Here is a 124381-nt window from a genome sequence, read left to right as displayed (position 1 = left end):
TCAGGAACTAAAATATCTAGGAGTCATTATGCAGGTTCCCGAACACGAAAGGGGCGAGGGCTTTTATTCCCCATTTTTCTTAATAAAAAAATCCAAACTGCTTTATAAGAACTATTTTTAATCTCGAGGCCCTAAACAAATTCATTTCCTACAGGAAATTTAAAATGGAAACTGTCAGATCCATCGTACCTCTAATTGATCCCGACAGCGTCATGTGCAGCATAGACCTTAAAGACGCGTACTACCAAGTCCCAATAACTGCCACCCATTACAAATACCTAAGATTTGCCCTGCAAATAGGCAATGTAATTTTTCACTACCAATTTATGGCTCTGCCGTTCAGTATCTCTACTGCCCCTAGAGTCTTCACGAAAGTAGTGATAGAAATGATAGCCTACTTTAGGAGAAATCAAATACTTAACTTCCCTTATCTGGACGCTTTCCTGCTGGTGTCAAGATCAGCAGAAACCATATGCACAGACTTGTCCGTAGTGTTGTCCACATTGGACGACTTGGGGTGAATAGTAAGCAGACAAAAGTCAGACCTGATCCCGGGTACGCAGAAGACCTATCTAGGAGTACTCCTAGATTCCCGCACCCAGCAATCACGGGGTCCCGTCCAAGAGTAAGGACCTTATCTAATGGGTTTTGTCCCTATGTCAAGCAATGACAGTATCCATTAGGGATGCAATGAAACTTCTGGGCCTACTAACAGCTTGTATACAAATAGTCCCATGGGCCTAAACCCATACCCGACAGCTGCAACGGTTTATCCTTGCCCGCTGGGACAAACTGCAAGCCTCCCTAGATAAACAAAAATGAGCCTGTTCTTTCAAGTTAAACAGTCCCTGCACTAGTGGAGTTCTGAGTAACCTTAACAAAGGTACCCCTTGGTCACGAGAACCCTCTATATCCATCACGACAGATGCAAGCAAGAGGAGATAGGGGGGAGCACACGTAGCGGACCTAACTTTTCAGGGAACCTGGGACTCTCGAATACCTACATGGTCATCCAACTATAGGAAGCTAAGGGCAATATAGGAGACCCTTTGTGTGGCAGAACCCCACCTCAGAGGAAGGCATGTCAAAATCCTGACAGATAACATGACAGCCCTATTGTTTGTTCATCGCCAGGGGGGAACACGACACCCACACCTTCAACAGCTGGCAGCAAGGATATTACGCTGGGCAGAATCCACGGTGCTATCCTTCTCCGCAATCCATCTGAAGGGATCTACAAATACTCTTGCAGATTTCCTCAGCAGGCAAAGCGTCCTCCCAGGAGAATGGTGTCTGAATCAACAGGCCTTCAATCTCCTAATGCATCAGTAGGGGCAACCACAGATCGACCTATTTGTCACAACAACAAATACAAAATGCCGGGACTTTTATTCCCTCAATCCAAGGGACAATCCATGCAGGGTAGACGCCCTCTCTTAGAACTGGGATGTAGATCTGGCGTATGCGTTTCCCCCCTTCCCAGTGATCCCTCATATCCTCAAAAAGCAGCAGTAATCCTAGTTGCCCCTATGTGGGTCAAGAAACCTTGGTATCCCCTACTGAAGACCCTAGCAATCCAGGGCCCGCTTCAGCTACCAGTCGGGAAAGATCTTCTATTCCAGGGTCCACTAACTTACTCGGTAGTCGAGAAACTGAAGTTAGCAGCCTGGATGCTGAAAGCATAATGCTTCGGGGAAAAGGGCTCTCACAAAAAGTAAGTACTACTTTGGGCAAAAGCCGCAAACCCGTAACCACAGCTATTTACAATAAAGTGTGTAGAAAATTATCAGAATACTGTAATCTAGATCCGAGTGAGGCCCCAATCATAGATATATGCATAATTCTGCAATTTCTGCAAGCAGGCCTAGAAAAGGGCTTAAGCCTAAGGACTCTTAGAGTACAGGTGGCAGCATTAGGATCTGGTTTGGATTTCCCTTAGCAGAGCGTTACTGGTTCCCCAGGTTCCTTTAAGGGGCTGACAGACTCGGCCCTTTATCAGGGAAACCTTTCCTACATGGGACCTAAACTTGGTCCTAAACAGTTTTTGTAAGCCACCCTTTGAACCTCTCTTCCAACTCCCCATAAAGTTGCTCACGCTTAGTCTCTCTCCTGGTCGCCATAACCTTGGCATGAACACTGGGGGAATTACAGGCATAATGTTGTGTGGAGCCACATATGATAGTGCAAGACATTAGTATCATCTTTAACCTAGATCCTGCCTTCCTTCCAAAGGTCGTGTCTAAATTCCACAGAGAACAGGCAATTACCCTACCTTCTTTCTGCTAGAACCCCTGTAATAACAAAGAGAGAGAATTCCATAGCCTAGACGTCAGGAGGGCTGTTCTAACATATCTAAAGGCTACCCATTCCTTTCAGAAGCATAATAACTAGAGATGAGCGAACGCGTTCGTCCGAGCTTGATATTCGTGCGAATATTAGGGTGTTCGGGATGTTCGTTATTCGTAACGAACACCATGCGGTGTTCTGGTTACTTTCACTTCCTTCCCTGAGACGTTAGCGCGCTTTTCTGGCCAATTGAAAGACAGGGAAGGCATTACAACTTCCCCCTGCAACGTTTAAGCCCTATACCACCCCCCTGCTGTGAGTGGCTGGCGAGATCAGGTGTTCGCCTAATATAAAAGTCGGCCCCTCCCGCGGCTCGCCTCAGATGCGGTGTGAGTTAGATGAGGGACAGTGCTGTTTATACCGGAGCTGCTGTAGGGAAAGAATTGGTAGTTAGTGTAGGCTTCAAGACCCCCCAAAGGTCCTTATTAGGGCCACTGATAGCTGTGTGTTGGCTGCTGTTAGCAGTGGGATTTTTTTTTTTCTCAAAATCGCCTCTGCAGACCGTTGCACCTGGCATTAGGGACAGAAGTGCTGCATAGGCAGGGAGAGTGTTAGGAGTGAGTGTAGCCTTCAAGAACCTCAACGGTCCTTTCTAGGGCCATATTTATCCGTGTGCAGTACTGTCCAGGCTGCTGTTAGCTGTGCTGCATTTTTTTGGGCTTCTCAAAATTGCCTCTGCAGAGCATTCCACCCTCCATTGATACTGCAGGGAAAGAATTGTATAGGCAGGGCCACAACACAGTTATTATTCATAGAATATACGCAGTGCTGCCTGTTGGTGGGAAAAAACTGAAAACAAATCTATTTGTCCAGCCTGTGTCCGTCCTAACGCCTGTGGACACGTGTGAGCTGCGTGAAAAACATTGCTAAATCATACGCACCCAGCTACGCTTTACTGCTGGCTTCGCCATTTGCTTTCCTTAATTGGGAAAAAAATACCTGCTCTGCCAGAGTTATAATAACTCTGCTACCCTCACGTTCTGTGACACATAAGCAGGGACACAGCACAGTTATTAAACTTCTCATGTTCATTGAATATACGCAGTGCTGCCTGTTGGTGGGAAAAAACTGAAAACAAATCTATTTGTCCAGCCTCTGTCCGTCCTTACGCCTGTGGAGACGTGTGAGCTGCGTGAAAAACATTGCTAAATCATACGCACCCAGCTACGCTTTACTGCTGGCTTCGCCATTTGCTTTCCTTAATTGGGAAAAAAATACCTGCTCTGCCAGAGTTATAATAACTCTGCTACCCTCACGTTCTGTGACACATAAGCAGGGACACAGCACAGTTATTAAACTTCTCATGTTCATTGAATATACGCAGTGCTGCCTGTTGGTGGGAAAAAACTGAAAACAAATCTATTTGTCCAGCCTCTGTCCGTCCTGACGCCTGTGGAGACGTGTGAGCTGCGTGAAAAACATTGCTAAATCATACGCACCCAGCTACGCTTTACTGCTGGCTTCGCCATTTGCTTTCCTTAATTGGGAAAAAAAATACCTGCTCTGCCAGAGTTATAATAACTCTGCTACCCTCACGTTCTGTGACACATAAGCAGGGACACAGCACAGTTATTAAACTTCTCATGTTCATTGAATATACGCAGTGCTGCCTGTTGGTGGGAAAAAACTGAAAACAAATCTATTTGTCCAGCCTCTGTCCGTCCTTACGCCTGTGGAGACGTGTGAGCTGCGTGAAAAACATTGCTAAATCATACGCACCCAGCTACGCTTTACTGCTGGCTTCGCCATTTGCTTTCCTTAATTGGGAAAAAAATACCTGCTCTGCCAGAGTTATAATAACTCTGCTACCCTCACGTTCTGTGACACATAAGCAGGGACACAGCACAGTTATTAAACTTCTCATGTTCATTGAATATACGCAGTGCTGCCTGTTGGTGGGAAAAAACTGAAAACAAATCTATTTGTCCAGCCTCTGTCCGTCCTTACGGGCGGTGGAGACGTGTGAGCTGCATGAAGAACAGTGCTAAATCATACGCACCCAGCTACGCTTTACTGCTGGCTTCGCCATTTGCTTTCCTTAATTGGGAAAAAAATACCTGCTCTCCAAGAGTTATAATAACTCTGCTACCCTCACGTTCTGTGACACATAAGCAGGGACACAGCACAGTTATTAAACTTCTCATGTTCATTGAATATACGCAGTGCTGCCTGTTGGTGGGAAAAAACTGAAAACAAATCTATTTGTCCAGCCTCTGTCCGTCCTTACGGGCGGTGGAGACGTGTGAGCTGCGTGAAGAACAGTGCTAAATCATACGCACCCAGCTACGCTTTACTGCTGGCTTCGCCATTTGCTTTCCTTAATTGGGAAAAAAATACCTGCTCTCCAAGAGTTATAATAACTCTGCTACCCTCACGTTCTGTGACACATAAGCAGGGACACAGCACAGTTATTAAACTTAGATAATTCATTCACTAGAGGCAGTGGGGCCTTTCGTTTTCCAAAAAGGGCAAAAATTATATTTGGCCTGCAGTCTTGCGCCAATTTATTTCCTGCCTGTGAAATCAAATCACTGGTAATACAGCATGCTGAGGGGTAGGGGTAGGCCTAGAGGACGTGGACGCGGCCGAGGACGCGGAGGGCCAAGTCAGGGTGTGGGCACAGGCCAAGCTCCTGATCCAGGTGTGTCGCAGCCGACTACTGCGCGATTAGGAGAGAGGCACGTTTCTGGCGTCCCCACATTCATCGCCCAATTAATGGGTCCACGCGGGAGACGGTTATTAGAAAATGAGCAGTGTGAGCAGGTCCTGTCCTGGATGGCAGAAAGTGCTTCGAGCAACCTATCGTCTACCCGCAGTTCTGCGCCGTCCACTGCTGCCAATCCGAATCCTCTGTCTGCTGCTCCTCCTTCCTCCCAGCCTCCTCACTTCACTACAATAACACCTGCTCAGGAGCGGGAGCACTCCCAGGAACTGTTCTCGGGCCCCTGCTTAGATTGGGCAGCAGCGGTTCCTCTCCCACCAGAGGAGTTTATCGTCACTGATGCCCAACCATCCGAAAGTTCCCGGGGTCCGGGGGAAGAGGCTGGGGACTTCCGCCAACTGTCTCAACAACTTTCTGTGGGTCAGGAGGACGATGACGATCAGACACAGTTGTCTTGCAGTGAGGTAGTAGTAAGGGCAGTAAGTCCCAGGGAGCAGCGCACAGAGGATTCGGAGGAAGAGCAGCAGGACGATGAGGTGACTGACCCCACCTGGTGTGCAACGCTTACTCAGGAGGACAGGTCTTCAGAGGGGGAGTCAAGGGCATCAGCAGGGCAGGTTGCAAGAGGCAGTGCGGTGTCCAGGGCCAGGGGTAGAGGCAGGGCCAGACCGAATAATCCACCAAGTGTTTCCCAAAGCGCCCCCTCGCGCCATGCCACCCTGCGGAGGCCGAGGTGCTCTAAGGTCTGGCAGTTTTTCACAGAGACGCCTGACGACCGACGAACAGTGGTGTGCAACCTTTGTCGCGCAAAGCTCAGCCGGGGAGCCAACACCAACAGCCTCACCACCACCACCATGCGCAGACATATGATGGCCAAGCACCCCGCAAGGTGGGACAAAGGCCGTTCACCGCCTCCGGTTTGCACCCCTGCCTCTCCCCCTGTGCCCCAACCTGCCACTGAGATGCAACCCCCCTCTCAGGACACAGGCACTACCGCCTCATGGCCTGCACCCACACCCTCATCTCCGCTGTCCTCGGCCCCATCCAGCAGTGTAGTTCAGCGCACCGTTCAGCCGTCGCTTGCGCAAGTGTTCGAGCGCAAGCGCAAGTACGCCGCCACGCACCCGCACGCTCAAACGTTAACCGTCCGCATCGCAAAATTCATCAGCCTTGAGATGCTGCCGTATAGGGTTGTGGAAACGGAGTCCTTCAAAAGTATCATGGAGGCGGCGGCCCCGCGCTACTCAGTTCCCAGTCGCCACTACTTTTCCCGATGTGCCGTCCCAGCCCTGCACGACCACGTCTCCCGCAACATTGTGCGCGCCCTCACCAACGCGGTTACTGCCACGGTCCACTTAACTACGGACACGTGGACAAGCACAGGCGGGCAGGGCCACTACATCTCCCTGACGGCACATTGGGTGAATTTAGTGGAGGCTGGGACAGAGTCAGAGCCTGGGACCGCTCACGTCCTACCCACCCCCAGAATTGCGGGCCCCAGCTCGGTGCTGGTATCTGCGGAGGTGTATGCTTCCTCCACTAAAGCACCCTCCTCCTCCTCCTCCTCCTCTGTCTCACAATCAAGATGTGTTAGCAGCAGCATGTCGCCAGCAGTCGGTGTCGCGCGGTGTGGCAGCACAGCGGTGGGCAAGCGTCAGCAGGCCGTGCTGAAACTACTCAGCTTAGGCGATAAGAGGCACACGGCCCACGAACTGCTGCAGGGTCTGACACAGCAGACCGACCGCTGGCTTGCGCCGCTGAGCCTCCAACCGGGCATGGTCGTGTGTGACAACGGGCGTAACCTGGTGGCGGCTCTGCAGCTCGGCAGCCTCACGCACGTGCCATGCCTGGCCCACGTCTTTAATTTGGTGGTTCAGCGCTTTCTGAAAAGCTACCCACGCTTGTCAGACCTGCTCGTAAAGGCGCGCCGGCTCTGCGCACATTTCCGCAAGTCCCACACGGACGCTGCCACCCTGCGCACCCTGCAACATCACTTTAAGCTGCCAGTGCACCGACTGCTGTGCGACGTGCCCACACGGTGGAACTCTACGCTCCACATGTTGGCCAGGCTCTATGAACAGCGTAGAGCTATAGTCGAATACCAACTCCAACATGGGCGGCGCAGTGGGAGTCAGCCTCCTCAATTCCTTTCAGAAGAGTGGGCCTGGTTGGCAGACATCTGCCATGTCCTTGGTAATTTTGAGGAGTCTACCCAGGTGGTGAGCGGCGATGCTACAATCATTAGCGTCACCATTCCTCTGCTATGCATCTTGAGAAATTCCCTGCAAACCATAAAGGCAGCTGCTTTGCGCTCGGAAACGGGGGCGGGGGAAGACAGTATGCCGCTGGATAGTCAGGGCACCCTCCTGTCTATTTCTCAGCGCGTACAGGAGGAGGAGGAGGAGCATGAGGAGGATGAGGAGGAGGGGGAAGAGACAGCTTGGGCCGCTGCTGACGGTACACCGGCTGATTGCCTGTCATCCTTTCAGCGTGTATGGCCTGAGGAGGAGGAGGAGGAGGAGGATCCTGAAAGTGATCTTCCTAGTGAAGACAGCCATGTGTTGCGTACAGGTACCCTGGCACACATGGCTGACTTCATGTTAGGATGCCTTTCTCGTGACCCTCGCGTTGCACGCATTCTGGCCACTACGGATTACTGGGTGTACACACTGCTCGATCCACGGTATAAGGAGAACCTGCCCACTCTGATTCCCGAAGAGGAAAGGGGTTCGAGAGTGTTGCTATACCACAGGACCCTTGCGGACAAGCTGATGGTAAAATTCCCAGCCGACAGCGCTAGTGGCAGAAGGCGCAGTTCCGAGGGCCATGTTGCAGGGGATGTGCGTAGATCGAGCAGCATGTACATCCCAGGCAGTGCAACAGTCTTTAAGGGCCTGGCCAGCTTTATGGCTCCCCACCAAGACTGTGTCACCGCTCCCCAGTCACGGCTGAGTCGGCGGGAGCACTGCAAAAGGATGGTGAGGGAGTACGTAGCGGATCGCACGACCATCCTTGGTGACGCCTCTGCCCCCTACAACTACTGGGTGTCGAAGCTGGACACGTGGCCTGAACTAGCCCTGTATGCCCTTGAGGTGCTTGCTTGTCCTGCGGCTAGCGTCTTGTCGGAAAGGGTGTTTAGTGCGGCTGGGGGAATCATCACAGATAAGCGTAGCCGCTTGTCAACCGACAGTGCCGACAGGCTAACACTCATCAAGATGAACAAAGGCTGGATTTCCCCAGACTTCTGTTCTCCACCAGCGGACAGCAGCGATACCTAAGCAATACGTAGGCTGCACCCGCGGATGGAAGCTACGTTCTCTCTCACCATCCAAAACGGGGACATTTCTGCTTCATCAATCTGTGTCTAATATTCCTCCTCCTCCTCCTCCTGCTCCTCCTCCTGAAACCTCACGTAATCACGCTGAACGGGCAATTTTTCTTAGGGCCACAAGGCTCACTCAAATAATTTTTCAGAACAATTTTTATAAGTTTCAATTAGCTTAAAAGCGTTGGAACTTTAACTTGAACCAATTTTTCGTTACACTGGGCTGCCTCCAGGCCTAGTTACCACTTAAGCCACATTAACCAAAGCGATTCACCTGCCATCTTGGTTGGGCATGGCCAATTTTTACTGAGGTACATTAGTACTGTTGGTACACCAATTTTTTGGGGCCCTCACCTACAGTGTAATCATAGTAATTTCTATGTTCTTCGCCTGCACTCATGGTACAGAAAGGTGTGTGGGGTTGGCCTACACTTTAGCTACATAAATGTCACTTGTGCCTTGGCTATACTAAGGCTACTGAAATGGAACTAAGACTGCGCTCCCGCTATACTGCTGCTTCAGAATTGTTACTGGGGCCTGTCTTGAGTGCTACTATTGCTTACATGGAACGAAGACTGCGCTCCCGCTATACTGCTGCTTCAGAATTGTTACTGGGGCCTGTCTTGAGTGCTACTATTGCTTACATGGAACGAAGACTGCGCTCCCGCTATACTGCTGCTTCAGAATTGTTACTGGGGCCTGTCTTGAGTGCTACTATTGCTTACATGGAACGAAGACTGCGCTCCCGCTATACTGCTGCTTCAGAATTGTTACTGGGGCCTGTCTTGAGTGCTACTATTGCTTACATGGAACGAAGACTGCGCTCCCGCTATACTGCTGCTTCAGAATTGTTACTGGGGCCTGTCTTGAGTGCTACTATTGCTTACATGGAACGAAGACTGCGCTCCCGCTATACTGCTGCTTCAGAATTGTTACTGGGGCCTGTCTTGAGTGCTACTATTGCTTACATGGAACGAAGACTGGGCTCCCGCTATACTGCTGCTTCAGAATTGTTACTGGGGCCTGTCTTGAGTGCTACTATTGCTTACATGGAACGAAGACTGCGCTCCCGCTATACTGCTGCTTCAGAATTGTTACTGGGGCCTGTCTTGAGTGCTACTATTGCTTACATGGAACGAAGACTGCGCTCCCGCTATACTGCTGCTTCAGAATTGTTACTGGGGCCTGTCTTGAGTGCTACTATTGCTTACATGGAACGGACACGTGGAGAGGACACGTAGTGCCTCAAAAACATCCCCCTCCTCCTCCAACAGGGAAAACATTGTTGGCAAATGCCTTTGCATTGGTTCGTCTGGTGGCAGTCCAAGAATTTCACCTTTACCGACACTACAAGAGAGCCCCCCCACCATCCCCCCGCCACGGCCCACTTAATCCTGGCCACATTCCGAAAACCAACAAAATACAACCGTGGTACTAGGTCCGCAGTCACCACCACATTACCACCAACGCGGTTACTGTTAAGGTGCATATAACCACGGACACGTGGAGAGGACACGTAGTGCCTCAAAAACATCCCCCTCCTCCTCCAACAGGGAAAACATTGTTGGCAAATGCCTTTGCATTGGTTCGTCTGGTGGCAGTCCAAGAATTTCACCTTTACCGACACTACAAGAGAGCCCCCCCACCATCCCCCCGCCACGGCCCACTTAATCCTGGCCACATTCCGAAAACCAACAAAATACAACCGTGGTACTAGGTCCGCAGTCACCACCACATTACCACCAACGCGGTTACTGTTAAGGTGCATATAACCACGGACACGTGGAGAGGACACGTAGTGCCTCAAAAACATCCCCCTCCTCCTCCAACAGGGAAAACATTGTTGGCAAATGCCTTTGCATTGGTTCGTCTGGTGGCAGTCCAAGAATTTCACCTTTACCGACACTACAAGAGAGCCCCCCCACCATCCCCCCGCCACGGCCCACTTAATCCTGGCCACATTCCGAAAACCAACAAAATACAACCGTGGTACTAGGTCCGCAGTCACCACCACATTACCACCAACGCGGTTACTGTTAAGGTGCATATAACCACGGACACGTGGAGAGGACACGTAGTGCCTCAAAAACATCCCCCTCCTCCTCCAACAGGGAAAACATTGTTGGCAAATGCCTTTGCATTGGTTCGTCTGGTGGCAGTCCAAGAATTTCACCTTTACCGACACTACAAGAGAGCCCCCCCACCATCCCCCCGCCACGGCCCACTTAATCCTGGCCACATTCCGAAAACCAACAAAATACAACCGTGGTACTAGGTCCGCAGTCACCACCACATTACCACCAACGCGGTTACTGTTAAGGTGCATATAACCAGTCTGACTGGGGCATGCAGACACCTTGACAGAATGAATAGTGTGTGGCACATAGGTTCCCCATTGCTATGCCCACGTGTGCAGCTCCTGATGGCGGTGGCACAGGATTGTATTTCTCATTGCTTCTGTACAGCATTGTGGGCTATCGCCCCGCCCCTATTAAAGAGGGTCGCTACCTAGCCGTGCCAACCCTGTGCAGTGTGTGCCTGCGGTCCCTCGTCGTGGCAGACGCACTTCTAAATAGACATGAGTGTGGTGTGGCATGAGGGCAGCTGAAGGCTGCGCAGGGACAGTTTGGTGTGCGCTGTGGGGGGGAGGGGGTGCGGTTGGGCAGCATGTAACTCAGGAGAAGTGGCAGTGGAGTGTCATCCAGGCAGTGATTGTGCTTTGTTGGAGGTAGTGTGGTGCTTAGCAAAGGTATGCCATGCTAATGAGCGCTTTTCAGAAGTAAAAGTTGTTGGGAGGGGGGGGGGCCCACTCTTGCCGCTATTGTGGCTTAATAGTGGGACCTGTGAACTTAGGATGCAGCCCAACATGTAGCCCCTCGCCTGCCCTATCCGTCACTGTGTCATTCCCATCACTTTCCTGAATTGCCCAGATTTTCACACATGAAAACCTTAGCGAGCATCGGCGAAATACAAAAATGTTCTGGTCGCCCATTGACTTCAATGGGGTTCGTTGTTCGAAACGAACCCTCGAGCATCACGGGAAGTTCGTTACGAATAACGAACACCCGAACATTTTGGTGTTCGCTCATCTCTAATAATAACCTCTTTGTCCGTTTCAGGCTCCGGGCAGAGGAAAGACAGCGTCTAAATGTACCATTGTAAGATTGATCAGGATGGCTATCCGGGAGGCATACAAAACCCGGGGTCTCGATCCTCTGGAAAATATCAAAGCCCACTCAACAAGATCCCTCTCCTCCTCATGGGCAGAGAGAGCACAGGCCACCGCTGAACAAATTTGTAAAGCGGCTACCTGGTCCTGTCTGCATACATTTATTAAGGCCCAGCAGATGATCGCTCAAAGGACAGTTTGAGTGACAGCTTTGAGCGATTATTTTGCATATCTGCTACTTAAGTACCAATTAAGTGTGCAAATGAAGCCTTTGCTGAATGCAGTTAATAGCCTGAGGGGCAGTCGGGATAACAACCGGGAAATGAACGGATTATTTACCGGTAGTCTTTTTTCCGGGAGTCATCATGATGACCCATAGTTCCCTCCCCTATAGAATATTTATGTTCCTTTACCAATGTAAAATGTGACCGAATAAAAGAAAATTTTTGGTTCAGTATACATTTTCCACCGTAATAATTTGAAAGTCACTGAGGAGATGGTGGAAGGGGAGGTGCTTTAAGGGCTCTTCCTGTTCCCACTGAGGTCAGAGGGCAACCTCCATATGTAAATGGGGCCGTTGTGATGACTCATGGAAAAAGGACTACTGATACGTAATCCGTTTATTTTTTAACATCTATGTCCCCCATGACATCATGTAAAACTTCTGGGGGTCACTCTTTGTCTTTTTTTACTTTCATACTTTTCCACTGTAGTTGAGGCATCCATAGGAGCCCCAGTTACAGGGAAAACATCCCCCTGTAGTGACAGTCATCACTAACTAAGCCAATCTGGGTGTGCTAGGACCCTGCAGCTCTCCTGTGACAGGTTGCACCCGGCGATCACATGATTGCTGGGTAAAACAGTATAAGTTACACTTCTGCTTTCTATCCTCACTACATAGCGTTCATTGGGTTCTATGTAGCCTGTAAAGGAGAAGTCAGAAGCAGGTAAACACTGCTTCTGCCTTCTCCTCTGGGTACTCGGCTGTGACTAATAGTCAAGGACCTGACCTGCTCCTGATATATTGGTTTAATCCCGCACCATATTTTTACTATTGTACAGGATTAAAGCCCAGGACCAAGCGCTGTGAATTTACTGTTCTTGGTGCTTTTAAGGAGTTAATTCCTGACACACATTTTTGAACTTGGGTGGTTTCACTTGATGAAATGTTATAAACATTCATGTGAGGGAGTGTGGAATGTTCTTTGAATAAATAGTCACTGTATTGCACTAATACATACCCTACAGTGATTTATTAACTAAACTTTAAGTAACCTTTCCCACAGAACGGAATATATGCCATTCCTGAATTCCGCACCAAAGTTTGCACTGCTAACTGAGGATTTTGATGCAGAATTGCCAGCAGGATTCTGCTATTTCCCGTTCCGTACACTAGCAGTGCGGATTTTGGTGCTGAATATTTTGCAGGAGGCCATATTCCACAACACTGTTGCTGAACATTCGGTACCGTGTGAAAGGTCCCTTTCCCCAGGATGCAGTGCAGATGCGGATTTTGTCAATGAGTGCAGATTTCGTTGCATTTTTAACTGTGGGTTGCCTTCTGCAGAACGTCTTACGCAATTTCTTGCGTTACATACCGCAGACTTTAATTGTGGAATTAGATCTTCAGTAAATTTATAATCTGCAACAACAATTCCACAAGCAGTTCTTAATTCTGCAACAGAAAACTTTTCCTATGTGCAATTTAATCTTGTAGCTTTGAAGTAGAGACGAGCAAATTTTAACAGGTGCGGAATTCAAGCCCCATACAAAAAACCTTGTGTGGCAGAAATGTTTGCTTGTCCTTCTTACATGGGGCTGGTAAATGTTCATGCTGCATGTGAGGGCCCATCCCTTTCTAGCTACACCCTTGGCAAGTACATTTGTGCATACATAATTTTTGTAGGGTTTGAATTGCTGTCTGTCTGTGTCTAATACTTCACAAGGCATCAGAATCTTTCCATATTTGTAGATTTTCATAACTCTCCAACAAAGCTTTTGATTAGAAAGCCTATAGAACTGAATGGTGCCTTATTGTAAAAGCAGAGGAATACCCCTTTTAAATGGATTTTCTGGTCTTAAGTAGAGATGAGCGAGTATACTCGCTAAAGGCTTTAGCGAGTATCTCCCCGCTCGAGACGGAAGGTTCGGGTGCCGGCAGCACAGTAAAATATGCTCAAAAATGCAACGCCTATCACGCAAATACGAGCGCAAATGCCCTTACGCCCATATGAAGGCAGCACAGGTTTCTTTCACACGGGCGCTACCATTTTTGATAGCCCGCACCGCAGCAGAAAATCACATGAAAGAGGGGCAGCCGTGACCAAGTAGCGGCTGCATCTTCCGTTTTCTCGCCTATTCAGACGGCCGGGCTGCAGTGTATATATTCACTCCACCTCTCCGCCACTCTCCGGCTGCCGGCAAAGGGAGGGGGTGGTAGCTTAGCAGGGCTAGTGCGCTAAACTCCCTACCCCTCTCTGCACCAGCCTATGGGAGCTGCCGACAAGGGGAAGGGGAGGGACTTTAGCGACGTGAGCCGCTGCCAAACTCCCTCCCCCTTCCCTCTCATAGGCGCCAATAGGAGTCTATGGGAACGGGCAGCATATTCACGCAAAATATAGCATGTTTTATCTTTTCCAGGAATGCATAATAGCGGCTGTCCAGAATGCGCACCATATGCGCTATCTTTTCTGGACAGTCGATTTTACGCACCGGAAAATCGCCCATCTGAACAAATGCATTGGAATCCTTTAGATGGTCGAGATTTTACACACTAGCATTTTTTTTAACGTTGCGATATTGGTGCAATTCTTTTTAATGGGAAAAAGCAAGTTTGTGCTTTGTGATTTTTGATTGATGCGATTTTGACATTAGAAAGTCCCACTGAAATAATTGCGGCGATATCGCAGCGTTAAAAAAAAATAAAAAAATATTACTGGCTAAAAGCTCTTATGCTGGTGATTTTGTTGCAGATTTGCTGTGGATTTCACCCTTTGCATTGGAAAGGATGAAATCCATGCTGAAGTCCACAGCAAACAATTGGAATGCTGTGGATCTAAAATCCACAGAATGCATAAATGCAGCTGCAGAAAATTTGCTGTAGCATGTAGATACCACTTTTATTCAGTTTTTGGGGGGAAGACTAGGTAACCAAAACAGGACATGACCCAAGTCGTTCCTGCTGTGACCACATCCCTACCCCATCTTTCCCTCCCGAATTATGACATACGCAGACTGCTTTTTGGATAACTTGGCCACAGCAGCCATTTTATTATACACAGATATTTGCATATATATTGAAACCCCCATGACACACTGTAACCATTAAGAGGAGCGGTCCCCCAAAGCTCCCCATAATTCTGTTGCCTTACCATTTTAGGGAACATATCCCCTAGTGTCTCCCGCCACAACAACTGCCTTGAGGGACCCAATTAATCTTCAAAAATGCCTCAAGCCACGAGCCGCCGGAGTCAGAAGACCCAATTACTCTTCTAAAATGCCTCTCACCGCGAGTCACCTGACTCGGGAGACCCAATATTACCAGTTGCCTCCAGCTGCCTACCTGCTGACTTGGAGACCCGCTAGCTTTTTCAGGAGTAGCACAATCTACCATCTCTGCAAGGCGACCACCCTGTCAGAGCCAAGAGGCAACAGATCCCCTAATAACGATTAGTTGAGCATGCTGACTCCAAGGGACCCTACCTCTACTTTACACCACAGCAAGCACGGCTTGACACCTCAGGCCTGCGCCGGAACCAACAACACCAGGGCCCTCTCAATTCCTTCCCGGATTGCTAGTGCCCACAGGTCAGTGCCTACATCAGTTAGGTGGACCTTGTCCCCCCTCCAAAAGTTTCCTTGCCTCGTTTCCAGGTCCACGTGCTGCACAGCTATCTCCCCGTGGAGCCTAACAAACCTAGAGACTTCCCGATTGAGCTTTGCACGTGACATGTTCAAACTCCTTACTGATTTTGCCCCACGCCAGGTTTTTTGGAGGACAATGTCCGACCACACTGCGATCATACCTAGATGTAACCTCAACAAGCGCAGGATGTCGTAACAAATGTCCCTCGACAAATCTCAGAACAGTCTATTACCCAAATCGTTACCGCCAAAATGCAGTACTGATATGGCTGGAGCCTTTTGCTACCATACCAACTTTTCAAATTCCGTTAACAGGCTACACCACAATAGTTCCCGTACACCTATCCACTTTATCACCACCATGCTCCTGCTATGCCAAGCTGCCGTCCATTTGGAAGGATGTCTCCCCTCTGCGTGCCCCAATATACATATGAGTGACCCATGATCCATACCGCCACTGGTTGATGCTCTGAAAAAGAAGACAATATACCACCGGAACACTACGTCTTAGACACAACCACTGGCTACAGGACCACCTACGGTGCCAGCCCGCTTAATTCCATTTATCATACTGTACACCCCAGTTACCGGTTTCCTCCTAACATACTCTGAACTACCGATTAACTGATTCTTTCCTTGCTTGTTTTCTGACCGAACTCCACAGATGTGGGGGGCAAGTCCTCCCTTCTTTCTCCACTCCTGGCATCAGCATCCAGAAAGACTCCCAATGAAATTGAGTAAGAGAGTCTGCAATAGAGTTATCAACCCCCTGGGACATGAACTGCCACCATCCACATGTTAAGTGACAAAGATTCCAAAATCAATTGTTACAACAAGCTGACCACGGGAGGACAGGATGCCGTTAAATTACTTATTGTCTGAACTACCCCCAATTGTCGCAGTGACTTTTTTGTTGTGAGAGCTGTCTCCCCATAACAGGGATGTGACAGTAATTGGAAAAAGTTCCAAAGTCACCAAATTCCTTGTTAGCACCTCCTCATGCCATTCTGGCCACCTACGAACGCACCATTGTCCTTGAAAATAGACCCCAAAATGTGAACTGCCCACTGCATTCGTATACAAATCCCAGGCGTAATTCTGTACCCCCGGCCCAATCATCACCGATTTACCGTTATAGCGCTCAAGGAACGACAACCACACTTGCAAATCGGTTTTATGCTAATTTCCCAAGCGAATGAAATGATGGTGCGATGTAATCCCTGCGGTGGCAGCCGCCAACCTTCTACAGAACGCCCTTCTCATGGGCATAATGTGGCACGCAAAATTGAGTCTGCCTAGCAATGATTGCAGCTGATGCAGGGTAATTTTATTCCCATTGCAAGCCCTCTGTGCCTCGCTTTGCAATTCCTGTAATTTGTCCTGTGGCAGCCTGCATTCCATTGCCTCCCTCTCAATGGCAATGCCTAAAAAGTTAAGACAGGTTGCGGGTCTCTTAGTTTTGTCAGGCACAAATGGGACACCAAAGCGCTGCGCCACACACTGAACTGTCCTGAGCAGTGTTGCACAAAGAGGCTCCTTAGCCAAACCCACATATAGCAAGTCGTCCAAGTAGTGGATTACCGATGAAATGCCGGACGTCTCTTTTACTACCAAATGAATGAGCTAAACGCCTCAAAGTATGTGGATATGATGGCACAGCCCATGGGCAGGCATCTTTCCGCATAGTATCCCCCCTCCCAGTAACACCCCATTAACCGAATGCTTTCAGGATGTACAGGGAGTAGTTGGAAAGCCAATTTAATATCTGTTTTGGCCCTTCAATACTTCCTTACTCATATAACCGCTGCGCCGAATTATGTATATTACATCGAGCAAAGATTAGGGTCAATGCCGTAATTGACCGAAGAAAGTTTTGGGTAAGATAAATGGTGAATGAGCCAAAATTTATTCAGCTCCTTTTTAGGGACTACCCCTAGCGTTTAGACAATGAAGTTTGGAATGGAGGGGTGCCGCGAAAGGAATGTGACCTAACTGGACTTGCGACCTAACTGGACTTCCTTTTCAATCTTCTCATTTACTACCATTGGATTACAGAGGGTGGAGTGCAGGTTTTTTGTGGAAAAGGGGACTGGATAATCAAGTGTCGGGATTTTGAAGCCGTCATGAAAACCTGCCAACAGTAGCCTTGCTTTTTCGGCATGAGGATATCCATTTGGAAATGGCACCATATTCACTAGACTCACTGGCGTCCTCCCTTTTTCCACATGATGCTGCACCCTTTCCGCTGCTTTTTTTTAATAACCAAATATTTTATTGGTTTTAAATAATGCTATCAATAGAAATCACATACATGAAGTGCTCATCAACAACATATGGAAATAAGAAAGGGGGAAAAAAACAAAAAAACACATGATTGATGATCCAATTATAATCTGGCATGCGCTATCTGTAGTAAAACACTAACATGCCATAAGGGTAACATGTCTTATAAGTTGTATCGTTCCATTAGTGCAATCAACATCAGGAGTTGGTATTGAGGATCACCTGGAAAGAAAGAAGGTTTAACAAAGGGGACAGGGAAGAGTAACAGGTGTAAATTAATAAAAGTGAACTTGAAATTGGATTCAATGATGTAAAGGTTAAGAGCTGAGGGTGGCCTTGCCAGGATTCGAAACACTTGCCAGTAGTAGGTTGCACACATAGGAAGCCACAATGTCTATAGCTATAATGTACTTTAGAATCTACACAGACTGAAAATAGAAACCCCAATGATTGTTTTATCTTAAAGAAAGTTAACAAGTATATCCCAAAAAATCAAGCCATTTTGCCCACTGAGGTTTAAACCCAGCTAGAGAATAAAGTCTGGCCGCAAGCAAGTGTTCCATTATACAGCTATGCTGAACCATCAAGAAAATGTCTGACAAGGAAGGAACCTTGGCACTCCTCCATCGTTTTGGTATAGATGTTCTGGCAGCCATTAAGATATGGGATATAATGAGAAGATCAGCAGATGTGCCGTCCTCTATGCCCAACGACAAAAGCAACACTAGGGCACCAATGTACCTCAATGTGCAGAATTGAACATATTGCATGATGTGTTTGTTCCCAGAATGTTTTGAGATGTTCACATGACCATCAAATATGCATTAAAGATCCAATTTGTTTATGGCATCTCCAACACAAGTTAGAGTGTTGTGGTAAAATTTTAGATAGGCAGTATGGTGTCAGATACCATCGGTATAGTAACTTCCTATTGGTTTCCAGATGGTTCACACAGTAAGAATATTTATAACTAAGTGAGAATGCCTGCGACCATTGATCTGCAGAAAAAGATACGTTCAGATCCTCTTCCCATCTGGTTTGAAATAGAGGAATAAATGCAGGATAGCATAATACAAGTGAGGAAGATGCCTTAGAAATACCTTTCAGAGTGTTTCTCCTTGTTAAATAAAAAGATGTCATACTCCGAGCGAGGCAAAATAATAGGAGAGATATAAGATTGAAGGAAGGGTCTAAGTTGTAAATACTTGTAAAATTCCTTAAACGGGATATGAAATATGTTGTGTATACGAGTGAATGACATAAGCGTTGAGTTTTCAAATATATCTCCTACTCGATGAATCCCCTTAGCTTGTCATGTAGCCAAGCAAATATCTGCAATTAGTGATTAAATCACTTCCAGAGGTACTTTAAGGATCCGCAGAGGGAGAAGACTATGGTTTGTGGACACTTTTTTCCAGACATATAGAGGAGCAGACATTGTAGGTAATGATTAGAGATGAGCGAGCACCAAAATGCTCGGGTGCTCGTTACTCGAGTCGAACTTCCCGCGATGCTCGAGGGTTCGTTTCGAGTAACGAACCCCATTGAAGTCAATGGGCGACCCGAGCATTTTTGTATATCGCCGATGCTCCGCTAAGGTTTTCATTTGTGAAAATCTGGGAAATTAAAGAAAGTGATGGGAACGACACAGAAACGGATAGGGCAGGTGAGGGGCTACATGTTGGGCTGCATCTCAAGTTCCCAGGTCCCACTATTAAGCCACAATAGCGGCAAGAGTGCCCCCCCCAACAATTTTTACTTCTGAAAAACCCTCATTAGCAAGGCATACCTTAGCTAAGCACCCCACTACCACTGCCTGCATGACACTCCGCTGCCACTTCTCCTGGGTTACATGCTGCCCAACCCCCCTGCACGACCCAGTGTCCACAGCGCACACCAAAGTGTCCCTGCGCAGCCTTCAGCTGCCCTCATGCCACACGCTGGCCTCATAGCCACACCACCCTCATGTCTATTTATAAGTGCGTCTGCCATGAGGAGGAACCGGAGGCACACACTGCAGAGGGTTGGCAGGGCCAGGCAGCGACCCTCTTTAAAAGGGGCGGGGCGATAGCTCACAATGCTGTACAGAAGCAATGAGAACTCCAATCCTGTGCCACCTCCGTCAGGAGCTGCAAACGTGGGCATAGCAATGGGGAATCCATGTGCCACACAGTATTCATTCTGTCAAGGTTTCGCATAGCTCAATCCACACTGCAAGGGGAAAGCCATCAGCGCTCTGCCCCCTACCCAAGTCAGTCAGTGCCTTTGTGCCAGACAGGTCAAACACCGCAATGGGAACTAAGTTTGCACCAACAGCATAGGTGGGTCCTAGGAAACCCAAGACATGCACAAAAAAGTGATCTGAGCGGCCAAACATGGCAGACTTGCACCGCGCCCACGGCATAGGCCTCGGCCCACAGATTCAGCAATCCTAGGCTGGAAGCGGACTTTCACTGCACCCAGGACATAGGCCTCTGCACAAACCCTCAGCAATTGCGTGCCTACAGCGGACTCCAATGCTAGCGTGGCTGTGCACGTCTCATTAGCGCTGTATTGCTCCTGTAGTTTGTCCCAATGCAGTGCCCCGGATAGTAGAGCTAACGTCAGATTAAATACAGGTGGGCTTCGGCCCACACTGCATGCCCCAGTCAGACTGGGGTTCTTTATAAGTAGACAGGCAGGCACAACTCCGTGTGGACCCAAAGCATGGGTGGCTCCCTGGAACCCACCGGCGGTACATAAACAAATCCCATTGCAGTGCCCAGCACAACTGAGGTAACGTCAGATTAAATGCAGGTGGGCTTCGACCCACACTGCATGCCCCAGTCTGACCGGGGTTTTTAATACATAGACACTGGCAGGTACAAATCCATAATGTGAAGTCCCTGTTGATCCACAGCATGGGTGGCTCCCTGGAACCCATCGGCGGTACATAAATGTATCCCATTGCAGTGCCCTGCTCAGCAGAGCTAACGTCAGATACAATACAGGTGGGCTTCGGCCCACAGTGCATGCCCCAGTCAGACTGGTAATATGTACCTTAACAGTAACCGCGTTGGTGGTAATGTGGTGGTGACTGCGGACCTAGTAGCGCGGTTTTATTTAGTTGGTTTTCGGAATGTGGCCAGGATTAAGTGGGCCGTGGCGGGGGGATGGTGGGGGGGGCTCTCTTGTTGTGTCGTTAAAGGTGAAATTCTTGGACTGCCACCAGACGGACCAATGCAAAGGTATTTGCCAAGAATGTTTTCATTGTTGGAGGAGGAGGGGGATATTTTTGAGGCACTACATGTCCTCTCCACGTGTCCGTGGTTATATGCACCTTAACAGTAACCGCGTTGGTGGGAAATGGCCTCGCCGCCATCATGTCTTTGGGAAGCCTCCGTTTCCACACTCCAGTGACATTGCATTAGCAGCGGTATAGGCAGAGCCCAGAATTAGTAACATTTCAGCGGTAGCATTAGGGACAGGCCCCAGTAACATATCACTAGCAGCAGTATAGGGGGAGCACAGTATTAGTTCCATTTCAGTAATAGTAGCAGTCAAGACAGGCCCCAGTAACATATCCCTAGCAGCAGTATAGGGGGAGCACAGTATTAGTTCCATTTCAGTAATAGTAGCAGTCACGACAGGCCCCAGTAACATATCACTAGCAGCAGTATAGGGGGAGCACAGTATTAGTTCCATTTCAGTAGTAGTAGCAGTCAAGACAGGCCCCAGTAACATATCACTAGCAGCAGTATAGGGGGAACACAGTATTAGTTCCATTTCAGTAATAGTAGCAGTCAAGACAGGCCTCAGTAACATATCACTAGCAGCAGTATAGGGGGAGCACAATATTAGTTCCATTTCAGTAATAGTAGCAGTCAAGACAGGCCCCAGTAACATATCACTAGCAGCAGTATTGGGGGAGCACAGTATTGGTTCCATTTCAGTAATAGTAGCAGTCAAGACAGGCCCCAGTAACATATCACTAGCAGCAGTATAGGGGGAGCACAGTATTAGTTCCATTTTAGTAGTAGTAGCAGTCTGGACAGGCCCCAGTAACATATCACTAGCAGCAGTATAGGGGGAGCACAGTATTAGTTCCATTTCAGTAGTAGTAGCAGTCAAGACAGGCCCCAGTAACAATTCCGAAGCAGCAGTATAGGGGGAGCACAGTCTTAGTTCCATTTCAGTAGTAGTAGCAGTCAAGACAGGCCACAGTAACATTCCCGTTGCAGCAGTTTAGGGAGATAACTGTCTCTTTCACATTTCAGTAGTTGCAGTATAGACAAGGCCCCAGTTACATTTATGTAGCAAACGTGTAGGCCAACCCCACACATCTTGCTGTACCATGAGTGCAGGCGAAGCCCATAAAAAGTACTAGGATTACACTGTAGGCGAGGGCCCAAAAAAATTGGTGTACCAACAGTACTAAAGTACCTCAGAAAAATTGCCCATGCTCAACCAAGAGGGCAGGTGAAACCCATTAATCACTTTGGTTACTGTCGCTTAATTTGTAACTAGGCCGGGAGGCAGCCCAGTTAAAATAAAAATTGGTTCAGGTGCAAGTTTCAACGCTTTAATGAGAATTGAAACGTAAAAACATTGTTTACAAAAGTAATATGACTGAGCCTTGTGGGCCTAAGAAAAATTGCCCGTTCGGCGTGATTATGTGAGGTTTCAGGAGGAGGAGCAGGAGGAGGAGGATAAATATAATACACAGATTGATGAAGCTAAAAGGTCCCCGTTTTTTATGGTGATAGAGAACGATGCTTCCATCCGCGGGTGCAGCCTACGTATTGTTTAGGTACTGATTGCTGTCCGCTGGTGGAGAAGAGAAGTCTGGGGAAATCCAGGCTTTGTTCATCTTTATGAGTGTAAGCCTGTCGGCACTGTCAGTTGACAGGCGGGTACGCTTATCTGTGATGATTCCCCCAGCCGCACTAAACACCCTCTCTGACAAGACGCTAGCCGCAGGGCAAGCAAGCACCTCCAGGGCATACAGCGCGAGTTCAGGCCACGTGTCCAGCTTCGACACCCAGTAGTTGTAGGGAGCAGAGGCGTCACGGAGAATGGTCATGCGATCGGCTACGTACTCCCTCACCATCCTTTTACAATGCTCCCGCCGACTCAGTCTTGACTGGGGAGCGGTGACACAGTCTTGCTGGGGAGACATAAAGCTGGCAAAGGCCTTGGAGAGTGTTCCCCTGCCTGCGCTGTACAGGCTGCCTGATCTCCGCACCTCCCCTGCTACCTGGCCCTCGGAACTGTGCCTTCTGCCACTAGCGCTATCGGATAGGAATTTTACCATCAGTTTGTACACCAGGGTCCTGTGGTATAGCATCACTCTCGAACCCCTTTCCTCTTCGGGTATGAGAGTGGAAAGGTTCTCCTTATACCGTGGGTCGAGCAGTGTGTACACACAGTAATCCGTAGTGGCCAGAATGCATGTAACGCGAGGGTCACGAGAAAGGCATCCTAACATGAAGTCCGCCATGTGTGCCAGGGTACCTGTACGCAACACATGGCTGACCTCACTAGGAAGATCACTTTCAGGATCCTCCTCCTCCTCCTCCTCAGGCCATACACGCTGAAAGGATGACAGGCAAGCAGCATGGGTACCCTCAGCAGTGGGCCAAGCTGTCTCTTCCCCCCCTCCTCCTCATGCTCCTCCCCTCCTCCTCCTCCTCCTCCAAAACGCGCTGAGATATAGACATGAGGGTGCTCTGACTATCCAGCGACATACTGTCTTCCCCCGCCTCCGTTTTCGAGCGCAAAGCGTCTGCCTTTATGCTTTGCAGGGAACTTCTCAAGAGGCATAGCAGAGGAATGGTGACGCTAATGATTGCAGCATCGCCTGGCCCACCAAATTAAAGACGTGGGCCAGGCATGGCACGTGCGTGAGGCTGCCGAGCTGCAGAGCCGCCACCAGGTTACGACCGTTGTCACACACGACCATGCCCAGTTGGAGGCTCAGCGGCGAAAGCCAGCAGTTGGTCTGCTCTGTCAGACCCTGCAGCAGTTCATGGGCCGTGTGCCTCTTCTCTCCTAAGCTGAGTAGTTTCAGCACGGCCTGCTGACGCTTGCCCACTGCTGTGCTGCCACGCCGCGCGACACCGACTGCTGGCGACGTGCTGCTGCTGACACATCTTGATTGCGAGACAGAGGTTGCGTAGGAGGAGGAGGAGGGTGGTTTAGTGGAGGGAGCATACACCGCCGCAGATACCACCACCGAGCTGGGGCCCGCAATTCCGGGGGGGGGGGTAGGATGTGAGCGGTCTCAGGCTCTGACTCGGTCCCAGCCTCCACTAAATTCACCCAATGTGCCGTCAGGTAGATATAGTGGCCCTGCCCGCCTGTGCTTGTCCACGTGTCTGTTGTTAATTGGACCTTGGCAGTAACCGCGTTGGTGAGGGCGCGTACAGTGTTGCGGGAGACGTGTTCGTGCAGGGCTGGGTCGGCACATTGGTAAAAGTAGTGGCTACTGGGAACCGAGTAGCGCGGGGCCGCTGCCGCCATCATGTTTTTGAAAGCCTCCGTTTCCACAAGCCTATACGGCAGCATCTCCAGGCTGATAAATTTGGCTATGTGCATGTTTAACGCTTGAGCGTGCGGGTGCGTGGTGGCGTACTTGCGCTTGCGCTCAAACAGTTGCTCTAGCAACGGCTGGACGCTGCGCTGACAGACATTGCTGGATGGGGCCGAGGACAGCGGAGGTGAGCGTGTGGGTGCAGGCCGGAAGACGGTCGTGCCTGTGTCCTGAGAGGGGGGTTGGATCTCAGTGGCAGGTTGGGGCACAGGGGGAGAGGCAGTGGTGCAAACCGGAGGTGGTGAACGGCCTTCGTCCCACCTTGTGGGGTGCTTGGCCATCATATGCCTGCGCATGCTGGTGGTGGTGAGGCTGGTGGTGGTGGCTCCCTGGCTAATCTTGGCGCGACAAACCTTGCACACCACAGTTCGCCGGTCGTCTGCACTCTCAGTGAAAAACTGCCACACCTTAGAGCACCTCGGCCTCTGCAGAGTGGCATGGCGCGAGTGGGCGCTTTGGGAAACAGTTGGTGGATTATTCGGTCTGGCCCTGCCTCTACCCCTGGCCACCGCACTGCCTCTTCCAACCTGCCCTGCTGCTGCACTTGCCTCCCCCTCTGAAGACCTGTCCTCAGTAGGCGTAGCAAACCAGGTGGGGTCAGTCACCTCATCGTCCAGCTGCTCTTCCTCCGAATCCTCTGTGCGCTCCTCCCTCGGACTTACTACTACCTCACTGATAGACAACTGTGTCTCATCGTCATCGTCCTCCTCACCCACTGAAAGCTCTTGAGACAGTTGCCGGAGGTCCCCAGTCTCATCCCCCGGACCCCGGGAACTTTCCAAAGGTTGGGCATCGGTCACGACAAACTCCTCCGGTGGGAGAGGAACCATTGCTGCCCAATCTTGGCAGGGGCCCGAGAACAGTTCCTGGGAGTCTGCCTGCTCCTCAGAATGTGTCATTTTCATGGAGTGAGGAGGCTGGGAGGAAGGAGGAGCAGCAGCCAGAGGATTCAGAGTTGCAGCTGTGGACGGCATAGAAGACTGGGTGGTCAATAGATTGCTGGATGCACTTTCTGCCATCCACGACAGGACCTGCTCACACTGCTCAGTTTCTAATAAAGGTCTACCGCGTGGACCCATTAATTGTGAGATGAATCTGGGGACCCCAGAAACTTGCCTCTCTCCTAATCCCGCAGCAGTCGGCTGCGATACACCTGGACCAGGAGCTCGGCCTGTGCCCACACCCTGACTTGGGCCTCCGCGTCCTCGCCCCCGTCCACGTCCTCTAGGCCTACTCTTACCCCTCAGCATGGTGTATTACGAGTAGAGCAGAAACAGAACGCTGTAATTAAATGTGCCGCTTATTGGCCTGTGGTTGGAGGCTCACTTCGCTTACGGAACGCACAGCAGAGCCAGGAAACAATTATGCGCAAGCCTGTAGTGAGACCTAGGTGCGTATGACTGAGCTACTGGAATTCACAGGGCAGAACCAGTCAAGTGGCCAAAGGCCAGTGGTAGGCCTTAAGTATTTTGCTTCAATTTTTTTAAATGGTGAGGTGAAAAACCAGACAGACACCGTTTGCAGCGTATATATGTATACTCTTTCCCTCTGGCGGGATGACGGCGATCATGTAACGGACACAGCAGAGCCAGGAAACAATTATGCGCAAGGCTGGGTATTAATGAGCGACTACTACCCCCAGCACACACGCAGTAAACTGAAGACGGTCACAGGCAGGCCAAATATAGTATTTTTTTCCACTTTTTGGGAAAAAGCCCACTGCCTGTGATATAGCCTGTACATGGATTTCCTGTTGGAGGATGACTGTGGTTATTGAAAGCACAGTGCAGCCAGAAAAAATTATGCGCAAGGCTGGGTATTAATCAGCGACTACTACCCCCAGCACACACGCCGTAAACTGAAGACGGTCACGGGCAGGCCAAATATAGTATTTTTTTCCACTTTTTGGGAAAAAGCCCACTGTCTGTGATATAGCCTGTATATGGATTTCCCTGTTGGAGGATGACTGTGGTTATTGAAAGCACAGTGCAGCCAGAAAAAATTATGCGCAAGGCTGAGTATTAATCAGCGACTACTACCCCCAGCACACACGCAGTAAACTGAAGACGGTCACAGGCAGGCCAAATATAGTATTTTTTTCCACTTTTTGGGAAAAAGCCCACTGCCTGTGATATAGCCTGTATATGGATTTCCCTGTTGGAGGATGACTGTGGTTATTGAAAGCACAGTGCAGCCAGAAAAAATTATGCGCAAGGCTGGGTATTAATCAGCGACTACTACCCCCAGCACAAACGCCGTAAACTGAAGACGGTGACAGGCAGGCCAAATATAGTACTTTTTTCCACTTTTTGGGAAAAAGCCCACTGCCTGTGATATAGCATGTATATGGATTTCCCTGTTGGAGGATAACTGTGGTTATTGAAAGTACAGTGCAGCCAGAAAAAATTATGCGCAAGGCTGGCTATTAATTAGCGACTACTACCCCCAGCAGACACGCAGTAAACTGAAGATGGTCACAGGCAGCCCAAATATAGTATTTTTTTCCAATTATTTTTAAAAAGCCCACTGCCTATATAGCCAGTATATCTCTTTCCCTGTACCACTGTCCCTGCCTCAGCAGTACTGCCCCTATACTCTGTAAAATGACTGCAGACTGAGGACGCTATGGTCTGCGCGCCCGATATACCAAAAAAAAAAAATTGTGCAAAACTGCTAAAAGCAGCCTCAACAGTACTGCACACGGTCAGATGTGGCCCTAAGATGGACCGTTGAGGTTCTTGAAGACTAAAATAACACCTAACACTTGTGTCTGTGGTGAGCCGTGGGCGGGGCAGATTTAAATACTCGGGTGTCATCTGATCTCCCCAGCCACTCACTGCAGGGGGCACGGATAGGGCTGGAATGTCACAGGAGGAAGTTGTAATGCCTTCCCTGTGTTTCTATTGGCCAGAAAAGCGCGCAAATTTCTCAGGGAAGGAAATGTAATGGAGTCGAGCACCGCGTGGTGCTCGTCTCGAGTAACGAGCATCTCGAACACCCTAATACTCGAACGAGCATCAAGGTTGGACGAGTACGCTCGCTCATCTCTAGTAATGATGCTTTTGGGAATGTCTTAGTTAATTTAAAAATCCATAATAGGTGTGATAAGCTAGGGCAATCTAAAGTACTAGCTTCTATGTCCACCCAGTGCTTAGATGAGTCATCTAGCAACCAGCTTTTTGATTGGTTCTGCTGCTTTTTTAAAGCATCTTGCTGCCCTGTACGTCCCTGTATTAGAGTGAGAGCAGCCCTGAGGGGCTGTGTAGCTGGCAGTGGTGTGATGGCAGGGCATCGGGCTGTGAAGCGCTGGAGCATGATCTCTCCTCACGAGTCTTCATTTCCCAGTCTACGTTCCTGGACTTTTCATGTATCTCCTGATGGCCTCCTGCAGCGTCTTCTCCATCCAGGCCCTCCCTTTGTCCGCCAATGATGTCTGGATCTTGGTGATGACGGCTCCCATATTTTGCTGGATCTTCTTCCTTCCCAATTCTTCCTCTGGCCTAGACTCCTGAGTGACTTCCAGGTTCTATTCCGCTCCTCCTCTTCCTTTTTCTTCCTCCTCTGTTGGTCCCTCCTCTCTTCTTCCTCAGTTAACTCCTCCTCACCACTCTCGTTGACCCTGTCATGGACGGCCTCTGCCTATGGCCCTGTGGGCCTCAGCTATAGCCCTTCTATTCATCTTGCAGTATAAATAATGTTATATTTTAATAAACTGGACTTTTAAAGAAGTGGCAATACCAATTATGCTAGTTATTTATTGTAAATTTTTTATGTGTTTACTGCAAAAGGTGGGTTTGAACTTTTAATCTTTTTTTTTTTTTTATAACTTTAAAATCAACTTTTTTAAACTTACTTGACCTGTTTTTTAGTCCCCACAGAGGACTTGAATTTCCAATGCAGCCAATATTAAATATTTGTTGACATCATATTAAGAGTATTTATTTATACCTCTAGATGATTACATTCGGGATCTAATGTTTCAAGAATGATTATTTTGAAAGTGTTAAGTTTTTGTTTTTTTTAAGTGTAAAGTAGAGATGAGCGAACACCAAAATGTTCGGGTGTTCGTTATTCGTAACGAACTTCCCGTGATGCTCGAGGGTTCGTTTCGAACAACGAACCCCATTGAAGTCAATGGGCGACCAGAACATTTTTGTATTTCGCCGATGCTCGCTAAGGTTTTCATGTGTGAAAATCTGGGCAATTCAGGAAAGTGATGGGAATGACACAGTGACGGATAGGGCAGGCGAGGGGCTACATGTTGGGCTGCATCTCAAGTTCCCAGGTCCCACTATTAAGCCACAATACCGGCAAGAGTGGGCCCCCCCCCTCCCAACAACTTTTACTTCTGAAAAGCCCTCATTAGCATGGCATACCTTTGCTAAGCACCACACTACCTCCAACAAAGCACAATCACTGCCTGCATGACACTCCACTGACACTTCTCCTGGGTTACATGCTGCCCAACCGCCCCCCCTCCCCCCCACAGCGCACACCAAAGTGTCCCTGCGCAGCCTTCAGCTGCCCTCATGCCACACCACGCTCATGTCTATTTAGAATTGCGTCTGCCATGACGAGGGACCGCAGGCACACACTGCAGAGGTTGGCACGGCTAGGCAGCGACCCTCTTTAAAAGTGGCGGAGCGATAGCCCACAATGCTGTACAGAAGCAATGAGAAATAGAATCCTGTGCCACCGCCATCAGGAGCTGCACACGTGGGCATAGCAATGGGGAACCTATGTGCCACACACTATTCATTCTGTCAAGGTGTCTGCATGCCCCAGTCAGACCGGGCTTTTTAATTCATAGACACAGGCAGGTACAACTCCCTATTGTGAAGTCCCTGTCGACCCACAGCATGGGTGGCTCCCTGGAACCCACCGGCGGTACACAGAAATATCCCATTGCATTGCCCAACACAGCTGAGGTAGTAATGTCGTGCTTAATGCAGGTGGGCTTCGGCCCACACTGCATGCCCCAGTCTGACTGGGGTTCTTTATAAGTGTACAGATGTAGTAAAAACTCCGTGTGCACCTACAGCATGGGTGGGTGCCAGGAAGCCACCGGCGGTACATAGAAATATCCCATTGCATTGCCCAACACAGCTGAGGTAGTAATGTTGTGCTTAACCCTTTCCAATCCAATTTGTATATGGTTTTCCTAGGGGGCTTACTCTTTTTCTGCTGTTATACAACGGCGCTATATGCTGGCTAAAGCCAGTACTGCATGAGCTGACACGTAGGATAGGCTCCGACAGCAGAGAGGCTGGCAATATACAGTAAGAGAACCCCGACGGACGTCTACCAACAACGGAGCTGTACAGCCTTAAACCCTAATGTCTTCACAGGTCACACAGTGGACTGGAAAGGGTTAATGCAGGTGGGTTTCGGCCCACACTGCATGCCCCAGTCAGACTGGGGTTCTTTACAAGTGGACACATGTAGGTTAAACTCCCTGTGGACCCACTGCCTGGGTGGGTGCCAGGAAGCCACCGGCGGTACATAGAAATATCCCATTGCATTGCCCAACACAGCTGAGGTAGTAATGTCGTGCGTAATACAGGTGGGCTTCGGCCCACACTGCATGCCCCAGTCAGACGGGTTCTTTAGAAGTGTACAGATGTATTAAAAACTCAGTGTGCACCTACAGCATGGGTGGCTCCCTGGAACCCACCGGCGGTACACAAAAATATCCCATTGCATTGCCCAACACAGCTGAGGTAGTAATGTCGTGCGTAATACAGGTGGGCTTCGGCCCACACTGCATGCCCCAGTCAGACTGGGGTTCTTTACAAGTGGACACATGTAGGTTTAACTCCCTGTGGACCCACTGCCTGGGTGGGTGCCAGGAAGCCACCGGCGGTACATAGAAATATCCCATTGCATTGCCCAACACAGCTGAGGTAACGTCAGCTGTAATGCAGGTGGGCTAAAAATTAATTTGATTACACTGTAGGCGAGGGCCCACAAAAATTGCTGTATCAACAGTACTAATGTACATCCCAAAAATTGGCCATGGCCAGCCAAGAGGGCAGGTGAAACCCATTAATCGCTTTGGTTAATGTGGCTTAAGTGGTAACTAGGCCTGGAGGCAGCCCAGTGTAACGAAAAATTGGTTCAAGTTAAAGTTCCAATGCTTTTAAGCGCATTGAAACTTATAAAAATTGTTCTGAAAAATTATTTGAGTGAGCCTTGTGGCCCTAAGAAAAATTGCCCGTTCAGCGTGATTACGTGAGGTTTCAGGAGGAGGAGCAGGAGGAGGAGGAGGAGGAATATTAGACACAGATTGATGAAGCAGAAATGTCCCCGTTTTGGATGGTGAGAGAGAACGTAGCTTCCATCCGCGGGTGCAGCCTACGTATTGCTTACGTATCGCTGCTGTCCGCTGGTGGAGAACAGAAGTCTGGGGAAATCCAGCCTTTGTTCATCTTGATGAGTGTTAGCCTGTCGGCACTGTCGGTTGACAAGCGGCTACGCTTATCTGTGATGATTCCCCCAGCCGCACTAAACACCCTCTCCGACAACACGCTAGCCGCAGGACAAGCAAGCACCTCAAGGGCATACAGGGCTAGTTCAGGCCACGTGTCCAGCTTCGACACCCAGTAGTTGTAGGGGGCAGAGGCGTCACCAAGGATGGTCGTGCGATCCGCTACGTACTCCCTCACCATCCTTTTGCAGTGCTCCCGCCGACTCAGCCGTGACTGGGGAGCGGTGACACAGTCTTGGTGGGGAGCCATAAAGCTGGCCAGGCCCTTAAAGACTGTTGCACTGCCTGGGATGTACATGCTGCTCGATCTACGCACATCCCCTGCAACATGGCCCTCGGAACTGCGCCTTCTGCCACTAGCGCTGTCGGCTGGGAATTTTACCATCAGCTTGTCCGCAAGGGTCCTGTGGTATAGCAACACTCTCGAACCCCTTTCCTCTTCGGGAATCAGAGTGGGCAGGTTCTCCTTATACCGTGGATCGAGCAGTGTGTACACCCAGTAATCCGTAGTGGCCAGAATGCGTGCAACGCGAGGGTCACGAGAAAGGCATCCTAACATGAAGTCAGCCATGTGTGCCAGGGTACCTGTACGCAACACATGGCTGTCTTCACTAGGAAGATCACTTTCAGGATCCTCCTCCTCCTCCTCCTCCTCCTCCTCCTCAGGCCATACACGCTGAAAGGATGACAGGCAATCAGCCGGTGTACCGTCAGCAGCGGCCCAAGCTGTCTCTTCCCCCTCCTCCTCATCCTCCTCATGCTCCTCCTCCTCCTCCTGTACGCGCTGAGAAATAGACAGGAGGGTGCCCTGACTATCCAGCGGCATACTGTCTTCCCCCGCCCCCGTTTCCGAGCGCAAAGCAGCTGCCTTTATGGTTTGCAGGGAATTTCTCAAGATGCATAGCAGAGGAATGGTGACGCTAATGATTGTAGCATCGCCGCTCACCACCTGGGTAGACTCCTCAAAATTACCAAGGACATGGCAGATGTCTGCCAACCAGGCCCACTCTTCTGAAAGGAATTGAGGAGGCTGACTCCCACTGCGCCGCCCATGTTGGAGTTGGTATTCGACTATAGCTCTACGCTGTTCATAGAGCCTGGCCAACATGTGGAGCGTAGAGTTCCACCGTGTGGGCACGTCGCACAGCAGTCGGTGCACTGGCAGCTTAAAGTGATGTTGCAGGGTGCGCAGGGTGGCAGCGTCCGTGTGGGACTTGCGGAAATGTGCGCAGAGCCGGCGCGCCTTTACGAGCAGGTCTGACAAGCGTGGGTAGCTTTTCAGAAAGCGCTGAACCACCAAATTAAAGACGTGGGCCAGGCATGGCACGTGCGTGAGGCTGCCGAGCTGCAGAGCCGCCACCAGGTTACGGCCGTTGTCACACACGACCATGCCCGGTTGGAGGCTCAGCGGCGCAAGCCAGCGGTCGGTCTGCTGTGTCAGACCCTGCAGCAGTTCGTGGGCCGTGTGCCTCTTATCGCCTAAGCTGAGTAGTTTCAGCACGGCCTGCTGACGCTTGCCCACCGCTGTGCTGCCACACCGCGCGACACCGACTGCTGGCGACATGCTGCTGCTAACACATCTTGATTGTGAGACAGAGGAGGAGGAGGAGGATGCTTTAGTGGAGGAAGCATACACCTCCGCAGATACCAGCACCGAGCTGGGGCCCGCAATTCTGGGGGTGGGTAGGACGTGAGCGGTCCCAGGCTCTGACTCTGTCCCAGCCTCCACTAAATTCACCCAATGTGCCGTCAGGGAGATGTAGTGGCCCTGCCCGCCTGTGCTTGTCCACGTGTCCGTAGTTAAGTGGACCGTGGCAGTAACCGCGTTGGTGAGGGCGCGCACAATGTTGCGGGAGACGTGGTCGTGCAGGGCTGGGACGGCACATCGGGAAAAGTAGTGGCGACTGGGAACTGAGTAGCGCGGGGCCGCCGCCTCCATGATACTTTTGAAGGACTCCGTTTCCACAACCCTATACGGCAGCATCTCAAGGCTGATGAATTTTGCGATGCGGACGGTTAACGTTTGAGCGTGCGGGTGCGTGGCGGCGTACTTGCGCTTGCGCTCGAACACTTGCGCAAGCGACGGCTGAACGGTGCGCTGAACTACACTGCTGGATGGGGCCGAGGACAGCGGAGATGAGGGTGTGGGTGCAGGCCATGAGGCGGTAGTGCCTGTGTCCTGAGAGGGGGGTTGCATCTCAGTGGCAGGTTGGGGCACAGGGGGAGAGGCAGGGGTGCAAACCGGAGGCGGTGAACGGCCTTTGTCCCACCTTGTGGGGTGCTTGGCCATCATATGTCTGCGCATGGTGGTGGTGGTGAGGCTGTTGGTGTTGGCTCCCCGGCTGAGCTTTGCGCGACAAAGGTTGCACACCACTGTTCGTCGGTCGTCAGGCGTCTCTGTGAAAAACTGCCAGACCTTAGAGCACCTCGGCCTCCGCAGGGTGGCATGGCGCGAGGGGGCGCTTTGGGAAACACTTGGTGGATTATTCGGTCTGGCCCTGCCTCTACCCCTGGCCCTGGACACCGCACTGCCTCTTGCAACCTGCCCTGCTGATGCCCTTGACTCCCCCTCTGAAGACCTGTCCTCCTGAGTAAGCGTTGCACACCAGGTGGGGTCAGTCACCTCATCGTCCTGCTGCTCTTCCTCCGAATCCTCTGTGCGCTGCTCCCTGGGACTTACTGCCCTTACTACTACCTCACTGCAAGACAACTGTGTCTGATCGTCATCGTCCTCCTGACCCACAGAAAGTTGTTGAGACAGTTGGCGGAAGTCCCCAGCCTCTTCCCCCGGACCCCGGGAACTTTCGAATGGTTGGGCATCAGTGACGATAAACTCCTCTGGTGGGAGAGGAACCGCTGCTGCCCAATCTAAGCAGGGGCCCGAGAACAGTTCCTGGGAGTGCTCCCGCTCCTGAGCAGGTGTTATTGTAGTGGAGTGAGGAGGCTGGGAGGAAGGAGGAGCAGCAGACAGAGGATTCGGATTGGCAGCAGTGGACTGCGCAGAACTGCGGGTAGACGATAGGTTGCTCGAAGCACTTTCTGCCATCCAGGACAGGACCTGCTCACACTGCTCATTTTCTAATAACCGTCTCCCGCGTGGACCCATTAATTGGGCGATGAATGTGGGGACGCCAGAAACGTGCCTCTCTCCTAATCGCGCAGTAGTCGGCTGCGACACACCTGGATCAGGAGCTTGGCCTGTGCCCACACCCTGACTTGGCCCTCCGCGTCCTCGGCCGCGTCCACGTCCTCTAGGCCTACCCCTACCCCTCAGCATGCTGTATTACCAGTGATTTGATTTCACAGGCAGGAAATAAATTGGCGCAAGACTGCAGGCCAAATATAATTTTTGCCCTTTTTGGAAAACGAAAGGCCCCACTGCCTCTAGTGAATGAATTATCTAAGTTTAATAACTGTGCTGTGTCCCTGCTTATGTGTCACAGAACGTGAGGGTAGCAGAGTTATTATAACTCTGGCAGAGCAGGTATTTTTTTCCCAATTAAGGAAAGCAAATGGCGAAGCCAGCAGTAAAGCGTAGCTGGGTGCGTATGATTTAGCACTGTTCTTCACGCAGCTCACACGTCTCCACCGCCCGTAAGGACGGACAGAGGCTGGACAAATAGATTTGTTTTCAGTTTTTTCCCACCAACAGGCAGCACTGCGTATATTCAATGAACATGAGAAGTTTAATAACTGTGCTGTGTCCCTGCTTATGTGTCACAGAACGTGAGGGTAGCAGAGTTATTATAACTCTGGCAGAGCAGGTATTTTTTTCCCAATTAAGGAAAGCAAATGGCGAAGCCAGCAGTAAAGCGTAGCTGGGTGCGTATGATTTAGCACTGTTCTTCACGCAGCTCACACGTCTCCACCGCCCGTAAGGACGGACAGAGGCTGGACAAATAGATTTGTTTTCAGTTTTTTCCCACCAACAGGCAGCACTGCGTATATTCAATGAACATGAGAAGTTTAATAACTGTGCTGTGTCCCTGCTTATGTGTCACAGAACGTGAGGGTAGCAGAGTTATTATAACTCTGGCAGAGCAGGTATTTTTTTTCCCAATTAAGGAAAGCAAATGGCGAAGCCAGCAGTAAAGCGTAGCTGGGTGCGTATGATTTAGCACTGTTCTTCACGCAGCTCACACGTCTCCACCGCCCGTAAGGACGGACAGAGGCTGGACAAATAGATTTGTTTTCAGTTTTTTCCCACCAACAGGCAGCACTGCGTATATTCAATGAACATGAGAAGTTTAATAACTGTGCTGTGTCCCTGCTTATGTGTCACAGAACGTGAGGGTAGCAGAGTTATTATAACTCTGGCAGAGCAGGTATTTTTTTTCCCAATTAAGGAAAGCAAATGGCGAAGCCAGCAGTAAAGCGTAGCTGGGTGCGTATGATTTAGCAATGTTTTTCACGCAGCTCACACGTCTCCACAGGCGTAAGGACGGACAGAGGCTGGACAAATAGATTTGTTTTCAGTTTTTTCCCACCAACAGGCAGCACTGCGTATATTCAATGAACATGAGAAGTTTAATAACTGTGCTGTGTCCCTGCTTATGTGTCACAGAACGTGAGGGTAGCAGAGTTATTATAACTCTGGCAGAGCAGGTATTTTTTTCCCAATTAAGGAAAGCAAATGGCGAAGCCAGCAGTAAAGCGTAGCTGGGTGCGTATGATTTAGCAATGTTTTTCACGCAGCTCACACGTCTCCACAGGCGTAAGGACGGACAGAGGCTGGACAAATAGATTTGTTTTCAGTTTTTTCCCACCAACAGGCAGCACTGCGTATATTCAATGAACATGAGAAGTTTAATAACTGTGCTGTGTCCCTGCTTATGTGTCACAGAACGTGAGGGTAGCAGAGTTATTATAACTCTGGCAGAGCAGGTATTTTTTTCCCAATTAAGGAAAGCAAATGGCGAAGCCAGCAGTAAAGCGTAGCTGGGTGCGTATGATTTAGCAATGTTTTTCACGCAGCTCACACGTGTCCACAGGCGTTAGGACGGACAGAGGCTGGACAAATAGATTTGTTTTCAGTTTTTTCCCACCAACAGGCAGCACTGCTTATATTCTATGAATAATAACTGTGTTGTGGCCCTGCCTATACAATTCTTTCCCTGCAGTATCAATGGAGGGTGGAATGCTCTGCAGAGGCGATTTTGAGAAGCCCAAAAAAAATGCAGCACAGCTAACAGCAGCCTGGACAGTACTGCACACGGATAAATATGGCCCTAGAAAGGACCGTTGAGGTTCTTGAAGGCTACACTCACTCCTAACACTCTCCCTGCCTATGCAGCACTTCTGTCCCTAATGCCAGGTGCAACGGTCTGCAGAGGCGATTTTGAGAAAAAAAAAAATTCCACTGCTAACAGCAGCCAACACACAGCTATCAGTGGCCCTAATAAGGACCTTTGGGGGGTCTTGAAGCCTACACTAACTACCAATTCTTTCCCTACAGCAGCTCCGGTATAAACAGCACTGTCCCTCATCTAACTCACACCACATCTGAGGCGAGCCGCGGGAGGGGCCGACTTTTATATTAGGCGAACACCTGATCTCGCCAGCCACTCACAGCAGGGGGGTGGTATAGGGCTTAAACGTTGCAGGGGGAAGTTGTAATGCCTTCCCTGTCTTTCAATTGGCCAGAAAAGCGCGCTAACGTCTCAGGGAAGGAAGTGAAAGTAACCAGAACACCGCATGGTGTTCGTTACGAATAACGAACATCCCGAACACCCTAATATTCGCACGAATATCAAGCTCGGACGAACGCGTTCGCTCATCTCTAGTGTAAAGTTGAACTTTACAAAAAGTGATTTATGAGACATGTCTCTTCTAGTGTAGGTCTTTGGACATCTCTATGTGATAAACAAGTTATGTTAATTGGAGGGGGTCAGATTACAGATAGTGCCAGCAGAGGTAAAGTTCACTTACTTACAGCACAACTTTCCCCTACATATTTACCTTTGTTCATTCTGTTGGAGCACAAAGTACATTTTAAACGTTGCTTCACATCCAACCACATTCCACGGCTTTTTCTGCCTATGGTGTAAAATATTAGGGCATTTCCAAATGGATGCTGTTTATTTTAACCATATGTGCATAAAATTTATTGTTCTGGTGCAAAAACAATGCAAAATGTGGTGGTATCACATTTATTAGTATCTTGTAGACCATGTGAGAAGGTACTGCCCAGTTGTCATCATTTGTAGGTGTGTTTTAAGGCGTTTTGTTACCTTCGTCAATCTGATAATATTATTTAATGATAATGAGACGTGAGACAATTGAAGTACTTCTGGGTGCCAGTGTAGAGCTACTGCTTGCTCTACATCAGGTAGATAAAAAGCTAAAGTCCCCTGGTGCAAGCACCGAGTCGTGACTGACTCCTAGGGTGACGTCACATCATGACGTTTTCCTGGCAGATTATTTTTGTGGGTTGATTTTGCAGGCCCACGGAACGATGAGTCAACCTTGAGCCAGCTACCTAACCCAAGTGGGGATTGAACCTGCAACTTTCAGTGAGAGCTGAGGACTGCATACTGATGCTGTAACACTCTGCACCACCAAGGCTCCCAAATGTGGAGTGTCCTTGGGTGGTATATCAGGTAGGAACGTATATGTTCCATCTAACCAGTGTTATTTGTTACTATGCACATATATTGTGGACCGATTTCTACGAACATGGTAAACGTGGGGAGCAATATAGTCCATTTACATATACTTACAGAGTGTTGCAAAAGACATGGCTCATATGCAACCGTGCCCTGTCAGCATACTAAACCATCAAATGTTTCCCCACAGTTTGTATCATTATGTGTATAATTTCTACTATCAATCATGGAACCTTAAAATTTGGGTAGTCAATACGGATATGGGTATATAGGTAGACCAAAAATGAAAGTGAGAACTACATACATGCATATAAGGTAAGAAATCCTTATTGTAAAGTATACAAGTTGCCCCATGCAGTAGGTGTCCTGGCATTTCACAGTTTGTGGCCTGGCAGCTACATCATTGGGTTTACCATGCTTAAAAAATATTTCTCCACAGATGCTCATTATTGGTCATTAAGTTAAACTGATATAAAGATATGTTGAAAATATTTAATTTTAGCTTTGCTGCGCAATTTACATTGTTTGGTAGTGTTAGGAGATTTATTAATATATATATTAATAAATCTCCTAACACCACCAAAGACAGTTATTTTAGTCCCCGCCCTCTCTGGTTGGGGTAACTCATCTTTTGGTTCTGCAATTTCTGTCAGGATCTGGTCTAAATCACATGGCTTAAGCTTGTTTCTGTGGACTAGTTTTGTTCCTCCATTTTCTTGGGCTATGCAGTATATGTCCTTGTCAGGGAATGGTAAGTCCAGAATAGTATACGGTTGATCTTCCCAACCGGTGTCGAGTTGGCCAGTTTTTTGCTCTTTTTTTAACCAAACTTTGGATCCTTTGTGTAGTGGCTCTGCTTTGGCATGATGGTTAAAGTCTGTTTCTTGTTTTTGTTGCACATCCTTTTTGTGATGGTCAACTATTTCTTGGGCTTCCAGCAAACATCTTTGGTGGTCATGATCCTAGTCTGTGGTTGGTAACAGGTAGATATCATCTTTTAGTTCTATTCCCAAAGATAAGTCTGCAGGTAATTTGCCTTGTCTCCTTAAAGGGGTTGTCCCGCGCCGAAACGGGTTTGTTTTTTTTAACCCCCCCCCCCCCCGTTCGGCGCGAGACAACCCCGATGCAGGGGTTAAAAAAACAACCCGCACAGCGCTTACCTGAATCCCGGCGGTCCGGCGTCTTCATACTTACCTGCTGAAGATGGCCGCCGGGATCCTCTGTCTCCGTGGACCGCAGGGCTTCTGTGTGGTCCATTGCCGATTCCAGCCTCCTGATTGGCTGGAATCGGCACGTGACGGGGCGGAGCTACACGGAGCCGGCATTCTACACGAGCGGCCCCATAGAAGACTGCAGAAGACCCGGACTGCGCAAGCGCGGCTAATTTGGCCATCGGAGGGCGAAAATTAGTCGGCTCCATGGGAACGAGGACGCCAGCAATGGAGCAGGTAAGTATAAAACTTTTTATAACTTCTGTATGGCTCATAATTAATGCACAATGTACATTACAAAGTGCATTATTATGGCCATACAGAAGTGTATAGACCCACTTGCTGCCGCGGGACAACCCCTTTAACATGAGGTAATAAGGAGTATATCCAGTTCAGCAATGTACTGTATTGTTATAGGTGTATATTAGCTCGGGCAGGATAATAGGCCAATCTGATTTCTTGTGTGCTGTTATGGTTCTGAGAAGCTTTAATATGGTTTGATTCATCTTTTCACACAATTCATTTCCTTGCGGGTGGTAAGCAGTTGTTTTTAATTTTGTACACTGATATAGATTGCATTGTTCATAAAAGAGTTGAGATTCAAAGGTTGGTCCTTAATCTGTTAAAATCTTCTCTGGGAATCTATATGGGAGTAAGACATTTTTCCATAATATATTAGCAGTGGTTTTAGCTGTCAGATCTCTTACTGGGACTGCCACAGTGAGTTTTGTATAATGATCAATTATGGTCAACACGTAGGTACAACCGGTCCTACTTAGCTCAATCCTAAGGTTCACCTAGAGCTATAAGTTCTAGAGGTTGCTTAGTCGCTATTGGATGTAGTAGAGCTTTTTGGTCAGGCTTGTTCAATCTTCCTTTTGTGTACATTTCACATTCTAGGCCCCATATTTCTATATCCTGGCTCCTTCCTATCCAGTAGAACCTTCTGTGAATAGTACATTCTGTTTTATGCACTCTAAAATGTATGGACTGATCATGATACGTTGTTATAATAAAGTGTGCATCTTTTCTAGGGATTAGGACCTGGTGCACTTTGTTTCCTGTCATAGGGTCTATTGGTCCTCAGTATTTAGGGCCTCTCTTTACAAATAACCTCTTCCGTTGTCTCCACAATCTATGGAATTCAGGATCAGTCTTTCCCTTTCTGGTCCTTGAGGAAAGGGTACCATGTACCAGGAATTCATGGGTTTCTCCCATTGTTCTGCTATCCGTTTGAACGTCGATCCATTGTTTCTCTTAAACTGGCCGATTGTTGGTGGTGTTGGTGGCTCAGATGGTATTTTGTTGGACATCAGTGGGGCAGAAATTGGGCATTTCAATCTCTTCCCATTTATCTTCTCCTGGAAAAGAATCTGGATAAGGCATCAGCATTTCCATTTTCCTTTTTTCTTGCCTGATCTATATTTAATGGTGAAATTGAAATTGGACAGCCTTGAGGCCCACCTCTGCTCAAGTGGTCCCAACTTAGCAGAATTCAAGTGAGCCAAGGGGCTGTTATCTGTGAAAACCACAAAAGAAGAAGCAGCTAGATAGTCTTTACATTTTTCAGTGATAGCCCATATGAGGGTTAGGAATTCTAGCTGGAAGGAGCTGTATTTTTGTTAATTTCTCTCTGCTCCTTTGAGTGGGTGACTTGTGAAGGTAATGGCACTATTTTTGTCATCTTGTACTTGGCTTAAGACTGCTCCTAATCCCTTTAGGCTTGCATCCTTGTACAGCCGAAAAGGTTTACTATAATTTAGATATCTCAGTTTTGGAGGGCAAATGAGTTTACTCTTGAGTAGCTGAAATGCTTCCTGCTCTTGTTCCCAATTAACATAAATGGCTCTTTTCAAATTCTTTATTTATTTATTTTCACAGTAAAAATACAATTACATATTGTCCAAAGACAGTGCGAAGAACATGCTTCTGGGTTTCCATATACAAGTCTCTGTCAATCGACACGAGCTAATGCAGGTTATCTGATTAAAAGTTGTGCAATTTGAAAAAAAATGTTGAACACATAAGCTAAATTAATATTTATCCCAAGTATCCCATTAATCTTGGGAGTTGTCCTCTGGCTTCCAGAAGTCGTGAGAGAAGGGAATAGGTTATGACAGGAGGGAAGGGTGTAAAATCAAGGATAGATATGAGGGAGGGGGGTGGGAAACACAAAGGGAGAAGACAAAAAAAATCCCAAACCTACCCGCAAAATGTCATTATTTGGCACTAGGTGAAGGTTCTAATGGGCTCATTGAGTACACAGGTTCTTATATTCCTCTGAGTTTTTAAAATCAATCCAGTAGTACCATGTATTAGAGAACTTATCCTGTGTGCCTTTAATGGATGCTGTAAGGTCCTTCATCTCCATAATCTCCCAGATCTTATGTAACCACATTGAATAGAGGGTGGTGATGATTGACGCCAAAGTTTGGAAATGCATGCCCTTGCTGAGTCCACCAGATGTCTTACCACAGAGCACTTATAGGAATACAAGGGAATCTCACTGAGATGTAGGAGAAAGAATGCAGGTGAATTTAGGAGTGCATACTCCATGAATTTGGAGGAGATACACCATACCTCTGACCAGAAACCTGCTAGCATCGGGTATTCCCAAAATACATGTAATAGGGTCCCTTGGCATGTGCTGAACCTCCAACTGAGAGGGGAAACAGCAGTTATCATTTTATGAAGTCGGGAGGGTGCCCTGTACCAACGTGAGAGGATTTTGAAGCCTGTTTCCTGAGTCTTGCTTGAAATTGAGGATTTATGTGTAAAGGTGTATATTTTATTTTGCTGTTCAGGTGAAAATGATATTGACATGTCCCTTTCCCAGGCAAGAACATACAATGGTGGTGGGGTCTCAGTTTGCATGGTTAATATCTTATATACTTGCGATAGAGTATGTTGAGAATGGCCCAACTCACTACAGAGTTGCTCAAATTGAGTTTTTGCTCTTGCGAACCCTGAGGCAGGGGGTAAAGAGAGAAGGAAATGTCTAATTCATAGGATTTGCCAGTATGTTAGTGTTCTGTAATGTTTGCTAGCACATCAACTGACAACCAATGGCCCTCTGACAGAAAGATCTGGCAGAAATTTCAGGAGAAGGTATAATGGATTATACCGTACTTTATTGCAACGCATTTCGGTGTATACCAACCTTTTTCAAGCAATACAACATGATGACACATAAAACAGAACCAACATATATAGTAAATGTAATGCACTCACACTTTGTGCTCCACGTAACTTCACATTGGAAAGCACGTTGCGGTCCATGGTATCATGTGACGTACGTTTATCCGTCAGTTGACTATCTCCTCCTCTGATGATGCCATGTGCTAATCAGCTTGGCATTCAGCGTGTTCATCAAGAGTGAGTGCATTAAATATATATGTTGGTTCTGTTTTATGCATCATGTTGTATTGATTGAAAAAGGCGGTTGTTGTTATACGCCAAAACGCGTTGCAATAAAGTACGGTATAATCCATTACACCTTCTCCTGAAATTATTGCCCAACCTTCCTGGACCCGGTGAGCTCGGAGTTTATTTTTTCCAGCTTATATCTCTAATTGTGTTCTGAAGAGATAGCATCTTTAGCTCTCTTCTCAAATCCTCTGTCGCTGCCCTTTCAATAAATTGCTCGTGAAGCTCTTGGTCTACTCCAGCCGCTTCTCTGGGATCTGCTTGGATCACTGCCTTTATGCTTTCCTGTAATGACAGGGCATACTCTCTCAAGGATTCGCCTGCCTTCTGCTTCTTGTTAAGGAATTGTTTCTTCACTCCATTCTGATCTCAAAAATGTTCTGCAATCTCTCAAAGATCTGATCCACTGTTTTTTTCTGGTCAATGGGTCACGATTTCGGACATTTTGTTAGGCACTCACAGATTGACAAGTTTAATTTGCAGAGAAAATGGCAGTTGCAGATTTTTTTTAAGTTGAAGTGGCAGTTACAAGATCACACAAACTTTATATCCTGTTCGTGATGCCACTTGTAAGAGGTGGCTGCTTGGGTGCTCTGAAGCAACTCATTGTCACGTGCGACAGAGCCACAGCAGCCTCTTTGTGACATTATTGCTATTTTATTTTTTTTAATAATTCGTGACGCCAGTGCTACATTAGCACAAGAATGTTAAATGTGATGTAATTAGGAAATCACAAGAACCAGGGTTTAAGAAAAAAACGTAATAACTTTCTTTTCCATTTCTTTGTTAATGTCAGTAGAGATGATTTATCAGTATACACTGCCTTTCATTAAAAGTGCTTTACCTCTTGTGTCTCGGCCACCTCGCAGGGACTCTCTTGTGACAGGCTGCAACTTGACTCTGGATCCAACAACTCTTCCAGTGGCGTGAACCGTGAGCAGTATACACCTTCATTTTGTCCCCGGTTATGAGGGTATTCCATAGCTCTAGTGTTCGCAATTATAACTCTGCTCTGTATTTGGTGCCCTCTCCTCACAGTAAAATGTATACTTCTGTGTTTTGCCTCTCATGTCTCAGCCACCTTACAGTGACTCTCCTATGACAAGTCGCAACTCGTCCCTGCATCTAACAACTCTTCCGGTAGCTTCCAGCAGCTCCCTGACTGCAATGCTGACAGGGATCTTTCTTCTCCTGGTAATCTTAACTCACTCTCTATACACACTAACACTGCCCATCTCTCTCTGATGGACACCCAAAGATTTTCACTCTCATTTGTCTGACTAACTCCTCTCAACTACACACATGATCACATTGACTAATTATACGGTTCACTTCTTTAATAGCCAACTTACTAACAAACTCTCTGTGCACTTTACTGCTCTGATCTGACTGAAATCTCACTGACCGAGCATCTCCCCACTATTACTACGACACAACATGACTCCTCTTTCTCTCTTCACTCTCCAGACCTGCACGATCAACTGCCTCCAAACTGTCACTCCACGGGCTTTCAGTCAATCAGAGTTCAATCTGCCGGCAACCAATGAGAATCAACTGTCCACCTGGCAGATTATTATTAACTCTGTCATACGGCAAATTAAGTAGTGGTTAACCCCTGCTGGTTATACATGAACTGAGTGTAACGCCCCAAAGAACTTACTATAGCACATATGGCCAGAGGCCTAGTTTTGTCACGGTGATGCTAACACTCCATCTGGACTCCCAGGGTGGCATGCCGAAGAAATAACAGAGTTCAGTCCAGTAATAATTTAGAAATCTGGGAGTGTACAGATTTACTAACTTTGGTATTTGAAATACAACTTGAATTACAATACTGTGGATAAGCACTTGCAACAATTACATGCAGATACAGTACTAGGCAAGAAATTGCACACAATGAGAAGATACAGAGATACTGATTTGATAAACACCTGAGTTCAACACTCTCTACTTTCCTTTCTTCCTGAACTGGTTTGGTTAGACAATTTCCCCACTAAGTGTTCTAAATGAAGGATTGATTTGAATTCTAGTGAAGTGTAGATGAAGCAGAGGGACAAGTGGCTGAATGGCTAATCCTGGCTTTGAATTCACCAGGTAGCTATGACTCACTGTTTGATGAAGATGGACCTCAGAAAGGTGGTTCTTTCCTCCGCTGTGAGGTGCCAGGGGAACGGGTTTACACCTTGCTCGACCTTGGAAGAGAACGTGCTGAACTGCTGGCTTGCTCTAGTACTGGTAACTCATCCTTTCCGACACGACTGAACTACAACCTCTACTCTCTTACACCTAAATGAGTCTGACTAACTGCTCACTGACAAATCTTATTAGTATCCAGTCACCTCTGTTTGCCCTAGATTTAGGAACTATCCATGGGAAAGTGATACTGTACAATATACAGCTCGTGTTACCTTCACACATCCAATTTTGGGTTTGCCGTGTACATACTGTGAGGGTACCTTCTCTCCCAGTTGTTTTAACTAACACTCCTCCTGGTCTCAATGCATCTCCTTTCTTTGTTGCCTTTAATATCAGGGTAACCATTACGCTTATTTTACAAAGGATATAACTCCTTCAATGTTTTAGACCACCAGGAGCATAACCATTAACTCCTTCGCTAGTTAAGCATCGTATGGTGGTTAATTTGGGTAACTGAATGGCATAATTGTATAGTCAAGTATTATTTAGTTATCAGTATTACTGTATAGCAGTATTATTCGGGCACAGATTGGTAGTATTGTGTTGGCACTTCAGCACTTTGGGTTTTAATAAGTGTAAAAAGCACATAGATATGTGAAAAACTTAAAAGTCATCCACTGCATGTCAAGTGTAAGCAAGGCTGTCACACAAAGGGGCAATTGCAAGAGGTCCGACATTTGAGGTTCTTTCTGAATTTCAAGAGTCAATTGAAAAGCTACGTAGTTTCCAAAGCATCAATATTTTTGATTACTCCTTCCCAATTTTACATTTCAAAAGGATGTTTCCAACTTCTGGAAGGTACTATATATACAGTGAGACCTCCCAAGGACCACCTCTTTGAAAAGACCACACCCTTATCCAACCCAGGTATCCTATAACAGATTTGCAGTTGTACTATATATTATACATACTGGGCATCTTCTTTAGAAGACTACACCTCCAGAAGACCACTTTTCTTTCAACACAATTTTAGGTGGTTGTTTCAAAAAGGTGTTACTGCACTCATGTATATCTGCCTATTTAGTCATGGGAAAAACCAAGTACAATCTATTTATATTCTATGGTTTTATGTATAAAGACATAGTAAAAAAAACATGGGTTCCTTAGAAGAATTTAAAATTAGGTAAATACAACCTCTGATTAACAACACATTGCATATTACACTATCTCATTATTTGTTTATCAAAAACTAGACTAAAAATGTAGAAGCAACATGTGAAAAACAAAGTAAAGCCTTAGGGTGGCTTAGCATTGGCAAGGGAATCACATGATTTCCCAGTACTGTGAGAGATCGCAAAAATATGAAGCCAATGGCTTCCAGTGGCTCCATGCACATTTATGATGTTTTAACACTTGCGATGCAGCGTTAAAACTAAATCGCGGCACATCCATTCTTTATGCGATCTCGGCCATTGTTTCCAATGGGGCCGATGGCAGCAGCGCCAGACCCATTGAAATCAATGGGTGAGGACCGCGATCCTCTATCACTGCTGTGACAGCAGTGGCAGGGGACTCTCCGCGATAAGGATTTTCGGGGGAGGGGGGGGGGGGCTTGAAATATAAGCGACCCCCTTCCCCCTGAAAATAATCAAGAACTGTAGAAAAATTAAAAAGAAGAATACATCACCTTAGCAGCGCTGTCATCTCCGGCGCATCTGCTTGCAGGTTCCAAAACTCTTGTTCTGCTGCACTTCTGGCCGGGTATTGAAAATCGCCGCCTCCTGAAAGCACTGCCTCTGATTGGCTGAGCGCTGTGACCAATAAGAGGCAGCGTTCAGCATTGAATGACAGCTGAGCACTGTATCTGATTGGTCACAGTGCTCAGCTGAAAAGCCTCATTGCAGAGAGTCCCCTGCCACTGCTTTCACAGCAGTGGCAGAGGATCGCAACCATCTCCCATTGATCTCAATGGGTCTGGCACTGCTGCCGCCAACCGCATAGGAAGCAATGGGAAATGAATAGTATCTCCTACTGTAACTATGACAGCCACAGCAGGAGATTTTTTCAGCCTTGCAAGGATAGGAGGCTGTTTTCCTGCGGAAATGCCTCACATCCAGGGCTTCAGAAGGATTGCGAGAGCGATATTGGGGTGTCAATCACATCCCGATATCGCTCTCGCCAGTGTGCAGGAACCCTTACTGCTACCATAGGAATTAAGAGGGTAAATAGCAGACAGGTACTGATATCAAATGCTCTTGATTAATTGATGGCTGGCAAGTGTGATCACCTCTATATAAACAAAAGTTTTGGCAGTTTGCTAACCTGGAGCATTCAGGCATGTGTTAACACAATGCCAAGTAAGAAAGACATCAACAATGATCTTAGAGAAGCAATTGTTGCTGCCATCCATCTGGGAAGGGTTATAAGTAGAGATGAGCGAACGTGCTCGGCCCCGCCCCATTTTCGCCTGAATACCACTATTTCCGAGTACTTCCGTACTCGGGCGAAAAAATTCGGGGGGCGCCGTGGCGGCACGGGGGGTAGCAGTGGGGAGTGAGGGGGAGAGGGAGAGAGAGAGGGCTCCCCCCTGTTCCCCGCTGCTACCCCCCGCACCGCCACGCCTCTCCCCGCCCCCCGGCGCAACCCCGAATCTTTTCACCCGAGTACTGAAGTACTCGAAAATGGCGGTACTCGGGTGCGTAAGTACTCGAAACGAGTACGTTCGCTCATCTCTAGTTATAAGGCCATTTCTAAACAATTTGAAGTCCATTATTTTACAGTGGAAAACTTGTCTATAGGGTTGTGTTTGATATTGCAGCTCAGCTCCATTGAAGTGAATGCTCTAATACCATGCACAACCCATAAGCAAGGGTGATGCTATGTTTAAAAGAAAGCAGTCATTTTTTTCTAACCCTGGAGAACCCCTTTAAAACCACTTGTGATGTCACAGCATCTCACCAGACACAAGTACGGTTGTGATGTCACTTGGAGCTTACCTGATTGAAATACCTATGTGATATCACAGTAGTTTACCCAGAGGAAGACACCAACAAAGAAAGAAACTGGAAAAATAGTAATACAGTCAAACCTCTAGTTTCATTGGTAATCCGTCCGAAGGCACTTGGCTAAACTTGAAACCAATGGAACTAGAGGCAATTATTTCCATAGGAATCAATGTAAATCCAATTCATTTGTTCTAGACATTCAAAAAAAGCAAATTTTTTCAATGGGGCTGTTCACACAAGTGTTTTCGGCCCTGCAACACCCATTGAAATGAATGGGCACCGGTTTTAGTGCTGCCGAAAATGGTACCGCATTTTTGGCAGCGCTAAACACCCTAGCTACACTGCATGAAAGAAAAAAAGATTCAATACACTCACCTTGCAGGTGCCATCAGTGTCCTGGGAGCCACTCTCCAGGACCTTCGTGCAGGCTGCCAGGCACTAATGAAGCCGGCAGAGCATCTTGCTAGTGACAGAGATTGAAATCGCCTGCCTCCAGCAAGAGATTGGCTGAGTGACAGCCCGCTGAGCCAATCACAGCAAGCGCTGGATGCTCCAATGACAGCCATTCATCCATAAATGGCTGTAATTGGAGCAATCCATGAATGGCTGTGATTAGACAGCGAGGTCACGTGGGCCAGCAAAACTAGAAGCAGGTGATGAAAGTGGAGGCGAAATCCTGCGGTACTGGTGTCTGTCCATGATGAAGGATATCTGTTATTCTGTGTCCTCCTGTACCTCCTACGCCCAGTATAAACCACAGAAACTGAGACCTGCAGGGCTCTTGTGTCCATTACCCATACGTCAGGCTCCATGGCAGCATATTGCCATGGACTTTACTACAGATTTACCTCCATCCAGTGGCTGTACTGTTATATGGGTAGTAGTGGACCGATTTTTTAAAATGGCCCATTTTGTGCCTCTGCCCGGTTTGCCGTCTGCCAGTAAACTTGCTGAGAAATTCATTGATCACATTTTCTGCTTCCATGGCTTTCTTAAGCATATTATGTCAGATAGAGAGGTGCAATTTACATCTAAATTTTGGGGATCTCTTTGTAAATTGATGGATATATCATTAGACTTCTCTTCGCCTTATCACCCACAGTCTAACAGGTAGGTGGAGCATACCAACCAGATCCTGACTGGATATCTCCACCATTTTACCAGGTAGGAGACCAAGCTTAATCTGGAGAGGTCAATCGCTTCCGTAAGGAGGTTTGCTGATTGCAGGCATCAGTCCTCCACACAGTTTGTCCCAGGGAATAAAGTGTGGCTTTCCGCCAAACATATAAGGCTGAAAGTTCCATCTTATAAGCTCACCCCACGATTTTTGGGTCCGTTTGAAGTGTTGGAGAGAATTAATTCTGTTTGTTATAGGTTGCGACTCCCTCCCTGCATATCCCCAACTCCTTCCATGTCTTTCTCCTCAAACCACTTGTGCTCAATAGATTTTCCAAAAATCCTAGACCAGGTGCCACTTGCGTTAATTCGGAGAACATCTTCGATTCGAAAAATATTCTTGATGTTAAGAAGGTCAGGAACAAAACCTTTTACCTAGTGGATTGGAAGGGTTACGGACCAGAGGAGAGGTCATGGGAGCCATCTGGGAACATCAACGCTCCACGTCAAATTCAGGAATTACTGCGGAGAACTGACAGGAGGAAGGGGGGTGTAAGGGAGGGGATACTGTTAGGTACACTGTTCAGACACAATCTTCTGCTTCTATGTCTGGCAAATATGGGCATCGTCCCATTCTCTCTGTTCCCTGAGCTTATATTCACTCTCTTCCAGGACTCTTAGGGTTAATACCTTCTGGCCTCCTGTTCAGCTGATGCTCCTTTTCTAATCACCATCCTATATAACTGCCATGGGCCTTTCAGACTCTGCTGTAGTGTTGTTGAGAGTTTAGTTCCTATCACGCCCTGTCCAGCCGCTGCTTTGGCAGTTACCTTGCTACCTTGCGTTCTGCTTGTGTTCTTCGTTTGCGTACTCTGTGGTCTGTTGTTCCTGTTGTAGGCAGGGGTTTCTCTCTCCTGGCTATCAGTTCAGGGCCAGATACCTTTCCTAGTTTCCATCCGTATACAGGGCTGTTCATCTGGTATCTTACCACCAATGCTGCAGTTGGCTGTTAACCGTGCTTGGTCGGATCTTCACCTACCCGGTAGGTTGACACAGTGGTTCCACATCCACAGTCCTTACAGTAATCTTGTAGATATGATACCTTTTAATGGCTAACAAAAATACATGATGAAGTAGCGAGCTTTCCAACCTCCTCAGGGTTCTTCCTCAGGCATAATGAAATAAATCCAAAGAGGTATGCATATATATTTACACATATTTATGACAAGGCACAGCTGTGTATGTGATTAGTTTGCACTTAAAAGGATGCTACAACAGGATGGGTAGAGAAATAAAACATACTTAAATAGTCCACTGATAAAGATGTGAAGGTTTTGTGGTCCCTGAATTAGCGTTAGGGGATCACCGGGCCAGAGTGTTATCTGTGCTATAGATTTCTCATACTTCCCAGTCACGCATAAATCCTCTTGAAGAATTTAGCCCTCTATTGAAAGTGTCAAAAGTCGTTATAAACTTGTACTCCCAAATTCTTCCGTGGCTTTGTGATTTGAAATTGCCTTTAAGTAAAATAACTTTCATGTGTTCTATGTTGTGTCCATGACTAGAAATGTGCTTCTCAGCAGGGAATTCTGTCTTTCTTTTTTTAACTGTGTGGCGATGAGATCTGATCCTCACTTTCAATTTTTGTCCCGCTTCTCCAACATAAAGGCCCCCAACAGGACATTTACTGCACCGGATCAGGTGCACAACATCAGATGTGGAACATGTGAATGTCCCCAAGATCTTATAGTCCTGCTATATGTTCGGGATTTGTATCCTGTCCATGGTCAGTACATGTGAGCAGGTCCTGCAGCTCCTTACATTGCAAGGATAAGTTTCTTTTCGTGTGTCAGAGGGAATTGCACTCCTGATTATAAGGTTCCTCAAATTTCGGGGTTTCCTAACACAAAAGGGGAGGGTCCGGGAATATGGTTTTCAGATGTCATTCTTCTGTGCACAGCTCAAGGCCATATGCATGGACCTGAAGGGCTCATTCACACGATTGTGATTTTGGCACGTCTTAGGGCCGCGTGACATGCAGTGAATGGAGTCAATGAAAGTAAATGGATTTTCATTGATGTATTCACATTAGCGTATAAACACTGCGTGTCGATACGCACAAGAAATAGATTGTAGCATGCTCTATTTCTTGGCACACCACGCAGCGTGGGCCCTATACGTTTGTATGGGCACGTATGCAAGCGCTGTCCATACGCCATACAGTGCATATGAATGGTTATTCATACGCAACCCTGAATTGAAACGGCCATCTTCAGGTACGTCAGTCTGCTGGTGTCAGTCACACGGGCGCATCGCCGCCGGTGTACAAGTGCCGATGCGCCCGTGTGACTGAGCCCTAAGCATGACACCTTATTGGACAGAAGATATAATTAATTAGTAATGCAAATTGATCATTAAGTGGATAGCACTACTATAAAGGCCAAGAAAGACATAGAATCAGTGTATTGTATGCAGCAAAACACATTTATTGAGAGGGGTATTGTGCTGTTCTTGGACTACAGAAAAAGAAAACTTCAGGTAGGTGCGTTTTATTCTTCGTGGACATCCTACAGACAGCACATAAAGGGATTGGAAAAGCAGTACTTAAGTGGTGGTGGGAAGACTGGCACCAGCATTTTATTGCACTGTTTTGCTAAAGGCTGAACCTTCTGCAGTCGCGATGTCTTGCCTAGGGTCTTTTAGAAAACAATGGGCGATATCGCAGATTCTTCTTTGCGATGTGAGGTTAGAGTGAAAACATCGCTAACGTGAATTAAACCATTGAAAATAATTGGTTTCATTATCATGAGTTTTCACTCACTCTCGCATTGCAGGGAAGTCGGATTGCCAGTGGGTGTGAGCCCTAAGGCCGAGGTCAGACGAGCATTTTATTTTACCTAAACGGACCCTAAGGCCAGTAGCACACGACCGGATTTGAATTGCGGAATTCACGATCGTCACCCAAGCGGACGATCAGTGGCATTTCACATCCATTACAAGAATAGAACATTCACATGGCTGCTCACATGAGCGGACAGTGATTGTGATTTCCACTGGCAGAAACTAAATTGCAGCATGTTCTATTTTTGGCTGGATTCCGCGTAGACGGCTTCCAACCGACCTGCGCTCCATCTGCAATTAACATTGTGGATAGGTCGCGGATACCCGTGTCATCACCTAATGACGGCGCAGGGAAAAAAATTTGTGAAAAAAAAATATATGCATGTCCAATGGCAAGCCTTCCGTACCATTCGCAATACAGAAACAAACAAGGCAATTTAATTTAGAGCACTGATCTGTTTCCGTTGCATTCATGAAACAACAAAATTCAACTAGATTTTTAATCTATAACAGCCTAATTAAATCACAAATATAAATAGATTTGTTGCTTTTTCCTAAGCATGAACTTTTTTTTCTCTATGACACTGCCACCTGGTGGACATAAATGGCAGTGTCAGACATAAAAAAGTCACCCAAAGAAAAAGTGATCATTCATATAATTCAAGATCAAAATAACCATCTGATTATATTATTCTTGAAGCAAAGTAATAGACTTCTGCTTCCAGGTCTCCTCTGATCCATCTCAACAGCCCACAGAACCAGTTCGGCAGATTATACATCTGATCATAAGAAGAGATGAGAGAGATATAACAAGCAAAATGAGCAAGAATTCTGGCAAAAATTGTGGTGTACATGGCATCTACAAATATATGTGTTTTAGGCACCTTTTGCTTTGGCTCCAACCTCTGTGTATTTGGAACGGAAGTCTCCACGCCGACCTCCCATGCAGTGGCCGGCGCTTATAACTGCAGGCACGGCTCTGATTGATTTCAATGAGAGCCGTACCTGCACTTACAGGTGCCGGCCACTACACGGAGATCGGTGTGGAGACTTCTGCGTTATTGTGGCACTGACAGCATGCGCCTGCTCAGCTGAATAGTCGAAGCCCCAAGCGGCAGACCCCGAACAATCAACTATTGATGACCTATCCTGATGATAGGTCATCAATAGTATTCTCCCTGAAAAACCCCTTTAATTACTTTATTTGTATCTTGGGACTTCAGTCACGCCTTGTCTCAGTATCTATGCAGTTGATAAAGTTCTGGTTCTGTAAAACTGCTAAACCAGGACACCTTCTGTTATCCAGCATTGTCCAGCCAGCTACCTGCACAGCTCAACTGCTTCATCTTCTTACCTGAAAGGCTCAACTTCATCAGCCTGCTACCTGCATGACTATATCATCATCATCATCATCATCATCATCATCATCATCAAGCCTCGTCTGACCATCTGTGCTGCTAGCCACACTGAGATTTGTAAACTGGAAAGTAAGTGAAGAAGAACTTTTGGAGCTTCCACACAATCACTTTCTTTATATATTGAATACATATTACATAGCACTTGATATTTTGAGTTCCTGTCCCTGTTGGGGCTCTGTAAATACGTATGTCATGGTTTCTGTTATAAATAGAAGGCTCACACAGTGCCAAATCCATTACACAAGTCCATTGCAGCCCTGTTTTTCCTGTCAACGGGAAAACGGAAACTGTGACAGATGTATACAGAGTTTTGGATGGACTAAACAGATTCAAAGATTTCCACATTGCAGCCTATAAATATGAATCCGCTGCCTCAGATCATTGAAGGGATAGGGCTGAGCTTCAATAACAGACATGGGCTATGAGCAACGGAGGTGCTGTTTTTAGGAAACGTCTTGTTCCCTCTGTGGACTAAAAAAAAAATGTAAAAATTAATTTTAAAAAGTTTTATTAATTATTGAAATTGAAAGGTAATAAAAGAAAAAAAAAATGCCATTGTTATCAGAGCTTCAAAAGAACTCCGTGGAATGTTCCATTGTCTGGTCCAAATTATATGTGAGAAGTCATGTGCACACAAATCACTGATACATGACACCAGCTAGTATCATATGACAAAGAAGCTCCTCTGCTCTATTAAGAGGCAGACACATGTGTGTGTGTGTGTGTGTGTGTATATTTTATTGTTTTACTACATAAGCAAGGTTGAAGTGGTTACGATCTACACGATTGGTATAAGAGAAAAAGGGTGTGTTAGTTAAATGAAAATAAAACTAGTATAGTTCATGCTTTATTCTCCTATTTTCTAAAAACAACCTCTGCAGCTCTTAGGTGTGGTTTAGGGTGCATTCACACGAACGTATATCGGCTCCTCGGTTTTCACGCCGAGCCGATATACGTCATCCTCATGTGCAGGGGGGGCCAGGATGGAAGAGCTAGGAGCAGGAACTGAGCTCCCGCCCCCTCTCTGCCTCCTCTCCGCCCCTCTGCACTATTTGCAATGGGGAGAGGCGGGGCAGGGGGGGCGGGAGCTCAATAATCATGCACAAAGGAATGGCTAGGCTTATATTGGAAGTGTAATCACAAAAAAAGGTGGGGTCAGGACCAGGAGGCAGGAACTAGGTAACTGGGAAATACAGAACAAGGCAAGGTTTCAGCAATGTAACTGTCCAAGTCCTCGACTAGCATGCAAGAGGTAGTGGGTAGATTGTCTCCTGTGAAGTATGAAACAGTATCTTTGTCATATCTACAACAGTCCCTCCTTTTTGTTTCTACTGAACAGGAGGCAACCCTGTGTGACCTCCGAGTACTTCAAACAACTCTAGTACTACACGCCAGAACTTCCTACACGCTTTTACTGGATTCCCTGGAAGTCTTGGTTGTTCCCTATTTATTCAGGGGACTTCATGATGGATTTCAGATCTCCTTCTGAAGCACTAGAGGAATGTTCCTTTCTATAATGCCTGTAACTACTCGTCTGAGCAGTGGCAGGATGCAGTACCCACCAAATATAAGTACACAGAGAACAGTCGCAAAAGTAATAGCAACAGACAAAAGTCATCAGCTCCAATTTCCAAATGTGGAGGTCCACCAATCTCCGAAAGAGTCTTTTATGCCGTTAGTTGCCCATTCTTCAGAAAGACTGGTTAGGCCCTTCAGAGCCTTAGGCCTCCTATAGACGGCCGGGTTGGATCCCGCTGTGAGATTTCTCGCAGTGTAATGCGAGCCGTGCCACTGTAGTGACCACTGCGGCTCACTTGCTCTGCTGTCTCCTCCGCTCTGTTATGTGCCAGCTGCTGTCCAGCTGGCACATGCGCAGAGCGAAGCCGGTACGTCAGCCGTAATGTTTTTGTGCAGGCCTCTGCAAGGCTCGCACAGAAATAGGACATGCAGCGATTTGTTTAACATAGAGTTTTCACGTGGTCAAATCGCGTCGGTCTGCATAGGATTGCATTATCTAATGCAATCCTATGGCAGGGGGCTCGGGCGAATTTCCGTCTGTGTGCATTTAGACACAACGATTATCGTTCAAAATTCGCTCAAAAGCCGTCTTTTGAGCGATAATCGTGTGTAACTGCACTGACATTGTGCAGTTTTCGTTCTCCCGTCGCTCATCATCGTCTTTCAGCGTGCTAAAAGAGAATGATGAGCCTTATCAGGGATTCACAGTGGAATACAGCTGATACTATTGTTTCAGCTGTATCCCGTCCCTGATAACAGGCTGAGTCAAGACACCCCGCTTGTCTTCTGCATCCTCCACTCCGAACGCTCGACTATATAACAGCCGGGCGCTGGAGCGGGGGAACAGCTGTATGCAGAAGACAAGCGGGGACACCCCGCTTGTCTTCTACATCCTCCGCTCGCAGCGCAAGGTGATCGCTCTTCTTGAGCGATCATCTTGCGCTGTAAATGACACAACGATGATCGCTCAAAATTCGCTTGAGCGACATCTTTTGAGCGATTATCATTGTGTCTAAATGGGCCTTTAGTGATGGAACCATCTGGAATTGTATTGTTAGGGATAAAAATACAACAAGAGTCACCAATCATTTTACATGCCCCTCCCTTTTCAGCTAAAAGCATATTTAGTGCTAGTCAATTTTGGAAAGCCATCGTAGAGGTAGGACCAAGCTGTTCACTTGGGCCTTGAACAGCATCACATGTGTAGTTAACAAACCGCTGCTGATTGTAATATATGTAATTTATCCAATCTTCATTTTTGTTAAGAGTGAGCATAGGTATCAGAGACTCCCATCCTGCTGCCACTTGGTTCCTAGCCTTAAATTCATCAGGAACACCCCGAGGGACACCAAAGGAGTCTATGTAAACATGAGGATCAAAAGAGCCTCCAGGGAAGGTATCTCTTTTGTACCTATGCAGGTAGTTTACATGAGTTGATACCTGCTGAATGCCTTTCCAGTTTGTTTCGAACAAATGGAAGGGCAGAAGGATCTTGGTTAAGTCACATTGTTCTTTCCATGACAGGGAAAGGAGAGGATGTAGTTTACCATTCCCAAATAACCACCATATATCAGCCCTAGCCACAGTTTGATGAATTCAAGAAGGATACGTCTAATATCAAATCGGAAGGACGGAACAGGCACCCAAATTCTTGACCCCAGTTGTACCAGAGCTGGAGTGTAAAGACGTATAGTTACAAGGATATACAGCTACTCCAGGGGCTGCTAAGTTTTTATTTTTTATGGGTGGATATGGGTGGATACAATTCATGTATCAAGCGACATTTCATATGTATCCCTCATAAAGAGAAAAGAGACAGTATAGGGCTTCTGGTGGTGTAACATTGTCAATGGTAAATGGCACAGTACCCAAATAGGGCTTAGCCAATGCACATGCAAAACAGTCAGTCTTATTGTAGGTAGCCGCTATATATTTAACCGACTGAACCCAGTAGTTTAAGTCGGTGTAGTCTGTTTCCATGCCAACGACATCTTCATACTTTAATTTAGGAAGATACTGGACATTAGGGAAACTAAAAGCGTAAAGAAGGTTGGTAGACTCTAGAGAGTGATTAGGATGTGTCTTAGAGTCAACTAATCAGATCTGACCTAAATCCACTGACTGATGCTAAGTGGCCTGTCTACCCAAAACATATAAGCCCAGGTCTTTAGGGGATTTTGAATAGTCAACAGGAGGGGTTTGCAGGCTTTTATTTTTTCTTCACAAATTTCGTCACTAACATGCGACTTTATCAAGCACATGTGCTTGATAAAGTCGCATGTTAGCGACAAAACGCATTGCACTTGATAAAGGAGGATATATTTATCCATGGTAACTACTTTGAGGATGGTAGGGTGTGTGGAAAGCTTGTTCAATGCTTAACACCCCTGCCATCTCCTTCATAACCTTCGCAGTAAAAGTGATACCTCAGTCACTCTCAATGGTTTCAGGGATACCAAACTGACACACTACTTCTGAGAGTAATTTTTTAGCTGTATGGTGGGCCATAGCTTTAGCCACAGGAAAAGCCTCTGCCCAACCAAAGAACAGATCTATACAAACAAGGACGTGCTTGTAGGGGCCACTCTTTGGTAGCTGGATGTAGTCAATCTACAATCTCTGGAAAGGGAAAAATGCTTTGGGAGTGTCTTATAGGGGGATTTTCAGTGCAACCTGGATTATTCATGGCACAGATGAGACAGGCTCTGGAGTATGTGTTGGCCACCATAGAGAACCCTGGGGCATTTAATTTTGGGCTTCCAAATCAGTCATGGCTGTCTGGGACACATTGGTAGGTCCATCAGCATAAGGTAAAAAGAGCGAGGAAGGCAAAGCTTCGAAGTGTGCTCCAAAAGGCATGTGAGTTCATTGTAGATAGCACCTCGACATTTCCATTTGTTGATCTCATTAGGGGTTACTTGTCATTGTAGGGTGTGCAGCACAGAAAAATCAACCGGTGGGGTCACTGCGGTCTAAGGATAGGGCAACTTCCAGAGTTAAAGATATAGCCACTTTCCTTGTGGTCTGGTCAGCGAGGTGGTTACCCTTAGCTTTTGGGGAGGTACTGGAGGTATGTGCCTTGACCTTTACCATTGCCATGGAGGTGAGCAAAAGTAAGGAGTTCATTAGTTCCATCACCTGCTGATGATGGTGTATTGGTTTACCCTCCTTAGTGAGAAACTGACGGGCTTGCCAGATTGGGCCGCAGTCATGGGCCACTCCGAAGGCATAGCATGAGTCCATATAAATGTTGGCAGTTTTACCTGAGGCAATTTTGCATGCCTCCAAGACAGCAACTAGCTCTGCTTCTTGTGCTGAACAGTGAGGAGAAAAAAAATCACAAAAGACATTGCAAGATAGAGATTTTGCGCAGGACACAGTAGAATCCTAGATTAGAGCATGGTGCAGTGTAAAAACAGTAGAATGCTACATAAACAGTACAAGTCATGAGATAAAACAGATTAACCTTGCAGGCTACTAGCCTAGCTAGGTAAAGGTAAAGTCCCCTGGTGCAAGCACCGAGTCATGACAGACTCCTAGGGTAACGTCACATCATGACATTTTCTAGACAAAATGTTTTTGTGGGGTGGTTTGCCATTGCCTTCCCCAGTCATCTTTTACCCACCCCACCCCCCAGCAAGCTGGGTACTGATTTTACCGACGTCAGAAGGATGGAAGGCTGAACCACATGGGGATTGAATCTGCAATCTCTTAGGTTGTACGTGAGAGCTTAGGAAAGCATTTTTGCTGCCTAAACACTCTGCGCCACACGAAACAACTAGCCTAGCTACTGTACACTAACTTCATCTTTATTAACTTCCCCTGGTATTAACGTAGTTGACTAAAAGATGTTTTTCTCTCTCTAACAAAAGTAGATACAGTCTGTAAAACTATGTATCTACTCCTCCTCTATGTGTTACTACCTGTAGCTGATAACCAGATACTAGGAATTTAGTAGCAGTTGGAATTCACCCACTAACCCCCCCCCCCCCCCATCCCTCTCCTCACCCTCTCTACTTCTCTCTTCCCGAAATGTACAAAGCGAAGGTAAACTATACTAATTGCTTCCTTTGTTCGATGTAAAAGATAATAAGCCTGCCTACTCAATATATAAAGCTATGTATGTGATGTAATAGCCACTCAGAGATTTGTGAACAAACGTGTCCCTCTGAGCAAATTGTGTTAACACAAATAAATCTTTGTTCACTTCCTATGTCCCGGGTGTCTTGGCAGATGTTGGATCGTACACAAGTTACCTCAGTGAGCAGAAGACATTTGGATCCAGTCTTCATTAATTTTAAGAGATTTTCTTGAGGATGATACTGATAGTTGCTTAAAATGAAGCACGCCATTGTTTTTCAGGTGAAATTCTGTGCCCATATTGCGCTCACCATCCATGTGAAAGCCTGTGGATGCGAGTCGTCTTAATGTGATAACTGCCTCACATCACTTCGGGGATGAAGGGAATCCGCGCCGTGGCTGTCACAGAGTTCTCCCATTGCTTTCAATGCGGCCGGATTCTGTCAGCCCCATTGAAAACATTGGGGCTGCAATACGAGATCTCACAGCTAGATAGTACATGCTGTATTTTGTTTCCTGCATAGCATCACAGTGCCATGCAGGAAAGCATCGCTCATATGTATGACCTTATTCAAAAGAATCGCGTTCATGTTTGTGCGTCTTGCAACGCACAAATCTTGCACGATTTTTACGCCAGTGTGAAGGCAGTCTGTAGCAGGTGCAGAGATCGTTTCCTGGAGGGCATTGATCCTAGTGGAGAATAGTCTTGTATATGAAGCACCTGATGGCAGCACACATTATCTTGCACAGTTTCGTGGTAAAGAGCCATACAGGACTCTGTCTCAGTACAGAGAATACCATGCTGCAGAATCTGCTACGGTATTGCATGCTGCTACACCAATCTATTGAAAATTGTAACTGTTGCATCATTATCCATGATTGTGCAGTAAGTTTCTTTTTTGTTTGTTTTAACAATATTGATGTGAAGTTATTGCTAATATTGATGACGTAGTTTTGTTTTTTTTAAGCTAAATCTAACTCGCTTTCCGGATTTCTGCTATTATCACAGCATATCTGTATGTCTATTGTGTGAATGACGGCCACCAAAAAGTCCAACGTTCACGTAGGTTGTGTTGGCTCTGCTGAGTAGAACTTTCTGTAAGCCCTGCATTGTGCAGCCTCCTCCCTCTTTGTAGAGATAGGGGTGGGTCTGGGTCTATGAATACAGAGCTGAGCTTCTCTCAATTCACCTTCTCTGCTCATTCCAGGCAACACTTCACTCCAACATGTCTGTGACTATACTTGTGTTGCAGCTTGTAGCTGCTGTCATCATGCTGCCTGCTCACATTCTTAATTATCTTGGCCTTTGGGATCCATTCATTAGGAAAGTCTTTCCTTATTTCATGGCCAGCGTCACTGAAACGTACAACAGACTGATGAATGATCAGAAGAGAAGACTCTTCAGCAATATCTCTAACTTTTCTGGCCCTTCCAAAGAAGTCAGGCTCCTAGAGGTTGGCTGTGGCTCAGGTGCCAACTTCAAGTATTACCCCAGTGGCTGCAAAGTAACCTGCGTGGATGTCAACCCAAATTTTCAAAAATTCCTGAGCAAAAGCCAAGCAGAAAATGACCATCTTGTATACGAGCGCTTCGTGTTGGCTTCTGCTGACAACATGACGTCTGTGGCCGATGACTCTATGGATGTTGTTGTGTGCACCTTACTGGCCTGTTCTGTGCCCAACACGCCAGCGGTACTGAAAGAGGTCAAGAGGATTCTCAGGCCGGTGAGTTTTGGGCTATTTCTAAGGCCTCATGCACATGGGCATATTTGCACGGCGGGATCCGGAGCTCGGATCCTGCAGCAAATACGCTGTCTCTATAAGGAAAGCTGTGAGGGTATTCGGTCATAGGACCACTTGTCTACAGATAGGTTCCACTCTAGGCCCCTCCAGCAGGAAATCCTGTCGACAGGAGATAGAAGGTAATCGTCTTTAGACAAAAGCTTCAATTGTCCACCCAAACAGGGAAAAATCCCTGAAAATGGTAGCTGTCACCAGTAATCTTTAAAAATAAAATAGGGGGTCGAGTGGTCTCTGTCCTGATTTTTCAATAACCACCACTGCTAGTGAGTCTGGTTGGAAAGCACAGGTGACAGGGCACTGTAGGGTTCCTGTCCGGCTTATGTCTGCTCTAAATTCTTGAGCTATAGAGATCTCAGGACATTTTGGGAAACGTTGATTCTAGCTGAAGATATCATTTGTGGAAAACACGTAAAAATATTGTCTGGCAACAGCCTCTTTTAGTTATCACCAGGGGAGCACCAGACACTCCATCTTAAATGTTTATCAAAAAGAATATTCTCCTGGGTGGAGAACTAGATAGAGTCCTTAATGGCTAATCACCTGAAAGGCTATCAGAACATTATTGCAGTGTCGGAAAAGGTTAGATCCAGAGGAATGGTCCCTAAAATTGAAAGTATTCGATCTGCTGACACCTCAATGGGGTGAACCCCAGATAGACCTCTTTGTATCTAAGACAAATTTGAAATGCAAAAAATGTTCTCCTTCAATCCAGCAGACAATTTCCTGGCACAGGATGCACTCTCACAGGAATGGTACATGGATCTGGCATATGCCTTTTCTCCCCTTCCCTTAATTTCTCGGACTCTGCATAAAATCCAGAACTGCCGTACCACATTGCAGAGCGTGGCCAAAGAATGCCCTGGTTCTCATAAGTCTTTTCTAGGTGATACAGACTCCGATTCCACTGCCCCTCAGGCAGGACCTTCTGTCTCAAGGTAAAGTGTTCTGCCAGGAGACCCACTAGATAAAGCTGACAGCCTGGCTACTGAGCAGCAGAGAATGAGAGACCAAGGACAAAATGCTTGGGTGCTCGTTGCTCGAGTCGAGCTTTCCGCAATGCTGGAGAGTTCGTTTCGAGTAACGAACCCCATTGAAGTCAATGGGCAACTCGAGTGTTTTTGTATATCGCCGATGCTCGCTAAGGTTTTCATTTGTGCAAATCTGCAAAACCTACGAAAGTGATGGAAACAACACAGAAACGGATAGGGCAGATGAGGGGCAAAATGCTGGGCTGCATTTCAGGTTCCCAGGTCTCACTATTAAGCCACAATAGCAGCAAGAGTGCCCCCCCCCCCCCCAACAATTTTTACTTCGGACAAAACCTCATTAGCAAGGCACACCTTAGCTAAGCACCACACTACCTCCAACCAAGCACAATCACTGCCTGTGGGACACACCGCTGCCTCTTCTCCTGGGTTACATGCAGCCCAACCCCCCCGCACGACCCTGCATCCGCAGCACACACAAAAGTGTCCCTGCGCAGCCTTCAGCTGCCCTCATGCCACACGCTCGCCTCATAGCCACACCACCCTCATGTCTATTTATAAGTGCTTCTGCCATGAGGAGGAACCGGAGGCACACACTGCAGAGGGTTGGCAGAGCCAGGTAGCGACCCTCTTTAAAGGGGGGAGGGCGATAGCCCACAATGCTGTAGAAAATCGATGAGAAATTGACGTTCGATCTTCATTCCAATCCTTTGCCACCTCCGTCAGGAGCTGCAAACGTGGGCATAAAGGGGACTCAGCTGCCAGCCCAGCACTTCTACACATCTCCACAATGCAGCAATACTCGGTGTGGGAAGTATGTGAGCGGGCCCTGGGTCAGCCTCTGTCCCAGCAAACACCTTGTGTGGCCCAAGGTGCTGCGAGTGACATAGCAATATGGACTCCATGTGTCCACACACTACTCATTCTGTTTGGGGGTCGGATATCTCATCGACAACGCAAGGGGTAAACCATCTGCACTCTGCACCCTACCCAAGTCTATCAGTGTTTTGGGGACAGACAGGAAAACACCTCTATGGGAAGTCTGTGTGCACCCGCAGCATGGGTGGCTAGCAGGAACCCACAGACGGTACATAAAGAAATCCCATTGCAGTCCCCTGGATAGCTGAGGTTACGTGAGAGGAAATACATGTTGGCTGCGGCCCACACGCCATGCCCTAGACATTCTGTTTTGTTTTTTTTAAAACTGCTAGGCAGGTACAACTCCTCTATGGCAAGTCTGTGTGCACCCGCAGCATGGGTGGCTAGCAGGAACACACAGACGGTACATGAAGAAATCCTATTGCAGTGCCCCGGATAGCTGAGGTTACGTGAGAGGAAATACATGTTGGCTGCAGCCCACACGCCATGCCCTAGACATTCTTGTTTTTTTTTAAACTGCCAGGCAGGTACAACTCCGCTATGGCATGTCTGTGTGCACCCACAGCATGGGTGGCTAGCAGGAACACACAGACGGTACAGAAAGAAATCCCATTGCAGTGCCCCGGATAGCTGAGGTTACGTAAGAGGAAATACATGTTGTCCTCGGCCCACAATCCATGCCGTAGTCAGTCAGGGTTTTTTTTGCGGCCAGATAGGGAAGACTTAGTGCACCCATAGTATACACAGACCCCTGTAATATTCCTGTAGCAAAGGTATAAGCTGAACCCAGTAACAATTATGTGGCAGAAGTCTAGGGAGGCCCCAGTAACATTTCTGTAGTAACAGTATAGACAGACCCCAGTAACATTTCATTAGCAGAAGTATAGGCAGACCCCTGTAACCTTTATGTAGCAGCAGTATTGGCAGACCCCTGTAACATTTGTGTAGCAGAAGTATATGCAGACCCCTGTAACATTTCAGTAGCAGCAGTACAGGCAGAGCCCAGTATTTGTAACATTTCAGTAGTAACAGTATAGACAGAGTCTAGTAACATTTCTGTAGTAACAGTATAGGCAGACCCCAGTAACATTTGTGTAGCAGCACTATAGGCAGACCCCTGTAAGATTTCTGTTGCAGCAGTATAAGCAGACCCCTGTAACATTTATGTAGCAGAAGCATAGACAGACCCCAGTACCATTTTTGTAGCAGAAGTTTACGCAGACCCCAGTAACATTATCGTGGCAGAAGTATGGACAGACCCTACTAACATTTCTGTGGTAACGGTATACACAGAGCCGAGTAACATTTCTGTAGTAACAGTATAGGCAGATCCCAGTAACATTTCTGTAGCAGAAGTATAGGCAGACCCCCTGTAAAATTAACGTGGCAGCAGTATTGGCAGACCCCAGTAACATCCTTGTGGCAGCAGTATAGGCGGACCCCAGTAACAACCTTGTGGCAGCAGTATAGGAAGACCCCTGTAACTTTCTTGTAGCAGAAGTATAGGCAGGCAGACCCCAGTAAAATTTCTCTAGTAATAGTATAGGCCAACCTCTGAAACACTGGGATACCATGAGCGTAGGCGAAGGCCGGAAAAATAAGTTGGATAAGAGTGTAGGCGTGGGCCCCAAAAAGTAGTGTACCAAGAGTACAAGTGTACCTCTGAAAAATTTATCAACCGAGAGGGCAGGTGAAACCCATAAACATTTTTTTTAAAGATACAGCTCACTGTTGCTTAATTTGTAACAGAGCCTGGAGGCAGCCCTGTCGAAAAAATTGGTTCATGTTACAGTCTTAATACTTTTGAAACTTACAAAAATTGTTAAAAAAATTGGTAGGTGTAGATGAGCCTTTTGGGACGCAGAAAAATTGGCCGTTCAGCGAATTGACATGTTGTTTCTGGAGGAGGAGTAGCAGGAGGAGGACTAATGTCAGAGACAGATTGGCAAAGCTAAATGCCCCGTTTTACCGGTGACAGAGAAGAGTGCTTTTATCTGCGGTTGCAGCGAAAAGAACCTTTAGGTTCCACTGCTCTCCGCCGGTGGAGAACAGAAGTCTGGGGAAATCCAGGCTTTGTTCATCTTTATGAGTGTAAGCATATCAGCACTGGCAGTTGACAGGTGGGTACGCTTGTCCGTGATGATTTTCCCAGCTGCACTAAACACCCTCTCTGACAAGACGCTAGCGGCAGGGCAAGCAAGCACCTCCAGGGCATACAGCGCAAGTTCGTGCCACGTGTCCAGCTTTGACACCCAGTAGTTGTATGGAGCAGAGGCATCACGGAAAACGGTGGTACGATCGGCTACGGACTCCCTTCTCATCTTTTTACAGTGCTCCCTCCGACTCAGCCTTGACTGGGGAGTGGTGACGGAGTCTTGCTGGGGAGCCATAAAGCTGGCAAATAATATATGTAAGAAAAAATTAGGATAGCGCTGCCTGAGTGTACCGAGAAAGCATGGCTGGATATAGGTGCATAAATTATATATCACTCACCCGGTGCCTAGCGAGGATCCTGTTTGATAGGGTCCTCACTGACACTCTTTGTCCAAGTTCTCCTATATAAATGTGTGCTCCTGCGCCTTTAAATCCCCTGATGTCCTGCTGGGCCAGTCAGCTGGGGAGCCGCGGTCCTCCTCCGTCTCTCACACAGAGAGCCGCTCAATTCAAGTGTATACACGCTATTACAAAATAGGTCCGCGCTCCGGGAATATGGCACTTCAGTATTTTAATCTCCACAACGCGTTTCATCCCTTAACAGGGACTTTATCAAGTGTGGCAACATGTTACATACAAGACATTTATAGTAAAATTACATACCTCCATTGCATGCGGTTCGCTCCGTCCTCCATCCCTCACAGCGTCCAGCGGCGTCACGCCTCCTCCGCAAGCGTCAGCTGACTGGGTCACGTGGGGCCGTGACGTCACCTCGTCGGGCGCTGCTTCTTATGTGAGAGCGGGAATGTGGAGGGGCTCGCTCGCACTCCTGGATACATTAATCATATGGATGTTACTGGCCAACATCACTGTTATTTCTTGATAAAATACAAAACGTTATATTGTTATTATTTAAGCAATGTAATCAATGGATAAAATGCAATAACATATATGTGATATTTGAGTAAACATAAGACCCCTATAATATTATATATTCTTTTCATTCATAAACTCATGGTGGTAAATAGACTATATGATCCTTCTAACTAAAAACATAACTATATTTTTTAATAAATATGAATATTAAATATAAATATTAAATATAAAAATATTAAAAATATTAAAAAGATCTCATTATTTTTATTATATTTTTATCTAGTAAAAGACAATAAATTAACGGATTTATATAAGAATGCAATAAATGGATAAAATAAATGGACTAAAATGGGACTATATATTTATCTGTGAATCTATATGTATTTTTTGTGTTTATAATTTTTCTACCACTTCGTTCAGACCTCTAGGAACCAGAGTATTCATACGAAATATCCAATACATTTCTCTGGATCTTAGCTTCTCCACTGATCTCTCCCTAATATTTTCTATGGGGATAACTCTCAAAAGGGAGGAGTCTTGGGCATGATAGGTACTAAAATGCCTTGATACGCTGTGCTTATCGAATCCTTTCTTAATATTGCTACGGTGCTTGTTAAGTCTTCCTCGTAGCGTATTGATGGTTCTTCCTATGTATCTCAGCCCGCATGGGCATTCCAGCATATATATGACTTTTGTCACATCACAGGTCATTTTTTGTTTTATCATATAATCTTCTCCATCAGGAAGTTGTATTTTCCTAGCGCCATGTTGGATATTCGTACAGCATATGCATCTTTTTTTCTTACACTTATAAGCTCCTCCTGTTCCTCTCTCGTTATCTCCTCCTCTGCTTTTTCTTTCTTTTCCATTTTTGGGATACGACGGAGCGATAAGATTTTTCAATGTTGCATTCTTCCGAAATATGCACAATGGTTTTGTGGTTAGTTGTTTTTCTAAAAATGGATCTTCTTTTAGGATTATCCAATTTCTCCTTAATATACCATTAATCACTCCTGTATGGGCATTGTATTTTGTGGTGAAAGCTGCTTCATATCTCTCTTTCTCTTTTTTGGAATTTTTTGCCTGTTTCGTTCTGTCTATTGTCAGACTTCCCAAATTTAAAGCTTTCTTGTATGCTGCCTTTACCAAAGTTTCTGGGTACCCCTTTTCTCTGAATCTTTTTTCTAATATTTTGGCTTGCTCTCTATAATCTTCTATTTTCGTACAATTTTTTCTGATTCTCTGAAATTGGCCATAAGGGACATTTTTCTTCCATTTCTTATGGTGGCAGCTATTAAAATTCAAATAGCTATTAGCGTCCACTCTCTTAAAATGGGTTTTCGTGATGACTTCATTGTTCTTCCCTTCTATTACTAGGTCTAGATATATAATTCTTGTAGCAGATATTTCGTATGTGAACCTAAAATTAAATTCATTTGTTGATAGATTCTCCAGAAACTCCATTAAATCTTCCTGTCTTCCGTCCCAAATTATGAGGAGGTCGTCTATGTAGCGTTTGTATAATTTTATCCGCTCGTCCTTGAACCTTTCTTTTTCGAACGTTCCCATCACCAAGTTGGCGAACGTAGGGGCACATTTCGTCCCCATCGCGGTACCAACATCTTGTTTGTAGATTTTTTCATCATACATGAAAATATTATTTTGTAAAATGAACATGATGCTTTTAGCTATGAACTGTCTTTGGTGTTCTGGCATAAGCAAATCTTCCTTCAATATCTCCTCCACTGATTCTACTCCAATTTTGTGTTCGATATTTGAGTAGAGCGCTTCTACATCCACACTGCACCATAAATAGGTGGGCTGCCATTTAATATCTCTGATAAATTCCAACAGGTGACCTGAGTCTTTGATGTAAGATGGTAAACCTACTACATACTTTTGTAGCTGGCGGTCTATGTATTCTGATAGCCTGTGTGTAACAGACTCCATGCCCGCCACTATTGGTCTACCTGGTGGCTGATGTATATCCTTGTGCACCTTAGGTGCATGGTAAAAATATGGCATCCCAATGGGGGTTTCCTTTAGGTATAGATATTCTTTTTTACTTATACTATTATTTCTATATCCTTCTTGTAATAATGCGTAGAATTCCCCGGTAATTTCTTTCGTTGGATCTTCTCTTAATTGGGTATATTGTCCCTCCTTCCCTAGAATTCGCAGTGCTTCTTCGTGGTATTGTTGATGGTCTATTATTATGATCGCTCCCCCCTTGTCTGCTTGTTTTATGACAATTGACTTCTCCTCTTTCAATTTCTTCAAGACATTTCTTTGTGCCCTGGTGAGGTTATGATGTTTGGGCTTATTTTCCCTACACATTTTGGTGAAGTCTTTCATAGTTTTATTGTAGAATAGTTCCACGTATTCTCCCTTTGATTCTACTGGAAAAAACTTACTTTTTTGTTTCAGATCTGTAGTTATGGGATCATTTAGATTGAACTCAATTAGTCCAGCATCCTGTACTTTTATATTCTCAATATTTTTTACTTCCTGAATAGAAAAGAACCTTTGGAGTGTAATCTTCCTTATAAAAGCATTTAGGTCCACAAATAACTCAAATAAATTTGCTCCTTTGGTTGGGCTGAACGAAAGTCCCTTCGACAGCACCTCCATTTCGTCTCTTCTGAGTTTGTAATCTGATATATTATATATACCGTTCTGTCTGGCTTCCTCAAAAGATACTACTTCTTCGCCGGATGGTTTAGTCCGGTTGCTGGTCTTTGTATTGCGGATACCACCTCTTTTGCCCCTCCGATTTCTCTTGTGTTTCTTGTGTTGGTTGTGGTTGTTCGTAACGGCTGATAAAATTGGTGTATTTTCGTTCTCCCTCTCTGGGGTGCACTTATCATCCTTTGTGATTGTGTATTGGTCATACTCCTCGGTGGGGTTGGTTTTGAAACTCCCAAACTCCGATTGGGGGATGACGCCGTTATCGGTTCTTTTGGAGTGAGTGGTCCTCTTCCTCCTAAAAAAGGAGCTGTATTGCTATGGTTACTTTCTATAATTAATCCCGTTGATGATCTCCTATTCTCTTCACCTCTCCTGTTTATGCTCAGATCCAGTATTTCATTCATTTCCGGTGGTGAATTTGCCATTGGAGATCGTAATAATAAGTTTTCCATTTCGTATGGATCTACCCTAGGGGTAAGTAATTCTATTCTTTGCACCCCACTCCGCATGTTATTCTTATTTTGTAGGGAATGTATGATCCTATCCCGTACAACAGGAGTCTGTTCTCTCTCGCTACACACAGTTGTATCTACTGTATATAACATTCCGCAATTTTCATCCAGGTATTTTCCTATATTTCTTTCTTCATAATGGTGGTTTCTGGTTCGACAAACATTCAAACCTATTTCTGTTTGTGTGTTATTGTCTCTTACCCTTCTATTAGGCTGGTGTCTTCTCCTTTCTTGTGTTTCAGATTGCATGTTATTATCATGTCCAATGTTTGTATTCCTACCTGTATTCTCATACCGTACTCTACCGTACTGTTGTGTTCTCTCTTCTATGTTAGTGTTTGTTGTACCTATATTACTCTTATAACCATTATGTCTACCACGATTATTCAGGTAGTACCTATTCTGACTTGTATCCTGCCATCTATTCCGGTGGTGAAAACTCTCCTGTTGAAAAAATCTCTCATTCCTGTTTCTGTTATATCCATCTATAAACCTTCTTTCTTGGTAGTAAGATCTTCCACTTTTATTTATGTTAATATCCTCATCATACTCTCTATTTGGAATGATATTCCTTCTAGTGTCATATTCCCTAGATCTCGGTTTATTCCATTTATTCATCTCCCTCCGGTTGTATTCTCGTTCTACTGGTTCTTCTCGTGTACCTCTTCTGCCTCTCTCGTTGTTATTATAAGTGCTCTTTCTTTTATAATCTTTAGGGAAATACACCTCTAGCTCAAAATCCTTGGTATCTCTTACCAATTTCTTGGTTTTACGTGTTATAATTTCATTCTCAATTTTTTTCGCATATTCATATATATCTTTATAAAAATCTACATTATTATGCATTAATAACCCTTTCATGTCTGAAGCCAACAATTCTAACCTTTTCATTCTTAATTTAGACAACATCAAGGAAGAAAATGTGTTCAACATTATAATCCATTGCCCGGCAAAATCTTTATCTTTAGGAAATGCGGGCAATATATTAACCCTCAGTCCCCTCGGTACTAATTTGTTAGAGTCATATATCTTTAAAAACATTATGTCCAACGTATTCCTCCATATACTTTCTATTTTCTTTCTCATATATCCCACCTCTTTGTCTTTCTCTATAGCGTCCGTAGTATCTCCCCAAGTTAAATCCTCGTCTCTCAAGTGTGGTACTGTAGTTGGATCCACATTTTTTGCATCATTTTGTATGTCCATTAGGGCTTCCATAACTCTCATATCCAGGGTCGCCCATAGATCCTTCAATTTTTCCATTGTCTCTCTGTACTCCTCGGTGCGCTTTATCTCCTATAAATACCCCGGATTTCTCAAGGAAGTCCGTGTTGAAAAATAATATATGTAAGAAAAAATTAGGATAGCGCTGCCTGAGTGTACCGAGAAAGCATGGCTGGATATAGGTGCATGAATTATATATCACTCACCCGGTGCCTAGCGAGGATCCTGTTTGATAGGGTCCTCACTGACACTCTTTGGATCCAACTACAGTACCACACTTGAGAGACGAGGATTTAACTTGGGGAGATACTACGGACGCTATAGAGAAAGACAAAGAGGTGGGATATATGAGAAAGAAAATAGAAAGTATATGGAGGAATACGTTGGACATAATGTTTTTAAAGATATATGACTCTAACAAATTAGTACCGAGGGGACTGAGGGTTAATATATTGCCCGCATTTCCTAAAGATAAAGATTTTGCCGGGCAATGGATTATAATGTTGAACACATTTTCTTCCTTGATGTTGTCTAAATTAAGAATGAAAAGGTTAGAATTGTTGGCTTCAGACATGAAAGGGTTATTAATGCATAATAATGTAGATTTTTATAAAGATATATATGAATATGCGAAAAAAATTGAGAATGAAATTATAACACGTAAAACCAAGAAATTGGTAAGAGATGCCAAGGATTTTGAGCTAGAGGTGTATTTCCCTAAAGATTATAAAAGAAAGAGCACTTATAATAACAACGAGAGAGGCAGAAGAGGTACACGAGAAGAACCAGTAGAACGAGAATACAACCGGAGGGAGATGAATAAATGGAATAAACCGAGATCTAGGGAATATGACACTAGAAGGAATATCATTCCAAATAGAGAGTATGATGAGGATATTAACATAAATAAAAGTGGAAGATCTTACTACCAAGAAAGAAGGTTTATAGATGGATATAACAGAAACAGGAATGAGAGATTTTTTCAACAGGAGAGTTTTCACCACCGGAATAGATGGCAGGATACAAGTCAGAATAGGTACTACCTGAATAATCGTGGTAGACATAATGGTTATAAGAGTAATATAGGTACAACAAACACTAACATAGAAGAGAGAACACAACAGTACGGTAGAGTACGGTATGAGAATACAGGTAGGAATACAAACATTGGACATGATAATAACATGCAATCTGAAACACAAGAAAGGAGAAGACACCAGCCTAATAGAAGGGTAAGAGACAATAACACACAAACAGAAATAGGTTTGAATGTTTGTCGAACCAGAAACCACCATTATGAAGAAAGAAATATAGGAAAATACCTGGATGAAAATTGCGGAATGTTATATACAGTAGATACAACTGTGTGTAGCGAGAGAGAACAGACTCCTGTTGTACGGGATAGGATCATACATTCCCTACAAAATAAGAATAACATGCGGAGTGGGGTGCAAAGAATAGAATTACTTACCCCTAGGGTAGATCCATACGAAATGGAAAACTTATTATTACGATCTCCAATGGCAAATTCACCACCGGAAATGAATGAAATACTGGATCTGAGCATAAACAGGAGAGGTGAAGAGAATAGGAGATCATCAACGGGATTAATTATAGAAAGTAACCATAGCAATACAGCTCCTTTTTTAGGAGGAAGAGGACCACTCACTCCAAAAGAACCGATAACGGCGTCATCCCCCAATCGGAGTTTGGGAGTTTCAAAACCAACCCCACCGAGGAGTATGACCAATACACAATCACAAAGGATGATAAGTGCACCCCAGAGAGGGAGAACGAAAATACACCAATTTTATCAGCCGTTACGAACAACCACAACCAACACAAGAAACACAAGAGAAATCGGAGGGGCAAAAGAGGTGGTATCCGCAATACAAAGACCAGCAACCGGACTAAACCATCCGGCGAAGAAGTAGTATCTTTTGAGGAAGCCAGACAGAACGGTATATATAATATATCAGATTACAAACTCAGAAGAGACGAAATGGAGGTGCTGTCGAAGGGACTTTCGTTCAGCCCAACCAAAGGAGCAAATTTATTTGAGTTATTTGTGGACCTAAATGCTTTTATAAGGAAGATTACACTCCAAAGGTTCTTTTCTATTCAGGAAGTAAAAAATATTGAGAATATAAAAGTACAGGATGCTGGACTAATTGAGTTCAATCTAAATGATCCCATAACTACAGATCTGAAACAAAAAAGTAAGTTTTTTCCAGTAGAATCAAAGGGAGAATACGTGGAACTATTCTACAATAAAACTATGAAAGACTTCACCAAAATGTGTAGGGAAAATAAGCCCAAACATCATAACCTCACCAGGGCACAAAGAAATGTCTTGAAGAAATTGAAAGAGGAGAAGTCAATTGTCATAAAACAAGCAGACAAGGGGGGAGCGATCATAATAATAGACCATCAACAATACCACGAAGAAGCACTGCGAATTCTAGGGAAGGAGGGACAATATACCCAATTAAGAGAAGATCCAACGAAAGAAATTACCGGGGAATTCTACGCATTATTACAAGAAGGATATAGAAATAATAGTATAAGTAAAAAAGAATATCTATACCTAAAGGAAACCCCCATTGGGATGCCATATTTTTACCATGCACCTAAGGTGCACAAGGATATACATCAGCCACCAGGTAGACCAATAGTGGCGGGCATGGAGTCTGTTACACACAGGCTATCAGAATACATAGACCGCCAGCTACAAAAGTATGTAGTAGGTTTACCATCTTACATCAAAGACTCAGGTCACCTGTTGGAATTTATCAGAGATATTAAATGGCAGCCCACCTATTTATGGTGCAGTGTGGATGTAGAAGCGCTCTACTCAAATATCGAACACAAAATTGGAGTAGAATCAGTGGAGGAGATATTGAAGGAAGATTTGCTTATGCCAGAACACCAAAGACAGTTCATAGCTAAAAGCATCATGTTCATTTTACAAAATAATATTTTCATGTATGATGAAAAAATCTACAAACAAGATGTTGGTACCGCGATGGGGACGAAATGTGCCCCTACGTTCGCCAACTTGGTGATGGGAACGTTCGAAAAAGAAAGGTTCAAGGACGAGCGGATAAAATTATACAAACGCTACATAGACGACCTCCTCATAATTTGGGACGGAAGACAGGAAGATTTAATGGAGTTTCTGGAGAATCTATCAACAAATGAATTTAATTTTAGGTTCACATACGAAATATCTGCTACAAGAATTATATATCTAGACCTAGTAATAGAAGGGAAGAACAATGAAGTCATCACGAAAACCCATTTTAAGAGAGTGGACGCTAATAGCTATTTGAATTTTAATAGCTGCCACCATAAGAAATGGAAGAAAAATGTCCCTTATGGCCAATTTCAGAGAATCAGAAAAAATTGTACGAAAATAGAAGATTATAGAGAGCAAGCCAAAATATTAGAAAAAAGATTCAGAGAAAAGGGGTACCCAGAAACTTTGGTAAAGGCAGCATACAAGAAAGCTTTAAATTTGGGAAGTCTGACAATAGACAGAACGAAACAGGCAAAAAATTCCAAAAAAGAGAAAGAGAGATATGAAGCAGCTTTCACCACAAAATACAATGCCCATACAGGAGTGATTAATGGTATATTAAGGAGAAATTGGATAATCCTAAAAGAAGATCCATTTTTAGAAAAACAACTAACCACAAAACCATTGTGCATATTTCGGAAGAATGCAACATTGAAAAATCTTATCGCTCCGTCGTATCCCAAAAATGGAAAAGAAAGAAAAAGCAGAGGAGGAGATAACGAGAGAGGAACAGGAGGAGCTTATAAGTGTAAGAAAAAAAGATGCATATGCTGTACGAATATCCAACATGGCGCTAGGAAAATACAACTTCCTGATGGAGAAGATTATATGATAAAACAAAAAATGACCTGTGATGTGACAAAAGTCATATATATGCTGGAATGCCCATGCGGGCTGAGATACATAGGAAGAACCATCAATACGCTACGAGGAAGACTTAACAAGCACCGTAGCAATATTAAGAAAGGATTCGATAAGCACAGCGTATCAAGGCATTTTAGTACCCATCATGCCCAAGACTCCTCCCTTTTGAGAGTTATCCCCATAGAAAATATTAGGGAGAGATCAGTGGAGAAGCTAAGATCCAGAGAAATGTATTGGATATTTCGTATGAATACTCTGGTTCCTAGAGGTCTGAACGAAGTGGTAGAAAAATTATAAACACAAAAAATACATATAGATTCACAGATAAATATATAGTCCCATTTTAGTCCATTTATTTTATCCATTTATTGCATTCTTATATAAATCCGTTAATTTATTGTCTTTTACTAGATAAAAATATAATAAAAATAATGAGATCTTTTTAATATTTTTAATATTTTTATATTTAATATTTATATTTAATATTCATATTTATTAAAAAATATAGTTATGTTTTTAGTTAGAAGGATCATATAGTCTATTTACCACCATGAGTTTATGAATGAAAAGAATATATAATATTATAGGGGTCTTATGTTTACTCAAATATCACATATATGTTATTGCATTTTATCCATTGATTACATTGCTTAAATAATAACAATATAACGTTTTGTATTTTATCAAGAAATAACAGTGATGTTGGCCAGTAACATCCATATGATTAATGTATCCAGGAGTGCGAGCGAGCCCCTCCACATTCCCGCTCTCACATAAGAAGCAGCGCCCGACGAGGTGACGTCACGGCCCCACGTGACCCAGTCAGCTGACGCTTGCGGAGGAGGCGTGACGCCGCTGGACGCTGTGAGGGATGGAGGACGGAGCGAACCGCATGCAATGGAGGTATGTAATTTTACTATAAATGTCTTGTATGTAACATGTTGCCACACTTGATAAAGTCCCTGTTAAGGGATGAAACGCGTTGTGGAGATTAAAATACTGAAGTGCCATATTCCCGGAGCGCGGACCAATTTTGTAATAGCGTGTATACACATAAAGCTGGCAAAGGCCTTAGACAGTGTTCCCCTGCCTGCGCTGAACATGCTGCCTGATCTCCATGTGTCCCCTGCTACTTGGCCCTCGGAACTGTGCCGCTAGCGCTGTCAGATGAGAAGTTTACCATCACTTTGTCCACCAGGGCCCTGTGGTATTGCATCACTCTCGAACCCCTCTCCTCTTCGGGAATGAGAGTGGAAAGGTTCTCCTTATACCAGGGGTAGAAAAGGGTGTACACCCAGTAATCCGTAGTAGACAGAATGCATCTAATGCGAGGGTCACGAGAAAGGCAGCCTAACATGAAGTCAGCCATGTGTGCCAGGGTACCAGTACACAAGACATGGCTGTCCTCACTAGGAAGATCACTTTCCGGATCCTCCTCCTCCTCGTCCACAGGCCATACACGCTGAACAGATGAGAGGCAAGCAGCATGGGTACCCTCAGCAGTGGGCCCAGCTGTCTCTTCCCCCTCCTCTTCCTGCTCCTCCCCCTCCTCCTCCTCCCTCTCCAAAACGCGCTGAGATATAGACATGAGGGTGCTCTGACTATCAAGCGACATACTCTCTTCTCCCGTCTCCTGTTCCGACCGCAAAGCGTCAGCCTTTATGCTTTGCAGCGAACTTCTCAGCAGGCATAGCAGAGGAATGGTGATGCTAATGATTGCAGCATCGCCGCTCACCATCTGGGTAGACTCCTCAAAGTTTCCGAGGACCTGGCAGATGTCTGCCATCCAGGCCCACTCCTCGGTAAAGAATTGGGGAGGCTGACTCCCACTACGCCGCCTATGTTGGAGTTGGTATTCCACTATTGCTCTACGCTGCTCATACAGCCTGGCCAACATGTGGAGCGTTGAATTCCACCATGTGGGCACGTCGCACAGCAGCCGGTGCTCTGGCAGATTAAACCGATGTTGCAGGGTCCTCAGGGTGGCAGCGTCCGTGGTGGACTTGCGGAAATGTGCGCAGACACGGCGCACCTTCACGAGCAGGTCTGACAAGTGCAAGTAGTTTTTCAGAAACCGCTGAACCACCAGATTGAAGACGTGGGTCAGGCATGGCACGTGTGTGAGGCTGCCAAGCTGCAGAGCCGCCACCAGGTTACAGCCGTTGTCACACACGACCACGCCCGGTTGCAGGCTCAGCGTCGAAAGCCAGAGGTCGGTCTGCTCAGTCAGACCCTGCAACAGCTCGGGGGTCGTGTGCCTCTTGTCACCTAGGCTGAGTAGTTTCAGCACGGCCTGCTGACGCTTGCCCACCGCTGTGCTGCCGCACCGCGCCACACCGACTGCTGGCAACGCGCTGCTCACATTTCCTAATTGAGAGGTAGAGGTTGAGTAGGAGGAGGAGGATTTAGAGGAGGTGGCATAGACCGCCGCAGATACCAGAACCGAGGAAGGACCCGCAATTCTGGGTGTGGGTAGGACGTGTGCGGTCCCAGGCTTTTACTCGGTCCCAGCCTCCACCAAATTCACCCAATGTGCCGTCAGGGAGATATAGTGGCAGTACTTGTCCACGTGTCCGTGGTTAAGTGGACCTTCCCAGTAACCGCGTTGGTGAGGGCACGATTGATTTTGCGGGAGACGTGCTGGTGTAGGGCTGGGACGGCACACCGGGAAAAATAGTGGCGACTGGGGACTGAGTAGCGTGGGACTGCCGCCGCCATCATGTTTTTGAAAGCCTCTGTTTCCACAAGCCTGTACGGCAGCATCTCCAGGCTGATCAATTTGGCAATGTGCACGTTTAAAGCTTGAGCGTGCGGGTGCGTGGCGGCGTACTTGCGCTTGCGCTCCAACGCTTGCGCTAGCAACAGCTGGACGCCACGCTGAGAGACATTGCTGGATGGGGCCAAGGACAGCGGAGGTGAGGGTGTGGGTGCAGGCCGCGAGGCGCTCGTGCCTGTGTCCTTTAGAGGGGGGTTGGATCTGAGTGGCAGGTTGGGGCACAGGGAGAGAGGCAGTGGTGCGACCCGGAGGCAGTGAACGGCCTTCGTCCCACCTTGTGGGGTGCTTGGCCATCATATGCCTGCGTATGCTGGTGGTGGTGAGGCTGGTACTGGTGGCTCCCCGGCTGATCTGGGCGCGACAGAGGTTGCACACCACTGTTCGTCGGTCGTCCGCGCTCTCACTGAAAAACATCTACACCTTTGAAGACCTAGGCCTCTGCAGGGTGGCTTGGCGCGAGGGGGTGCTTTGGGAAACAGTTGGGGGAGTCTTCGCTGTGGCCCTGCCTCTACCCCTGGCCACCCCACTGCCTCTTCCAACCTGTTCTGCTGCTGCACTTGCCTCCCCCTCTGAAGACCTGTCCTCAGTTGGCTTAGCGAACCAGGTGGGGTCAGTCACCTCATCGTCCAGCTGCTCTTCCTCCGAATTCTCTGTGCACTCCTCCCTCGGACTTACTGTCCTTACTACTACCTCACAGATAGACAACTGTGTCTCATCATCATCGACCTCCTCACCCACTGAAAGCTCTTGACACAGTTCCTGGAAGTCCCCAGCCTCATCACCCGGAACCCGGGAGCTTTCCAAAGGTTGGGCATCAGTCAAGACAAACTCCTCAGGTGGGAGAGGAACATTTTTTCCCAATCAAGGCAGGGGCCCGAGAACAGTTCCTGGGAGTCTGCCTGCTCATCAGAATGTGTCATTTTCATGGAGTGAGGAGGCTGGGAGGAAGGAGGAGCAGCAGCCAGAGGATTCAGAGTTGCAGCAGTGGACGGCGTAGAAGACTGGGTGGTCGATACATTGCTGGATGCATTTTCTGCTATCCACGACAGGATCTGCTCACACTGCTCATTTTGTAATAAAGGTCCACCACGTGGACCCAGAAATTGTGATATGAAGCTGGGGACCCTAGAAACGTGCCTCTCTCCTAATCCCGCAGCAGCCGGCTGTGATTCACCTGGACCAGGAACTCGGCCTGTGCCCACACCCTCACTTGGACCTCCGCGTCCTTGCCCGTGTCCACGGCCACGTCCTCTAGGCCTACCCCTACCCCTCAGCATGGTGTATTTCGAATACAGCAGACACAGAGCGGTGTAAAAAATTAGGCAATTATTGGCCTGCACTTGAAGGCTGACAGCGGTTATGTTATGCACACTGTAGGCCAAAACAATTATATGCTTGCCTGCAGAAAGGCCTAGCTGGCTAATAGTCAGCCACTACAACTCCCAGCCGTCAGAACAGTAATGCACACGGTCACAGGTAGCCCTAAGGAGGATTTTTTTTTCACTTTTTTTTTTTTTTTTTAAACAGCAGCCTAGATAGCGTGTATATGTCTTTCCCTCTATCAGCGGCTGTGGCCGTACACTATGCATGAAGTTGACGGGACGCACAGAGCGGTGTAAAAAATTAGGCAATTATTGGACTGCACTTGGAGACTGACTGCGGTTATGTTACGCACACTGTAGGCCCAAAAAATTATACGCTTGCCTGCAGAAAGGCCTAGCTGGCTAATAGTGAGCCACTACAACTCCCAGCCACCACAACAGTAATGCACACGGTCAGAGGTAGCCGTAAGGATTTTTTTCCAGTTTTTAAAAAAAAAAACAGCAGCCTAGATAGCGTGTATATGTCTTTCCCTCTATCAGCGGCTATGGCCGTACGCTGTGCGTGAAGTTGATGGGACGCACAGAGCGATGTAAAAAATTAGGCAATTATTGGCCTGCACTTGGAGGCTGACAGCGGTTATGTTACGCACACTGTAGGCCCAAAAAATTATACGCTTGCCTGCAGAAAGGCCTAGCTGGCTAATAGTCAGCCACTACAACTCCCAGCCTCCACAACAGTAATGCACACGGTCACAGGTAGCCCTAAGCAGGAGCTTTTTTGGGGGTACTTGTTGACAGGATTCTACACTAGCACTGTCCCTGCCTCTCCAGTACTGCCCCTATACTCTGTATAATTGGCTGCAGACTGAGAGCGCAATAGCCTGCAGAGCCCAAGATGAAAAAAAAAAATTTGTGCAAAACTGCTCCTAGGAGCCACAACAGTAATGCACACGGTAAGATGTGGCCCTAAGAAGGACCGTTGGGGTTCTTGAAGACGCTGACAGTAGCCTAACTCTCCCTATAGCAGGAACAGCACTCTCCCTAATCTCTGCCAGTGTGTGTCTGAGGCGAGCAGCGGGCGGGACTGCTTTAAATACTCCGCGGTCACTTGATCTCGCCAGCCACTCACTGCAGGGGGGTGGGGTAGGGCTGGAACGTCACAGGAGGAAGTTGTAATGCCTTCCCTGCATGTCTATTGGCCAGAAAATGGCGCAAAACATGCAGGGAAGGAAATGGAATTGACTTGAGTACCGCGTGGTGCTCGTCTTGAGTAACGAGCATCTCGAGTACCCTAATACTCGAGCGAGCATCAAGCTCGGACAAGTACGTTCGCTCATCTCTAGTAATAAACACTCTCTTAAAGAGTCAAAGGAACTCTACCTCCAATATATACTCTAGGGTATGGAAGAAATTTCGCGATTTGTCCAGTTCTCAGCAGCCCAGACCTTACAAAAATCTACAAGAAGGTCTAGACAAGGAACTTAGCCCTAAAACCCTGTGGGTACAGGTGGCAGCTCTTAGTTCTTTAGTTGTCGCCCAATTAATAGAAAATAGATGGGTACACAGGTTCTTATGTGTAGCACAAAGGCCCAAACCCATTGTTAGAAAATCAGTTCTCTTCTGGGATCTTAATTTCGTGTTAGACAGTCTTTGCGAATCTCTCTTTGAACCCATACATTCGGCATCACTTAAAAACCTATCGATCAAGGTAGCCTTTTTGGTAGCTATTACATCCACTAGATGGATTGGTGTGATACAGGCATTATATTAACCTTTAAAAAATCAGATAACTTATTCCTTCAATTTCAGGTTCAGAATAAGAGAAGAAAGAAGCACCTAATGATACCATCGCTAGATGGATTAAAACATCAATTCAGGAAGAATATAAAACCAGAGATCTGCCTCCCCCTGAAGGGATAAGAGCCCACTCTACAAAGGGCTCTCGCTTCCTCATGGGATGAACGTAGTGAAGCCTCTAAAGAGCAGATTTGTAAAGCTGCAACATGGTCTAGCTTCCGCACATTTTCTAAGGCCTCTCTAATCATGGGGGGGGTCGTAAGGGCTTCTGTGGGTGTAAAGCAATAACAAGCCAAGAGAGAGAAGCTTTAGATATGACTTTGGGTGGTATACTAAGTAATAGTGTTGAAGATGGCCGAAAGATCGCCAATAGAGATGAGCGAGCACCAAAATGCTCGGGTGCTCGTTGCTCGAGTCGAACTTTCTGCGATGCTCAAGGGTTCGTTTCGAGTAACGAACCCCATTGAAGTCAATGGGCGACTCGAGCATTTTTGTATATCGCCGATGCTCTCCAAGGTTTTCATTGGTGAAAATCTGCAAAACCCAAGAAAGTGCTGGAAACGACACAGAAACGGATAGGGCAGGTGAGGGGCTACATGCTGGGCTGCATTTCAGGTTCCTAGGTCCCACTATTTAGCCACAATAGCAGCAAGAGTGGGCCCCCCCCTACCAATTTTTACTTCGGACAAACCCTCATTAGCAAGGCACACCTTAGCTAAGCACCACACTACCTCCAACAAAGTACAAGCACTGCCTGCGGGACACACCGCTGCCTCTTCTACTGGGTTACATGCTGCCCAACCACCACCCCCCCGCACGACCCAGTGTCCACAGCACACACCAAAGTGTCCCTGCGTAGCCTTCAGCTGCCCTCATGCCACATGCTGGCCTCACAGCCACACCACCCTCATGTCTATTTATAAGTGCGTCAGCCATGAGGAGGAACTGGAGGAGGTTGGCAGGGCCAGGCAGCGACCCTCTTTAAAAGGGGCAGGGCGATAGCCCACAATGCTGTACAGAAGCAATGAGACATCCAATCCTGTGCCACCTCCATCAGGAGCTGCAAACGTGGCCATAGCAATGGGGAATCCGTGTGCCACATAGTATTCATTCTGTCAAGGTGTCGCATAGCTCAATCCACACTGCAAGGGGAAAGCCATCAGCGCTCTGCCCTCTAACCAAGTCAGTCAGTGTCTTTGTGCCAGACAGGTCAAACACCGCTATGGGAACTAAGTTTGCACCAACAGCATAGGGCGGTCCTAGGAAGTCCAAGACATGAACAAAAAATTGATCTGAGTGGCCAAACATGGCAGACTTGCACTGCGCCCACGACATAGGCCTCGGCCCACAGCTTCAGCAATCCTAGGCAGGAAGCGGACTTTCACTGCACCAAGGACATAGGCCTCTGCACAAACTCTCAGCAATCGCGGGCCTACAGCGGACTCCTATGCTAGCGTAGCTGTGCACGTCTCATTAGCGCTGTATTGCTCCTGTAGTTTGTCCCATTGCAGTGCCCCAGATAGTAGAGCTAACGTCAGATTAAATACAGGTGGGCTTCGGCCCACACTGCATGCCCCAGTCAGACCGGGGTTTTTTATAAATAGTCACAGGCAGTTACAACTCCGCAATGGGAATTCCGTGTGCACCCACAGCATGGGTGGCTCCCTGGAACCCACCGGCGGTACATAAATATATCCCATTGCAGTGCCCTGGACAGCAGAGCTAACGTCAGATTAAATGCAGGTGGGCTTCGGCCCACACTGCATGCCCCAGTCAAACTGGGGTTTTTTATAAGTAGACACAGGCAGGTACAACTCCCTATTGTGAAGTCCGTGTGAACCGACAGCATGGGAGGGTCCCAGGAAGCCACCGGCGGTACATAAATAAATCCCATTGCATTGCCCAGCACAGCTGAGGTAACGTCAGATTAAATGCAGGTGGGCTTCGGCCCACACTGCATGCCCAACCTGACCAGGGTTCTTAATACATAGACACAGGCAGGTGCAAATCCCCTATGTGAAGTCCCTGTGGACCGACAGCATGGGTGGCTCCCTGGAACCCACCGGCGGTACATAAATATATACCATTGCAGTGCCCAGCACAGCTGAGGTAACGTCAGATTTAATGCAGGTGGGCTTCGGCTCACACTGCATTCCGCAGTCAGACTGGGGTTTTTAATACATAGACACAGGCAGGTACAACTCACTAATGTGAAGTCCGTGTGGACCTACAGCATGGGTGGCTCCCTGGAACCCACCGGCGGTACATAAATATATCCCATTGCAGTGCCCAGCACAGCTGAGGTAACGTCAGATTTAATGCAGGTGGGCCTCGGCCCACACTGCATGCCCCAGTCAGACTGGGGTTCTTTAGAAGTGGACACATGCAGTTACAACTCCATGTGGACCGACAGCATGGGTGGGTCCCAGGAAGCCACCGGCGGTACATAAATATATCCCATTGCAGTGCCCAGCACAGCTGAGCTAACGTCACATACAATACAGGTGGGCTTCAGCCCACACTGCATGCCCAAGTCAGACTGGGGTTCTTTATAAGTAGACACATGCAGTTACAACTCCGTGTGGACCGACAGCATGGGTGGGTCCCAGGAAGCCACCGGCGGTACATAAATATATCCCATTGCAGTGCCCTGGACAGCAGAGCTAACGTCAGATTAAATGCAGGTGGGCTTCGGCCAAGAATGTTTTCATAGTTGGAGGAGGAGGACGGGAAAGTTTTTGAGGCAGTACGTGTCCTGTCCCCGTGTCCGTGGTTATATGCACCTTCCCAGTGACCGCGTCGCTGAAAAGTTGTCGCGCCTTTGGAACCTAGTAGCGTGGCCTCGCCACCATCATGTCTTTGGGAAGCCTCCGTTTCCACTACCCTGTAACATTGCAGTAGCAGCAGTATAGGCAGAGCCGAGAATTAGTAACATTTCAGCGGTAAGAGTATGCACAAACCCCTGTAACATTTCATTGGCAGCAGTGAGGACAGACCCCACTAACATTTCATTTGCAGCAGTATACACAGGACCCAGTAACATTTCAGTAGTATCAGTATAGACAGACCCCAGCAACAGCAACGTAGAAGCAGTAGAGACAAAGCAGCAGATTCGCATTTCCCTGGCAGCAGTGTAGGGAGAGCGTAGTATTGGTAAGATTTCAGTAGTAGGAGTATAGACAGGCCCCAGCAACAGTAACGTAGAAGCAGTATGGGCAAAGCCCACTATTAGTTACATTTCTGTTATAGCAGTATAGACCTGCCCCAGTAACATTTCCGTTGAAGCATTATGGGCAGAGCCCAGTATTAGTAAAATTACAGTAGTAACAGTATACACCAACCAAGGTAACATTTCAGGAGCAGAAGTATCGGCAGACCGAAGTAACATTTCTGTTGCTGAAGTATAGTCAGACCCCTGAAGCATTACTGTGGCAGAAGTATAGGTAGGCAGAACAGAGTTACATTTCTGTAGCAAATGTGTAGGCCAACCCCAGACACAGTGGTGTACCATGAGTGCAGGCGAAGCCCATAAAAATTACTTGGATTACATTGTAGGCGAGGGCCCGAAAAATTGTTGTACCGACAGTACAAATGTACCCCAGAAAAATTGCCCATGCCCAACCCAGAGGGCAGGTGAAACCCATTAATCGCTTAGCGTACTGTGGCCTAATTTTTAACTAGGCCTGGAGGCAGCCCAGTCTAAAAAACAATAGGTTCAGGTGGAAGTTTCAATGCTTTAATGAGAATTGAAACAGATAAATATTATTTAGAAAAGTTATGAGCCTTTTGGCCCACAGAAAAATTGCCCATTCGCGGTGATTACGAGAGGTTTCAGGAGGAGGAGCCGGAGGAGGAGGACGAATATCATACATAGATTGACAAAGTTCTTTAGGTAGCGCTGCTGTCCGCCGGTGGAGAAGAGAAGTCTGGGGAAATCCAGACTTTGTTCATCTTTATGAGTGTAAGCCTGTCAGCGCTGTCAGTTGACAGGGGGGTACACTTGTCCGTGATGATTCCCCCAGCTGCACTAAACACCCTCTCTGAAAAGACGCTAGCCGCAGGGCACACCAACACCTCCAGGGCATACAGCGCGAGTTCGGGCCACGTGTCCAGCTTTGACACCCAGTAGTTATACGGAGCAGAGACGTCACGGAGGACGGTGGTACGATCGGCTGCATACTTCCTCACCATCTTCTTACTGTGCTCCCTCCGACTCAGCCTGGACTGGGGAGGAGTGAGACAGTCTTGCTGGGGAGCCATAAAGCTGGCAAAGGCCTTAGACAGTGTTCCCCTGCCTGCGCTGAACATGCTGCCTGATCTCCGCGCCTCCCCTTCTACGTGGCCCTCGGAACTATGCCTTCTGCCACTAGCGCTGTCAGATGGGAAGTTTACCATCAGTTTGTGCACCAGGGCCCTGTGGTATTGTATCACTCTCAAACCCCTTTCCTCTTCGGGAATGAGAGTGGAAAGGTTCTCCTTATACCATGGGTCAAGCAGTGTGTACACCCAGTAATCCGTAGTGGCCAGAATGCGTCTAACACGAGGGTCATGAGAAAGGCATGCTAACATAAAGTCAGCCATGTGTGCCAGGGTACCTGGACGCAACATATGGCTGTCCTCCCTAGGACGATCACTTTGAGTATCCTCCTCCTCCTCCTCCTCCTCAGGCCATACACGCTGAATGGAAGAGAGGCAAGCTGCATGGGCACCCTCTGCAGTAGGCCCAGCTGTCTCTTCCTCCTCAGGCTCCTCCCTCTCCTCCTCCTCCACGCGCTGAGGTATAGACATGAGGGTACTCTGACTATCCAGTGACATACTGTCTTCCCCCGCCTCCGTTTCCGCCCGCAAAGCATCAGCCTTCATGCTTTGCAGGGAACTTCTCAACAGGCATAGCAGGGGAATGGTGATGCTAATGATTGCAGCATCGCCGCTCACCATCAGGGTGGACTCCTCAAACTTTCCAAGGACCTGGCAGATATCTGCCATCCAGGCCCATTCCTCTGTAAAGAATTGAGGAGGCTGACTCCCACTACGCTGCCCATGTTGAAGTTGGTATTCCAATATAGCTCTACACTGCTCATAGAGCCTGGCCAACATGTGAAGCGTAGAATTCCCCCGTGTGGGCATGTCGCACAGCAGTCGGTGCACTGGCAGATTAAACCGATGTTGCAGGGTCCGCAGGGTGGCAGCGTCCGTGTTCGACTTGCGGAAATGTGCGCTGACCCAACGCACCTTTCCGAGCAGGTCTGACAAGTGTGGGTAGCTTTGCAGAAACCGCTGAACCACCAAATTAAAGACGTGGGCCAGGCATGGCACGTGCGTGAGGCTGCCGAGCTGCAGAGCCGCCACCAGGTTACGGCTGTTGTCACACACGACCATGCCCGGTTGGAGGCTCAGCGGCAAAAGCCAGCGGTCGGTCTGCTCTGTCAGACCCTGCAGCAGTTCGTGGGGCATGTGCCTCTTCTCTCTTAAGCTGAGTAGTTTCAGCATGGCCTGCTGACGCTTGCCCACCGCTGTGCTGCCATGCTGCGCGACACCGACTGCTGGCGACGTGCTGCTGCTGACACATCTTGATTGCGAGACAGAGGTTGCATAGGAGGAGGAGGAGGGTGGTTTAGTGGAGGAAGCATACACCGCCGCAGATACCAGCAGCGAGCTGGGGCCCGCAATTCTGGGGGTGGGTAGGACGTGAGCGGTCCCAAGCTCTGACTCTGTCCCAGCCTCCACTAAATTCACCCAATGTGCCGTCAGGGAGATATAGTGGCCCTGCCCGCCTGTGCTTGTCTACGTGTCCGTTAAGTGGACCTTGCCAGTGACCGCGTTGGTGAGGGCGCGTACAATGTTGCGGGAGACGTGGTCATGCAGGGCTGGGACGGCACATCGGGAAAAGTAGTGGCAACTGGGAACCGAGTAGCGCGGGGCAGCCGCCGGCATCATGTTTTTGAAAGTCTCCGTTTCCACAAGCCTATACGGCAGCATCTCCAGGCTGATCAATTTGGCAATGTTTAAAGCTTGAGCGTGCGGGTGCGTGGCGACGTACTTGCGCTTGCGCTCAAGCAGTTGCACTGGCGACGGCTGGACGCTGCGCTGAGAGACATTGCTGGATGTGGCCGAGGACAGCGGAGGTGAGGGTGTGAGTGCAGGCCGCGAGGCGCTCGTGCCTGTGTCCTGAGAGGGGGGTTGGATCTCAGTGGCAGGTTGGGGCACAGGGGGAGAGGCAGTGGTGCAAACCGGAGGCGGTGAACGGCCTTCGTCCCACCTTGTGGGGTGCTTGGCCATCATATGCATGCGCATGCTGGTGGTGGTGAGGCTGGTGGCTCCCCGGCTGATCTTGGCGCGACAAACCTTGCAAACCTTGCCTTCTCTGTGTTTCTATTGGCCAGAAAACGGCGCAAACGTTTCTGGGAAGAAAATGGAAGTGACTCGAACACCGCGTGGTGCTCGTCTCGAGTAACGAGCATCTCGAGTACCCTAATACTCGAACGAGCATCAAGCTCGGACGATTACGCTCGCTCATCTCTAATCGCCAAACAGATTGTAGGGGAGAGAGGGCAAAAAAGCAAAGTTTCCCTCCCATTAACCATCTTACAGTCAGGCAATCAGAGACTCTGGAAAAATTTATCTGTGAACATAGATGTGTTTTAAAAGACAACTGTGACTAAGAGAATTCTGACTACGTGCTGACAGTACCTTTTTGCAATACTTGGATGGGCGGGCCTCAATTTTTATTTATCTTATTCAAGCATATCTACTTGTTAGTAGTTGTAATAAAAAGATAGATTTTTGCACTCTGGTGTCCAACTTGTATCCAGAACCTGTGTTGCACCACCATCAGCGACACCGGCTAGGATAGAAAGATGTTAGGATGCACAGTCCATTGCAGCTTGCTACATATGAAGTTATGTAGCCACATACTGGTCACAATGCCCATGCTGACACCAACAATGGGCATGTGAGCTTCAGGACTGGTCCATGAAACAATGGAAAGTGGCCTGTTGGGATGAAACAAGTTTTATTTTTCATTTTGTGTACAGCATTTTGTGTCACTTACCAATGTATCCAGGTTTAATGTGACTCTTAATGGATTGTCAAAGTTTAGTACTGTGTTAGCCAGTAAAGCAAAAAGTGTTCTCAGTAAACGAAACCAAGTTATCTTGTAGATATGATACATTTTTAATGGCTAAAGAGGCATTAATATAAATGCATATACACATGATATTTATATAAATGCGTCTTCAGATCTGTTCCATTATGTCTGAGGAAGAACCCTGAGAGGTTCAAAAGCTCGCTATAACATTATGTATTTTTGTTAGCCATTAAAAGGTATCATATCTACAATATTACTTGGTTTCTCTTACTAAGAGCAATCACCTCTTAATGGACTATAGCTGTCTGTGCTAGAATTTATTTGCTGTGCTAAGATGTCTCCAGATGTCAATCTGATGGAGCATCTTCGGAATGTTGTTGAAAATGACCTCCAACCTGTAGAGATCACACATCGCAATTTGAAGGACTTAAAAGACCTGTTGCTAACGTCTTGATGTCAGAAAACACAGGATACCTTCAGAGGGCTTTTAGAATTCATGCCTTGATGGATCACAGCTATTCTGGTAGAAAAAGGGAGACCTGTACAATATAAGTCAGGTGGTTTTTATTATTAGTACCAGGTTAGTATTACATAGTCTTACTTTAAATATCACTATGAGTGGCATTTAAAGGAGTATTTCCTCTGCTTTTCACAACCGAGATATAAAACTACTGTTATAGTTACCGGCCATCAAGCTAGTAGTTACAAAAACTGAGTGCTTCAGCCCAGCGCTGTTTCCATAGCCCCATCGAAGTGAATGGGAGCTACGGAAACAGCATAGCACAGAGCGCTACGCTGTTTCCGCAATCCAGGAAGTTATGATACAGCACACCGCACTTTGCTACACTGTTTCCATAGCTCTTAATCACTTGAATAAGAGCTACACAAACCGTGCCGTGCAGAAGCTCTCAACTATTTCTGACACGTGGTTAGAAACAGAGGATCGGGTTCTCCCATCTTGGCCATGAAAAGCTGAGATGGAAATGCCCCTTTAATTTTACAGAATGCGACCAATAATGATAATGCAATGATAATGACTGTTCTTTTCTGCATTCATGGGGCTGAATTAGACTGTGTTCACACAATGCAGATGAACTGTTGTTGAGGTCTTCCTGCGATGCAATTGGAACTGTGCCAACATAAGGGCGCCCACCCACTGGCGTTTGCGATTTTCGTGCGTGAAAAACGCCACGTTTTCGCGGCGTTTTTCCCGCATTTTTCGCGGCTTTTTTGCCGCGTTTTCGCGGCTTTTCCATTAATTTCCATTGACTTTCATGGGTGCATTAGGAGAAAAATAAGGACACATATGCAACTGACAGTTCCTATGTTAAAAAACGCAACGCAACGCAAAAAAAAACGCCAGTGGACAGGAGTACATTCAATTCTAATTGCTCTTGAGAAAAAACGCAAAGAAAAAAAAATCGCCAGTGGGTGGGCGCCCTAAAGGTCGATGTTAATTTGTAGGTGATTCTAGCTAAAAGCAGTTTGCTTTTTAATGGTCGAGCAGTAAACTGCTGTTTTACTGAATGAACACTAAAAATATTGGATTTAGCTGTAATCAATTTAAAAACCTGTTGATTTGCATGTTGGTGCAGTTACTGCAAAGGTGCGATTGCACACGGCCGGGTCGGATTCTGCATGCATGATCCCGCAGCAGAATCTGACCTGGTGCCCAGCCGGTGACTCCTGCGTATGTTGTGGCTCAGCAGGTCCTACAGAACACTCACAGCAACATCTGTCCTGTCACACCTGTCTATGTGCCGTCCTTGGACATAGAAGGTTCTGTCTGTAGGAGAGATCCTTTTTCTCCCCTTCCTCCTGTAAGCCTAGAGCTTAGTCCTGATGTCAGCTGGTGCCCTATTGGCTGATAGTCAGCTTCAAACTCACTGGTGCAGAGTCCAAGGGCGGGAAAACAGCAATTCAAGTCCCTATGCAGAGTGGGAGGAGTAGAGAAAGTGCAGGAAGGAGAAGAGGAGATATAACGAGGAGTGGTTTGTCGTGGCTTGTTGATCGTGACAACGTTGTAGCATAGTGGCTTCAACACAGGCTAATACCTGTTGCCTTGTTAAGCAGGTCAAGGGTTAATGCACTATGTGCAAAGTCTGCTGGTGCTGTCTGCCTTTGCTGCATGGATGCATGCTGGATTAGCCATGCCTGGGAGTAGGGTGGAGGTGTGGTTTTCTTTTTTCTTTTTGCAGATAAGTAGCTGCGGGTTTCTTTCCAGTTTGTTTTGTGGCTTTTCATTTCTGTTTTTGCTTTCATATAGGGACCATCAGGGCCCAGAAAGAAGACCGTGGGGCTGCCTTTTATCGAGGCGATGACTCTCCTTTAGGCAGGGACCCGCCACCTCCCTGCTAGGTTAGGGCCAGGCTTCCTTCCCTCTCCCTGGAGTGGTGCTACCATCCCACATAATGTGGTGTGTTGCTTTTTCTAACTGTGTACGTTCCCTGTTGCAGTGCTGAGTGTAGTAGTATTGTGTCGCACGGACTTTACATCTGGGCTACGTATTTCAGCGTCCGTGCTGAGCATGGTGCTTGTGAGCCGCACGGATGTGTCATCAGTGAGCAGTTAGGCAGTTGCAGCCAGGAGTGAGAGAGTGGTGGTTGTAGTCATGTGTTGAATGAGAGAGGTTGTGTCAGAAAGGAGGAGGTACTCGTGCCATAGAGAAAGCAGTATCAACACATTCTTCCCAAGGTTGAGCGAAGTCACATTCCACTCCCTGGGTGATCCACAGCAGAGTTCGGTCTTCCACTAAAACAGTGAGTCTAAAACTACCCGGTAAACTCAAAGCCAGGATTAGTCTAGTGACCACTCTGCTTCATCTACACTTTGTTAAACCTAAATCATCCCTTCAGCCAGAGCAACTAGTGGGTAAATTGTCTTACAAATCAATTTCAGAGAAAGGAAAGGACCTGCACCTCCACTAGAATGAACTGTTGACACTTCTCAAGAAGGGTTGATTGATTCATGCTGCATTCATTTTTACTCTCCTGTCATATGGTGCAACAGAAATCTGGATTCATCTGATCGGGCAGTGTTTTCCCGCTGCTCAGTGATCCCATTTTTGTGCTCATTTGCCCACTGGAGTTTTGCCTCTTTGTTTTCTCTGACAGCAATATCCTTCAAACTAGTTGTCTGCTGTTATAGCCCATTTGAGCTTATGAATGATGACTGTGTACCGCCTGTCCATCAAAACAATTCTTGAAATCCTTCTCCGACCCCTTTTGTCAACGAGTTGTTTACATCCACAGAATCCCTTTTTGCCGGATGTTTTGCCTCGATCACACCATTCTCATATGTTCTCAAAAACCCACAAGGTTTGCAGTTGTGTAAATACTGTCCCCAGCTAGTTTGGTACTATTGACCAGGTCTTGTTAGATTTTGATCAGATTGTTTGTTTGATTTTCTCATTCTAATGTGAAACCGATCCACTAATTTTATGCTGCACTCTGAGGTCCTGGGACTAATTTCCATACCATGAAGCTCCAAATGTGAAGGGGCAGGTGTCTAAAAAAAAAGGGGGCCATGTACATTGAGTTTGCATTTAATGCTATACGATCTACCATTAAAGTATTTATCTTTTATTTTTTTATTGTAGGGTGGAGCTTACTACTTCATAGAACATGTGGCTGCCGTGAATGAATTCAGTTGGATTAGTTTTTTTCAGAAGGTCCTGAATCCCTCCTGGAAGTTGATTTTTGCTGGATGTAGCATGAGAAAGGCCACTTGGAATGACCTGGAAAATGCTAAATTTTCAGAGTTAGACCTTCGCCACATAACAGCCCCTCTGCCTTTAAAGTTCGTTGGTCCTCATATTATTGGATATGCTGTGAAATAAATACATATATTGTATCACTCTAGTGCAAATGTTACTCATTCACAAGATTTCCCCATTGTTAAAAATAAATTTTACTAAAGCCTTCTTTGTATATTGGTATATTTTGTATTCTCCGAGTATTATAGCGGCCATAATGTATAAGGTGATTCAAAAGGGCCACCCACACATGGTATTGCCCATTGGGAAGCATCGCAGAAGATATTCCTGTGTTGGTACCTGACACCAGTGAGACTTGCTAAAATGGATAAAGATGTCCCCGAGACTTGCTGGAGGGAATGTGGCACAAAGGGCACATACTTCCCCATGTGGTGCCCATGCCCAATTATTCACTCCTTCTGGAATGTGGTCTTTGATTTTATCTACTTGGGGTCATGTCAATTTGTGTCCTCGGATCCAGTGCTGGCTCTTTGTATTTTAAATACGAATGGAAACCTGTTTAAACCTAATGAAGTGCACTCATTTTTTTCAATATCTAAACCCATTTTTGAGTTGTGGTGATGTCATGTTGAGTATTAGTAAAGTGGTTTTGTTGAATTATGTGGTATGGAAAACGCTAATCTCATGTATTTTCAAGTACCAGAAGATGCCGTTAACAAATCAGGACAGAATTGAAATCATCCTGATTGTCGTTACCAGAAGACCTGGAGAACCTGACTCACACCACGTCTCTTGTTGCTTTTCTGTGAACTCTTCATGAAAACGGCTAGCACAGTTGTTGACATCTGGGGATCGGAAACACTGATCAGATGACCAGTTGTTCATTTGTTCTGAACGCTGAACTTCTGAATCAGTTTCCTGACAGCTCCTGCACTCACTGGCTGTCTTTCTGTGTGTTCTTGAGTGAAATCCTTGGCCACCTGTTGGAAACTTCTGTTACTGACCATCAGGAGGATCTTAATTCTGTTCTGTATTATTAACGGCATCTTCTGGTACCTGAAAAGACATGCAAAGTCAAATGGAATGGAAACAAACAAAATAAATCCCATTGAAATCAATTAGGAATTTAATGGATCTGGGGTTTTTTTTCCCTCTCTTTTTTTGCTCTTGGGACGGAACAGAAAAGCAGAAAGCAAAACACTGAGAACCTGTTCAGATTCATGGCCTCCATTCAGGGGTCCTGTTAAAGTACCCTTAGTGATGGAGCTTGCTTTGGACCTGAGGATGCAATGATTTTTTGGGAAGATTTTCATCACTACTTTTAATCACTTTTTAACTTTTTTTTAATTTTTCTGTCAACATGGCCATATGAGGGCTTGTTTTTAGCGTGGTGAGCTGTAGTTTTTCTTGGTCCCATTTTTTGTGTTAATATAATGTATTGTATAACTTTTGTTCATTGTTTTCTTAGGGCAGGAAGAAAAAAATAAAACACATTCAGACATTAATTCTAGTTTCAATTTTTACAGCGCCAGGCCACGCTCACACACCATGGGTAAAATGCTACGTTTCAAACATTTTACCATGGTTTTGAGCTGCAATTTTGGATGCATTGTACAGCGTTCAACAGCGGTTTTTAACGCACCTCATCAAGCGCTTAAACACAGGAAAATGGAGCAAACGCTAGTTTGCAAGGCCCCATTGAAATCAATTGAGGCATTGTACAGCATGATAGGGAAATTTCCCTTAGTATGTCATTCGGCGTCCAAATTGAGAAGAAGTAATAAGTACCAATTGGTAGAGAGAAAATCACAACACCCTCTGGTGTACAAATTATCTCCGAGTTTAATGCAGTTAATACAGCTCTTTTATAAGCATAACACATAATTACAGTGACATTGATTTTGTGCCAAACATTACATACATGTTTACATTTCAGCATTTTCTTGCCGGACATCTGTCAGGTCAAAGTCCATTCTTAATACGTAATTCCTATCATATCAAACAAAGTCATTCGATTATCAGCTGTCATTTATTAATATATGAGGTTGTCTTGACCAGTTAGTACAAGATAAGGTCACAGTAATCTACGCCTATCATTATATTAGTTTTACTAGAAATGAACATAATTCTAAAAGACACTAGAAGTTAACTGCATTGTGTGTGAGTGGCCTTAATTATACAGCATAAATGAAATGATAATTATGGGTATATAATATATATTTTGTTTTTGCACAAAAAAACTTTTTGGGAGAAAATACTTTTTTTTAGGACCACCTTAAGCTGCCAGAAGGAGCAGAAAACAGCTGACAGAGCAGAAGCGCTCCAAAGGGGCAAGAGCGGGTCCTCTTAAAGAATAAAATGGTTAGGTACCGTGTCATGTAGTAGAACAAAATGTATTGCTCTTGAGAGTTTTAACATCTTAATAAAACATCCCAAACATCATATTAATAATGAAATTATCAACTGCTGTTGGAGAAAAGTTATTATTAATAAACATTGAGATGCCAATGCAGCATCCTGTAGGGTAACCCCGGACACATGACATACATTGAGCAGCTGGGAGGGTAAAGTGTTGGCTTGTCACCGCGGCACTTACCAGGCTCCCTACCAGAGGGACACACGTAGCCAAGGCCAGGGCAGCACTGGGCCTCTTCCGGACACTCCCCGGCATGGGGATGCCCAATAAACAGGGTAACAGGTGCAGAGACATTTGTCATGTGATGGTACTGTTCCGATACCCGCTGGCATGACCATCGGCGGGGTGAATAAATGAGCCACAGACAATTTAAGTACCTCAGGTGCACGGGAACAGTCAGAGGCTGGAAATAACTTTACTGAAAACTTCTCTTTAGTAGTACAAGGCATAAATTCACAAGATACACTAGTGCAGATAAAAAAGGATATTTGTGATCAGGGAGGAAACTCTGGATGATACCAGTCCTGCAGTCCACGTTATCTGTCAGGCAATGCTCCTGGAAGGGGAACAATCCAGAGGAGGAAAGGGGTAGGGTCACTCCATAGACTCTCCAGCAGACAAGTTCCTCCACTCAGCGGGACTCAGACTTCAAGACGTTTGAGTATGCAAACACAGACTAATGAGTACCTTTTCACTAGGCCTTGACCAACTGCACTTGCGCTCTGCTCACTCTCTCTCTTTGGGGCTCACATACAGTTTGAACTGAAGACACACATTCTGGGAAAACCTCTCCTCTTCTTCCATCTTCAACACGTGAGGGCTGAAGGTGCGCCCATGTGCCTCTGTGTTAGGTGGACTCAGTTGGGAGCCAAGATGGAAGACCATTTCCCACTCTCAAGCACTCACATTTATACCTTCGCTCATACCACATGCCAGGATAGAATTGTTACATTCACAGGCAGACAGCTCATATTTTGTAGATATTAATAACCCATTACTCACTGCATCTGTGCAATACACATAACAGAATGAGAATACAGTTTGCACAGAGCATCAAGACAAGACATTACATGTATGACATTATGGAGAATGCCAGGAAAGCTTCTACTGGGCCACTACACCAATATATGACTGTGGAAAGCCTTTGTTAGGGCTTGCCTGCCATGAATGGGGATTGGGACAGGGATGATGTCACAGCGTCAGCCCTGGCACACGTAATCCTCACGCTGGCACATGCTCATTGTCATTTCAGCACTTGATGGGGACACAGCTCTGCTGGTGTATGGATTGATTGGCTGGCTCCCAGCAAACCAATCGGCCTTACTTTTTGTACATTTATTCTGGCTCCTCCTCATGGTTATTTTTGTAACAATTGTTTTTAACATCTATGTCCCCCATGACGTCATATAAGACTTATGGGGTTCATTTACGTTGTCTTTTTTTTTTACTTTAATACTTTTTCACTGTAGTCGAGGCATCCATAGGAGCCCCAGTCAGGCCTTAGTCAGACGGGCGTTTTTTCGCGCGATTTGCGGATCGCATGACGGATGCGCATCCGCAAATCGCGTGACCGTGGCGCGCAAGTCGCCCGCAAATCGCCCGAAAATCTGCTCCTACCCGCGTTTCATTAGAAACGGGCCGGAGCTGTCCAGCGCATTGCATTCAATGGAGACGGCAATAGAGCCGCCTCCATTTAAAGCAATGCGCTGCGGGCGAGCCCGGGATGAATTGTCGGTAAGGGCTTAAATATATAAGCCCTTCCCTGCAATTCATCCTAAAATGTGTTAAAATGAAAAAAAATTGTATACTCACCTTCTCCCGGCAGCCGGAGCTCCGTGCGGCCGTCCTGCAGTGGGTGTGAAGGGGGTGTGAGTCAGACCTGCCCCCTGATTGGCTCAGCGCTGAGCCAATCAGAGGCATGCCTCACTCACACCCATTCATGAATTCATGAATGGATGTGAGTCAGACCTGCCCCTGATTGGCTCAGCGCTGAGAGGCAGCAGTCACTCACCCATTCATGAATTCATGAATTGGTGTGTGAGTGAAACCGGCCTCTGATTGGTCAGGGCTGTGACCAATCAGAGGCAGATCATTCAGCAGGCGGGGATTTTAAAGCCCCGCCGGCTGAATAGTGCCAAGAAGCAGTTCAGGAGAACTGACAGCAGCCGCGGCTGGACTCCGGCTGTAGCGGAAAGGTGAGTATACAATTTTTTTTTTATTTTAACACATTTTAGGATGAATTGCAGGGAAGGGCTTATATATTTAACCCCTTCCCGACAATTCACCCCGCGCACGCCGGCAGCCCATTGCTTTCAATGGAGCGGCTGTATTGCCGCTCCATTGAATTCAATGGGCAAACATCGTTCTTCTCTGCCACAGCTGTTACAGCTGTGGCAGAGAAGAATGATTTGTCTTTTATATGTTCTCAATGGGGTCGGCGCTGCTGCCGCCGGCCCCATTGAGCGCATATACAGAAGAGAACAGGAATCGCAGATCGCAGATAGGTGCGATCTGCGATTTTTTGTTCTATAATTTATCGGACGAGCGCATAAAAAGCGCTCATGTGTCCGATACCATTGCAAAGCAATGGTTTTATAAAATCGCCGGACGCATGCGCATGCACAAATCGCGGCTAAAAACGCCCGTCTGACTAAGGCCTTACAGTGGAAAACATCCCCCTGTAGTGACAATAGTCACTAACAGAGCTGATCAGGGTGAGCTAGGACCCCGCAGCTCTCCTGTGACAGGTTGCGCCTGGCTTTCTATCTTCACTACATAGCGTTCATGGAGCGCTATGTATCCTGTAAAGGAGAAGGTTTTAACCTACACCATCTAGATACAACTTTTTATTTCATTTTTGGGTCGAGACTAGGTAACCAAAACAGGACAATTCATCTTGCGGTATAAATAATGTTATATTTTAATAAACTGGACTTTTAAAGATGTGGCAATACCAATTATACTAGTTATCTATTGTGTTAAATTTTTTATGTGTTTACTGCGAAAGGTGGGTTTGTAATCTGTTTTTACTTTTTTTTTTTAAATACTTAAGTCAACTTTATTAAACTTACTTAACCTGTTTTTTAGTCCGCATAGGGGACTTGAATTCCCAATCCAGCCAATATTAGATATTTGTTGGCATCCTATTAAAAGTATTCATTTATACCTCTAGATGATTACATTTGGGATATAATGTTTCAAAAGTGATTATTCTGAAAATGTTACGTTTTTCTAAAACTTTACTGAACATATTTACCTTTGTTCCTTCTGTTGGAGCGCACAGTACATTTTAAACGTTGCTTCACGGCCGACCAGATGCCACAGCTTGTCCTGCCTATGTTGTAAAATAGTAGAGCATTTCCAAATGGATACTGTTTATTTTAACCATATGTGCATGAAAATTTATTGTTCTGGTGCAAAAACAAGGCAAGTGTGGTGGAATCACATTAGTTAGTATCTTGTACTCATGACCACGGTTAGAAAATGAGAGGGACACCAAACTATCAGGGCAACGTGGGGATGTGACACAAGAGCGCTGCATGTCTAACGAGTTACTGGAAATAGTTTATATTAGGAGTCCTGTTTCTGTCTCTGATTTGGAGCGCAGTAGTGTGACATGCTGAGAAAGCTTAGTATAAGTGTGGTGCATTAGTTTGTGGGCTGGGCTTCAGGGGTCAGTCCTAATGAAGATAACCACATGGAGGAGACATCTGTGGAGATCTCAAGATGTCAGTTGTGCAAACAGAGAAGGAGGGACATAGAGACTATATAAATTTCCACATCAATGCAGGTTGCCATATGGCCATTGTGCAACTTTTCACCAGGTTAGATACCACTTCTGACCACTTTGACCATATGGCTTTGTAATGTTGAAGACTCTGCCTTACTATGTGGCCATATGTCCAGTTTATAAAGTCAATAAAGAACCATATTTTGGAACTTTCCAGGCCTTCATGGTGAGCTTACTCGGGGAAACTCCAGGCACACTCCATTTGTTGCATCAAGTAGACTCTCACAATATTTTATTCTGTCTCTCTCAATTAGTTAAATGTTCCTCTCACCACTCTGGAATAACGGAGTTAAAATTACAAATTATGATGAGCCATGCTACTTGACCACACCCCTTTACATTGGATGGTATTTTTGGTGACAAAGGTGGCAATCCTGCTCACTGGCTTACATGGTAGAGAAAGACTCTACCATGGGGGGGACTGTCACTGTGCCAGGGGGGACTGTCGCTGTGATGGGGGGGGCTGTCGCTGCGATGGGGGGGCTGCCGCTGTGCCGGGGGGGGCTGTCGCTGCGATGGGGGGGGCTGTCGCTGTGCCGGGGGGGACTGTCGCTGTGCCGGGGGGGACTGTCGATGTGATGGGGAGGCTGTCGCTGCGATGGGGGGGCTGTCGCTGCGATGGGGGGGCTGCCGCTGTGCCGGGGGGGGGCTGCGCCGGTTACCTGCTGCCTGGCGGTGGGTGACTGGTCGGCCGTGTTCACTCCAGGGGTCCGGTCGGCGGCTGCAGGGCGTCTGGTTGTCATGGAGACACAGCTGGTAGCGTCTCGGGAGCGCACACGTCGGGCTGCAGCAAGCGAAGGGAAAAGAGCCAGCGGCCATCTTGGGAAAATTTTTATAAGTTGCTGTAACGCTGGAACGGTAAGTACAGACCAGCTAGAAACGCCATTTACAGGGGGGCTTAGTAATGTGTGCTTAATTAGGGGGACTGGGCAAAAAAAAAAATCCACTCCTGCCTCGAGACATCTCCTTTAAGACACGCCATTCCACATAGGATCAATTGGGCTTGACCTAAGAAAAAGAGGAAATGTCTATTCTTTTTCTTTTTCTCTAAAGCTCTATCTGAGAAACAGCACATAACGCTGAATAGACTGCACATTAGAGATGAGCGAACGTGTTCTTCCGAGCTTGATATTCGTGCGAATATTAGGGTGTTCGGGATGTTCGTTATTCGTAACGAACACCATGCGGTGTTCTGGTTACTTTCACTTCCTTCCCTGAGACGTTAGCGCGCTTTTCTGGCCAATTGAAAGACAGGGAAGGCATTACAACTTCCCCCTGTGAAGTTCAAGCCCTATACCACCCCCCTGCTGTGAGTGGCTGGGGAGATCAGGTGTCACCTGAACATAAAAGTCGGCCCCTCCCGCGGTTCGGCTCAGATGCCTGGTGAGTTAGCTGAGGGACAGTGCTGTTTGTATCGGAGCTGCTGTAGGGAAAGAATTGGTAGTTAGTGTAGGCTTCAAGACCCCCCAAAGGTCCTTATTAGGGCCACTGATAGCTGTGTGTTGGCTGCTGTTAGCAGTGCCATTTTTTTTTCTCAAAATCGGCTCTGCAGAGCGTTGCACCTGGCATTAGGGACAGAAGTGCTGCATAGGCAGGGAGAGTGTTAGGAGTGAGTGTAGCCTTCAAGAACCTCAACGGTCCTTTCTAGGGCCATATTTATCCGTGTGCAATACTGTCCAGGCTGCTGTTAGCTGTGCTGCATTTTTTTTTGCTTCTCAAAATCGCCTCTGCAGAGCATTCCACCCTCCATTGATACTGCAGGGAAAGAATTGTATAGGCAGGGCCACAACACAGTTATTATTCATAGAATATACGCAGTGCTGCCTTTTGCTTGTAAAACAAGTGAAAATAATTCTATTTGTCCTGCCTCTGTCCGTCCTAACGCCGGTGGACACGTGTCGGCTGCGTGTGCAACCTGTAAAAATCATACGCACCCAGCTACGTTTTACTCCTGGCTTCGCCATTTGCTTTCCTTAATTGGGAAAAAAAATACCTGCTCTGCCACAGTTAATAACTCTGCTACCCTCACGTTCTGTGACACATTAGCAGGAAAACAGCACAGTTATTAAACTTCTCATGTTCATAGAATATACGCAGTGCTGCCTTTTGGTGCAAAAAAACGGAAAATAATTCTATTTGTCCTGCCTCTGTCCATCCTAACGCCGGTGGACACGTGTCGGCTGCGGGTGCAACCTGTAAAAATCATACGCACCCAGCTACGTTTTACTCCTGGCTTCGCCATTTGCTTTCCTTAATTGGGAAAAAAAATACCTGCTCTGCCACAGTTAATAACTCTGCTACCCTCACGTTCTGTGACACATTAGCAGGAAAACAGCACAGTTATTAAACTTCTCATGTTCATAGAATATACGCAGTGCTGCCTTTTGGTGCAAAAAAACGGAAAATAATTCTATTTGTCCTGCCTCTGTCTGTCCTAACGCCGGTGGACACGTGTCGGCAGCGTCTGCAACCTGTAAAAATCATACGCACCCAGCTACGTTTTACTCCTGGCTTCGCCATTTGCTTTCCTTAATTGGGAAAAAAAATACCTGCTCTGCCACAGTTAATAACTCTGCTACCCTCACGTTCTGTGACACATTAGCAGGAAAACAGCACAGTTATTAAACTTAGATTATTCATTCACTAGAGGCAGTGGGGCCTTTCGTTTTCAAAAAAGGGAAAAAATTATATTTGGCCTGCAGTCTTGCGCCAATTTATTTCCTGCCTGTGAAATCAAATCACTGGTAATACAGCATGCTGAGGGGTAGGGGTAGGCCTAGAGGACGTGGACGCGGCCGAGGACGCGGAGGGCCAAGTCAGGGTGTGGGCACAGGCCAAGCTCCTGATCCAGGTGTGTCGCAGCCGACTGCTGCGCGATTAGGAGAGAGGCACGTTTCTGGCGTCCCCACATTCATCGCCCAATTAATGGGTCCACGCGGGAGACGGTTATTAGAAAATGAGCAGTGTGAGCAGGTCCTGTCCTGGATGGCAGAAAGTGCTTAGAGCAACCTATCGTCTACCCGCAGTTCTGCGCCGTCCACTGCTGCCAATCCGAATCCTCTGTCTGCTGCTCCTCCTTCCTCCCAGCCTCCTCACTCCACTACAATAACACCTGCTCAGGAGCGGGAACACTCCCAGGAACTGTTCTCGGGCCCCTGCTTAGATTGGGCAGCAGCGGTTCCTCTCCCACCAGAGGAGTTTATCGTCACTGATGCCCAACCATTCGAAAGTTCCCGGGGTCCGGGGGAAGAGGCTGGGGACTTCCGCCAACTGTCTCAACAACTTTCTGTGGGTGAGGAGGACGATCAGACAGAGTTGTCTTGCAGTGAGGTAGTAGTAAGGGCAGTAAGTCCGAGGGAGCAGCGCACAGAGGATTCGGAGGAAGAGCAGCAGGACGATGAGGTGACTGACCCCACCTGGTGTGCAACGCTTACTCAGGAGGACAGGTCTTCAGAGGGGGAGTCAAGGGCATCAGCAGGGCAGGTTGCAAGAGGCAGTGCGGTGGCCAGGGGTAGAGGCAGGGCCAGACCGAATAATCCACCAAGTGTTTCCCAAAGCGCCCCCTCGCGCCATGCCACCCTGCAGAGGCCGAGGTGCTCTAAGGTCTGGCAGTTTTTCACAGAGACGCCTGACGACCGACGAACAGTGGTGTGCAACCTTTGTCGCGCAAAGCTCAGCCGGGGAGCCAACACCAACAGCCTCACCACCACCACCATGCGCAGACATATGATGGCCAAGCACCCCGCAAGGTGGGACGAAGGCCGTTCAGCGCCTCCGGTTTGCACCCCTGCCTCTCCCCCTGTGCCCCAACCTGCCACTGAGATGCAACCCCCCTCTCAGGACACAGGCACTACCGTCTCCTGGCCTGCACCCACACCCTCACCTCCGCTGTCCTCGGCCCCATCCAGCAGTGTAGTTCAGCGCACCGTCCAGCCGTCGCTTGCGCAACTGTTGGAGCGCAAGCGCAAGTACGCCGCCACGCACCCGCACGCTCAAACGTTAACCGTCCGCATAGCAAAATTCATCAGCCTTGAGATGCTGCCGTATAGGGTTGTGGAAACGGAGTCCTTCAAAAGTATCATGGAGGCGGCGGCCCCGCGCTACTCAGTTCCCAGTCGCCACTACTTTTCCCGATGTGCCGTCCCAGCCCTGCACGACCACGTCTCCCGCAACATTGTACGCGCCCTCACCAACGCGGTTACTGCCACGGTCCACTTAACTACGGACACGTGGACAAGCACAGGCGGGCAGGGCCACTATATCTCCCTGACGGCACATTGGGTGAATTTAGTGGAGGCTGGGACAGAGTCAGAGCCTGGGACCGCTCACGTCCTACCCACCCCCAGAATTGCGGGCCCCAGCTCGGTGGTGGTATCTGCGGAGGTATATGCTTCCTCCACTAAAGCACCCTCCTCCTCCTCCTCCTCCTCCTCCTCCTCTGTCTCGCAATCAAGATGTGTTAGCAGCAGCATGTCGCCAGCAGTCGGTGTCGCGCGGTGTGGCAGCACAGCGGTGGGCAAGCGTCAGCAGGCCGTGCTGAAACTACTCAGCTTAGGCGATAAGAGGCACACGGCCCACGAACTGCTGCAGGGTCTGACACAGCAGACCGACCGCTGGCTTGCGCCGCTGAGCCTCCAACCGGGCATGGTCGTGTGTGACAACGGCCGTAACCTGGTGGCGGCTCTGCAGCTCGGCAGCCTCACGCACGTGCCATGCCTGGCCCACGTCTTTAATTTGGTGGTTCAGCGCTTTCTGAAAAGCTACCCACGCTTGTCAGACCTGCTCGTAAAGGCGCTCCGGCTCTGTGCACATTTTCGCAAGTCCCACACGGACGCTGCCACCCTGCGCACCCTGCAACATCACTTTAAGCTGCCAGTGCACCGACTGCTGTGCGACGTGCCCACACGGTGGAACTCTACGCTCCACATGTTGGCCAGGCTCTATGAACAGCGTAGAGCTATAGTCGAATACCAACTCCAACATGGGCGGCGCAGTGGGAGTCAGCCTCCTCAATTCCTTTCAGAAGAGTGGGCCTGGTTGGCAGACATCTGCCATGTCCTTGGTAATTTTGAGGAGTCTACCCAGGTGGTGAGCGGCGATGCTACAATCATTAGCGTCACCATTCCTCTGCTATGCATCTTGAGAAATTCCCTGCAAACCATAAAGGCAGCTGCTTTGCGCTCGGAAACGGGGGCGGGGGAAGACAGTATGCCGCTGGATAGTCAGGGCACCCTCCTGTCTATTTCTCAGCGCGTACAGGAGGAGGAGGAGGAGCATGAGGAGGATGAGGAGGAGGGGGAAGAGACAGCTTGGGCCGCTGCTGACGGTACACCGGCTGATTGCCTGTCATCCTTTCAGCGTGTGTGGCCTGAGGAGGAGGAGGAGGATCCTGAAAGTGATCTTCCTAGTGAAGACAGCCATGTGTTGCGTACAGGTACCCTGGCACACATGGCTGACTTCATGTTAGGATGCCTTTCTCGTGACCCTCGCGTTGCACGCATTCTGGCCACTACGGATTACTGGGTGTACACACTGCTCGATCCACGGTATAAGGAGAACCTGCCCACTCTGATTCCCGAAGAGGAAAGGGGTTCGAGAGTGTTGCTATACCACAGGACCCTTGCGGACAAGCTGATGGTAAAATTCCCAGCCGACAGCGCTAGTGGCAGAAGGCGCAGTACCGAGGGCAAGGTAGCAGGGGATGTGCGTAGATCGAGCAGCATGTACATCCCAGGCAGTGCAACAGTCTTTAAGGGCCTGGCCAGCTTTATGGCTCCCCACCAAGACTGTGTCACCGCTCCCCAGTCACGGCTGAGTCGGCGGGAGCACTGTAAAAGGATGGTGAGGGAGTACGTAGCGGATCGCACGACCATCCTTGGTGACGCCTCTGCCCCCTACAACTACTGGGTGTCGAAGCTGGACACGTGGCCTGAACTAGCGCTGTATGCCCTGGAGGTGCTTGCTTGTCCTGCGGCTAGCGTCTTGTCGGAGAGGGTGTTTAGTGCGGCTGGGGGAATCATCACAGATAAGCGTAGCCGCTTGTCAACCGACAGTGCCGACAGGCTAACACTCATCAAGATGAACAAAGGCTGGATTTCCCCAGACTTCTGTTCTCCACCAGCGGACAGCAGCGATACGTAAGCAATACGTAGGCTGCACCCGCGGATGGAAGCTACGTTCTTTCTCACCATCCAAAACGGGGACATTTCTGCTTCATCAATCTGTGTCTAATATTCCTCCTCCTGCTCCTCCTCCTGAAACCTCACGTAATCACGCTGAACGGGCAATTTTTCTTAGGGCCACAAGGCTCACTCAAATAATTTTTCTGAACAATTTTTATAAGTTTCAATGCGCTTAAAAGCGTTGGAACTTTAACTAGAACCAATTTTTCGTTACACTGGGCTGCCTCCAGGCCTAGTTACCACTTAAGCCACATTAACCAAAGCGATTAATGGGTTTCACCTGCCCTCTTGGCTGGCCATGGCCAATTTTTGGGATGTACATTAGTACTGTTGATACAGCAATTTTTGTGGGCCCTCGCCTACAGTGTAATCAAATTAATTTTTAGCCCACCTGCATTACAGCTGACGTTACCTCAGCTGTGTTGGGCAATGCAATGGGATATTTTTATGTACCGCCGGTGGGTTCCAGGGAGCCACCCATGCTGTGGGTCCACAGGGAGTTGTAACTGCATGTGTCCACTTCTAAAGAACCCCAGTCTGACTGGGGCATGCAGTGTGGGCCGAAGCCCACCTGTATTACGCACGACATTACTACCTCAGCTGTGTTGGGCAATGCAATGGGATATTTCTATGTACCGCCGGTGGCTTCCTGGCACCCACCCAGGCAGTGGGTCCACAGGGAGTTTAACCTACATGTGTCCACTTGTAAAGAACCCCAGTCTGACTGGGGCATGCAGTGTGGGCCGAAGCCCACCTGCATTAAGCACGACATTACTACCTCAGCTGTGTTGGGCAATGCAATGGGATATTTTTATGTACCGCCGGTGGGTTCCAGGGAGCCACCCATGCTGTAGGTGCACACGGAGTTTTTAATACATCTGTACACTTCTAAAGAACCCCAGTCTGACTGGGGCATGCAGTGTGGGCCGAAGCCCACCTGCATTAAGCACGACATTACTACCTCAGCTGTGTTGGGCAATGCAATGGGATATTTCTATGTACCGCCGGTGGCTTCCTGGCACCCACCCATGCTGTGGGTCCACAGGGAATTATAAATGCATCTGTTTCCACTTATAAAGAAACCCAGTCTGACTGGGGCATGCAGTGTGGGCCGAAACCCACCTGCATTAACCCTTTCCAGTCCACTGTGTGACCTGTGAAGACATTAGGGTTTAAGGCTGTACAGCTCCGTTGTTGGTAGACGTCCGTCGGGGTTCTCTTACTGTATATTGCCAGCCTCTCTGCTGTCGGAGCCTATCCTACGTGTCAGCTCATGCAGTACTGGCTTTAGCCAGCATATAGCGCCGTTGTATAATGGCAAAAAAAGAATAAGCCCCCTAGGAAAACCATATACAAATTGGATTGGAAAGGGTTAAGCACAACATTACTACCTCAGCTGTGTTGGGCAATGCAATGGGATATTTCTATGTACCGCCGGTGGCTTCCTGGCACCCACCCATGCTGTAGGTGCACACGGAGTTTTTACTACATCTGTACACTTATAAAGAACCCAAGTCAGACTGGGGCATGCAGTGTGGGCCGAAGCCCACCTGCATTAAGCACGACATTACTACCTCAGCTGTGTTGGGCAATGCAATGGGATATTTCTGTGTACCGCCGGTGGGTTCCAGGGAGCCACCCATGCTGTGGGTCGACAGGGACTTCACAATAGGGAGTTGTACCTGCCTGTGTCTATGAATTAAAAAGCCCAGTCTGACTGGGGCATGCAGACACCTTGACAGAATGAATAGTGTGTGGCACATAGGTTCCCCATTGCTATGCCCACGTGTGCAGCTCCTGATGGCGGTGGCACAGGATTCTATTTCTCATTGCTTCTGTACAGCATTGTGGGCTATCGCCCCGCCCCTTTTAAAGAGGGTCGCTGCCTAGCCGTGCCAACCTCTGCAGTATGTGCCTGCGGTCCCTCGTCATGGCAGACGCAATTCTAAATAGACATGAGCGTGGTGTGGCATGAGGGCAGCTGAAGGCTGCCCAGGGACACTTTGGTGTGCGCTGTGGGGGGGAGGGGGGGCCGTTGGGCAGCATGTAACCCAGGAGAAGTGTCAGTGGAGTGTCATGCAGGCAGTGATTGTGCTTTGTTGGAGGTAGTGTGGTGCTTAGCAAAGGTATGCCATGCTAATGAGGGCTTTTCAGAAGTAAAAGTTGTTGGGAGGGGGGGGGCCCACTCTTGCCGGTATTGTGGCTTAATAGTGGGACCTGTGAACTTGAGATGCAGCCCAACATGTAGCCCCTCGCCTGCCCTATCCGTTGCTGTGTCGTTCCCATCACTTTGTTGAATTGCCCAGATTTTCACACATGAAAACCTTAGCGAGCATCGGCGAAATACAAAAATGCTCTGGTCGCCCATTGACTTCAATGGGGTTCGTTGTTCGAAACGAACCCTCGAGCATCGCGGGAAGTTCGTTCCGAATAACGAGCACCCGAACATTTTGGTGTTCGCTCATCTCTACTGCACATCATATGCAAAATCTATTCAATGTCAGTGGTTGATAAATTATCGGATCATCACAAAAACGATCTCTATCTGTCACGCAACACAGAAGTGTGTATACTAACACAAGTAGTTAGCCCAATACAGGCTCTGCTCCTGATGAACCGCGTATTTGTGGGGAAACGCGTCGAGCCCGAATTGAGCCCGAATTTGAGCTCGTACTGACAGACTCATTCGTATCTCTCGGATTATATCAAAATGATCTGAGTCTAACCGTATGGGTCTATCTATTTCTTTGGAGATCTTATTAATTGATCTACCTTGATCATCTATACTACTTGCAAATACAATATACTGAAGAGCTTTGTAGCTCACCCGTATTTTCTTGATCATACTTACTGATCATATGCACTATCTGTCAAGATCACAGGGTATTCCCATTATCTATAACCATTGGGACCTCTTGACTAAAAGATTATAAGAATTGTTGTGTGGAAGGGATATTGTGACATCCCTTTGTATTTATGTTATGTGAGTCTTTATAGCCCATATATGTCTTTTTAAAAAGGATCTTAATAAAAATTATTATTTTAGTCTATAACTGTGAAGGGCATAATTGTGTATACCTCTTTTAATGCACCAACAAACTTTACTTGCCCTTGTAGCAGCTGACTGGCATTAAAGGAGATGTCCCGAGGCAGCAAGTGGGTCTATACACTTCTGTATGGCCATAATAATGCACTTTGTAATATACATTGTGCATTAATTATGAGCCATACAGAAGTTATAAAAAGTTTTTTACTTACCTGCTCCGTTGCTGGCGTCCTCGTTCCCATGGAGCCGACTAATTTTTGGCCTCCGATGGCCAAATTAGCCGCGCTTGCGCAGTCCGGGTCTTCTGCAGTCTTCTATGGAGCCGAGAGCGGCTCCGTGTAGCTCCGCCCCGTCACGTGCCGATTCCAGCCAATCAGGAGGCTGGAATCGGCAGTGGACCGCACAGAAGAGCTGCGGTCCACGGAGGCAGAGGATCCCGGCGGCCATCTTCAGAAGGTGAGTATGAAGACGCCGGACCGCCGGGATTCAGGTAAGCGCTGTGCGGGTGGTTTTTTTAACCCCTGCATCGGGGTTGTCTCGCGCCGAACGGGGGGGGGGTTTAAAAAAAAAAAAACCCGTTTCGGCGCGGGACATCTCCTTTAATTGCTCCAGTTAAGTCTACAGTTAACTAGTACCGACAGGTCTTTTCCATATCACTTTTCCCTAGCAGTACCCATTTAGTGCATATTGGTGACATCCGTTTCTCCTGCCCATGTGCATAACCTTACATTTATCAATGTTGAACTTAATTTGCCATTTTTCTGCCCAAGCCCCCAGCTTATCTACGTCCATGTGTAGCCGCACATTGTCCTCCATTGTATTAATTATCTTGTATAATTTTGTGTCATCTGCAAATATTGATATTTTACTGTGCAGTCCCTCTGTCAGGTCATTGATAAATATATTGAATAGAATGGGGCCTAATACTGAACCCTGTAGCACCCCACTAGCAACAGTAGCCCAATCAGACTACAAACCATTTATTACCACCCTCTGCTTTCTATCTCCAAGGCAGTTTTTTAAGAAACTTCACACGTTTTCGCCCAGACCAAGCTGTCTCATGTTATATATTAACTAGAAATGAGCAAACCTACTCGGCCACGCCTCTTTTTCGCCCGAGCGCTGCGATTTTCGAGTACTTCCGTACTCGGGCGAAAAGATTCGGGGGGCGCCGTGGGTGAGTGGGGGTTTGCAGCGGGAAGTGGGGGGGAGAGGGAGAGAGAGAGGGCTCCCTCCTGTTCCCCGCTGCTACCCTCCGCTCCGCCACGCCTCCCCCCCCCCCCCCCGCCCCCTGGCGCCCCCCGAATCTTTTCACCCGAGTACGGAAGTACTCAAAAATCGTGGTGCTCGATCGAGTAATTACTCGAAACAAGTAGGTTCGCTCATCTCTAATATTAACCTATTATGCTGCACTGTATCAAATGCTTTAGAAATATTTAGATATACAAGATCAATAGACTCTTAGGTCCAGCCTAGAACTTACTTCATTGTAGAAGCTGATAAAATTGTCCGTCACATTCAGTTTGGTGTAATCAGAATGATCTCTCATTCATTTTATCATACAGCAAACCTTTATCATTCTAAATCAAAGGGTGTGCCTATCTTCTTAGACAATAAAAAAAAGTGTGCATCTTTTTTACAAAAACGTGTTCATAGAACATTAGCTCTGCTTTTTTATCTTATTTTTCCTATTCGAGCATACGCTATGGCGTCAATCGTTTCTTATCAAGGGTATTTCTACTGACTGTGTCACCACCAAATGAATGTCTAAAGCAGTTATGCTAGACCATGCCCATATCTAGAAACTACTTAATATAAAATATCTATGTGTAGCTGAAATACAAGTTTGTTCATATAAGCACATACAAAGATGGAGTCAGCCCTGTTACATAATTATATATATTCTCTAACATTTCCCCATTTTGTGACTGCTTCTGCTTTGTCTCATTATCCCATGCAAGCTATCTATTCTCCTCCCAAAACCATCCCTGTTCTACAGGGGCAGGTTGCCCTACCTAGCACTGAGAGATGGGTGTAAATGTTCTCCGGGTACTTTTAAAGATGTTCCCACCTCTCCGCCCATACATGTTAGTGATTCATGCGGAATGCACACTTTAGTAAGTGATCATCACTTTCTGCTTTGTTTTATTCAGCTCCATAGAGTATGATATGCATCATGGTGTTTCCTTCTTGGAGACGAAAATGGAGGATTGCCTTTCACTTAGGGGTCTTACAAATTCTGTATGTAAGAAAACAATTCCACAATGTTAAAAAAAACACAAAGTAGAAGTACAATTAACATAGAATGTAATAGCCAATCCAGCATTTTCTTTGCCGAGGGTGACCATCCTACAAAAATGGTGACCAATATCGGTCTGTATTTTTGTTGCTATGGATATTAGACCTTTTGAAGTTATAATTGTCTGTTTCTCAGTTCAATCAATGTGTGGTTCATCATTTGTAGGTGTTTTCAAGGTGTTTTGTTACCTTCATCAATTTGATAATATTTAATGATAATGAGATGTGAGACAATTGAAATACATCTGGGTGTTGGTGCAGAGCTACTCCTCGCTCTACATCAGGTAGGAACGTATATGTTCCATCTAACCAGTATAAAAGAGGAACATTTTTAAGACATTCGGAAAAGGGAAGGGTCAAGTCGTACATCTCTGTAGTGTTTGCGTTATTTGTTACTATGCACACATATTGTGGACCGATTTCTACAAACATGGTAAATGCGGGTGGCAATACGGTCCATTTACGTATACTTACAGAGTGTTGCAAAAGACATGTCTTGTATGCAACTGTGCCCTGTCTGCATACTAAACCATCCAATGCCTCCTCCCAATTTGCATCATTATGTGTATATTTTCTACTATCAATCATGGACCCTTAAAATTTGGGTAGGCAATATGGATATGGGTATATAGAAGGAACAAAAAATGTAAGGGAGAACTACTTACTTGCATATAAGGTAGGAATTCCCTATTGCAAAGTATACAAGTTGCAGTAGGTGTCCTGGCATTTCACAGTTTGTGGTTTGGGGGCTACATCAATGGGTTTAACATGTTTAAAAGATATTTCTCCACAGATGCTCATTATTGGTCATTAAGTTAGACTGAGCTTATATTAATATATCTACTAACACTACCAAACAATTTAAAATGCACAGCAAACCTAAAATTAAATATTTTTAACATATCTTTATCATAGTCCAACATTAAATATTGAGGGGAAAATATAAATGGCATCTGCACTGGGCCTTTAGATTTACTGCCTGAGCCAGATCTACTTCTGTCTGAGATACATTATTCTTCATTACCTCCATATCAATGGTGGTGTTGTATATGTAAGAGGTGACTGCTTAGGTGCTCTGAAGCAACTCCCTGTTGTGTGCGACAGAGCCACAATGGCCTCTTCGTGGCACTATTGCTATTTTTTTTTTCTTTTTAGAATTCGTGACGCCAGTGCTACATTAGCACAAGAATATTAAATGTTATGCAATTAAGAAATCACAAGAACCAGGGTTTAAGAAAAAAATTCTATAACTTTCTTTTCCATCTCCTTGTTGATGTCAGTAGTGATCATATATCAGTGGACACATACAAGCCTTTTAGTAAAAGCGGTTATTCTCTTTACATGTTAGTAGTATCATTACCAGGAATAATGTACATGGGATTCTTCAGATTACAGACAGAGGTGATGCTCAGGGTAACATACGACAGTGCTGGTAGTTTTCCTTGGGCCGGTTTAATGGCTCTTCAGTGATGTGGGCTGGGAGCAGTATACACCTTCGTTTTGGCCCAGGTTGGGGGGGTATTCCGTGGCTCAGGTGTCCGCAATTATAACTCTGCTCTGTATTTGGGGCCCTCTCCTCACGGTAAAAAGTTTACTTCTGTGTTTTGCCTATCGTGTCTTAGCCACCTCGCAGGGTCGATAGGGAAACATGGGCTACAAAACAACACAAATTGCGTTAATATTTGCGTTTATATTTAGCAACCCCCATTTTTGTTTTCCATATACATGCGATTTGTAGCACTTTTGCATCAAGAAAATCACGCAATTTTGTCGCCCATGTGAAAATGGCCTTAATCCCGCACCATACATCTATTGCCCGGAATTAAAGCCCAGGACCAAGCACCGTATATTTACCACGCTTATTGGATCAGAGACCGTGGCGGACATTGGAAATCTCTGTACCCCCATCACCATGAAGAGGACACTGAAGTCCATAAATGAGGAATGTACCTCAGCAAAAACAAAGTATGCGCATGCAAACAGACACAGATAAGTAAGCAGGCCTGCTAGGTGACGATTTCTATACATTATTCCTATCATCATTGGGGCTTTGCTGTAAGAGGAACTTTTATCTTTTCTCTTGTTGCGCACAAACTTTTCAGAACCTCTTTGTAAATACAGACCGTGAGAGGAGAGTCGCTGTTTTTTTGGTTGAATCATGCCTTTCTCTAGATACGTTACTTTCCTGTTGTACGGGTATTCTTCTAGATAAGTGTGCACCGACTGTATATTACTTACCATGTATGGCAAATAATGTGATCATTAGATAGCGATAGGCCTTATTTCTAAATGTTAAAGGGCTGCATAACAGTTACCTATCTTTCATTTATCTCGTTCAAGCATATCTACTTATTAGTAGTTGTAATAAAAAGATGTATTCCCCTTTAAGTGGCAACAAGAGGCCATAAAGTACTTGGGGGTGTTTGTTCCCACAAATCAATCAAGATTGTATACCCTAAATTATCAGGCACTACTGGAACGCACATTAAAGGACCTCTCTTCATACGCGAAACGAGGCTTATCATGGTTCGAGCGGATAAATGTGCTTAAAATGGATGTGCTGCCCAAGCACTTATATATCTTTCAAACTGTCCCTATAGTACCTCCTACATTTTCTTTTCAAATCACTGTGGTCGGCTATGATTAAATTTGTATAGGGTCGTCAGAGACCAAGGCTGGGGATTCCAAACCTTATTCCGCCCCAAAACAAATGGGGGGGGGGGTGGTAGGCCTGCCGAACTTTAGACTCTATCATGCAGCTGCAATTTTAACACACCTGATAGGCTGGCACCATCACGCTGCCCAAAAACAATGGGTGAATATAGAACAGGTAGAGTGCTCAATTCAATTAAAACTTCTCCTCTGAATTAGACCGTGTGACAGGGCCCAGGTCCTTACCCCCAACGACCTTTTGAAGGGGATACTTAGGTTATGGGACTTAAAAATAAGACAGCAGATATTATCACAGGTTAATGGTCCCCTTACACTGTTATTTTCTAACCCAGCATTCCCACCAGGCAATACACGGGAACACTTTTTGGGATGGGAGGCAAGTGAAAACACGCAGGTGCACCAGGTACAGAACGGCTCTCTGTTCCCGTTATTCCAAGAATTAAGGAGTAGATTCAGTGAGTGTGGCCTGTCTTGGTTGAAAATGAAAAGAGAGAAAAATGGCCCCAGCGCTCGCTGAAGAAAAATATTCCAATGTATATGGAAATAACTAGTTTATTTTGCAACGCGTTTCAGCCACTAATCGTGGCCTTTTTCAAGCATAAAAATCATTCATACACAAACAGTAAATATAAGTAAAACAAAACTTACAATCAAGAGGTTCATAGGTGCCTGCTGTCTTGGTTGAAGTTTTACCAATTCCGCTCCTTTCTCACCACTCAGGGGGAGGGAAGTCTGTTTGGGGCAGTGCTCACTCCCTTGAATGTCTGTTTTCATGCCGGACTCAGCCAACACATACAGTATCCCTGGTTTATGGTTTGTTGATAAGTAAGACCTATACCACAAAACCTAGCTTTAAATGGCCCTGGGAACAGGAACTGGGAGTTACAATACTGCAGAAGGACTGGCAGAATGCATTCATCTTTACCCATAAATTATCTATCGCCTGTGCTGCCCCAAAAAAAAAACCTACAAGATTATGACGAGATGGTAGAGATACCCAGTCTGCCTTCATGCCATGTTCCCTTTGGTGTCCGAGATGTGTTGGCGCTGTGGAACAGATAGGGGTACCATGGTGCATGTGGGGTGGAGCTGTAACCTGCTGTGTCCCTTTTGGGAAAAGGTAATCTATACATACAACAGAGTTAGTCTGCAAAAAATTGCCAATAGCCCCCAAATTGCCCTACTATCAATATTGCCTGGAACAATCGGCTCACGAAAAAGAGCCTACTTTGCTTCTGCCTGGCAGCTGCTAGGACGGTTGTTCCGCACCATTGGCGCTCTACACGAGTCCCCTCCTTATCTGAATGGCATCAGAAGATGTCGCACCTATGTCACATGGAAGAACTTTGCACAGAACACTCAGGGGACAGCGAGAAATTTATATCAGTATTGCAGTCTTGTTTGTCGTTCGAGAGCACTGCAGAGTTTCTGAACACTCTTGTGTAGAGGCCCCTGGGTGGGCTACGGGGGTGCATCAGGATCCGGTCGAGTGGAGGAGCCAGATAAATACTACCATTCCCACTATGGTTCTAAGGCACAAAATTTCCCTTCTCCTACTTTCCCTTTGTTTACCATGTCCCCCCACCTCCCTTTTTTGTTTTGTACTTCAATTGTCATTATTTGGGTGCCTTTCCCACCCTCCCTTTACTCCCTACTTTGTTTTTCTTTGTTGTCTAGAATTATCTTTTTCTGCATACAAAGACCACTGGGACCTTTTGCAGTGGATCAATTTTATGCTGAAACAGGTATACTACAACATTTTCCATGCTCACAGGTTTTCATAGTTCTCAGCATTGGTAACTAAGAGCACAACCTAATAATCCAACAATTTAAGGAGGTGGGAAGAATAAGAGTTAAGAGTATACTTCAGCTTATTGCCTGTTCAAATTGTTATTGTTTTAGTAATAATAATATAAATGTGTTTCTTAAATAAGTCTTAAATATATATAAAATTGAATGTATGTCTGTCTGCGTGCGTGCGTGCGTGTCTGCGTGTGTGTTTGTCCTTTATGCGCTACTACACCATTCATCCGATCGCCATGAAACTTTGGGAAGTTGTTAAGTACACTCCTGGGAAGATTATAGGCATAGTACAAATATCCTACGATAAATGGCGCGCGAGCGTCGTCGAAAGTTACGCCCCCCCCCCCCCACGTAGATCGAGTAAGTAAGCCACCTGCTATTGTGATGTCATCACTGATGTCATCAACATCGGACGCCCTTGAACATGCCCCAACATGTTCTATAAAGCTGCATTGTGATGTCATTAAGGCTGTATTATGACACGTACAGCTTGGAACCACTAGAGCACGCCAGCCAATTACCATTGGAGTTGGAAGTGGGTAAACAAGTACTAGGCTATCTTCCCAAGAAGCCACAGCAGCCGGATAAATTGTATGTTCCACCCAACGGCTATTTTATTCAGCCCGCAAGGGGGAAGCAGCGGCCTACAAAATCTAATTCTCTCATTTCCTGATGTCATAGATAGATAGATAGATAGATAGATAGATAGATAGATAGATAGATAGACTGTATGCAATGACACGTACAGCTTGAAACCATAAATACTAGAGCATGCCAGCCATTTACAGTCAGTCTCCATTGGAGTTGGAAGTGGGCAAACATGTACTAGGCCAGTGATGGCGAACCTTTTAGGGACCGAGTGCCCAAACTACAACCCAAAACCCACTTATGTATCGCAAAGTGCCAACACGTCAGGGGGCAGGGCTTATCACAACGTATGATTTTACCCCCGTCGTTCTAAAAAGGACAAGGCTGTTTCAGAATAGACCGGGTGCAGATTCTGACTGCTTTTTGGACGCGGAAATACTGCAGAATGTCCTCAGCGGAGATTTCTGTGGAAAATTCTGCAGCATTTCCGCATCTAAAAAGCAGTCAAAATCTGCACCCGGTCTATTCTGAAAGAGCCCTGCCCATTTCTGCCACATGTACACATACCCCAGCGGTAATAGTGACACCTTCACCCCAGCGATAATAGTGACATCCCACAGCAGTAATAATAGTGACACTCCCCCCATTAGTAATAAGAGTGACATACCCCAGCGGTCCCCCAGCAGTAATAATGCCCGCTCCCCCCCCCCCAGCGGTTCCCCCAGCAGTCATAATACCCCCCCCCCCCCAGTGGTCCACCAGCAGTCACAATGCCACCCCCAGCTGTCCGCCAGCAATAATAATGCCCCCCTCCCCCCAAGCGGTTCCCCCAGCAGACATAATGGCTCCCCCCCAGCGGTTCTCCTGGCAGTCATCATGCCCCCCTTCCCCCACAGAGATTTTCTTGGCAGTCACCATGCCCCCCCTCCCCCCAACGATTCTCCCAGCAGTCATGCCTCTGCTCCCCCGCCAGCGATTCTCCCAGCAGTCAGAATGTCTCCCACCCCCCCCCCCCCAGCGATTCTCCCAGCAGTCAGAATGTCTCCCATCCCCCCCCCAGCGATTCTCCCAGCAGTCAGAATGTCTCCGATCCCCCCCCCAGCGATTCTCCCAGCAGTCAGAATGTCTCCCATCCCCCCCAGCAATTCTCCCAGCAGTAAGAATGTCTCCCCCTCCCCCCCCCAGCAATTCTCCCAGCAGTAAGAATGTCTCCCCCCCCCCCCAGCGATTCTCACACAACGGCTATTTTATTCAGCCTGCAAGGGGGAAGCAGCGGCCTACAAAACCTCAGTGGTCCCCCCCCCCAGCGGTTCCCCCAGCAGTCATAATACCCCCCCCCCCAGTGGTCCACCAGCAGTCACAATGCCACCCCCAGCTGTCCGCCAGCAATAATAATGCCCCCCTCCCCCCAAGCGGTTCCCCCAGCAGTCATAATGGCTCCCCCCCAGCGGTTCTCCTGGCAGTCATCATGCCCCCCTTCCCCCACAGAGATTTTCTTGGCAGTCACCATGCCCCCCCTCCCCCCAACGATTCTCCCAGCAGTCATGCCTCCGCTCCCCCGCCAGCGATTCTCCCAGCAGTCAGAATGTCTCCCACCCCCCCCCCCCAGCGATTCTCCCAGCAGTCAGAATGTCTCCCATCCCCCCCCCCAGCGATTCTCCCAGCAGTCAGAATGTCTCCGATCCCCCCCCAGCGATTCTCCAAGCAGTCAGAATGTCTCCCATCCCCCCCAGCAATTCTCCCAGCAGTAAGAATGTCTCCCCCTCCCCCCCCAGCAATTCTCCCAGCAGTAAGAATGCCCCCCCCCCCCCCCAGCGATTCTCACACAATGGCTATTTTATTCAGCCTGCAAGGGGGAAGCAGCGGCCTACAAAACCTCAGTGGTCGCTGCTGCCGTCATCTATATATATAAAAACGAATGTATGTATGTATGTCTGTCTTCGCAGCAACGATGGCTATTTTATTCAGCCTGCAAGGGGGAAGCAGCGGCCTACAAAACCTCAGTGGTCGCTGCTGCCGTCATCTATATATATAAAAACGAATGTATGTATGTATGTCTGTCTTCGCAGCAACGCGCGACGGGTACGCTAGTATATATATATATATATATATATATATATATATATTCATATATCCACCTTCATAGAAAACAGCTAGCAGTGAAATGGTTAACTAGTTCAATAATGTACACTATGTGTGTGTTGCATTCTTGTGCTGGTATCTCCAACACACTGCTACACACAGTTCCCAGGACTTGGCACTATCTACAGATGTGTTTCTTTTGAGAAAGACCTGCAATGCCCACCGCTCATAAGAGGGGGTTTGCTCCTTATCCCCTCCCTTTGATTCCTTGGTTGCAGATTGGAATATTAATAAAATCTATGCTACATGGGTATATAGGAATTACATGTTCACATAGCAACATACATCTGGGGGCTAAACATATGTTAATCATCAGCGTCATTACATACTAGGCCAATCATGAGTTGTTATAATGTTGGGAGGGGTATGCATGTAATTGTTGCGTCATATTCAGTATAACTGTATTTTACTTCCTTTCAATAAACCAGAAGGGTATAGGGGTTGATGGACAGCATCTGTGAGTTCGAATACATATATTCATGCATGAAGCTTCTCATTATAACTAGAGATGAGCAAGCATACTCGTTAAAGACAAATACTCGAGCGAGTATTGTCCTTTTCGAGTACCTGCCCGCTAGTGAGAAAAGATTTGGGGGGCGGCGGGGGAGAGCGGGGGGAACGGGGGGGAGATCTCTCTCTCTACCCCTGCTCCCTCCTGCTCACTCCCGCAACACAGCGCTCACCCCCGCCGGCACCTGAATCTTTTCTCACGAGCGGACAGGTACTCGAAAAGGACAATACTCACTCAAGTATTTGTCCTTAACGAGTATGCTTGCTCATCTCTAATTATAACCAATCTGAAGCAAACAAGTGAAATCTTCTAGAATATGATTTATTCCCATAACATTATATTTCTGAGTTATATACGTATTATTAGGTCCTGCGTGACCCTTGATGGAGAATTTGTACTGCATTTTTGCAAACATTGTACCTAATAAAAACGGATTAAACATAAAAAGATAGATTTTTGTAGTCTGGTGTCCAACTCGTATCCAGAACCTGTGTTGCACCACCATCAGCGACACTGGCTAGGGTAGAAAGGTGTTAGGATACACAGTCCATTGCAGCTTGCTACATATGAAGTTCTGTAGCCACATAACGGTCACAGTGCCCATGCTGACACCTACAATGGGCATGTGAGCTTCAGGACTGGTCCATGGAGCAATAGAAAGTGGCCTGTTAGTATGAAACAAGTTTTATTTTTCATCTTGTGTAAAGCAGGGTGCATCTGTATCACTTACCAATGTATCCAGGTATAATGTGCCTCTTAATGGACTGTAAAAGTTTAGTACCGTGTTACCTAGTAGAGCAAAATGTGATTGTTCTCAGTAAAAGAAACCAAGTTATCTTGTAGATATGATACCTGTTTAATGGCTAAAGACGCATTTGTATAAATGCATATACACATAATATTAATATAAATGCTTCTGCAGATCTGTTCCATTATGCCTGAGGAAGAACCCTGAGTAGGTTCGAAAGCTCGCTATTATTACATCATGAATTTTTGTTTAGCCATTTAAAGGTATCATATCTACAAGATTACTTGGTTTCTCTTACTGAGAGCAATCACCTCTTAATGGACTATAACTGTCTGTGCTACAATTTATTTGCTTATTTATTTTTAATAGCTAAAGATTATTGTCAAAGTTATTACACTCATTAAATCTGGCTGCATTGGTGCCTCGGGAGAGAGTTGGCTCCAGGATGCACTATGGAATGAAGGTGAGCCAGCAGAAGCAGTTTGTTGACTTAGTCTCCAAATTTCCCAGATGTCAATCTGATGGAGCATCTTCAGAATGTTGTGGAAAATCATGTCCAACCTGTAGAGGTCACACCTTGCAATTTGAAGGCCTTCAAAGACCTATTGCTAACATCTTGATGTCGGATAACACAGGATACCTTCAAAGGGCTTTTAGAATTCATGCCTGGATGGATCACAGCTATTTTGGTAGAACAAGGTACATCTATACAATATTAGTCAGGTGGTTTTTATTATCAGTACCGGGTTAGTATTACATAGTCCTACTTTAAGAATCACTATGAGTGGCATTTAACCCCTTCATGACATGGCCTATTTTGGCGTTGAGGACCAAGCGATTTTTTGGTATTTTTCCATCTCCATTTTTCAAAAGCCATAACTTTTTTATTTTTCCGTGGACGCGGCCGTATGAGGGCTTGTTTTTTGCGTGGCGAACTGTAGTTTTTATCGATGCCAATTTTGGGTACATAGACTATATTGTAAAATTTTTTTATTTTTTTTTAATGATAGCAGAGAGAGAAAACGCATCAATTCTGCCATAGATTTTTTTATTTTTTTTTTACACCGTTAATCATGCAGCATAAATGAGACTTTCCATTTTTTCTGCAGACCGGTACGGTTACAACGATACCAAAATTCTAACATTTTTTTTAGGTTTTCCCACTTTTCTGCAATAAAAACCCTTTTTTTGGAAATCTTTTTTCTATTCTAAATTGCTGCATTCAAAGTCATGTAACTTTTTTATTTTTTGATGTACAGAGCTCTATGAGGGCTTATTTTTTGAGAGATGAGCTGTAGATTTTATTGGTACCATTTTGGCGTACATACGACTTTTTTGATCATTTTTATTGCGTTTTTAGTGAGGCAAAATGCTAAAAATGAGCATTTTGCCTCAGTTTTTTTAGCTTTTTTTTTAGCGTTTTTTTCGGTGCACAGTCAAAAGCATGTGCAACTTATTGTACGCATCGTTACGGACGCGACAATACCAAATATGTGGGGTTTTACCTTTTTTTATGCTAATCTGAGAAAAAGCATAAAAAATGGTTTTTTTACTCTTTTTTTTACATTTTTTTTAATTCATTTTTTAAATCTTTCTTTTTTTTACACTGTTTGTGTCCCTCTGAGGGACTTTAATCACTGCCCTGATGATCGCTGTTATAAGGCATGGGAGAGCTACTGCTCTCCCATGCCTTATCGCTCATACAGCGATCTCAGGCATAGGCAATACAGGACGCCAGTGTCTGGCGTCCTGTTGCCATGGTGACAGGCCGGGCTCTCGTGATGACATCGCGAGTTCCGGCCGGAGACACAGAGGGAGCCGCGCTCCCGCTGTGAACTCTTTCCCTGCCGCGATCTACTTAGATCGCGGCAGGGAAGGGGTTAACAGTGGCGGGCGCATCTCCGATGTCCCCCCGCTGCTGCAGCGAGACGCCGGCTGTGACTGACAGCCGGCTCCCGCTGCGGGATAGCGCTGGATCATATGTGATCCCGCGCTATCTCCAGGACGTAAGTTTACGCCCTGTTGCGGGAAGTACCAGGCTGCCAGGACGTAAACTTACGCCCTGCAGCGGGAATGGGTTAAAGGAGTATTTCCCCCTCAGCTTTTCACAACCAAGATATAAAGCCACTGCTATAGTTACCGGCCACCAAGCTGGTAGTTACAAAAACAACAGAGTGCTCCAGCCCAGCGCTGTTTCCATAGCCCGATTGCAGTGAATGGGAGCTACGGAAACAGCATCACATGGAGCGCTACACTGTTTCCGCAATCCGGGACGTTATGAAATAGCATAGCGCACTTTGCTACACTGTTTCCATAACTCTTATTCACTAGTTAACGCAATGATAATGACTGTTCTCTTCTGCATTCATGGGGCTGAATTAGACTGTGTTCACACAATGCAGATGAACTGTTGTTGAGGTCTTCCTGCGATGCCATTGGAACTGTGCCAACATAAAGGTTGATGTGAATTTGTAAGTGATTCTTGCTAAAAGCAGTTTGATTTTTAATGGTCGAGCAGTAAACTGCTGTTTTACTGAATGAACACTAACAATATTGGATTTAGCTGTAATTAATTTAAAACCCTGTTGATTTGCATGTTGGTGCAGTTACTGCAAAGGTGCGATTGCAATATGTGAACCCAGCCTGAATTTAGTCTTAGTTTAATGACACTTCATTCTGTTAATTATGGAACATTACAGCTGCCATAAAGCACGCATATCCTGCTTTAGGCTGCCTGCAGACGGGCGGAAATTCCGTGGCGGGATTTCCCGCGGAATTTCCGCCCCTGGAAGCTGCCATAGGATTGCGTTAACAAACGCAATCCTATGCAGACGGACGCGATTTGGCCGCGCGAAATCTCACGTGACAAACAAATCGCGGCACCGGCCTCCAGCTCCGCTCTGCGCATGCGTCGGCTGCCCGGCAGCTGGCACATGAAAGAGCCTGGGCCGCGGGTGCAGGTGAGTGCCACGCTGCTCTCTGCAGACGTTCGGGTCGGGTCCCGCTGCGAGAATTCTCGCAGCCGGATTCAACCAGGCCGTCTGCAGGTGGCCTTAATGAGTATACAGGAAGGATCAGTGTATCTCCAATATGGCCGTAGCTAGGAAAGTTTTTAAAAAATGGCTACAACATTTAGCAAAACATATACATTTTTCTGTTCTACAGACTTGCATCTATTTAATAAAACTAAGGCTGAATGCACACGGTGGGTCAGATTCCACAGCAGAATCTGAGCCAATGCCCAGCCAGTGACCCCTGCGTACCTGTCCGGGTTCCTCATAATCTGTATTGTGGATGTGCCAACGAGCGCACATGTGCAGTATAGTTTATGCCGCGCCATCGCTAGGGCATGACGCGGATTCCGTGGTCCGCCCGCAGTGTCAGCTACGGACAAGCTGCAGATCAAACGGCTTCCATTGACATCAATGGAAGCCGTCTGAGCGGAATCCGTGCTGAAATAGAAAATACTGCGATCTTCTCTCAGCAAGCGGAAAATCGCAATTGATTTCTGCTCATGGACAGGGAAAAGCAATTTTCAATAGCATGTTAATGAGTAGTATTTGCTGTGGAATCCGGAGGCGGACGTCCACTCCAGGTTCCGCAATGCAAATCCGGCTGTGTGCACCCGGCCTAAAATGAAATACATGAGATTGTCATAAAGACCTGAGTATTCATAAGAATGCCCTGTCAGCAGGATTGTCCTTTCACTGTATAAACCAATGTGAATGAGAAACATGGCACAGAATAGGTAAACGAGTTTAGTTCTGTTAAACACACATTTTATGTTTCAAAGGTCTGTTGAGGAACAATTTTGGCTGTTTTCAGAGAGCGCAACTCAACATGAAATTGTACTTATAGATTCTACAACTAAATTACTCCACCCCTGGTGCTCTGATACTTTCTGTATCTTGGTGACCAAGCCTGTTGGTGAATATTCATGCACTTTCACTATACAATATCACTGTTTTCATGATAAATTTCCATTATTCTATATCACACATTCCTTGGTAAGGAACCACCAGTAGTATATCAGTGGCGGTTTTGCCACTGATGAGCTGTTTGCCGAGCTGGTGTGTTCATGCAGGAAGCAGACAACTCCGTTCCAACAAAAGTGGTCAGGTTTGGTATTGCAGCCAAAGTTCCCATTGAAGTGAATGGAAACTATGCCTGTAATACCAAGCCTGGTCACTGCAGGCATAACAAAGCTGCCTGCTTCCTTGATAAATCAGCTGAGTGAATGTGCACATCGACCTGGTGAACAGCTAATTAACAGGGGTCCCGGGTGGTGGACCGCCACCAATTTACTATTGACTCAATTTACTCAATCCATCAACCAGCCCGGGCTCTCCGCTCTGCTAATGAAACCAGACTGAGCGCCCCTTTAATTCGAACTTCTCATTCCCGCCTCCAAGACTTCTCCAGAGCAGCACCGGTCCTCTGGAACGCACTACCAAAGGCAACCCGAGCAATCCAGGACTCGCAGAACTTCAGGCGTGCTCTAAAAACGCACCTCTTCAGGGAGGCATACCGCATTCCCTAAACAAACCTCTCTGTACTCCGCCTGATAACATGCTCCCTGACCTACTGACTGCAATCCCTGCTAGCCATCATAAACCGCTCCTGCAGTCACACCGTTTCTGCCGTCACACGGCTAAATGTCTGACCATTGTCTATGTGTATAGCATCGCTCACTCTCCACCTCGCCATACCGCGCACATCTCCAGCCCTTTACCTTCTGTATCACCCCATTACTTGTAGTATGTAAGCTCGTTGGAGCAGGACCCTCACCCCTATTGTTTCCATCAACTGATTACTATATGTAACCGTGGTTCTGTAATGTTTGTATTTTGTCTTTCTGTATTCCCCTCTGTCTATGTAAGCGCTGCGGAATATGTTGGCGCTATACAAATAAAGATTATTATTATTATTATTATTATTGATTGCCTGTCCCAAGAATAGGCCATCAATCGTTTACAACTAGACAATCCCTTTAATGCAGATCCTAAGGATAGGTGGAAATTTATAATCATGCATCTAAGGGAAAATTTAATTTTCACAATGTTTTTAACCCCTTCCCGCTCCAGGACGTACATTTTCGCGGGGCGACCTCTCTGCATACAGTGCGGGCGTCAGCTGTTTACTACAACTGACACCCGCGGGCAATATCTAACAGCGGCATTTAAATTCCCCGAACAATGTTTGGGGGTCCCGCACCCCCCCCCCCAGCGGTAAGATCGGGGGAGCCGTGCAGGTGTCATGGCAGCCGGGGGCCTTTGGAAAGGCCCCTAGGGCTGCCTTAGCAGACTGCCTATCAAATGGCAGTATGACGTAATGCTCTAGCATTACGTCATACTGCAGGAGCGATCAAAGCATCGCTGGTTGTAGTCCCCCAGGGGGACTTTAAAGTAAAGTTTAAAAAAAATCAATAAAGTTTTATTAATTGTAAAAAAAAACAAAATGTTATAAAAGTTTGAATCACCCCCCTTTTGCCATATCGATTATTAAAAAATCTAAATCATAAAAAAAAGTACATGTTTGGTATCGCCGCGTCCGTAAAAGTCAGATCTATCAAAGCAGCACATTATTTTTCCCGCACAGTGAAAGTCGTCCGAAAAAAAAAAAAAAGAACGCCAGAAATGCACTTTTTCAGTCACCCTGTCTCCCATAAAAAATGCAATAAAAAGCGATTACAAAGTCATATATATTCCAAATTAGTACTATCGGAAACTACAGGGCATCCCGCAAAAAATGAGCCCTTGCAGAACTACGTCAACGGAAAAATAAAAAAGTTATTGTGCGCACAAGATGACGGCAGAAAATAATTGAAAAAAATTAAATGTCTTTGAAAAAAAAAGTGCAGTATAGTAAAAAAAAAAACTATACAAGTTTGGTATCGTAGCAATCGTACCGAGCCATAGAATAAAGTTATCATGTCGCTTTTGTTTTAGTTTGTGCGCCGTAAAAACAAGATGCACTGAAAGATGTCGTAATGTTGTTTTTGAAAAATTTTACTCCACTTATAATTTTTTAACGTTTTTCGGTACATTATATGGTACTTTAAATAGCCCCATTAAAAACTACAACTCGTCCCACAAAAAACAAGCCCTCATACAGCGATGACGATGGATAAATAAAGGAGTTATGATTTTTTTAAAGGGGGGAGGAAAAAACGAAAACGAAAAAAAAAGGTCCGCATCATGAAGGGGTTAAAGGTCTTCAAGTCTGGATTTTATATTATCTTATGCACAAAGGGGCCCTTTAAACCAGAGACAGAAACAGAAGTACACTGTACTCCAGTGCTGCACAGCTTGTGTCTTTAGGGCTACATGCGGCCTGCAATGCCCTTCTGTGTGGCTCCTAACCATCTGATCGCAGACATGACAGGATGAGGGTAGATCCTGTAGCTTAGAGCCCATCCTGTTCTTTCTTTTTTTATATGCAAATGAATCACGCCATTTTTTTGGTTTTTATATGTATGTATGTATGTATACTTGTGTGTGTGTGTATATATATATATATATATAATACCGCAACGCCCGTGGACAGGGGGCCTAAAAGGGGAACAGTTTTTTAACAGAATAGATTATACTGGATCATAATAGTTACATTCATATACACTGAATGGCCACTTGATATATCCTTTTACCTTCAGGACTGCAGCAATTTGTTGTGGCATCCACCACAGGTATCAGAGGGCCCAAGGTGTTCCAAAAACATTGCCCACTCCATTACTGCACCTCCACTAGCATGAACTGTTGATACTTCTCAGAAAGGGTTGATTGATTCATGCTGCATTCATTTTACTCTATCATATAGTACAACAGAAATCTGGATTCATCTGATCGGGCAGTGTTTTCCCGCTGCTCAGTGATCCCATTTTTGTGCTCATTTGCCCACTGGAGTTTTGGCTCTTTGTTTTCTCTGACAGCAATATCCTTCATACTAGTTATCTACTGTTATGGCCCATTTGAGCTTATGAATGATGATTGTGTACCTCCTGCCATCAGAACAATTCTTGAACTCCTTCTCCGACCCCTTTTGTCAGCGAGCAGTTTACATCCACAGGATCCCTTTTTGCCGGATGTTTTGCCTCGATCACACCATTCTCATATACTCTCAAACCCACAAGGTTTCCAGTTGTGTAAATACTGTCCTCAGCTAGTTTGGTACTATTGACCAGGTCTTGTTAGACTTTGATCAGATTGTTTGTTTGATTTTCTCATTCTAATGTGAAACCGATCCACTGATTTTATGCTGCACTCTGAGGTCCTGGGACTAATTTCCATACCGCGAAGCTCCAAATGTGAAGGGGCAGGTGTCTCAAATAAAGTGGCCATGCACATTGGGTTTGCATTTCATGCCATACGATCTACCATTAAGATATTAATCTTTTATTTTTTTTATTGTAAGGTGGAGCTTTCTACTTCATAGAACATGTGGCTGCCGTAGATGACTCCAGTTGGATTAGTTTTTTTTCAGAAAGCCCTGAATCCCTCCTGGAAGTTGATTTTTGATGGATGTAGCATAAGAAAATCCACTTGGAATGACCTGGAAAATGCTAAATTCTCAGAGTTAAACCTTCGCCACATAACAGCCCCTGTGTCTTTGAAGCTCATTGGTCCTCATATTATTGGATATGCTGTGAAATAAATACATATATTGTATCACTCTGGGGAAAATGTTACTCCTTCACAAGATTTCCCCATTGTTACCATTAAAATAAAATACATTTTAGTAAAGTCTTCTTCGTATATTGGTATAGTTTGTCTTCTCTGAGTATTATAGCGGACATAATATACAAGGCGATTCAAAAGGGCCACCCAGAATATGTACCGAACAAAGAAAAGATACAAGTAGAAAACTTTGTAGAACACATAGATGGGGAAAACGTTTTAGCACTATGGTGGTGTATGTCAACCACTTCATCAGCAATCGATTGGTGCACTCATTGTTTCATCATTTGCAACCATTTTTGAGTTGTGATGTCATGTTGAGTTTTAATAAAGTGTTTTTTCTTGTTGTTTTTTTTAATTCCGTGGTATTGAAAACGCTAATCGCATGTGTTTTGAGGTACCAGAAGATGCCGTTAACAAACCAGGACAGAATTGAGATCATCCTGATGGTCGAAAACAGAAGAACTAGAGAACCTGACTCATTCCACATCTCTTGGTGCTTTTCTGTGGACTCTTCATGAAAACAGCTACCACAGTTGTTGACATCTGGGGATAGGAAACACCGATCAGAAGACCAGTTCTCAATTTGTCTCTGACAGTTCCTGCTGTCTTCCTGGGTCTTCTTAAATGAAATCCTTGGCCACCTGTTGTGAACTTCTGTCACCGACCATCAGGAGGATTTCAATT

At 46.4% G+C, this 124381-nt stretch overlaps 1 protein-coding gene across 2 annotated transcripts; it reads left to right on the top strand.

Moving 5' to 3' along the window:
- The first annotated feature begins 59259 nt into the window (after positions 1-59259).
- On the top strand, positions 59260-123956 carry LOC136584888 (thiol S-methyltransferase TMT1A-like). 2 transcript variants are annotated; one of them, XM_066584348.1, is made up of 3 exons: positions 59260-59787; positions 89708-89745; positions 123469-123956. In XM_066584348.1, the coding sequence occupies exons 1-3, from the start codon at positions 59290-59292 to the stop codon at positions 123533-123535; spliced, it is 603 nt and encodes a 200-aa protein (XP_066440445.1). In that variant the 5' UTR covers positions 59260-59289; the 3' UTR covers positions 123536-123956. The 2 variants fall into 2 exon arrangements, with proteins under 2 accessions (XP_066440445.1, XP_066440444.1); XM_066584347.1 differs by lacking the exon at positions 123469-123956 and having other exon boundaries at positions 89708-90536.
- Positions 123957-124381: the final 425 nt, after the last annotated feature.

The sequence above is a fragment of the Eleutherodactylus coqui genome, chromosome 1 (assembly GCF_035609145.1).
Source record: "Eleutherodactylus coqui strain aEleCoq1 chromosome 1, aEleCoq1.hap1, whole genome shotgun sequence".
Classification (NCBI taxonomy): domain Eukaryota; kingdom Metazoa; phylum Chordata; class Amphibia; order Anura; family Eleutherodactylidae; genus Eleutherodactylus; species Eleutherodactylus coqui.
The sequence above is the reverse complement of the archived record's forward strand: the minus strand, read 5'-3'. Positions and strand labels throughout refer to the sequence as shown.

Coding starts and splice junctions, on each gene's coding strand:
- LOC136584888 (XM_066584347.1), top strand. CDS start 59,290: ATGTCTGTGACTATACTTGTGTTGCAGCTTGTAGCTGCTGTCATCATG. Junction 59,788..89,707: donor TCAAGAGGATTCTCAGGCCG/GTGAGTTTTGGG, acceptor TTTTTATTGTAG/GGTGGAGCTTACTACTTCAT.